This window comes from Carcharodon carcharias, chromosome 8 (assembly GCF_017639515.1).
Source record: "Carcharodon carcharias isolate sCarCar2 chromosome 8, sCarCar2.pri, whole genome shotgun sequence".
NCBI classification, from domain to species: Eukaryota; Metazoa; Chordata; class Chondrichthyes; order Lamniformes; family Lamnidae; genus Carcharodon; species Carcharodon carcharias.
This window is the reverse complement of record NC_054474.1, coordinates 162169718-162313896: the sequence shown is the minus strand read 5'-3', so window position 1 is coordinate 162313896 and position 144179 is coordinate 162169718. Positions and strand designations below refer to the sequence as shown.

The 144179-nt window shown below is 42.8% G+C and overlaps 2 protein-coding genes across 4 annotated transcripts; one reads left to right on the top strand and one right to left on the bottom strand.

The window, feature by feature from the left end:
* The first annotated feature begins 78307 nt into the window (after positions 1-78307).
* Positions 78308-99221, top strand: zgc:63972 (protein CutA homolog). The gene is made up of 6 exons (XM_041193814.1): positions 78308-78757; positions 85337-85485; positions 91816-91875; positions 94009-94054; positions 94908-94957; positions 98146-99221. The coding sequence occupies exons 1-6, from the start codon at positions 78707-78709 to the stop codon at positions 98246-98248; spliced, it is 459 nt and encodes a 152-aa protein (XP_041049748.1). The 5' UTR covers positions 78308-78706; the 3' UTR covers positions 98249-99221.
* Positions 99222-102932: 3711 nt separating this feature from the next.
* On the bottom strand, positions 102933-143832 carry phf19 (PHD finger protein 19). 3 transcript variants are annotated; one of them, XM_041194287.1, is made up of 17 exons: positions 143643-143832; positions 142447-142516; positions 138129-138333; positions 137270-137351; positions 134590-134685; positions 130781-130881; positions 127617-127765; positions 126120-126215; positions 123582-123650; positions 120829-120952; positions 115779-115846; positions 112310-112486; positions 111658-111760; positions 110060-110145; positions 109530-109625; positions 108144-109129; positions 102933-103738 (listed from the first exon to the last, which is right to left on the bottom strand). In XM_041194287.1, exons 3-16 carry the CDS (start codon positions 138315-138317, stop codon positions 108805-108807), a joined length of 1761 nt encoding a protein of 586 aa, XP_041050221.1. In that variant the 5' UTR covers positions 138318-138333; positions 142447-142516; positions 143643-143832; the 3' UTR covers positions 102933-103738; positions 108144-108804. The 3 variants fall into 3 exon arrangements, with proteins under 3 accessions (XP_041050221.1, XP_041050223.1, XP_041050224.1); XM_041194289.1 differs by lacking the exon at positions 142447-142516 and having other exon boundaries at positions 143622-143832; XM_041194290.1 differs by lacking the exon at positions 142447-142516.
* Positions 143833-144179: the final 347 nt, after the last annotated feature.

The window sequence follows — 144179 nt, the reverse complement described above, 5'->3', positions numbered from 1 at the left end:
ATCTTTTGATTATCTGCTCCTATCACTGCTTGCTTGTCCCTACAACCACCCCAGCCCCCCAACTTCTCTCCCCCCCCCCCACCCCCACCTTAAACCAGCTTATATTTCACCCCTTTCCTAAGATTCACTCAGTTCTGCTGAAGGCTCATGAGAACTCGAAACTTCAACTCTTATCTTCTCCGCCGATGCTGCCAGACCTGCTGAGTTTTTCCAGGTAATTCTGTTTTTGTTTTGGATTTCCAGCATCCGCAGTTTTTTGTTTTTATTTTTGCACTGCTAATCGCCATTCAGAATTTTGAAAGTGCTATCTCTCCCTACCGACCAGTTTCAGTCCTTTTCAGCACCACTCCCTTCTGCTGATAATACAGGAGCACCTGGGGATCATGTTAATGAGGACTCAATGGGAACTGTCCTCTTGTTTGCGCACTGCAAAATAAAGGGTTGAGACTAGATTTGCAAATAAAAACACAATGCTGGAAAAACTCAGCAGGCCTGGCCACATGTGGAGAGAGAAACAGAGTTAACATTTCGAGTCCCTATGATGCTTCTTCAGAGCTTGTGCAGAGTGTGTACAAAATAGATTTGCAAACTTAGTCTGCATAATTTTTCTCACAGCACAAACCATATCAAACCCGGTCCATAGTTTATAATTTGGTTGCTGAGAAAAGGCACTCAGGATCATAGAAACAGGAGGGAGTCCCTGAAGTCTATTCCAATATTGCACTTATTTAGAACATGACCACTCTGTAACTTAACTCCATTTACCCACCTTGTTAAAGTAGTCCCTGGAATGAGGGGATTATCCTATAATGAGAGGCTAAGTAAATTGGGCTTATATTCTCTGGAGTTTAGAAGAATGAGAGGTGATCTCATTGAAACTGACAAAATTCTGATGGGGCTTGATAAGGTAGACACAGATTCTTTCCGCTGTTAGGTAGTCTAAAACTTAGGGGCACAGTCTCAGGATAAGGGGCCAATCATTTAGAACCTAGATAAGGAGAAATTACTTCACTCAAAGGGTAGTGAATCTTTCGAATTCTCTATCCCAGTGGGTTGTGGTTGCTCCATTTTTGAAGGATGGAGTTAAGGTTGAGATAGGCACATTTTTGGTCTCAGGGAATTAAGGGGTATGGGGAGAGGGCAGGAAAATGGAGTTGAAGCCCAAGATCAATCATGATCATATTGAGTGGCAGAGTAGGCTTGATGGGCTATATGGTCTACTCCTACTCTATTTCTTGTGTTCCATAACCCTAAGAAAAATCTATCATCAGTTTGAATTTATCAATTGACCCAGTTTGAACAGGTTTTGGGAAGAGGCTTTCTGAGGATATATATTGCATGTCAATTCTGTGTAAAAGGTATATCCAAAGTGATGTTGGTCTATTGATTCATAAGCACCAGAAGCCCAAGCCCTGTACTGATAATAAAGCTAATTTTAAAATAGTTATCAGCTATTCTGTGTGTCTGTTCATTCTATATGTATACAAGGTATGAAATGTAACTCTACAGTTTTAAAATGTAAAAATGAATGGATACTGTCTAGTAGCCACCCTCATTTGCTTCTTGCATGACAATCTCATTTAACTGAAGTTATAAAATATTTAATTTGAAAAAAATACTTAATTTTGATTTAATGAGCTACTGTAGATGTTATTATTTGTAACATTGCTAGCAGAGATTTTAAGGGAGTGACTAGGGTTTCTGCTGATATACATGAAAAACTGAAGGTTTGCTCCAACTGTTTTGACAGACCCAATGTATTGAATTATTTCCTTGTAGCTCACTATAGCTGTCTGTTATTCTACATTATTGGAATTGTCCTAGAATTATGAACTACTAACAGGGTTTAGATATATTTAATAGAATGAAAATACTATTGAAATTAAATTGCAGACCTATCCCTCCAAAATGTTTTGCAGTGTAGGCAGTTGATGCTACTACAGGATATAACAAAATATGTAAGTGCAGTTTCAACCAGATGGACTTACTGCTAAACCAGGAGCTATTCTGGATTTTATTCTATCATATAGCATTTCCAAATAAATTATATATAATTGAATTTCTAGAAAATGTAAAACATCTGGTGATAAATATTGAATAGATTTTAACATTATTGGACTGGGAGGAAAATATGCTTCCACCTTCATTTAATTTCAGATCATGTTCAGTTGAAGAAAAAATTATACATTGCTGGGACAAAATCACTTGTATTAAGTTCAGTGGGCATAAAATTATAACAGCTATAAGAAATGTGAAAATTTTGCTGCAACCATCTTAAGTAAATCTGCTCACATGTGCTGTGGTTTTAAAAATTGCTGATTTTCAGTTTTTTGTGACTGACCAGCACCAAGATATTGCATTAAAAAATTTGGATTCGCCAATGACAAAAAAGTTGATGTGCTTTTGGGGCTTCTAGTCATTCATTGGAATCATGGCCTGAATATTTTGGTCGTCAAGGGCGCATGACCTGCAGGCCCAGGACCGGACCGGAAATGGGCCACCGGCTGTGATTGGCCCCCGCAACTGTGAAAGCATGCTGAACTACTCAGTGCTGCCAAGCGGGAAGAGGGCAGGCACTGACGTAACTGAGGGTGTGGGTGAGTGCTTCAAGAGAGCACCCTGAAAGCAGACAGCTGGCCCAGGGAGCTGCAGACCTCCACAGGCTAACGGACATGACTAAAATGCTGCAAAATAAGTCCATGTAGCACAATCAAGCACCTGAAAACATACCCCATAAAAAATCAACACCCAGACATCTCTTTTTATTTTATTTCCCCATCGAGATTTCATCCCACCCTGGGGGAGGTGATGGCATAGTGGTATTGACTAGTAATCTAGAAACCCAGGGTAGTGCTCTGGGGATCTGGATTCAAATCCCACCATGGAATTTGAATTCAATAAAAATAGTCATAAAGGTCTACAGCACAGGAAAAAGGTCCTTTGGCCCATTGAGTCTGTGCTGGTTAAACAAGCACCTAACTATTCTAATCCCATTTTCCAGCACTAGGCCCATTGCCTTGTATGCCATGGCATCACAAGTGCATATCCAAATGCTTCTTAAATGTTATGAGGGTTTCTACCACCCTTTCAGGCAGTGAGGTCCAGGTTCCCACCACCCCCACATCCCCTCTAAACCTCCTGCTCCTTAAATCTATGCCCCCTGGTTATTGATCTCTCCACCAAGAAGAAAAGTTCCTTTCTGTTTACCCTATCTATGCCCCCCATAATTTTATACACCTCAATCATGTCCCCCCTCAATCTCCTCTGTTCCAGGGAAAATAACCCCAGTCTATCCAATCTCTCCTCATAATTAAAACTCACCAGCCCAGGCAACATCCTGGTAAATCTCCTCTGCACTCTCTCTAGTGCAATCACATCCTTCCTATAATGCGGATTCCAGAACTGCACGCAATACTCTAGCTGTGGCCTAACCAGTGTTTTATATAGTTCCAGCATAACCTCCCTGCACTTATATTCTATGCCTCGGCTAATAAAGGCAAGTATCCCATATGTCTTCTTCACTACCTTATCTACTTGTCCCGCTACCTTAAGGGTCCAGTGGACATGCACACCAAGGTCCCTCTGATCCTCGGTACTTCCCAAGCTCCTACCATTTATTGTGTTTTCCCATGCCTTTTCTGTCAATTAAAAGTCTAATGATGACCACCATCTGGTTCACTAATATCCTTTAGAGAAGGGAAATCTGCTGTCCTTACCTGGTCTGGCCTATTGGCTCTTAAATGCCCTTTGAACAAGGGCAATAAATGCTGACCTGGCCAGCAATGCCCACATCCCATGAATGAATAAAAAAAGAGATTGAGGTTTGAGCAAAAATATGAATGCTGCCTGCGAGAATGGCCTGTCTGCCATCCGTAAGTGTGTGGACATGCCATGTAAAATCACTGTTGACTGCATCATTAATGGGCTCAATTGCCCACTTAGTTGGCAGTTGGAGGTGTGCCCACTGAGCAAAATATTGCACAATGATGTCGGGACACCCGCCCAATGTCATCTGTTTCACGTCCATTCAGGTCGGGCATGTGCCCACCCAAGGGACGTAAAATTCTGGCTCATGTTTCTTGTATTGCAAAAGGAACCCAGTGAATTATCCAACATCCAGAAAATTATGCTTTATGTACATATCTCATTTTTTCTAACAAAAAAAATCAACACAAATATTAATGTTTTTCTGACTATTTGTTTATATAACAAATGCTGATGACCAACTTAGACAAAATGGCGGGGAGGAGTCAGGTGACTCTGGCAATATGCAGGAAGTGAATTGGCATGTACAATTGCATGGTAAATCTTTGAATCATGCCAGGATAATGACTGTAACTACCGAGATTGATTCAGTTCCATCACCACACTGATGGGCTGAGTAGTTACTCCAGCTTTTCCTCATTCAGGATGTCATTAGCACAGGCTTCAGCAAAAACAGACAGAGAAAAAATAGTTTTTTAATGTTTCTTTCTCTTAGATGGTATACAATCCTTTCATTATCTCGCCAATTCCCTGGCTTTCCAGACCACGTGCAGGCTGTGACAGAGGGAAAATAGTAAGACAAAGCGCTCACAGGCTTCTGCTAATGTTGCCCTGAGCGAGCTCGCAGTACATTAGTGCTCAGGAATGACTCTGATTTTCACAAGCTCTGGTGGGAGGATGATTAATTTCCTCTTAGCACCTCCCCCCAGCAACATGAATGAGATTACTAATTTAGATTGTTCAGTCACTAAAAACACTTGGTCTGCTCTTGAGTCCTGAAACAACAAAATCGCAATTAATTAATACCTTTGATGCAAAGCAATGTCCCAAAACACAGCACAAATAAGGTATAAGGAAAATGGGTGCTTAGCCATAAGGTCAAAATTACAGAGGGTGATCAAAAGCCTGTCAAAGAGATGGGTTTTGAGAATATTTTTATAATTTAAGGGTGAAGAGACAAGTAGGGTTTTGGAGAAGGAGATCAAAAGAGTAGGGTAGAAGCAGCTTAATGCTGCGCCACTGATGATAAGGTGAAAGAAAGCCGAGACGCACAGAAACACTGGTGAGAGGAATAGAACAATCAGGGCTGGAGGACATCAGAGATGGGCTGTGACAAGGACAAAAATTTTAAATTTAATGTGCTGGGTGATGGGAAGCCAATATGTCAACAGAGATGGGAATGCTAAACGTGTAAGACAGGTTGTCTACGGAAAAGTTGTGGTAAATCTGGTGTTTTTTGGAGATTGAGAGGTCATACTGAGAGCATCGGTATTACAAGAACACAAGTATTAAGAGCAGGAGTAGGTCAATCTACCTCTTGACCTTGCTCCACCATTCAATAAGATCATAACTGATCTGATTGTGGCCCCAGCTCCACTTTTCTGTCTGCCTCATTTAACTCTTGACTCCCTTGTCAGTCAAAAATCTAAGTCAGCCTTGAATATATTCAATTACCCAGCTTCCACTGCTCTCTGGGGAAGAGAATTTCACACACTAACACCCTCTGAGAGAAAAATGTTCTCATCTCCATCTTAAATGGGAGACCCCTTTATTTTTTAAACTGTGTCTCCTAGTTCTAGACTCTCCTAGAAAGCATCCACCCTGTCAAATCCCCTCAGGATCTTATTTGTCAGTGCACCAATAAGGGTTTCTGTGACAGAGAGGGTCAAGTAGGAGTAGAGGCAAGCAATATTGCAGAAGTGAAGAAAACAGTATTGATGATGGCTGTAAAAAACAAAGTGCTGGATATACTCAGAAGGTCAGGCAGCATCTATGGATCGAAACAGAGTTAGCATTTAAAGCCAACGACCTTTCATCAGGACATCTGGATCATAGATGAAAGGTTATGGAGGACGATTTTTAAAATGCAGGTTTCCAATTTCCTATTTCATTATTTAATCCATTTTACAGTGAGGTAAATGACAGTGAAGAATATAAATGAGTATCATTTGTATGCTTAGCTTTCTGACTCTAACATTGATTAGCAGCTATTAGTAGTACCTGCGTGCTTAGATTGCAGAAAGAGAGGCACCCCTTGGAACTTACAGATAAAGGATCACTCTTATTCATTTGTTTGAAGTACACTGTGTTTGACTAAATAAGAAAATGTTGCATGGGTAGTTAAAAAAAGGATGCGGTGTGTCAGGCTCACACCAATTATAACTGTGACATATGACTCCACTGTCAATCATCCTGCATGATTATTCCATATCAAATATGCACAAGCACTTGAAATATGAATAATGCCATCACCTTAAATCACTTGTTCATAAGGATGATTGTACAAAACTTTCACATGCTTGCATAAGGTGCATTATGGTCAATAAGGGTGCAGATGTACTGATACATACATACTCTCTAATTGCTGCAGCTTCTAAGGAGACATTTCATGAGATCTCTAAAACATGTTGAAAACCTGTAACCAGGCACAGGTCAAGTTTTAAGAAAAGGACTGTAAAAAAGCAATAATGAGAAAATATAAACATTTAAAATTGAGAAAGTATTAAAAAGCTCTCATCCCAGCACCTTTAGGATTTAAACAAATATGCATTTTCTCTCCATTTCTCCTTTTTGGATTTCAGATGACTTGTTCCTAGGTTTTACTAATGTCGCCCTGAAATAACCTATTAGAAGTTAAGAGTGTCATGCAGGACTCTTCCACCTCCCTGATGAATAAATACCTGGACAGTGCTCAACAACTCTTTATGGCATCAAGCTGAGGTAATTAATACATTCTGAAAACCAATAGAATCTACCTAAATTGTGTTGAAATTATTTGCACAGGCATTATATTTACAGTTTTTAAAAATTTGAGCTTTGGATGTTAATTCTGGAATTGCATGACATGACCACATTCTGTGATCCGGCAGTCCCAGAAAATCTGAATCCTCTAATAAGGTACATGATCAACAGGGTAGATTACATTACTAATCTGGTTGCTGTTTCATACCATTGGTTAACATTTTACAATGGTACTTCATCCTGACACCCTTATGCTGAAGATGGACAGCAGCTGTCCCTTCACTGGGGACCTGAATCGTGATCATCTTCCACAAGGTTATACCTGTGCACATGATGGCTACAAAGAGAAAGAAAATTGAGTTGCACAAATGCAGCCATTATTTGGAAAAGTGTACTTGAATTTTTTTTTAAACTGTAAGTGAATTTATTATTCTCTTGTGTAGCTGGAGGGCATTCTCAATCTATCTGGTGTTGAGGAAATTATCAATGCAGCTGGTGTTGAAATAATTGCTTCTAGAATAGGGATCCAGCAGTCAAATATCTAGGATACCTTTACTGCTCCACAAAACAGTTTTTCCTGGAATTTGGAATTCAGTGATGTGCAGAAATTAAATCTGGATACTGCATTATCTTGCATATGAATTGGTGCTTCAAAATCCAATACTATTGCAATGTCTAGTCACTTGCACAAAATTTAATTAACACATTGGAGATTTTCTACCGTTTTAACTACTGTTTTCTAGTTTGTCATCAAGAAACTGTCTGTCAAGCACTACAATATTGCTTATTCTACACAATACATTTTGAGATCCTCAACTGTCTAGCACAAAAGTTGAGAGTTAAATCCATCCATGATCAATTTAAATAATTGCTGTTAATATCTACATTATATATTAATTATATAGAAAATAAAACATATATCACAAATGGTTAAATATTAAGATTTCAAGTTTTAAGCTGAAAGCTTTAGATCAATGTTTCCACATATGTATAAACTTGATTGTTATAGTAAAGTGACTTCAGTGATATGGGGGACTGACTTCCATCTTCACCTCCAGGAAGGAAGAAGGTGACATTGTAATGAATATTAAAGTGCAACATTTAATGAATCATTCACTGCCATTCCAGTCACCACCATTTTGGTAGAAGCCTTGAAATGGGAGGCTCAGGTACCCAACAGAAACAGGCAACCCTCTGATTAAACTACCCAAAATGGAAAAATCCTATTGTGTCAGTAGGACCCCAAAGCAATTTTCAGGTACCAATGGGCTGACCATGCACCACACACACACTCCACCCATTGGTGCATTGCATTAAGCTGCCAAACCAGCAGCTTCTTAAACAACTTCTAGAGGCTGCTCTGAAAGCCTCATGAGTAACTTATTAATATTTGTGCAGCTGGAGAAGCATTAATACAAAAATTGCCCTTGATATCAGGTCCTCCCCTGGAACAATCTTTACTTTTTGTGACCAGCTTGGCTTCATGGAGGATTTGCAGGTTTCTCAATCTTTCTGATTATCAAGCTGGTTACCAGCACTTGTTTACAGTTCCATGTGAACGGTCTCTGGAAACGGTTTGGGCCTATGATTATTTCCACTGAACGTGGGGCAGATTGGCTACTTTTGCCTCTGTACTGATGGAAATGGTCGCACAAAAATCTACACTGTTGTCTTTCGTTACAAGGACTGGAATCAATCCAAGTGGAATAATGAAGTTATAATAAAGAAATTGCACACTTTATTACCAATAGATTTTAGAATCATTAAATAACAGATTTGCCTATCAATTTGTTCATTGAAATTCGTTAAGAATAGCCCATGGGAATAAAACAGCAAACTATTAGTTTAATTCTAATAGTAATTCCATAAAAGCAAGAAAAAAAGTTCCTAATATTAATCAGCAATTAGAATTGCAATTATACAAAAAAAAGTCTCATGAAAAATTGAATGTAATTTAAAAGCTTAATAGTCCTAAAATCCATTAATATTAAATAAATGTAGTACCAAAAAAGAGCTTGATGCTTAAGCCCAACTTTTCTCTTGTGAATAGCTCATAAACCCAAAGCCATTTATTAATTTGTTCATAGATGTGGGCAACACCATTCCTGATTACCCGTGAGAGGGCAGCGGTGAGCCGCCACCTTGAACTGCTGCAGTCCATGAGGTTAAACTTACTGCCTAGATGGAAAATGATGCCCCTCATATTTTACCTTTCAATTCAAAACTCTGCAATATCACTGCTCCCTCGCAAAATGTGCATTAATCTGAAACATCTGATCCAGTCCAGAAAATTCATCAAAGGTTGGTATGGATTTATGTCTAGAGTTAATTGAGTGAATAGAATTATGGAAACAAACAATTTGGTTTAGCTGGGACTTCCAATAAACAATCCTGATTTCACTGTCACTCCTAACATTGTAATAATAAAATTGTGTTCTTGATAGCAACATAAAACACAACGTAGCGTAATTTCCTATACTCAAGTTTGCTGATAAATTGGTAAATTTTTACATCAGTTCAGGGATTGTTTGAAATTCTTTGCAATCAAAGTTTGATTCACACACTTGTTACAATGATTTTAAGTTGACTCTTTAAGGAGTTACATCTACTATAGAAATTCTGGCTTCTTTCATTGCGTGTTTATTTCTGGACCAGAAGACCATCCATCAGTATTTGGTTGCCTTATCAATGGCATTAGTTGCGCTGGAGTACTGAAAAGACACAACCAGGTGAAGGGATGCCACCTTCCTCTCTGAATCTTGTTGACATGTAAATTCAAATCACTCTGAAAATTATTGCAGAGTGCTGTAAGCAACATGGACAGTCTGGCTCCCTGACTTCACACATATCTCGTAGGAAAGAGGCACTAATCAAAGAATACAACCGTGTCCTAGTAACCTCATATCTAACCATTAATAAAGCTCTCCAGAAGCGTCTGACATGCATTAAGTCCAAGAGCCTCTTCTAGTTAGAAACTGAAACTCTCACCTAAAAGATGAGTGGTGGAAGATTACATAGGACAGAATCATCCAGCTTTGTACTAAGTGCAGTAGCGGGCAGGAAAAAGGACATTCTACCCGCTGACCGCAATGGCGGGTTTTCACACCATATCATCCCAATCCCACCTCATTAATCGTTCCCAGGAAACACGCTGGGTCACTAGCGAGGCAGCCTCTCATTTGCCCACCCTGCCGTCACATCAGGCCTTCACTAAACCAGGTGCCATATTTAAAGGCCACCTTGCAAAGAGCCAGCGCTCTTCAAGGGATAGGAAACTGCTGCAAAGTAATGGCTGCCAAAGGGAGGAAACATGCTGCCCCGGACTTTACCAACATCTCCTTCAAGCGCCTATTGGATGCAATGGAGGCCCCCCACGATGTCCTCTACCCCTACTCTGGGCGAATGCTAGCAACGAAGGTGACAATCCAGCATGGGAGGCAGTGGCAGCAGTGGTCAGCGCCAACACCCTGCAAAAGAGGACAGACACTCAGTGCCGAAAGAGGATAAATGATCTCCTCCGTTCCACCAGGGTAAGTTACTCTTTTCATCACTTTCAACTCACACATTAACAAAGCCATCACACACATCCACAGGGATTTCACCCATTGCCAGTTCAAGGGACATTACCATTCACTCTTGCACACAAACCTCCATTGTCCTCAACCCAGGGCACCGTTCACCACTCACACATGCTAGGCATAAGTATCATCTGGCCTGGCAGGCGTCCTGCTTCCACTCTGTCCATCTGTATTCAGGCAGGACAAGCTGCCAACAACAAAAGAGAGGGGTCACAGACTGGTGGAGGAATGTCTGAAATCAAGATTCTCACGGACTTTGAAAATAGAGTCATTCAGCTGGCCAGTGAAGGTCTGGACTGTCCCTGTGCTGACAGTGATGTCGGCAGTTCTCAACCAAGTTAGGATCTAACAATGAGTGGTGTGTCCTGTTTCACAGGCCACTGTCATGTACTAATGGTCACTCCTTGCTTTTGCAGGCACATCTGGGAAACAGCCAAGGGAGACCAAAACCCAGGTCTTCAACTCAAGCCCCGAAGACACCTCAGCAGAGGAACCTGCTGAAACTGTCATTGAAGACCCATCACCCACACCCTCCACCAGAGGGTGCAGAAACACACACCTCGGTGGGACCAAGCATTAGAGTAGCCTCGGGTTCACAGTCTGGTGAGCACATTGCACCCACAGCAGGTGGCAGCAGAGACTTCCCAACTGCTGGAGATCAGAAATCTGCTGAGTCCGAGTCAGATGACTCGGTCATACCTCAGTTGCTGATGCTGCAAAGGCAAGTAGACCAGAAACTGAACTGGACTAGCCATATAAACACTGGCTACAAAGGCAGGTCAGAGGCTAGGATTCCTGTGGCCAGTAACCCACCTCCTGACTCCCCAAAGCCCATCCACCATCTACAAGGCACAAGTCGGGAGTGTGATGGAATACTCTCCACTTGCCTGGATGAGTGCAGCTCCAACAACGCTCAAGAAGCTTGACACCATCCAGGACAAAGCAGCCAGCTTGATTGGCATCCCTTCTGCAAACATTCACTCCCTCCACTGACGCACAGTAGCAGCAGTGTGTATCATCTATAAAATGCACTTCAGGAACTCACCAAGGGTTCTTAGACAACACCTTCAAAACCCACAACCACTACCATCTAGAAGGACAAGGGCAGCAGATAAATGGGAACATCACCACCTGGAAGTTCCCCTTCAAGCTACTCACGATCCTGACATGGAAATATATTGCCGTTCTTTCACTGTTGCTGGGTCAAAATCCTGGAACCCCTCCCTAACAGCACTGTGGATGTGCCTACATCACAGGGGTTGCAGCGGTTCAAGAAGTCAGCTCACCACCACCTTCTCAAGAGCAACTAGGGATGGGCAATAAATGCTGGCCTAGCCAGTGATGCCCACATCCCCGAAATGAATTTAAAAAAGCTGGGAAACATCAGGCAAAGATATCCTTAGATCGCAAAGCACGATGGAGGGATCCATCTGCCTTCAGTCCATGATAGCACTGGCATGCCAACCCACCAAGTAGGATGGCGACTGGTAGGATGGCGACTGCCATAGAGAACTTGGTCAGACATTGGTCCTGCACTGCTGCCTGAGCACAACGCCATCATTGTTGGCCTCCAACAGTGTCAACACGAGAGGGCAGCTCGATCTCACTCCAGCTTCCCCTTCTCCTCAAAGAATCAGTCAGGGGCCCTCGAGCACCCATAGGGAAGAGGACCAGCAGCTCGACACCCAGTGGCCATCCACCCAGGTGACTTCAGGAGTGTCCGACCCATCAAATCCAGCTCCACAGGCCAAGAAGGGTGTCACTGCCACACAGCAGGACCGACCCCGAAAACAGGCCAGGGCCCTCCAGAGGACACCACAGACAGGGTGTAGCAATCAGCAGCCTGTCTCTGTCTCCGCTGTGGATTCTGGGGCAGCATCAAACTGTAGTAGATAGGTTAGGAAGGTTCAGAAGATCTAATTGCACAGCCTGGGCATGGGTGTTAATCACTTGTACATAATATTCACTACGTTAATAATCTTCCAAGAATTTCTTCTTGCCTGTGGCTCCTTGTTCTGATGGGTAGTGATCATGTCACTCAGATGTGAAACCTTGGGCACTGCACAAGATAAAGTCAGGTACCTGAGTTCAGGGCCTCTTCCCTGTGTTTTGTGCAATCTTCCCAGCTCACTGATGGTACACCTTCACTGTCATCAGTCATGCCTGCACCTCGATGGGGCTTTTCATTGCTGCCAGAATGTCCTGGGCCGGTGGCAGAGTTCCATCATACCCTCTGTGTGCCCCCAGCATCTTTGAGGTGTGGCTGCTACCCCCGCCCCCCTAATCTCATCAGCCTCTGTGTCCGTTGACAGTGTGGTCCCGAAGGGTTTAGCTCATCAAGGATGCCATAGGAACAGGAGAAGTTAAAGTTGTCCCGCTGCGTTTCCACGATATGACCCTGTTCACAGAGGGCAAGTGAGGTGTCATCAACCAGACAGGAGTCAGATGTTCACACAAGCTGTGTGAGGATTTATGAAGTGTCCCCACTGCATGTCATCATCATTCTCCTGAAATGTAAGGAATATGGGCATCAGCTGCATCTCCATGACAGGAGCTTTATCACAGAGGGTAGGTGCTCTGCCATCAGTCAGACAGGAGTCAAACATTCACAGATACAATGTGAGGATCTATGGTATCTCCTCGCTGCATGTCTTCATCGTTGTCCACGAAACTAGCAGCTATGAGGGCCTCTCAAGCGTGCCTGCCTCGATACCTCATCACCATCATCCTTGCCTTCAAGGACCTCCTCACCCTCATCCACGTCAACGTCCTCCTCAACGGAGGAGACGTGTAGCTCCTCCATCTCCTCCTCAGCAAGCTCCTCTCCCTGTTGCAGCGCCAGGTTGTGAAGGACGCAGCAGGCTACAACGATGTGTGACATCCTCTGCGGACTGTATTGCAGGGCTCCACCAGACTGGCCCAGGCACTGGAACCTCATTTTCAACATTCCAATGGTTTGCTTCACCAGGGTGTGAGTTGCAATATGAGCCACATTGTACTGTCATCAGCCACATCCTCTGCAGGTAGCCCTTGTCCCCGAGGAGCCAACCCTGCAGCCTGTCTGGACCCTGAATGACGTCAGGGATTGAAACCTACTGAGAATGTAGAAGTCGTGGACATTCCCTAGGAACCATGCGTAGACCTGCAGGTTGCGTTTGTGGTGGTCACACACTAGCTGAACATTCGGTGAGTGGAAGCCCTTGCGGTTGACCTAGTTGACCGCTTGTTGCCATGGAGATCTGAGTACCACACGGGTGGAGTCAATGACACCCTGCACCAGTGGGAAACCTGAGATCTGGGCAAATCCCAGCGCTCTTGCTTCTTGGCTGTCCTTATCCTGGACGAAATGCACAAAGTTGTGTGCCTTCGCAAAGATGGCATCCATGACCTTATCGATGCATTTGTGCATGGAGGCTTGTGGTATCCCACAGAGGTCACCTGTGGAGCCATGAAAGGAGCCACTGGCGTAAAAGTTGCCATGGTCACTTTCACGACCATTGTCAGTGGATGTCCTCTATGTCCCTGTGGCACCAGATCCTGCAGCAAGTGGCAGATGTGACCGACCAGATGTTCCCTGGACATGCGCAGTCTTCGGGGATACTGGTTCTCGGTCATCTATAGGAATGTTAAGTGCCACATATTGACCCTGGGTCCAGCCAGGTGCCAACCAGCGCTGGCTCGCTGTGGCTGTTCAGTGGTGTGTGCAGGGGCTCCAGTTGCCCCTTCTTCCTGAGGGTGCTGCTCCTCCCTCTGCTGAGCCAGGCACCTCCGTCACTCTCTTCTCCTTCGTCTCCACTCTCTGTAAGCCATGAGGCATACAGCAAGGTCAGCAGGCTGCATGCTCCTGATGGATGAAAGAGAGAGATGTGTGGGTTTAGCATGGATGTACTAAGAACCTCTTGTTTCTGTTTTTTTTTGTACTAAGAACCTCTCTTGGTTCAGTCTGAGGGCCCCTTAACGCATCCCAGAGAGTACTGGCCGCCACTTGGATGGCTAGAATTTAATGTGCTGCATGGCTGCCTGAAATCCCACCCACCTCCACCCAACTCCGCCTGACCAATTGACAGCAGCTTTGCCCATTGGACTGCATGCTGTGCTCTCAGCTCAGGTGCAGGAATTCTCCTAACCCGTAATGCAAGGTTGTGCTGTTAGCCTGCCCCCCACCAACCTGCCCCAACCACAGGGCAGTCCTTGCCTCCCCATCCCCCAACTTGCCCCAATCGCAGTGCAGCCTTTGCACCCACTCCCTCCCAGCTCACCTCAACCACAGGGCAGTCCTTGCCCCGGCACCGCACTGTCAGTCAGCTGGGAAAAAGCGACTTGGCTGTGCCCTCGCCTGAATGCGTGGCTCCTCGACCTTGAAGTCCAACAGGCGACCCTGCCAGGCGCTGCACAATGTTACTGTGCACTCACCTCACCTTTGAGTTCCCCTCAAAGTGCAGCTCGCCAGGTGCACGCCTTATAAATGCTCTTGTGAAACATGTCGGTGAAGTGCCCAGATGATCCAACGTGGGAGGATGATTCCAGCAAACACGGCTTATAATGATATGCAGATGTATAGAAATGAAGTTCCCAATGTGTAGCGGCAGGAAATGCGGCCCACCATTGATAGGCGGAGCGGATGATTGCAAACTGGTTTCACGACAGCGTGAAACCAATCTTTGGCCTTCCTGCCATATTGTCTACTCACGCCCACCATAACGCCTGATGCCAACGGGCATGGAAAATTCCACCCACAGAATCTACAGCACAGGAACAGGCTACTCAACTCAAATAGTCTATGCTGGTGTTTATGCTCCACATGAACCTCTCCAACTCTGTTTGATCTAACAGTATCTGTACAATCCTTTTATTCCTTCCTCCCTCACCAGATGCTATTTTTGTTTAGAAGTATTTTGATCCCTCAGCTGTCAGACAGAGATGTGTGTGGGAGCTTAAAACGTAGATCCTCCAAGACAATTTAATGCACATTAAAACTATTTCTGTAAAATCTTCATAGTGATTATAAATGTAAAGAAAGCTTCTATGGGAGCATCTGTTCCATTCTATGCAGCAGAGTAATGTAAATTCCCATCCCAGTATGGGAGATTGGATTGAATGCTTGTGATTCTGATCATGGACCGCATCATAGACCCTGTAGATCAACCACGCAGCTTCACCATGCCACATAAAATATGTGTTACTGCAAACCACCTTAGAGATTCATACAGGCACAACGAGACCTGCCATGTAAAAGGATGATAAAGGATCGTCCAATGTGCAACCAAATGTGCTTCAAACCAAGAAGCATCATGTAAATCATTGCTCACTGAGATCCTTCCCTGAATGAATAGCTCGAGTTAGACCCTCCTTTGATTCATTCCATTCATTCTGTATTAACTTGTGCCATAGAATAAATACAGAACTTGAATTGTCAGTATTTAGAGTTGCTTCTCAAACTACCATACATATGAAGAGCATTTTTCCAACTTAGGAAATAGTACTTTAAAGATGGAACTTGCATTTATAAGCTTTCACAACCTCAGGCATCCCAAAGTGCTTTACATCAATTTCAATGGAGGAAAATCATAGGCTTCCAGGATGCAGAAGTAAAATTTTCAAACCATGTTAAAAACTACTTTAGAGCTGTAAACTGGGATTCTCACATCATTTACATACCACCATGAGTGTAAATAGGTTTTGCAGTGCAGCCAGTCATCAGCTTGGGTCAGGCAACTGGGGATGACATTCTGAATGCCTGTTAATCTTTCTTGGAGTACATACAGCAAGCTGTCTCAAATGTCAGCCAAATCAGTCAGAGCTGAATCTGTTCCAACCTGTATGTCAGCAAAACAAGGACACTGCACAGATTATATTGCAATGCCTCAGGCAGTTGATATAACAGTGTGAGCGGATTGTAAACCAACCTTCACATTGGTTAAACCAACCGTCATAGTGACTTGAACCACTGCCAGTAAGAAATCTAGTGTATCATTGAAGCCACTAAAAGGACCTTTTTAAGACTTGCATGCACTACCCTTTGAATATTGGGCATGTCATTGGATAAAAATGGACTGCATTCTTGCCAGCTTTGTGAACGGTAAGTTTCTGATGTCTTCAGAATCCCATTACTGCAACAGAATTCAAACAGTAAAGAGTAACATGCTTAATATTTGACACATCTCACATCAAAGGTGTTTAAAATCAACACATGTTAATATGTAGAATGCATGTTTATTTTTCTACGATTTAGAATTGTATTAATGAGCCTCACAAATAATTACCTTAAGAGAGACGCGCACCAAAAACTATTGGTGGTCCCACTCATAACAGAGTTGTTAACTTTTGAATAAGATCAGGAACTCCATCCTCAAAATGTGTTACAAAAACAAAAATATCTGGAAAAACTCAGCAGGTCTGACAGCATCTGCTGTCAGACCTGCTGAGTTTTTCCAGGTATTTTTGTTTTTGTTTTGGATTTCCAGCATCCACAGTTTTTTGCTTTTATCTCAAAACGTGTTAGTTCTTTTTAGATGCATTGTTAGCTCTCCTTATGATAACATTAAGCTGAGCATCAGGTTTGATTTGAACTTTAATTCTCAAAAACAGGTGGCTTGATGTCACATGTTAAAAAGCTGAATCCTGACTCCAATCTGGCTCCAACACACCACTTCCAGATTTTACAGAGGCATAATGAGGGCAACTAACCTGCTCCCAGGTTGGCCATCTAAATATTATAATGAGACTGGACTTGTCCTCATACTTAAACACCATTTTAAATTTAACTCTGGCCAGCTGAGGTTTCCAGGCCTCATGAAACCTGAAATCTAATGGGAGGTAAGGACTGTTCAACCCAGTAGGGAAATATCTTTCCACTTACCTGCTGGATCTAGTTCACCTGCTTCACCCAACCCACCACCCACCCAAAGCCCAACCAAACCTTTCGATCTCCCTTTACTGACACTTCCGATCTCCCCATCAGAGGCATTTTGATCCCCCACCAATGGCCTTATGATTGTCCCTCACTGACCCTTCTATTCTCCCTCCACCTCCCCAAGGCCCTTCCAATATTCCCACACCAACCCTTCCTAGCCCCTCGCCTCAAGCCAAAAATCTTTCTGATCTCTCCATGATTCTTCTGATGCTGCCCCAAGACCCCTCTGATTTTCCCTGTGACCCTTCCAATCTCCCCCCTCAACCACTTTGCTCTCCCCATCCCCAAAGGCCTCCAATCTCCTCCACCACCAACCCCTCAGCTCACCCTTCCTCCCAAATTCCCACGGGCCTCCGACTTTATCCTCCGTCCTCTCTGCTTCCCAACAGCAGCCTGGTGCTGAAGGCTTACCTGTCCGACAGCCAGTTAACCTGGAGAACAGAGACAAGAAATGAGCATCAGGCCCTGCTGTTAAGTTCAGCAGAACCTGAAGGAAACCTGTTCTTTGGATTTCTCAATTTCAAAATAGCACACCCACCACATCCCCTGTAGATTCAGGCAGTGACATTACTGTCATCGACAGAGCACGGTGGGAGGAACTGTAGCAAAAGAGAATCAACTGCACATCTTGAACGTGTGTCAAAAAACTCTAGCGTTAACACATCTAAAACCCCAGAACAAATTGTTGGATGCTTCACTGCAGATGTGAGAGCTGCAGATTGGAATGTAGAGGCAGAATTTGCAGTGATTGAGGACAATAGTGAGCCTCTCCTGAGCAGAGAAACTGCCCAAGCCTTGGGGGGTGTGGGGGCAGGGGGGGAGGTTTTGGTGCTACACATCAGATTGAAAGTAAATTCTGTGAAATCCTTTGCAAAGCTGAGAGAGGAGTTTGTGCCAGTGTTTCAAGGAATTGAGAAGTTACACAACCGTCAGGTGCGATCAAGCATTGATGAGAACGTGAAGCCTGTAGCTCAGCCTGTCCTCAGACTACCCTTTGGTCTGAGAGGAAATGTTGAGGCAAAGATCAAGGAACCAATCAACCAAGACATCATATAGAGCCAACTGAAGGACCAACACTGTGGATGAACCCTGTGGTGGTCGTGCCCAAACCAAATGGCAACATCAGACTCTGTTGATATGCGACAGATGGATTAAGTAGTATTGAGAGAACATCACTCAATTCTCACTGTGGACAAATTCTTTCAGGAGATGTCAATAAGCAAGGTGTTTTCCAAATTAGATTTAAAATAGGGATACCATTAGTTGGAGATTAATCCTGATTCACGGAAGGTGCCAAATTTTGTTACACATGGTAGACTTTACCGATACGAAAGATTGCTATTTGGCATCCATGTGTCACCAGAGATTTATCAATACGAAATTCATAAGATCATACAAGGGATTGCAGAAACAGCCAATATCTCAGATGACATCATTATTCATGGAGCCAATAGGGAAAAACATAATGAGAGGCTGAGGTTAGTATTGGCTGGATTGTAGTCAGCAGGACCCTCAGTAAACGCGGAAAAGGTTAGGCAGAGGCATAAACTCACGAGTGGTGGAATCAATCCAGCAAAAGACAAAATAGAAGCAATGGCAGAGGCATGTGAATCACATTCTGTTTTTCTGTGAGTTTTGAATTATTGTGCAAGGCATATCCCAAACGTTGCTACCCTGGATGATCCACTGAGAAAGTTGACCAGAAAGAATGAACAATTCCGATTTGATGAAGAACAGAAAGCTGCTTTCAAACTTTGAAAGACAGCTTGCCAAGTGCTCAAACCCTGGGAAACTACCATCCAAATGCCCCAAGAGAGTCATAGCAGATGCTAGTCCAGTGGGATTAGGAGCAGCGCTTGTGCAAATGCGTACTGAAGACCCAAGAATCATTGCCTATGTGGGCAGACCTCTGACAAATGTGGAGAGGAAATATTTTCAAATGGAGAAAGAGGCTCTAGGACTGATGTGGGCTAGTGAAAGATTCCATGCGTGCTTGTTTGTCATTGAGTTGAATTAGTGACGGATCACACGTCATTAGAAATGTGTTTTTCTCCCAGATTCGAACCATGCGCCAGAATCAAAAGATGGCAGTACAACTGCAAGGTGGTTCACATTGCTGGAAAGGTGAATATTGTTGACCCGGCTACTGAGAGAAGATCAAACACATAGATCCTCCCTAGAGAATAAGCTGAATCATTCGCATGGTTTGTGGCAGTCCATGCCATATCCAAAACAATGACAGAGATTGAAAGAGAGTCAGACAAAGATCCAGAATTGAATGACACCACATAGACAATCCAAGCTGGAAACTGGGAGAATTGGCCATTCAAAATGTAAACCATGATACAAGATGAACTGCGCACAGCTGGGAAGTGCATTCTCAGAGGCAGCAGGCTTGTAGTGCCACAAAAGCTGAGACCTAGGCTGGTGATGTTAGTTCATGAGGGTCACTTGGGAGTGGGTGGTACTCAGCAAAACTTACAAACCTAAGTATGGTAGCCAGAGATAGAGAAAGATGTAAAGCCGTTTGTCAAAACATATCATGGATCTCAGCTGGTCAGCAGACCCAATCCACCAGAACCAGTGCACAGTACACTGTTACTGACTGGATCATGGGAGGATGTAGCAGTCGCCTTCTTCGGCCCAGTTCCATCAGGAGAGTCCAAACTAGTGTTGATTGACGACTATAAGCATTATATTCAATACGTTGTGATCTACAACAGCAGAGAAAACGGTGTCTGCAGTGACTGAAATATTTGTAAGGCACGATCTACCAATCTCTCTGTACTCAGACAATGGGACACAATTCATCTCACAGACCTTTGCAGATTGCATGCAAGTCAAAGGCATTCACTATCACAGTGTCTCCTAAATGGCCACAGGCAAATAGGGAAGTGGGATGACAAATCAATTCTGATGAGGGTTGCTCAGACTGAGGGAAAAGATTGGAAGAAGCCATTGCTGTCATGTGTGGCCATGTACAGAGCAACTCCACAGACTACGATGGGAAAGAGCCCTGAAAGAGCTGCTATGCATTAAGATGCCAGAGCTGAGGGACATCAGTGTTGATCAGGAGGTTTGAGATCACGATGCAGGGAAATAGGGTGCTGCAAAGCTTTATGCAGACCACAGAAGGGCAGCTAGACAGTCTGATGTGATGCCAGGTGATGAAGCATTACTGAGATGGGAGAGTCCCAGTAAGATGGATACACCATTTTACCCCAAGGCGTACACTATCATTGTCAAGAAGGGACGCGGTGTGACTGTGTAGTCACCAGAAGGGATGCTGTATGACAGAAATTCTTCATGTGTCAAAAAGTATCATGGTGACAAAGACACAGAGCAGATGAAACAGACGACAGGGCTGAGATGAAGCTGACATCCAGCAATGCAGAAGTCCAATCCAGTGATGCTGATGGCAGGCAGACAGCTTGCTATCCAGAGGGAAAAATATCAGCTCCAGAGGGGATGACGACCCTTCTTAATCCTAACACGATGACCAGAGTTTCTGAGACAGCAGGCAGACCATGGCAAGAGGGGAGACCACCAAAGCAATATGAAGATTTTGTGTGATTTAGCAACAGAACATGAAATTAGAAATAGCAATTCCAGAAAGTGAAACACTGAACAAAAGACTGAACTATATTGGACTCTGATGCACCGAATTTACCTGACATTTGTAATTGAAGAAATTCATTTATTCAGCAAGTTAGGGAAATTATGGTTTGTTAATTTTGTTTGCAAAACCTATTGCAATATTTTCAATAAGGGATGGAGTCTAAGCTACATACACCAAGCCGAAAAAAACAGGTTTTGGTCTAATAAAGAAGGGATGTCATGGTGATTGTGTGTGTGCACTTGAGTACTAGATACTATCCAGTACTCAGATAAGATACTGTATTGTACACTATGTACTACATATTGGATCACCTGAGCTGGGGGTGGAAGGTCAGATAACACATGTTCGGGAGTTAGCCAGCTTGGCAGATTAAATGGTGTTGTTCTTGCAGTTAAATCTGTGACTGTGAGTGTCGTTCTTTCAGCTGGAGTTGTGACACCCCCTGGCATCTCCAGTTTAATATCCAACCCATTGTCTCAGCCAAAGCAGTTCAAGCAAAAATGGATCAGCAGAAAAGGAAAAATATATTCAGCAATGCTTTCACTTCTAATTGCTCTTTAATGATCCACATAGGGTAGGTGATGGGTAGTGGTATTGTTGCTGGACTAGTGATCCAGAGATCCAGGGTAATGCTCTAGGGACCAGGGTTCAAATCCTGCCAAGGCAGATGGTGGAATTTGAATTCAATAAAAATCTGGAATTAAAAGTCTGATGATGACCATGAAACCATTGTCGATTGTTGTAAAAACCCATCTGGTCACTAGTGTCCTTTAGGGAAGGAAATCTGCCACCTTACCTGGTCAGGTCTACATGTGACTCCACACCCACAGCAATGTGGTTGGCTTTTAAAAAAAAAAGCCCTCTGAAGGAGGGTAATTAGGGATGGATAATAAATGTTGGCCTAGCCAGTGACGCCCTCATCCCATGAATTAATTAAAAAAATAAGTAATTTTGTGTGCAAATGTCAAGAAGAACAAGATCAAGTTTGGCTATAAAGAAACAGAAAATGTTGAAAATACTCATCAAGTCAGGGAAACAGAGTTAATTACCAGGATTTTATCAGCACACTGTGATTCCCGATGTTGGAACCAAATGCAGGTCCCAAGCTCGCTTGAGCAGCAGCAGTTTTACTAGCAGTAGTAAATCAAGAGGCAACCCAACCACCAGCCTGCCCTCTCCAAGCTGCTGGAAGAGGGCAGGGAGCTCTGCAGCCTTGGCAGCGTTACCGATAGTGGCAGCTGCTGCAAAGACTGCAAAGGGACAGAGAGTCACCTTCATATGGAGGTGTCCTTGAAGGGCTAGTGTTATGACACAGCTGTTGGTAAAGGCTAAGGGAAACTTGAACAACTGTCACAACCTATATTTTCAATAGGTATCTTTGAGATGCAGCTCTAAATTCAGGAATAAGACCACTGAACCTCAAGAGGTTATTTATATATAACTAAATTTAACATTTATTAATTTAACAACAGTTTAAACATGTACACATGCCTACAAATTACTATCATAATAACTTTTAAACAAATCCCCAAATTAATCACTCCTAGGTAAATCTTCACCAAGGCAACAATAACCCATAGACTATAAACAACTAGGCAAAGCACATTTGACCTTTTAAATTCAAAATGAGGTCCCTTGCAATTTTGTTCTTTTACACATATAGTTGTAGGCTTACAGGCTGGTTAGATCTTCAATGCTTCTGACCTTACACGCACAAACTCCTTTCTGTTTATACCTAGCTTTTCCTTTGAATGTAAATCTTCCATTGTATCCTAGGCTTTAAACGTCACATCGTCCAACAATAACATTTTCATTCCACTAATTTTATTAATAATGTAAACACATTGCTTGGCACCTTCTAGCTAGGTGCAAGATTTTACTCCCACTCTTGAATGCTTTATTCAACAAATGCAAATTTAACTTTACCTTTTAACTTCCTTACATTTATCTAATTAACATCCCAAAATTACTATACATCAAAAGCACCCAGACTAGCTGGCTTTAATCCAATTAAGACACCCACAGTCAAACACATAGACACAGACCCTACTACAATGCCATTACAAAAATTTCCAATAACATATCTCTTCATGACACTAGCATAAAAATAAAATTGCTGTGCCAAAGCCAGGCAGACAGGCCCCAGTGATTGGAGGAGTGAGTGAATCCTCTAGCAACAGTGCAGGGACAGCCATTGCCACCCATGGGCCCCTCTGTGGATCATGGACCCTCCAGAAAAGAAGACCTCCTCATACCCCCATTCCCACCCCCACCCCTTCCCTGGAAGCTGCTGAGAGGTCACCGAGATGAAGCTGATGGGCTTAACGCTGGTATAACACTGGTAAAGTGTCTCCAAAAGGTTGGTAAAATTCTGGCCAATGTTTCAGATCCATGACCCTTCATCAGAACTAAAAGGATGAAAAGGCTATGATACCTTCCATGGTTTAAAAATGTGCCTCAACTCAACATCCAGGTTTTGAAAAATATGGCATGCTAACATTCACACCTCACTCACTAGTTCCACGATTTGCAGATCACGTATCTTACATTTCCTGTGCTAACTTTGGCTCTTAAAATATTTCCACAGATCATGGGACTCATAACTGATGGCAAGACTAAGAATGGTCCAAGGCCGCAGAGCTTCCTGCCCTGGGTAAGTATTGAGGCAGTTGCCACCTGCAGGAGAGGAGAAAAAAATTGGAAAAGATACAGGGCGACCAAATTTTTCAAAAGTCAAAACCAGGACGTATTGAAAAGCCACGGGGAAGGCTGGGATCCTTGATGACTGGCATGTTAGACAACCAATGGTAGGAATTCGGGGGAGAGACAGTCGAAGGTGCAAGGTCATGTGATGACATCTCCTGGAATATGTCCAGCCAGAGTTGGCAACCTTATAACATGGATCATTTAGGAGGCGTCATTGACAATAGATAAAAGCAAAAAAACTGTGGATGCTGGAAATCCAAAACAAAAATAAAAATACCTGGAAAAACTCAGCAGGTCTGGCAGCATCTGCGGAGAGGAATACAGTTAACGTTTCGAGTCCGTATGACTCTTCAACAGAACTAAGTAAAAATAGAAAAGAGGTGAAATATAAGCTGGTTTAAGGGGGGGTGGGACAGGTAGAGCTGGATAGAGGGCCAATGATAGGTGGAGATAGCCAAAAGATGTCTTGGACAAAAGGACAAGGAGGTGTTGAAGATGGTGATATTATCTAAGGAATGTGCTAATTAAGGGTAGAAAGCAGGACGAGCAAGGTACAGATAGCCCTAGTGGGGGGGGTGGTGAAGGGAAGGGATCGAAATAGGCTAAAAGGTAGAGATAAAACAATGGATGGAAATACACTTAAAAATAATGGAAATAGGTGGGAAAAGAAAAATCTATATAAATTATTGGAAAAAAATTGACAATAGAACCCTGGCACTGAAAAAGTAGTAACAACTCCCTTGGAGGTATCAGGGGGCAGTGGGGAGGGGGAGAGATACAAGGTCTGCTACATGCCACGTGATCTGATGGATGTTTACAGGTAGAAGAGTGAAATCTCTCATAGATTTCACCCCCGCCCCAGCCCCAGTTTATATCTGACGAAGGAAAAAGGTGAAAGCTGGGACATCTGAACTACTTTCAGGAAATTCTCGTGACACCAGAGCATTTGGTGTAAAACCAGGACCGTCCCAGCAAAACCGGCATGTCTGGCCACCCTAAAAAGATACAGCAATAAAGTAAAAAGTTATGTACTTCACCGCCGGATCGTCTACTATCCAAGTTTAAAGATTATTTAAAGTCGGCTCATTTGCAGTTTTTAAAAATCACTTTGAAAGCTTTCAAATATTAAACGGATTTGTTGCTTTTTTAAAAAAAAATCAATAGACTTTTCAAACAGCACCATCTAAAGAGAGCAGTAAACCATTTAAAATAAAGCAGATTGAAAAATTGAGCCTCCGAGCAATCATGCATCTTGCCCCAAGTCTTGGGGAAATTAACAATATCCTGTATACATTATTAAAAGATCTTATTAAAAGATCTAAAAGAAATCTCACCATTCTTCCTGTAGACATCCATCAGATCACATTACATTGCATGCAGCAGACCTGTATCCCTCCACCTTTACTGCCCCCTCGATGTCTCCCATGGAGTTTATCACTACCTTTTTGGTGCCAGGTCCATTGCCGACAACGCCTTTTAAATGATCTACACAATATGGTTGCCAACCCTGGCTGGGCATATTCCAGGAGACTGTGTACACATCATATCCATAAATATTACTTCCCATAACGTTGCATCAATATTTATAATGGAAATCAGCCAAGTCAACATTGGTAATGGAAACCTCTGGAAAAACGTGTCCACATTTTAAGGTGAGAATTGATATATGGGGGAGAATTTTCGGCTCGGTGAGCAAGGGCGGGGCCCGCTCGCTGAGGTGTAAAATGACACAAGGTGATGTCGGGCGGGCGTCCTGATGTCACTGTGCATCATTTAGATTTTCAGTTCGGCGGGCGCACAGCCAAGTTCACCTGCCGAACTATCGAAGGCCTGTTAAGGTCATTAATTAACTAACTAACCCTATTGAGAAAGCTGCCCGTCTGACCTTAAGGTTGGCGAGGGGGGGGCAGGCAAAGAGCCCAGGCGGCCTTCGCATTTTTCATGGAACCTCATCCACGGGCGGGATCAGGTTTCATGAAGGGTTTATAAATTAATTAAATTTTTCCATGACAGTTCATTGACATGTCCCAGCTCATGTGACACTGTCACATGAGGGGACATGTCTTAAATGTTTCTTTATTAAACTTTCTAAGGGAGATTTCTGCGCACGTGCAAAAGAGCGCAGGCCTCGACTCAGGTTTTAGATAGGTTGATGCTTTGGCTGGAGTGAAGGTTCTGAAAATGCAGAGAATTATCAGTCAGCTGTGAGGCTTCTTGCAGTTGAATTGCCAGGAGATTGGTTCGGGGGTGGGGGAGGTGGTGGTTGTGCGGAGAGAGGTGTGAACTCGATCGGGGCCGCACTGGCATTTTACATGGGGCGGGCCAATTAAGGCCGACCCAGCGTGACGCATGCCTGGAAGCGCTGAGTGCTCCCTGTGCAAGCGGGAGGATTCCCTGAGTCCAGGGCCTGTGCTCTCTCACACACAAATCTCCCTGAGGCACCTCCTTGTACCTCTGAGGTTCCTTAACCTTAGTTTAAGGTTTAAAAATTTAAATAAAGAAAAGGAAATACTTTAAGACATGTCCCCTGATGTGACAGTGTCACATGAGCTGGGGCATGTTCATGAATTTTGATTAAAAATTTTATTTAATTGATGAAACCTTCATGAAACCTCATCCCGCCCGTGGATGAGGTTCCATGAAAAAAGCTAAGGCCGCCTGGGCTCTTTGCCTGCCCCCCCACCAACATTAAGGTGGGACGGGCAGCCCTATTAATTGTTTTAATGACCATTTAAAAGGCCTTAATAGGCCTTTGACAGTTTGGCGGGCACGCAGTGCCGAGCTGAAAATCAAAATGACATGCAGTGACACCAGGATACCTGCCCAAAGTGACAACGCGTCATTTTACACGTCGGCGAGCAGGCCCCGACCCCTCCCCGAAAATTCTTCCCCAGGTGAACCTGAAGTCAGAACAGGTTTGAGAGCGTCCTTCTGCCATTTTCAAAGTTTGGTTGTTCATTACCTTAGCTGACTGCAGCTGGTTCGGTGACTCTCTGCTGGTCTCAGTTTCAGGACAGCTTCTGCTGTTAATTTAAAAGCAGGCGAACAAACAAACATATGTAAAAACAAAAAACTGCGGAAGCTGGAAATCCAAAACAAAAACAGAATTACCTGGAAAAACTCAGCAGGTCTGGTAGCATCGGCGGAGAAGAAAAGAGTTGACGTTTCGAGTCCTCATGACCCTTCAACAGAACTAGGTGAATCCAAGGAAGGGTCATGAGGACTCGAAACGTCAACTCTTTCCTTCTCCGCCGATGCTACCAGACCTGCTGAGTTTTTCCAGGTAATTCTGTTTTTGTTTTGGATTTCCAGCATCCGCAGTTTTTTGTTTTTATCTCAGGAAGACCAGTTGTCTGCACACCCCATTGCCTGTAGATTTTGGTCCATCCTTAAACAATAAGATTTGTGAATTTCACGAGTGGCTGTGAGGTTCCTTCACTCAGGTCCATGCTTAATCAGGTATTGGCCACAGACTCTGCTGACTACTGTTCAAATGCCAAAGTGGTGTGCTACAGCCATTTTAACAGCTTTTGCATTCACTTTTTAAAGTATAGCTTTGAAAGTTGTATTTCTTCATGTTTGTACTGGGCATGGCATAATACATAACTAAACTTACCTGCTGGTTGTGTCTTCCAATTCCTTCACTTTCACTTCCTGGCCTAGGTTTATCCCAAAAGCAAGGGCTTCGACAGAATGTTTATTCCTCAACCACATCTGTGAATTTGAAGAATGCTCAGCTCGCAGCGCTTTCCATGATGCAATCTGCCCCTAAGTCCGAAATGAAGGGCCCATCAAGATTCCGTGTCCAAATGATTTTGAAACTAGAAATCACATTTTCAAGACTTCATTTTAGGCAAGTGCAACATTAAATCAACAAATGCTGTTTCCTTTTATGGGCTTCGCACAGATGGGCCAGGATTTTCCACTCGTTGGGCGGGCTCGGTGGGAGCGGGCGGGAGCGGTCAAGGAGCTGACCGCCGCCCGTGATTGGCTCCGCACCGCGATTTCACGTGGGCGGGCCAATTAAGGCCTGCCCTGCGTGAGTCGCGAGCGGTAGCGCTGAGCGCTGCCTGTGGGAGGAGGGAGAGTCGGGTCCAGAGCTCTTTCGCACTCATCCCGCTTCAATCTACCTGAGGCACGGAGCTGTCTCAGGGAGATTGAAGCACTTTTAAAATAAATAAATAAACACATTAAAAATTTAATGAAACACGTCTCCTCGTGTGACTGTGTCACATGAGATGGGACGTGTTTTTATTTTTCAAAGGAAGTTTTTATTTAATTTGTGAAAGCTTTAGGAAACCTCAACCCGCTCGTGGATGAGGTTTCCTAAAAAACGTAAAGGCTGCTTGGCCTTTTCACCTGGCCGCCAACCGGAAGGTTAGACGGCAGCGTAAAATTCAGGTTAATTAGCTGGTTAATGGCCTATCAATTATCGGTGGGCACACAGCCAACTCCAGCGCACACACGCCGAACAAAATATCAGGCAACTTCGAGATGACGTTGAGACACACGCCCAACATTATCGCGTGTCATTTTATATTCCAACGTGTCGGGCGCACATCCGCACGCCGAATGTAAAATTCTGCCCTATGGATAACAATTATTACAGTAATGTAATTTTTTTTGTCAATAGTGGGAGGCAGTGGCATCATAGTATTGTCACTGGACTAGTATTCCAGAGGCCCAGGATGATGTTCTGGGGACCCCGGTGAAATTTGAATTCAATAAAAATCCGAAATTAAAAGTCTAATGATGACCACAAAACCATTGCCGATTGTTGTGAAAGCCCATCTGGTTCACCAATGTCCTTTAGGGAAGGAAATCTTGCGTCCTTGCCTGGTCTGGCCTACAAGGGACTCCAGGCCCTCAGCAATGTAGTTGACTCTTAAATGCCCTTGAAACAGGGGCAATTAGGGATGGTCAATAAATGTTAACCTTGCCAATAACAACCACACCCCATCAACGAATTTAAAAAAAAGATGAAAAAGAAAACTAACAAATGTGGTCATTTTAACCTAACCTGCCCAGTGGCAAACAATGGGATGAAATTGATTTTCTGCTTCAGCAATTCTGGAACATGCCAGAAGCAAATATTGGAAAAGTGTGCACTGTCAAGCCAAGACTTTCCATCTATTTGTTTTGAGAAGCAAAGTGTTTTACAGCAGGAGTGTAAATAGATGAATCAGCGGATGATAGGGACATTGATGGGATGTCAGAGGTTTCAAACAGGATGTAGTTGTGTTGGGGGAGAGGATTAATAATAGCGTGGGCGAGTTGGGTCTTGATGGCTAAAAAATGGCCAAGGGCAGCTGGGGGCCAATTCCCTTGGTCCCTGTTCCCCAGACGGATGTTAGACCTGGTCATCTCCCAGATGCCAGCATTCCCCAAAACTGCCAATTCTATCCCCCCCACTCCCTCCATCAACATCACCACCCAACACTCTTTACCAGTCAGCTAGGCTTCAGGACCCTTCACGTTAAACCCATCCATCCCTTCCACCCCTAAATCCTGGAACCATAATTCAGTGCTCACATATCCCAAGTCCGCAATCCCACTGTTTTCGATCCAAAATGTATCTCCAAGTATCCCAGACGATCATTGCCAACGTATCCCCTAATTTTTGTTGGGGTCGTGTGATATGTTTAAGTTCATGGGCCCTTTAAATCTTTTTGCCTGGCTGCGCACATTTAAAGCCGTCAACTTGTCCGTATCCAGCACAGGAAGTGTTAGGGCTGTGCAGCTTAAAAGGAACATTGGTCATCGTCCTAATATTCTCAGACCCTTTCTCCATGATCCCACATTCTAGAACCTGCCCCAGTGATTCCAAAACACAAAAATACCGCTTCCCAAAGCTTCCATAATCTGGAACCCCGCCCCTTAAAATAATGCTAGACCCAAATCCCACATTCCTGCAAACACAGACCTAGCTGTGCTTCCACATCCCAAGGTTTCCGTGATTGATGATAGATCAGTGTCGCTTTCCTCATAAAACCTGCAATTCCCAGCAAGTAATACTATTAGAGACCCACTGGCAGCCACTTAATCCCGTGCACCTCACAAGCATTTAATCCATTAGGCAGAGATCAGCTCCTGTTCTATAAAACGCGATCTTCCTCAATCTTGTTTATTAAATTTGCAACTTCTGTCAATTTTGGCAGTTGGTCTTATCATGAAATAAATTATAAAGACTGTAAGGATCTTTTCTTACCAAGCCAAATAAAACAATTGGAATAGTGATGAGTTTGTTGTGATGGTTAACTTTACCATGCAAGCACTTGGCTAATACAGCCATTTTAGCTCATTCATCTAGAAAAGTATGCAGTTCCCCCTTACAGCGTCTCCGTACATCCAAGGCTTTTGTTAAATGATTCCAAAGCTTTTCCAAGTGCTTATCATTCCTTGCATGAATAGGTTCTTGGCATCAATCTTAAATTAGTCCTTCAGTAGCTTTAACATGTAACCCCTGCCCACAGGACATCCATTGGCTTCTACTGTTGCTATTTTTGCCTTATGGTTCAGCATTCTGCTTATTTCATCGAATGTTGTTCCGCTGTGACTGGACATCTTAAATGCTGGGTCCAGTTTTATATACATGGCAGCCACCTGTACTTTATGTGGAGAATCAGGGTAGCAAACTTAGAGGGTAATTTTGCAACAAATGTGCTCCTTGTTTGGATCATTACACAGGTCACAAACAGGAATACAGCACTGGAGGGGTAACTCTGCGATTCCAAAACAGAGGGCACCTGCTGAAAAGGGTGAAGGTTAAAACTGGTTAGGGGTAAGACTCTACATGCATGCAAAGCGTAACAAAATTATTGTCCCCTTGTGCAGATTTGTGGATGAAAATCAGCACTTCCCTTGGGTTCCTTCTCTCGCCTCCATCAAAGCTATTCTCCCAGCTACTTAAGCTGCTGCCCTGCTCCATAAGCCGGAATTCGCAATATTTTCGATTTTCCAAAGACTGCCAACATGAACTAAGGGCAGGGGTAGGGGAAGAATGTCAGCTCATTGGGCGAGATTTTCCGCACCCACCGCTGGGATTGTCCGGTCCCACTGCCGGGATTGTCCAGTCCCACCGCTGGGATTGTCCAGTCCCGCCGCAAGTCAATGGTCTTCTGGCTGGGGCATGGCCTCACCCCTGGTAGGTCCCACCCGTGACAGGGCCGGAAAATCCCAGTCTCTGTTTTCCTTGTCGATTTACTACCTCCCGCCTCCCCACGTGTCAATTTTAAAATCCTGACCTTCAAGTCTTTCCACGGCCTCGTCTTAGTTTGGCCACCTTCCCTGCACCTCAGCCCAAACCCTTTGGCACTCTGTGGGTTCCCCACACAATGGAATTCACCTTGCTGCTCCTTTCCCCACCTTCATCGTCTACCCAAAAAGTTCCCTTTTGTAAAGCATTTTGAGACATCTTGTGGTCATGAAAAGCGCTATGTAAATGCTACTCTTCTTTTGTCTGACCCTTCAGTCACTTCCAGAAACATCCTACCTATGTCCTTTTGGTGCTACTGCGCTTTCCGTAAAGCACAATGGAAAGCTTCAATGTGCGAAAAAGGTACTATGCAAGACAATTCCAAAATTTGCTGTGAAATAGTGACCTTTTAGATTGGAGTTTAATTATAACCATTAAATTTTACTCCACAGTACTGTTTCCAATGCAGTTGCACAGCCTTTGTCTGACCTAACTAATTGAACGAAGATTATGCTGCACAATAGCTCCATCTACAGAGTGTTAAGGGAGAAGATGGTTGAAACAAAATGTCTTCTGCCCTTTTAGAACAATAAAATAAAGGATGAAGTAATAAATGCCCCAAACACCAGTCACGAGTAACACCTGGAGGCTGAACTTTTTCAAACTTGAGGAGCACATTGACATGACATTCTCTCAGAGTAAGTTTTAATGGTGATCATGGAAAATAAGAAGCTATCATAGATCAATTTCATGAATATTCACAGGCTTCCTCTGCCAATAGGACATCCATTGTGATTTTACACCAGCTGAAAGCTCTCAGTTCATTGTCTGTCTCCTAATTCCCCTTTAACTGAAATTTTTACCTTTGGAGCTTTTTAATTCACTTGTCAAAGGTATTAATTACAATTTCTTTGCAACATAGCCTCCAATGAATTTCCAGGTACTCTTTGCCTGTAGCATTTATAAAATATACATACGTTCCTGCTGCATTGAGATAATAAACCACAATTTCTTAATAAATATGTTTTGGATTTAACCTGATGTTCAGTTTTTGCTTTCAGGTTGTGTTTCTACAGCTTCTTAAAAAAATAAAGTAAAATAAAAACATTCACAAATGAAATCATGAATTTAACCATAAACAGATGCACACAGGAGACAGGTAAGATCATAATTCTAAAAGATACACAGCAGAGAAGAACAGCCTTGGTAATGGCGTTAACAATCTCACTCATGAGTAGACAATTTGCATGTTTCATCATTATCTGTGATTTATTCTATATGTACAGCATGTGTAGGGTTTTTTGTTAATGTGAATTTGTATTTTTTTAATCTACCTATTGTACGTTAGTTTCTTCCACATTGACGAAGCCTTCAAGCAATTCTGGCACCAGGGAGCTTGACCAAAGCAGAAGTCATTCGTGAGTCAAAGGGAAACCCTTCATTGGCTGAAGTCATACTGAACACCAGTTCCTCAGGGTAGATTCCTCGGCCCAACCATCTTCAGCTTCTTCCTCAGCTTTCTGCCATCAAAAGATTAGGATGGGGCTGATCGTTGATGATTTTGATGTTCAGGTCTATTCACAATTCTTCCATTTCACAACTCTTCCAACAATGAAGCAGCCTGTGCCAGCCTACGATAGAACCTGGATAACATCCAGACTTGGACTGCCAAATGTCAAGTGACACTTATGTCACCTAAGTGCCAAACAATGATAATCTCCAAACACCTCCAGGTGACCTCTATGGTAGCACTATTGAAGCCTTCAGCATTAACGTCTTGAGAGTCAAAATTATGCAGAAAATGGCCCAGCCACATCTTAGAGCAGGGCAGAGGTTAGGTACTCTGCGCTGAGTGGCCCAATCAGAAACATTTGATTGAAAAGCTCAGCACCATACAAGACAAAACAGTTTGTTTAACCTGTGCCTTGCCACTGAAATAAATCTCCACCTGTTCCATCAATATTAAGTGCAGTACATATTATTGAAACTCACCAAGGTAACTTCAACAACCCCTCACTCTCATTACCATGTCACCACCGGAAGGATAGAAACAGCAGAGTGGGAGGAATGCCATTTGTTATGTACAGAGTTTGTGTGGTCCCTTCCAGTTCATATTCAGGATGCTTGTGTATAAGGTGTGAGTACTTCCTTACCCTCAGAGAGATTTTTCCTGGTTTAAAATAGTTTCCAGCAGCAGGCTTTTTGGTGATTTTTTTTTAAAAAAGCAAAGGTTTACATATTGTTACACACTTGGCCTGGATGTTTGAACACAATGTCTCAATCACTCGCCTCACTCACACAATCACACATGCACAGGTTAGATACAGATAAAGTTAAAGCCGTAATTATAAAAATGAAATTTATAACTCTGGGCGGAATTGTCCCAAATTTGCACTCAGTGCAACAGTGGGCAGGTAAAAATGACATTTTAGCTGCCGATTGTAACGGTGGTTTCTCACTCCGTATCACCCCAAACCTACCGCCCTGAAGAACAGTCATTCGGGCTCGAAATGTTAACTCCGTCTTTCTCTCCGCAGATGCTGTCAGACTTGCTGAGTTTTTCCAGCATTTTTTGATTTCTTCAACCGCATTAACCATGCATTCCCGGGAAGCACAGCATTTCGATGGCGGGCAGGCTCGCATTCGTCCGCAACGCCTTCACCTGGCCGCTTTATCACACCGGGCGCCATATTTAAAGTGCAGCTGCAAGCACACCTTTCAGTGCTTCCAGCCCATGACTGCTGCACAGAAGACAGGACGCCCAAAAGGCAAAAAGACTGCAGCCCCCAGCTTCAGTGACATGTCCCTTGCGCGCCTTTTGGACGCCGTGGAGGCCCACAGTGATGTCCTCTACCCCCGCCCTGGCCACAAAATGGGCAGCTGCATTACCAATCCAGCATGGGAGGCAGTAGCAGCGGTGGTCAGTGCCAATACCCTGCAAAAGAGGACAGCCACCCAGTGCTGTTACAGGTTAAATAGTCTCATCGTTCCGCCAGGGGAACTCACTCTTCTCATCACTCTCAACTCACACTCACAAACCCGTCACATGTCCACAGGGATCTCACACCTCAAGGGACAACACCGCTAACTCTCCCACACACCCTCATATCTCCATCAGGCTCATACCCTCTCGAGCTTGCGTCCTCATCCATGACTCCGCTCACCACACAAACATTCCACACAGTGCTATGTGTCCTGCTCACACTCTCTCTATCTGTTTTCACACAGGAGAAGCCTGCTCACATCAGCAGGGAGAGGTCTCAGGCCAGTAGTGGAATGGCCCACATTGAGCCCCTCACTCACTTTGAAGAGTTTACCACCGTCCTGACTAGTGAGGACAAAGATGTACCCATGGTGATAGTGAGGTCAGCAACAAACACCCTTGTGAGGATCCTGCACCATATTGTCCCTCTCTCAACGCAAATGTGAATGCTCTCTCTCCTGCTTTTGACTGCGCTGCCATGCACTACTTATCTCTACTTTGGCTCACAGGGAGCTCTGCCAAGCAACCGACATGCTCAGTTAGCCAATCCCTCAGCTCCATCCACGTCCACACCTCCAGCCAAGAGGATGCCTCCTCCATTGAAGAGCTGGAAATAAGCTGCCTAGACGACCCATCACAGCGCTTACCCACAGCCTGCAGCTGTGCAGAGACACACACCTTGGTAGGACCTAGATCGAGAGCAGGCTTGGGTTCACAATCCAGTAGTCACCGCACAGACACATGTCCGCAGCAGGAAGAGGCAGGTTCAATGCTGTCTGCTGGGGTTCGCTTTCAGTTGTCCATCTGAGCTGACCCGCATCTCCGCCCACCCGATGATCACACTCCCATGCAGCACCTGATCTCACCTACCACCACTCTCGTTTCACTTTTGTTTTAGACAGCATGGCCTTGATTCGGTTTTTTATGCACTCCCCTGTCTTTTCCCCTCCCCCAGTCACCCATTTCCTTTTCCCCATCACAATTGACCCCCCCCCCCCACCCCTCCACCTCTCCTCCATGACCTACCAGCCACAACCTTTTCCCTTTGGGGATGCCCAAGTGAAAGTGCATGCTTCCTTCCTCCCCAACAATCCCACCCCCATCCACATTCACCTCCCCAACTTCTTCCTTTCCACCCCCAGGGCCTCACGCTTAGTCCTTCCCCCTTCCTGATTCCTTCAGGCAACCTTACTTCTTCCACCACCCTTAGTCCTTTCCCCTTACTGACTCCTTCCTCCACCCTTACTTCTTCCTCGAGCCTTATTCCCTCCCCTCTCCGCACTCCTTCCCTCCCCCGGACTCCCTCCCATCTCCGCACTCCTTCCCCTTTGCTGTTGAGCTCCAGCATCTTCTGCTCGTTGAATGTCTGTGATGTGACCGAGACCCTGGCAGTAAGTCCCGACTTCTGCACGTCACACTTATCAAGACATGTTCTGCACCAGCATGCAATCACAATGCTGTGGGCGGACAGTGGACCGGGCGGGGTGGGGGGGGGCGGGCATTGATTTGGAGGGCTAGCCTTATAATCATATGCAGATGTATTACAATGACATTCCCGACATCCAATGGTGGGGGAATGTGACCCACCATTGCTGGGCTGAGCAGACGATGGCATACTCACTTCACAAAGTCGTGAAACTGATTTCTGGCCTACTCGCCTTATTGTCCTCTCACACCACCAAGGACACCCAATGTCAGCGGGCATGGAAAATTCCACCCTCAGTCTTCACACCGATGCAAGCATGATGTCTTCTTGGTTGAGCTGATACTTTAGTTGAGTTTTATAAACAAAGGATTCTCATGGAGCTGCAAAGCATCCTATAAACAAATAGCCAGGAGTTGATTATCAGATGGACTTGGAAGCTGGAACAAGTACAGCACTTTGGCTGCATTAGAAGATTTTCAGCTATGATAGTTCAGCTGTTTCAGATGTTTCCTGGTGCTTCAGATGTTTCTCACACACACACATTTGCTTTGTTCAGGTTGTATTATACTGCAGTCCCTGACAGTTAATTTCAGTCACATGACTGCAGGGTTAACACTTCAGAGGTCTAGACCACCATGATACAATAGCAGTTGACAATGGACATTCACTTGTATCTCTGTCCCAACTTGAGCTCAAATAATCTCAGTTTTCAAATACAGCACTCCGAGGTAAACAGTTGAGAGGTTTCATATTCCTCAAATGCTGGTTCATCCTTACACAATGAGATGTTTAAACTTCACAGGTGGCTGCAAAGTATCCTTATTCAGGTCCATGTTTAAATAAATATTGGCCACAGAATCGAACACTGCCCACAGTTTAAATGTTGCATGGTCACATGTTAAATTGAAGCCATCTTAACAGGTTATGTGGCCACTTTCACAAAATATAAGCTTACAGGTCCATAAGGTCCAATATCCTTATGCTTGTACCGAGCGTGACACATTATTTCAAGTTCCCAACTTGTTCACAAACTATCATGATTTTGTTAGGTATCACCATGCCTTGATTGACAAGGTTCTGTTAGAGCTTGACTTGGTAGACACTGAGAGGTTGTCTCCCTTCTATGGAAATCTAGAACATGGGAGTGCAGTTTCAGGATAAAGGGCCAATCATTTAGGACTGCTGTGAAGAGAAAATTCTTCACTCAAAGAGTTGTGAATCTTTGGAATTCTCTTACTCCTTAATAACCTCTCTGAGCTGTCAATTAAACTGTGAATTTACAGGCCCCCCACTGTGGCAATGATAGGTTGTGGAAGCAATCAAGCAGTGCTAATACTATAATGATAACCTTCAGGCTTATGTCAGCAAACAGCTTTTGAAATTGGATGCACCAATTTTATTTCACCTAAGAGACACAGCAGGCTTTCTCCCCTAAAATTTAAAGAACAGGGGATTTAAATGTCTTGATAGCTCAACAGATCATATCCACTTTTTACATACATTAATGTCTACTCTTAAAAATCCCAAAAGGGTACCTGGCCTCTCCAAAAAAAGGTACCTGGCCTCTCCTAAAAGATACCTAACCTCTCCAAAAAACTCTGATAGGTTTAAATCTTTTCCTCAAATTTGTAAATCCCATGAGTCTTGTTTCAGAATCCGCGGTGACGAAAATTATATCTGAGTGAAGGCAGCTGCCCTTCTAAACATGCCGCTGTCTCCATGAACCATGCATATGTGAAATACGTCCTACCTCCATTCCCACCCCCCCACCCCCCGTCAAAAATTGTGGGTGCCAGATACAGGGGCGGGGGATGGGATGGGACTACCAGATTTGGGCTCCAGCACCATTTTGGCTAAGGCACAGAGCTCTTGTCTCCATGAAAACTTGGGCTTTGGTCTCTCGAGAACCAAGGGATATGGGGAGTGGGTGGGAAGGCGGTATTGAGGCAGACGATCAGCCATGATAGTATTGAATGGCAGAGCAGGCTCTAGGGGCCATATGGTCTCCTCCTGCTCCTATTTTTTATGCTCTGGTCTCTATCTAATGCCATCATGGGAGCAGCTAAACCACATATACTCCTGAGATCCAAGAAAGCCTACCACCAAGGGACACCCTTAGTAAAGGCACAACTTTGAAGGACAGTTCCTGTTGTATTCTCTTCTTAACTACGCTATACTTCAGTTCTGTAGTGTTACTGTATGCACATTTTAACCAATTAGTCACTCAAATAAATTTCAAATCAAAAAATAATTATTTGTGTCTGCTTATTTTTCTTACAATTGCAATATACTATATACATTTCAACACGATCACCTATAATAAATATTAAAATCATCTTGCAGTAAATGTTGCATATTTTGCCGAATTTACATCATTAAAAATTATTTTATGTGTTTAGTTATAAACAGAGAATTTATAGAGCTAAATATATGACAACAGAAATATTTACTAGACTGTTCACAAAGTGCCAATTGGTTCAGATTTACACCTAATGGTCTATGAGCGGGGATTATGCATTATTTGTAAGTCTTGAATCCATACCTCAAACTGACATCCCAATATAATGTCAGAGTACTGTTCTATAGCAAATCCATGGAGCTCAGGATTATGCTATTTGATGTTTCAACAGCTTACACACAAACAATATTCCCTGCTAAGTGTTGTGAACTACACATTGGCGTGTAGTAGAGAAATCCAACTTGTAACCCAGCACCCTGGAGAATGTCATTTGTTCAACTTCATCTGGTGCATTTTGGGTGATAATCTACACCAGCCTCAGCGAGAGTAGATTTTATTTAGCACACAAAGGAATACTCTGTTTAAAGAAGCTAAATGATGATCTGAGTTTCAAAAAAAATCATAAATCATTTAGATTTTATTTATCAAAAGCTAAGTGTTGCCATTTCAAGGCTGCTCCTGATTTATATTTGTTTTCTCCCAGGTAATTTGATGTTCCCTTTTGATGTGTTTTTTTTGCTAACAGAATGATTGATGTTGCTACAGAAGTAATTTTTCCTTGATTGCTACAATTGAACACTAGTAAGTAGATTCCAGGTGACATGTATTAGTTAAATTACCATGTACAGTATTAGTAGCAATCTTCTGAATCTTTAAAAAGGAAAGCATTTGGCAGCTTCATAATTTGGCACCGACATTTAATCTGCAATTTGCACACACACTGGGAAAACTTTAGCTGCAGCAAGAAAGCATTTGTCTCACACAAAACAAATGGGATGGGAGAACCAGTTACCCAAAAAGAAGAAAGTAGTAAATCAAACATCCAGATATAAAAGAGTTTTGATAAGCAATCTATCATTCAGTAACCAGTTGCAATTGTTTCAGTTAAATATAAAAAAACAGTCTGCAGTGTATCCAAGTAATTCAGTTTTTTCATTTTAAAAGTTGCATTCTCCCTAAAATATCATTCCACAAAATTTGCTAAAATATTGCAAGCTACTCTAAATATTCTTAAATTCTAACTGAAAAAGTGATCATCAGAGATATAGACAACAAATTTTAAAATAGGTTATGGAATGGAGTGATCTGTATAAGCAATTTTGATTAAATTTCAGTGCAATATTTTGGAAGAATAGGTTGATTTAAGGTCACTGGATAAGCTGAGTAAGAAACAGAAACAATTCAAAACTGTTGTATAAAAAAAACACTGAACCCTTGATTTTAATTTTTTCCACAAATAATCAACATTTTTTCCGTAGCCCATTGAGGCGTCAAAGGTTGCTTCTCTTGCCTAGTGTGGAGAAAAGGGAGCTTTAAATCACATTTAATGCTGTTTCATATTTTTACAATTGTGTAAATTACTTTGAACAAATGGAATTTATCAATTTTTTTCTCTCCTTATGGCCTAATAATTGTCATAAATAACAAGGTTGGGAATAAAAAAGCCAGCTTGGATTTTAGTTTGCAGGTGTCCCAGAACCTCTTTATATTGAGCATGCAAGACTGAGAGTTACCACACTCAGTAACAAAGACTTTTTCCGAAGTAAAATGATCATGCAGTTTCCAACCATTAAAAATTCATTAGGAAGCATAGTCTTGATTTCAAAAGCAAATTGGTTGTTACCCAAGTGTAATTTGAAAGTAAACAAAATGTAATTATTAAATGGTGGCTGAATGGAAAATAATTAGTTCTATTTTTAATTCTTTATTTCTTAAAGTCAAACTGAAATGTTGTAAATTTATCTTTAGTTTAGACTTTTGTAACATCCTTACTGGATATAAAGAAAGAAAAGACTTGCATTTATATAGTGCCTTTCATGACCTCAGGGCATCCTAAAGCATGCAACAGCCAATTAAGTACTTATGAAGTCTGGTCACTTGTGTAATACAGGAAACATGGCTGCCAATTTGTGCACAGCCATCTCCCACATTCAGCAAAATGATAATGACCAGATAATCTCTTTTAGTGATATTGATTGAGGAATTGTTCAGAACACCAAGGATAGCTTCCCAGCTTTTCTTCAGAATGCCCATAGCATCTTTTATGTCCACTGGAGACAGCAGAAGGAGCCTCAGTTTACCATTTCAACCAAAAGGCAGCACCTCTAACAGTGCTACACCGGCATGTCAACCAAGATTGTTACGCTCAAGTGTCTGGAGTGAAACATGAAACCATAACTTTCTGGCTCAGAGTTAGGAGTTCTACCAATTGAGCCACAGCAGACACTGCAGAATATATATTTTTAAAAAATCATTTGGCCCATCCACCCACCATGTACAATTAACCCTATTTTGAACCCTACCCTACCGAGTCAATATTCTGAGGGAAATTCTGTATAAATACTTTATGACCTTGAAGTTAACAGGGCAAATATGTTAAAGAGGTCATGATCTGATGCTATTTTCTAATGCAAAAGGAATGTCACTATTCAACAATGTTTCTCAGCAACCCAAACACAATCTAGTAAAATAATAAGAACATAAGAAGTAGGAACAGGAGTAGACCATTCAGCCCCTCGAGCCTGCTCTGCCATTCAATAAAATCATGGTTGGTCTTCTTGTGTTTTGATTTCCACATTCTTATCTACCCCTGATAACCTTTGATTCCCTTGCCTAACAAGAATCTATCAACCTCTGCCTTAAAAATATTCAATGGCACTGTCTCCACCACCTTCTGAGGCAGAGAGTTCCAAAGTCACACAACCTTCTGAGAGAAAAAAATTTCTCCTCGTCTCTGTCCTAAAAGAGTGACCCCTAATAATAATAATAAAATAATTCATCAATATCACACTGGCCCCTTTAAAAAAATGATAACCCTGTTTCAGACAAGGCCCATAGTTCTTGTCAAGAAGATATAATAATGTCAATAATGTTATGGGCAATTATTTTAAAATAGAGTTTAGTGGTGCCTGTGTCTATGTGTGTGTGTGTCTTAATTGGATTAAAGCCAGCTGGTCTGGAGGCTTTGATGTATAGAAGAGAAGTAGGTTTGAAATGGTAATTAGATAAACATATGGAAATAGAAGGTGAGGTGTAAAGGGGGCAATTTGCATTTTTAAATAGACTTTTCTAAAGAGCGGGTGAAATATTACACCTAGCCAGGTGAAGCTCAGACAAAATATGCTTATTTTTTTCCAAAGCTTAATAGTAAGGTGGGTATTATGAAAGGGTGTTATTGTTAGAAGATTTAAAGTTTAAAAAGCCTAGGGGAGAATTTTCTCCCTGTCAGGGGAGTTGTGTGGGAGTGGGCATGGGCAGGCGCACAACCGATCAGTGCCCCTGATTGCATGGGCGCCAGTATTTTACGTGGGCGGGCCAGTTAAGGTCCACCCAGCATGATGCGCGCTTGGAAGTGCTGAGCGTACCCTGTGTGGGTGGGGGGCTGCCTGAGTTGAGGAATGTGCTCTTTCCTGCATGTGCGCAAAAGAGTGCTGAAATCTAGAGGCGCCTCAGGGAGATTACTTTCACTTATAAAACATTGAATAAAGGTTAAAAAAATTTTAAGGACATGTCCCTTCATGTGAAACCGTCACAAATGCTGGGACATGTTCATTAATTGCATTAAAAATTTTTCAAACACTTTAAAAACGTTCATGAAACCTTGTCCCGCCTGTGGATGAGGTTCCATAAAAAATGGAAAGCCGCCCTTGGCTCTTTGCCTGCCCGCCAACCTGAAGGTTGGACAGACAGCTCAGTTAATCGCTTTATCGGCTTTTTAAATGGCCTTAATAGACCTTTGACAGTTCAGTGGGTGGGCAGCCAAGTCGGCTGTGCGCCCGCTGAATTGAAAATCTAAATGATGCGCAGTGATGTCAGGACACACGCCCATCATCACTGCGCATCATTTTACGCATCAGTGTGTGGGTCCCACCCCCGCACGCCATTGGGAAAATTCCGCCCCTAGCGACAATGAGAATTTGCATTCAAAGAGGAAAATATGTATAAAGGAAGAGAAAGCTGTTGGTAAAAAGAGGGATTCTAAGATCTAAAGCCTCCAGCCTGTAAGCCTCAAGTCTGTCTGCAAGGATCCAGAGCAGAAAGAAACTCATTTTGAATGCAACAGTCCAGGGTGTGCTTTGCCAGGGGCCTGTTTAAATCTGTTGTTTTACTGTTGCCTTAACGGGGATGTAACTGAGATCCAGGTTAATTAGGGAATTTTTGTAGACATATGTATGTGCTTACAATTTTTCTGGTATTAATGAATGTTTAATTTAGTTTTATAAAAAACCTCTTGAGACTCAGTGGTCTTATTACTACTGAATTCAAAGCTTGCATCTCGAAACATACAAATTGCAAAAATGGGTTATGACAGTTGTTTCAAGTTTCCCTCTGGGATTTGAACAACTTGGCCTTGACCATCGGCTGTGTCATAATATTCTGAACATCATTAAAGCTGAGAAGGGAAGATGAGGTAAATCAGAAGATGCAAAGTTAGGTAGAATGGAAGAAAAGCTGAAAATGTTCCATAGTTTTCAGAATCTGCAGAAAAAGAGATAGAGTATTAGGCAGTGTGACGGATCTTGATCTTAAACACACTGATGATGCAGGGAAGCCATGCTGGATAATGATATGGAGCATGGCAGGAAGAAAAGGAAGATGTTCAGAGGAACAATGGTTCCATTAGCATCAATGGAACTGAAAATCCAGCAGCTTCTATTATGGGTGGCTGTCTTACAACATCAGTTTTATGCCTGGGTGACAAGTTGAAAACCTACTGCAGTGCATTTAAAAACATCAATAGATGAAGAACTATAGATAAAGGCAGAGGTTAAAGATGCACTGGACTTGTGAGAAATATGAATAAACTATCTTCAGGGAGCTGTAAGAAACATTTTCATTGCTCAATGTTAGGATATTTGAAGGGTAAAGATCATAATCCATCTCAGGGCCAAGACACGGTACACAATCAGCTCAGACTTATGACCCATTCAATTATATTATTGCATTATAATTCACTCACGGACATCCAGGATCTATATATTTCACACCTGCAGAAAGTCCCTTTTATGTCAGAACATTTTCAGTTCTGAAGGGTGTATCCAGTTTGACAAATTATTTATTTTTCCCTTGATGTGAAATACATTGGAATAGATCAATATTCCTTGCAGGGAAAAATAAACTTCCAGAGGCAGTCTTACATTAAACCATAGGGGCAGAAGATTGTGATACTATAAAAGTCAGAGTCTAGACTTTGAACAGACTGTCACAGCAACATTAAGATTATTTGATTCACATTGCTATAGTAACAGGTTTTGGTCTTGATGACAGAATAGAACCTGACAGCTATACCTAATAAGGGTTATTAGTTTCAGGTAGGCTATCTCAATGTCTAATATATGGGTGGAGCATTTTGTTCCTCCTGTTTCCCTCTGGCCTGATTTTTTTTTTGATTCTCTTGGAAAGCTTTGGGGGTTTTATAGAAATAAAGAAAAATAATTGAAATAGGACAGATTGCTGACCTAAGGCTAGGTTTTGGGAATGTTTTCATATAATAATTAGTCATTCCACCTTGTGCTGCAAACCTTATTCTGAAAATCATTTGGCATAATTATGAAAAATGTTGCTCTTGTAAAGGGATTTTGATTGTTATCACAAAATAATTGAGATACTATGAAAAATATTTTCAATAATAATTTCAAAAGAGTTGAAAAAATGATTAATGAACAAACAATCCTTCCACAGTCCAGAAACTCAAGCAACTAAGGATTTGATTCCTAGCTGAAGGACCTGTATTGAAGCCCTGAGGCTAGCTATAACTGTCAGATGGATTTGCTCAACTTATTTGGATGAGTTTGGTCAGTTCTTGGCTGAGGTACTACATGGAGCCCTTTGGGACTGTATATCGGGAGCAGCTTCACAGGTGTACATATCATGCAAAAATGTGCTGAAATTAACTACAATTCTGAATAATTATTTTAACAACAAATAGAACATAATACATTAATCTAAATATAGTGATCAGGTAAGCTTGTAGCTCAATATTATCACGAGCACTTTTATTGTTATCCTCTTATTCCAGTTATCCTTTTAGGTTTACGTGGAGACTTTCATTCTCTACTATTCAGTGGGTGGAAGTGCTTTGTGCTTTGTCACACACAGTTAAAAAATATCCTAATACACCCAAAGTGGAGAAGAGTTTAGACAAGCTGCCATAAATAATTCATGCCACCTTAGACATCCGAAGCGATGCATCACATCACTTGGTCAATGCTGCTCCATGTGGAGACTACCCATTCAGGAATAGAATTCCTTCTGCTGTCAAAAAAGACTGAGCCATCCTAACATGATGTGGGATCTGCAGCAGAGTCAGATCCTCTAAACATGCACACAGGAGCATGATAGTATACAACTATAGATATGAATGTAACTTGCAATTGTTATAGCACCTTTCACATCCCAAAGTTCTTCACAGCTAATTAAGCTCTTTTGAAGTATAGTCACTGTTGTAACATCGGGAAACGTGGCAGCCAACTTGCACACAGCAAAATCCCACAAACAGCAATGAGATAAATAACCGAGTAATATGTTTTAGTGACATTGATTATGTTAGCCAGGACATCAAGCAAACTCCCCTCCTCCTCTGAAAATCGTGCCATGGGATGTTTTATATCCAATGTCTCATCCAAAAGGCAGCACCTTAGACAATACAGCATTCTCTTAGTATTCCACTGAAGTGTCAGCCTAGATCAGGGGTAGGGAACCTTTATCTTATCAAGGGCCATTCACACAGACAAAATCAGTCGCAGGCCACACACACATAAAAAACAACTTAATTAATTTTTTTAGTAAGAATACAGAATTGTTCAACTCACCCAATGCTTTAATGTATTGGCTAAGTCTGCTTTTCCCTAATGAGCCTTTTATGTCTGCTGGCACTTATGATGTTGCTACACACAACTGACTTTTCTCTCTGTCTGTCTCTCTCTCTCCTTTTCCACTTGGTCTGTGTCTATTTTTTTCTTTCCTTTCTCACTCTGATTATCTGTCTCCTTCTCTCCTTTCCTGCTCTTTCTGTCTGTCTCTCTCTCACTCTCTCCGATTCCCACTCTGTCTCTCTCTTTCTCTTTCCTTTCCCACTCTGTCTGTCTGTCTCTCTCTCCTTTCCCACTATGTCTGTCTGTCTCTCTTTCCTATTCCACTCTTTCTGTCTGTCTCTCTCTCTCTTTTCCCATTCTGTCTGTCTCTCTCTCTCTCCCTCTTCTTTCCCACTTTGCCTTACCTACAAACCAGCCCAGGGCATGACTCAACAGCTCAAGTCTCTGGCCAACTCCCAGTCCAAGGCTGCACCTCCAAGGCCTGGAGCCTGGGCCTCTTCCTCAGTCTGCAGAGGCTGTGACCCTGTCTTGGGACACCAATGGAGCTGAAAGGGGTGGGGGGGTGGGGAGCCGCCGATGGAGCCGGGTGTCCCACTCCTTTTCTCCCCGGCCCGAGTTACCCACACTTCACCACCTGATTGGCAGCTGGGCAGCTTCCCACCTCTGCCCTGCACTCCTGCTCCTGGATCTCGAGCGTAGTGATTGTAGGTATAACCTTTCCTACTGCCTGTAAGAGTCACGTGATTGTACTGACGAATAAGCCCCAAGCACGGGTAATCTTAGGGGTGGAGCTTTCTAGTCGTGAGCCTGATTCAAGCAAGAGCTTCTAAACAAGATCTGCAATAAAGTTATCCGTTTCAAGTACATCAAGTTTATTACATTTAGCGATGATGGATAAATAGCTCCAACGCTGCACTTCACCTTGTGAATGTGAGCACATCAATTCTTCAGGAAAGAAAGAAAGAATTCTATGCTACTCTTTGGCAGAGTCGACCCTTATGACTCATCCATGGAAGACTGGAGCCAGTGCATAGAGCATCTAGGTTTTTATTTTGTGGCGAATGAAATGAAAGTGGAAAAGAATCAGAAAGCAATTCTTTGAAGTGTTTGTCTGGTGGTCCCGAATGCGCCCAATTCTAAATCTTTTAACGAGTGGGTAGACCTTGTGAAGAAGCATTTTCAGACGAAGCCATCGGTAATTATACAGAGATTTAAGTTTAACTCCAGGGTAAGGGCCCCGGAAGAGTCCATCGCAACTTATATACCGAAGTTGAAGCAGTTGACTGAGAATTGCAACTTCGGAGATTCACTCAATGACATGTTGCGGGACAAGTTGGTTTGTGACGTTCATGACGATGTCGTTCAGCACTGTTTACTTACAGAAGTTAACATTGATTTGAAGCGCGCCGTGGAAATAGCGCTAGCAATGGAGAGCGCTGAGTGGGACTTGCAGGCTTTACAGAGTGTGCAACACGGCGCCACTCTTCAGCTGGGGTGGGAACTTACTGCCGGGCGTGGGGTGAAAACCAGAGAAAGACAGCCACGAAGCGGGAGATAGATTCTGCTGCTCGAAAAACGAAAAGGCTTAATGGAAGCATTATAGCAGCGATTCAGAAATTAATCTGCTACAGATGTGGGGGTAACCATGTACTAGAAACCTGCAGATTTAAGGAGGCAGATTGCCATTACTGCCACAAAAAAACGCATACAATAAAGCAATCGAGACAGCCCATCAGACAGCAAACCAAGGTGATTGAAGTGCACAGTATAACAGAACCAGAAGCTGCTGATACTGATATCTATTCCTTATACAATGTCAAAGTGGTAAAAACTGAACCAATAACCATCACCCTTCAAGTGAATGGGAAGCCTCTAGTCATGGAGGTTTTCATGGGAGCCTCCAGCACAGTGGTGGGAGAACACACATTTAAATACCTAAATGAAGGTGCCCGGCCACTGAATCTGGAACAAACCATGGCTCAACTGAAGACATACACTGGAGAGTCAATACAGGTAAAGGGCATCACCACAGTACCTGTGTCCTATAGGCAACAGACAGCCCAGCTTCCAGTGATCATAGTGACAGGTGAAGGACCTAGTGTCTGGGCCACGATTGGTTACAGTAAGTTAAGCTCAACTGGTCAGAAATCTTTCAAGTGAGAACAGGGACAGTTCCTGAGCTGATAAGGGAATATAACAGTACATTTTGGAATGAGCTAGGAGAATTGAAGGACCTTTACAGGATGTAAGGATCCCTCAGATCAGAGTTGGTACCACAGGAAAATCACGAAAACAAAACAACCACAGTGCCACTCTGAACAAAATGAAGAAACAGTTGGCAGAGAAGACTCAACAATGTTCAATGTTCCAGGAGGTAGCCAAGCAATACAAGAAGGAGACAGAAGAGCTGAAGAATCAGCTGATTGAAACAAGAGGCATTAGAAGGAAAAGTCACGGAACTTTCCAAGATGTGAGTGGGTAACGAAGCCTTGGGTAGCATGGGTAGCTCAATCACTGAACTGAACCACCCGAAGATTTCACCAGAGAAATTTGGCCGACTGTGAAATCAAAATGAAGGATGAGACAAAACTCTGCGGCATTCAGAAGAAGAAAAGACAGAAATCAAATCCGAAAGGCCAATAGACTACTTCTCCAGAACCCTCCCTGCAGCCGAGAAGGGTTCTTCACAACTTGAAAAGGAAGGTCTATTAGTAATATTTAGAGTGAAGAAATTCCATCAGTATCTGCATGGATGATATTTCATCATAGTGTTGGGCCATAAACCACTAAAGCATTTATTTACTGAGGATAAAACCATTCCACCAATAGCCTCAGCAAGAATTCAGTGTTGGGCTTTGATTTTATCGGTGTATGAGTATACCTTGATACACCGACCTGGTGTGCATATTGCAAATGCGGACGCACTCAGTCATCTCCCATTAGCAGGTAGCATTGTACATGCTCCAGTGCCACAAGAAGTTGTGCTTGTTTTGAATTTCTTGGACTCTTCACTGGTCTGCGTGAAGCAAATAAGGAATTGGACAAACAGGGATCCAATTTTGGCAAAAGTCCGAGACCAGGTATTGCAAGGATCGTCAAATTTCCTAATACCTGAAGAGATAAGACCATTCTATTCCTATAAAACAGAGTTAAGTTGTCAAGATGGAATCTTGTTGTGAGGATTAAGAGTCATCGTCCTTTCGCAAAGAGAAACACTCTTGACAGAGCTTCACAGTGCACATCCAGGCATTTTGAAGATGAAGATCCTTGTGTGAAGCCACGTCTGGTGGCCAGGCATGGACAGTGACATTGGAAGCACGATCAAGCACTGTCTCCACTGTCAGCAAAAACAGAAGTTGCCCGTTACAGCGCCACTGAATCTGTGGGAGTGGCCTGGTGGACCCTGGATTAGACTACATATCGATTATGTAGGACCATTGTTAGGTACCATATTTTTATTGAGCATCGATGCGCATTCTAAGTGAAGGGATGTGTATGGATTTAGGTCACCAACATTGTGTGCAACTTGAAAATCTGCACCAATGTTTTAGTATACATGGCCTACCAGAAATCACTGTATCAGATCATGGAACTGGCTTCGCTAGTGCAGAATTTCGGAGATTCATGAGTTCAAATGGAATTAAACTTATTAAAACAGCACCATATCATCCCTCATCAATGGGTTAGCAGAAAGAGCAGTGCAAACTTTCAAATCCGGAATGAAGAAGTTATCCAAAGGTACCTTAGAAACTCAACTTTCACACTTTCTTCTCAATTACCGTACAACCCCTTGTGCAATCATAGGTTCCACTCCACCTGAATTACTGATGAAACGCTGTCTTCGTACAAGGTTAAGTCTGGTGTTTCCAAACTTAGAGGGGAAGGTAGTGAAGAACCAGAGTAGTCAGAAATATTCATTGCAAAGCTCCACGATTTACTGTGGGAGGTACAGTTTCTGTGCGCAAGTTTGGAAACTGACCTTTCTGGGTTCCTGTATAATTGTCTCTGAAACTGGACCTTTGTCATTCCAGGTGGAAGTGGAAGACCGGATTGTTTGAAAACATGTGGATCATCTGAGGAATAGAGAGACAATCCAACAACCAGCTGTTCCACCTGTAATTGATGTCAAACCTTTAATCCCTGAGGTGACAGATTGACCTAGAATAGACATGCCTGATGTCTCTGTTGAAATCCTGAACTGCCACTGTCTAAGGATGTCCCTGATGCTGCCGTTCCTGATCATGTCGACCCAGTGGGAGAATCTCTCGTGGTAGAGCTACTCCACTCTAACCAAATTAGAAAACCACCTCAGAGAATTAATCTTTAATCACACGACCTGTGTATAAATGTATACGTTGTGGATTAAAATATTCTTAGTAAATAGGAAATGTTTAAAAAAACTAAAGGTGGAGGAAACATAGTGATTGTAAGGATAACCTTTCCTACTGCCTTTAGGGGTCACGTGATTGTACTGACGAATGAGTCCTAAACGGGGGTAATCTTAGGGGCGGAGCTTTCTAGTTATGGACTTGGTTCAAGTGCGTAGCTTCTAAACGAGCTCTGTAATAAAGTTATCTGTTTCAAGTAAGAAACCTGTCCGATACATCGAATCTATTACATCGGGCCTCGCTCTTTCCTCGCAGCCTGGGCCTTTGTGACTGTGGCTGAGGCTGAGGTGTCAGAACATGGTGCCGCCAGGCCCTGAGTGCAACATGTGGGGGGCAGGGCCAGATTTCGATAGCTCTCGGGAGATGGGCTGGGAAGTGTGAGGCCTAAAATGGCAGAGACATATGTATCATACGCACAAGATAGTTTTTTGAAATCTCACCGCAGGTCGGATGAAAATGTGCAACAGGCCAGACCCGGACACCAGGACGGGGGTTCCCCACCCATGGCCTAGATGATGGGTTCAAGTCTCTGAAGTGGAATTTTCTGACCTCAGGAGGTTGCAGTGCCACCACAAGCCAAGGTTGACATATTCCTAACTGTAACATTGGAACATGCCCCAATTTTCAACCCCATTTTCTACCTGAAATGGGACAGTTTCACACTCAAAAGCAAAGTTCAGAACTCAGCGCTCCATTCTCAATTGTGTTGTGCCCACTGCCATTTTAATTGGGGCCTACAGACAGGGGCCAGAGCCAAGGAGCCACATTATAGAATCTAAGCTGGGGTCCTATGATGCAAATAGGCCCCAAATGCAAATTTCAAATACCAATGAAGGGACCAGTCAACTTTCTAGGGACCACTAGAGACCATTCCAAAATGGGCAGGTTACATATTAGTAATCTTTATGACATATCAATGTTCCTTCTGTTTCCACAAAAATCAAACCCGCACCCCCACAATGCCCAACCCCTCCAAAGTCACCCACCCTAGGGTTGCCTCTCTTAACCTGAACAGGTTCCGTTCCTCAGAGTGATCATATCCCTTGCCCAGATTAGTGAACTGCTCTGAATTACTTGGTAATGAGGTCTGAATCATTAAATTGGTTTGGACTGCAAGCTACTGGCCACCAAATTCACCCTACTTGATGAAAGGGGACACTCTAGAATCAGCCGTTTGCTGACTCAAGGGTGAATGAGAATGCAGGATGATACGTGAGTGGGGACAGAACGGTTGTTGGAGGCAGACTGCAAGGCTATGGCCAGGTATCGGAGGGGTAAGTCATGGAAGAAGGGAAGCCATGACAAAAGATAATGAGGCAAAATCTAAAAATGTAAGCGTTTTGCAACTTTTAGAGAAACTATAAAAAGATAAATAGACACATCAGAGCTAATTTCAATTCTCAGTCAACTTCAGTGGGCAGAGAATTGTGCCACCCACTGATGCCCTCAACAAAATGCCCAGCCTATTTTCAATAGCCAGGTTTCAGTTACATAAAATGAGTAGGCACAGGTTGGGAGTGGGAGCAGGAAACGCACTGAGTCCCCATTCGTATAATCTGGTTCCACAAATATCTTTCACAAAAATTACCACCATTATTCTTTCCAGCAAAATGGCGTGGAGATCTCGGTGACTTGAGCTGCAGCATCAACAAGGGTGAAAGACTTGCAACTAGTATAACAGGCAGATATTGTACCTGTTATCGAGAATATTGACATACTTTTTACAGGTTCTCCATGTTTACATAGCGATTTCAGCTGTTGCCAGAAATAACATTATTCAAAAAATTGTGACAAAAGAGGTGAGATTTGTGAACAAGAAATGTGTGCAGTCACAAAAATTTAAATAATATGTGGAAACTAATCCAGCTGAGAAAAAGTCTCTCTTACCTTTCTCTGCTTCCTCACAGGCGCCTTGTGGACGAGAATGCGCCCGACCGATCGGGCGTGAGGTCAGCAGGTACGCGCTGGTGTCAGAGCCACACCCGCCATCAATTAAAAGGTCACTTAAGGCCATTACAAAGGCAATTGTTCATGATTTTATGTTGCCCATGTGATTTTGCGCTCATCGCAGGAGCAAAGCAGGCAGGTGGGCAGCCTACTTATTGCAAAACTTCATCCAAAGGCAGGACAAAAAGGGTCAGCAGCGTTGCCTGCGTGAGTAGTGAGGGGCTTAGGAGATACTTTGCTGCTGGTTGCTTATTTGAACTTGACAGCTTCATCTCTGTTCTGAGCTTCTTAGCATTTCCAGGCTTCATTTCAGGACTCATTGGTGTCCCCAAGGCCCCTGGAGAATTTTGACCATGCGAACCCTTCCAGGTATCAGACAGCCTTCTGTAACCCTGGTAATGGGGATTCCGCTCTCCACTGGAGGAAGAGAGGGACAGAAGGAAGAGGAGGCCATGTGTTCCAATGTAGCTTCCAGGGGAGCAACCTTTGGGAGGAGAGGCACAGGCACAAGGGCTGCAGGGCCAGCCGGTAGCCTAAATCATAAGAGGCCACAGATGATGCCACTATCCTGCTGCCAGGATTTATAGGCGGCGATGCATCTACCTCAATATGTCTGAGATGCTATGCCAAAAAAGGCTCCACCTCTCAAGGGAGACAGTGACCTCCATTTGTCAGATGATTGGGCCTGAGATTAGCTCCAACTGTGTGGGTGGATACCCCATGTCAGTGGCTCAGAAGGTCACAGTGGCCCTCAACTTCTATGCCTCCGGCTCTTTCCAGGGGTCAGTGGGGGATCTGTGTGATGTCTCCCAATCAGCTGTCCACAGCTGTGTCAAGCTGGTGACAGAAGCTCTGTTCAGGTGGGTAATGACCTTTATTCATTTCCGAATGGACGAGGCCAGCCAGGCTGAGCGAGCCAGAGGGTTTGCAGCGATTACTGGGTTCCCCCGCATCCAGGGTACAATCGACTGCACACATGTGGCCATCAAATGGGTCAGCCGGGTGCCTTCGTCAACAGGAAGGGATTCCACTCCATGGACACCCAGATAGTTTGTGACCACAAGACCCAGATTCTGCAAGTCTGTGCAAGTTTCCCTGACAGTTCCCATGATGCTTATATCTTCAGACACTCCCAGGTGCCGAGGTTATTCTGTGCTCCATCCTGACTGGATGGATGGCTGCTGGGTGACAAGGGTTATCTGTTGAAAATGTGGCTCATGATGCTTCTCTGCCACCCAAGAACAGAGGCAGAGCAGCGTTATAATAGGAGTCATGCCTCCACAAAGGCAGTGAAAGAGAGGACCATAGATCTTCTGAAGATGCACTTCCAATGCCTGGACCATTCAGGGGGAGCATCACAATACTCCACAGAGTGGGTGTCACTGATAGTGGTTGAATACTGCGCTCTCCACAATCTGACACTGGCAACCGGGGTCTCATTGGAGGAAGAGGCAGCTCCATAGGTCACAAATGATGAATCCAGTAGTGAGTCAGAAAGGGACAACAGTGAGGAGAACACTGAGGGTGTGGAGGCAGACTTCGGTAACCTCCAGGGAGGCAGGGACACCAGGGATGCCTTGATCCAGGGCTCCTTCAGTCAGGCTGCCATAGATCTGCTACCACCTCATGCCAGGGCTGCTGCCTCCATCCCAGATGCCTGAAGTGACCCTTTCATTTACACCCAAAGTCCACTCAGTGCCTGTGCAATAAAGTTTAGAGCCACTCACATCCAGCATTAGTCACTGGCGTACCCTGCATCAAAAAAAAGAGGTGAAGCATACTCAGGCCATTAAGACGAAAGCGAAATTTATATAATTTTGACAGTCAAAACAAACGAACATTATTATATCTGGTGTTAATACCCACAGCAGTAGACATACAAACAAAACATGGCAGAACAGAAGATCACCCGTGAACAGTCCCTCTTGTGCTCTTGGTGCCTTAAACTTAAGTTTTCGAGTGCTGCATCTTGGTGCCCCCACCATCCCCCCCACCTCCGGGCGGTCACAGATGTTGAAGAGATGGGGGACAGCCCCTCCTTAAAGGTGCTGAGAGCACGTCAAGAGAATGAGAGAACTCTGAGTGTCTGCCCACTACAGTCTGGCAGCAATGACCAGCACTGCCCAGGTGCAGGCATCAGTAATGTTTCCAGGGTGTGTGAGGCTGGACCATCACTTTGGTCTGAAGGCTGCACAGGGAAGAGGCCTGGACTGAGACATCTGCCTTTATCTTGTGCAGAAAGGTTTCACATCTGAGCAATAAGAACTCATCAGAACAAGGAGCCACAGGCAAGGAGACATTCTTAGGAGTTTATTGACAATAGTGAACAGTGTGTACCAGTGATTAACACCTGTGCTCAGGCTGCGCAATTAATTCTCCTTAACTTTCCTAACCCTGCCACTACACCTTGGTACTCCCAGGACATCCACAGCAGAGGTGGAGGCAGCCTGCTGACTGCGACACCCTGTCTGTAATGACCTTGGCGGGTGTCCTTTGGAGAGCTGAGACATGGAGGCCCTGGTCTGCTTTCAGGGTCCTGCTGTGTGGCAGTGACACCCTCCTCAGCCTGTGAAGCTGGAGCTGCTGAGATCACAGGAACAGGGGATTCGGAGGGGCCGGTCACTCTTGGAATCACCTGAGTGGATGGCTCCGAAGTGTGCACTTGCTGATCCTCCTCCCTTTGGACATCCAAGGGCTCAGGCTAACTCCTTGAGGAGAAGGGGTGGCTGGAGTGAGATTGAGCTGCCCGGTACCCCTCTCACGTATACACTGCTGGAGGCCAACTATGGCCTCAGCGATGGAGTTGAGCCCATGCAGCAGTGAAGGAGCGAAGTCCTGGACCAAGGTCTCCATGGTAGCCGCCATCCTACCAGTGTTGACTTCAGTGCGTTGGCATGCTGGCGCTATCACCTCAGCCTGAAGGCAGATTCCTCATCGTGCCTTGCAATCTGAGGAGTGCAGCAGACACCCCTTCCTGATGTTCTCGATCTTGCCTTTGCAGCTCCAGCAACTGTGACATGACCAAATCTGGAGGTTCATCACCTGACTCGGACTCAGCAACGTTCTAGCCTCCAGCAGTCCAACTGGCAGTGAGCGAGGGCCCTGTGGGTGTGTGATGGGTTTGTGAGTGTGTGAGTTGAGAGTGATGAGAAGAGTGACTTATGCTGGCGGAATGGAGGAGATCATTCATCCTCTTGCAGCACTGGGTGGCTGTCCTCTTTTGAAGGGCATTGGCGCTGACCACGGCTGCCACCGCCTCCCAAGCCGGGTTAGTGCTGTTGCTGCCCATCCTTTGGTGGTGGTGGTGGGGGGGGGTGGGGGTTGTTGTCGAGGACACCCCAATGGGCCTCCATGGCATCCAAAAGGATGCGTCACTGAACCTGGAGGCTGCAATCTTCTTCAGTTTCAGGGCCATGTCTTCCATGCAGCAGTGGTGGTCTGGAAGTAGTGAGATGTGTGCTTGCAGCTTGACTTTAAACATGGCACCTGGCGTGATGAAGCAGTGAGATGATGGGCAGGCGGGCGAACAAAAGCCGACTCACCATGGAAAGAATGTATTTCCCAGGAGTCCCTAAATAATGTGGCGGGTTTAGGATGATACAGTGTGAAAACCTGTCATCGCAGCTGGTGGGTAAAACATCGTTTTATCTGCCCGCTACAGCATTTAGGGCAAATCTGGGACGATTCCACCCCTTGTGCAAGTACAAAAAGACAACCCCACTTCCTCTATCCTTCACTTTCCTTCCTATCTGTTTCTCGCACAGCCATATTGAATGATTTTTCTTTCATTTTACATTTGAGACACAAGACATTCATTGCTGTTGTTGTCACGTGCAATTACAGCTCTTGGTTACCAATGGGTACAACAGCTTTCAGTTTGGTAGCAACCTCCTTAAAATGCTGTTGTAGTGCTAATATATTAGCAATTGAGGAAACAGCTGTAACAAAACTCTTAATGAAAATGAGTGCTGCATGTAATGATTGAAACTGAAGTGATGCAAATGCGATTATGGGAAGTCTTTAAATACATTTAATGGAAATTGTCATTTACACTGATAAAAACAATAAAAAGGGAGAGTAAATTACAGATTTGGATTTAAAATATAAACGTGTGCATGGACCATGTGTAACTCCGATCCAGTCTATGATTTGCTCTCAATCATCTAGCTTTATAAATTGCACACTAAACAACGATGTTGCAACACTTGGTAGTCCTCACCCGATGCTAAATTTTGTCGAAATAAAACAGTAACAGATACAGATGGCTTAAAGCCAATCGTCACAAGAAAATTGCTTACAAATCCCATGGGAAATCAAATCCCTAACATTTATGTTGCTCAGTTTGTAGACGTAAAGTTCAGTAAAATAATTCAACTTTAGATAGAGCAAAATCTGCTTATTATATATAATTTATCAAGCTGTTCCTCTGATGAATCTTAACACTGTGGAGCACAGCAGGGATGAGAAATATTATAGGAAACTTAATTTATATCCGTGCAATGCATCCCCTATTACTTTAATAGTAGCAATGCTCAATGAGTTCTACATTTAGGTTAGGAATCTAACTGACATAACGACATCTCAAAGGACAACATTATGTACAAACGTTCAACACAACTGAAAATAGCCTGGAGAGAAGTAATCACGTACGTTCCATCAAACAACTCAATTAATGGGACTGGACCTGTATTAGCAAAATACACTTTAAAGATTTTTCTCCCATTTTTAGATCCTCACTCACCATCCTCCCCTTGTATATCCATGCTCTATCTTGACAAACATGAATATCACATGTTCTCAGGAAGCCCTTCTGTGATCACCTTTTATCGCTCGAGAATTCTCTTCATGATTATTTTTTGTGGAACATGAGAACTCAGGAGTAACTAACCATCATTTGGTAACTGAAGGAGATAGTTAATGAAAACAACCAATAAGATTTCTCAAATTGCACTAAAACACACCACAACAGAAATTTAATTATACAAACCACCACTGGCAAAATATTAATAGAATTTACTTTAATATAAAAGCTTGAAAATTGATCATCAGGGAAGCAATAATGTAAACCTATTTGTGATAAAATAGGAAGGTTTCAATATTCTATTTTTTAGAATTTTGAAATAATTAGATTGAAAATGGGAGCTACCTTTCCTTGAAAGACTTCAAAATGAAAATCAGGAGCTGAGTTATCCTATTGATCGACCTGAAAACAAATCCTGCTACAGGGGCTTGGTTGTAGGTGTGAATTGAACGGCTGCTTGGAACCATGTGGTGGACCTGACCGTTAACTATTCGATAATATGCATAATTTGTCTCTAATCATGGGTGATTGACAACTAGAGGCCTTTGGATTGGATAAGTCCAGGTGATAAGTCAGGTGACCCTCAGGCATCCATCCTTTTGTAGCCTTTTGTGGTCAGTTTTTTAAATATATAAAAATTTGTCTGAAGTTCAGAATATACTGGGATGTGACACACCTCCACTGCACAGAAAAACAATGGAATCTTGATGACATTTTTTTTTTACATGGCTTCTTTGCGAAGCAAAAGAAAAAATGTACTTCTTCAAACACTGAGACTTTCAGACACACAATAATCTGGTATTGCTACAGTTTCCCTGTCACATTTCTCTGTCCAGCTCTGAAGTAGAGTCATACGGACTCGAAACGTTAATTCTGTTTCTCTCACCACAGATGCTGTCAGACCTGCTAAGTTTTTCCAGCATTTTCATGTTTTTATTTCTCTGTCACATTCCTTTTCCTTACAACCCCCATGCAGTTACGTGTTATCCGGTGGCTTAATTAATATCGCTACTCAAGTAACTCTAATGGACATATGATTCTCAATGCAGTTAGCTGTTGATGGAAATTCGAACTCCATGCTGGCTCCTAGGGAGGAGTCAGGTTTCACAAGGTTGGATAACAGCAAAAAACCGCGGATGCTGGAAATCCAAAACAAAAACAAAAATACCTGGAAAAACTCAGCAGATCTAGCAGCATCTGCGGAGAGGAACACAGTTAATGTTTCGAGTCTGAATGACCCTTCAACAGAACTAAGTAAAAATAGAAGAGAGGTGAAATATAAGCTGGTTTAAGGCGGGGGGGTGGAGGGGGGCTACAACAAGTAGAGCTGGATAGAGGGCCAGTGATAGGTGGAGATAACCAAAAGATGTAAAGCAGGTTTTATTAAACACCTTGTCAAACACCAGGAGAGAAATGGAAAGCAATGAAGGTGAACAAGGCAAAAGAGAGATATGAAAATCCTGATGGAGAGAAGAGCATTACTTCTTCAAGGAAGGCATTCCTTGAAGAGAAGTGGCAGTCAATTAAACACTAAGGTAAAAGCAAAAAACTGCGGATGCTGGAAATCCAAAACAAAAATAAAAATACCTGGAAAAACTCAGCAGGTCTGGCAGCATCTGCGGAGAGGAACACAGTTAACGTTTCGAGTCCGAATGACCCTTCAACAGAACTAAATAAAACTAGAAGAGAGGTGGAATATAAGCCTCTCCGCAGATGCTGCCAGACCTGCTGAGTTTTTCCAGGTATTTTTGTTTTTGTTTCACAAGGTTGGAGTCTGTTTCGAAGTTTGTGATATGTAAATTGCTGATTATTTTGTTGGGTTGCCTGTAAAGTTCTTTACCCTTTTATGGCTGCTTCCACAACCAATGAGTCTGATAATTTAGGTTCTGGTTCTTTGTTGATTCTTATTTCGAGGGTGATAGTGTGAGGTGTATTGTTTTTATACCCCTGTGAGGGTGTCTGGGTTCACCCCTGACACCTTATCGTCAGTTGCCTTGGAAATTGAACTGCTGGGTTCAGGTGGATTTAAGTTTTGAACCTAATCCTGTGAAAGTTTTGTGGTTAATTATATGTTAGCTGCACTTAGATTTCCCTTTTGGCTTTCACAAATGCAGTTTGTCTTAAGGCGTGTTGACTTCCCTGTTTCTACTTCCTTTGGGATGGGTTGGTCCCCAATCTGCCCCATGTCCTTTGGGACACTATTGCCCACAGGTGGATGGACAGCTTTGGTTCCACTGCCCTGTGGCACTTCAACTGGGTGAGGCATCTTCCTCACTGTCTGACTGCTGGTTTGTGAACTTTCTCTGTCCCTATTTAAATCCTGAAACAAAGTGTCTGCTAACCAGAACTCTGGTTCAGCCCCTTCATTCTTTTTTTCAATCCCAGGGGAGCTGCCTTGGCCTCTTTAAACTCTACTGGTCTGGTTTTGGTCTTTTTAGCTTTTATGGGTTCTGTCTTGACCCTTTTTACTTTGGTAGGCCATCTGCTGGCCTCCGGAAAGTTCTCTGGCTTGCCCTCGATTTCCTTAATCTGTAGCTCTACCACCCCCTGCAGGATGTTAGGGGCTCCTTCAGCTCTCTGTAGCTGAACAGAATTTTTGAGATTCCCTTCTGTTTCTCCGGTCTCTGTGGACTGTATTTGACCTTATGGGCATAGTACCTGGTACCCCACCAAGTCATTTCCCAACAATAGATTCACTCCCCCCTATGGGCAAGCTCAGAATAATCCTAACTCTCACTACACAGATGACCCACTGTTCTACAGGTGATCTTTTACTAGGGGAACCTTTAAACATGTGCCAGTGAGCCCTTTGACTAGGACTGTGCTGTTTGTCCTGTTTCCAGACAGCAGCTCAACAGCCTTCACTACAAATAGTGTTCAAAAACCCCCTGTATCTCTAAAAGTGGTTATTTATTTTCTTGAAGCTTGTGATTCAAAAGGAGTAATTTTTTTTTTCTTTTTACAAGAAGCCTTGCTAGGTATCTTGTCCTACCCCACCCCAACCCATTTGGGTCTGAGCTCGGTGCTTTCAAAGCAATTGACATGGTTCTAAGTGCAGCTCCCCCTATTGGTTTCTTTGTGAACCAACAGTTCTCTTTGGTGTCCAGGCTTGCTGCACCGGGGGTATCAGTGTCCATGCTGATTTACTTTACAGTCTTTCTTTTTAAAGATGGGGATTGATCTGCCCTGTGCTTCCTACTCTCCTTTCCTCTGGAGTTGATTACTATTTCATTTACCTCCTTATCTCTCCCTTGCTGAAAAGAGTTACTAGATCCAAATTTATTTTGGTTTACAGGTTAAATCATAGCCATCAGTCATGATAGTTGTGCCTCTGACTTTCGAAACCCTTTGTTCCTCTATATGAGTTTAGAAGCTGTATGGGAGGCAGTTTTCAAACTCCTCTAGCAGTACTATCTCTCTAACCCTTCATCGGGTTCAATTTTTAGAGCTCGGATCCATCGGTAAAATGCTAACTATTTAGTTCTCTCAAATTCCATTGCAGTCTGTGTGGGCATTTTACAGGATTTCCAGGATTGTTGGTAGTACGCCTCCAGTTTGGGTCCACAGGCACTGAGAATAGCAGCCTTTATGTGATCATGACTGACAGAGAAATCCCAGCAGGCAGCATGGAATAAATCTCATGGGCTTTTCTGACCAGCTGACCTTGTATCAGGAGTGCCCAAAACTCTGCTAGCCATTGTAATTGAACTGTCAGTTCCTCAAAAGCTGTGAAGGAAGATTCCACATTCTCCTCTTCAAACTTGGGGATAAATCGGGAATACTTTAGGAAACCAAAATTTGTCTCTGGGCTAAGGGTATTTAAACACCATTAGGTAAAGTCAGGTTCTCTCTAGCTGCTGCAATTTGTTCCTGTTCCTGACCTTTCTGTGCCTGTAACTCTTTCTCAACTTTTTCAAGCTAGAGAACATGCTCCTCCTGCCTCTCTTGGAATTCCATTTCCTCCCTTTCCTTCCTTGCCTGAAAATCTAGCTCTAGCCTCTGTTCTTCTAGGCAAACTTTGACTAAGATTATCTGGCCTGTTTCAAATTCTGTATCTTCTGCCTATTCCGAATCTGGAGTGAGGCCAAGGTTCTCAGCCAGTTTCTTTAGTACCTCAGGTCTCCATGCTTTCTTATGTACATTAAGTTCTACCTGCTTAACTATGGCTTTTAACTGTTCTATGTTTAGGAATGCTAATTTTGTCCATGGTAAATCCTCCTCTTGCATAAATGCTAAAACATTGAAAGTAGCCACTTATTTTCTATTGCTAGCATTCACAAAGCCTTCTGCTATAATCCATTTTGTTTCTTGTTTCATCAATTTTGGCTATGTTACTTTTCCCTTTCTACTTCCAATTCCTTTGAAGTCAGATTTGACATGTTTGCAATAGATTTTATCCCAGGTTGCAGCACCCAATTTTGCCATGGACAAAATTTATGTGTTCCTTTATATTGCCTATGATCAATATGTTTGTATGTAAAAGGTGTGCATTTTTTACCCTGAGAGTGATTGTACCAATCTAAATAATCCCAGCAGCAAGCTTTTTGTAAATTTTAAATAAAATGAATGTTCTTTATTATCACACACTTGCCCCAGATGTTTAAAACATGATATTTCACTCATTTGACTCACACACACTATCACACACATAAGTACTAGATACAGATGATGGTAAAACAATACAATTATAATTTGTGGTTGTCTCAGTCTCTTTTGTGGCATATTTGTAGTTTCTTAGTTGAAGTAGAGGTTTTGCAAAGCCAAGGATTCTCCATAATCTGCAGAACTTCTTGTAGTCGAATTTCCAGGAGGCAGATTCTCAGGTGAACTCAACAGACTAGGGGGAGTCCATCTTCCACTTTTAAGGTATTGCTATTTAATACTTTGGTTGCTTAGATGACTTGCATCTGATTCAATGGCTTTCTGATGCAACTCTGTCCACAGAACAGCTTCTGTTCCTTTTTAAAGCAAACAGAATGTATGGCTGTCTCATCATGTGACCTTTCTTCAAGGTCAAAGACCTTTTCCAAATAAGGTGGCTGGTTAGGTTGATTATACATCCTTTGTTGTAGCTTTCACACCTTGACAGTTTGACACAGTCTGTTTCCTTGTATCTGAATGACCATTCAATTTGAAATTACCCCTTTGAATTAGTTTTAGGTAAAGGCATTCAGTCAACATCAGTCTGGAAGGTTCATTTCGTTCCCTCAAACCACAAGAGAAGTCAGATGATCCTTGGGTGCCCATCATTTTGTTGTCTGTTCTGGTCAGTTTTTAAACAATATATAAATTAATCTGAGGTTCAGAATATTTTGAGACATAATCCTCTATAACAACCCCAATCACACATTTCTCCTCATCACTTTGGTGGTTTTTCACGATGACCTTCTGATCAGTACTGAACTCTCTTAAGTTTCATATCTGATTTAAGTTTCATATCTTGCTTTTCTACTTAACTATTGATGTCAGGCTTAAGCAAGCTAAAACAAAAACAGAATTACCTGGAAAAACTCAGCAGGTGTGGCAGCATCGGCTGAGAAGAAAAGAGTTGATGTTTCGAGTCCTCATGACCCTTCAACAGAACTGAGTGAATCTAAGGAGAGGGGTGAAATATAAGCTGGTTTAAGGTGTGGGGGGGAGAGAAGTGGGGGGCTGGTGTGGTTGTAGGGACAAGCAAGCAGTGATAGGAGCAGATAATCAAAAGGTGTCATAGACAAAGGAACAAAAGAACACAGAGGTGTTGAAGGTGGTGATATTATCTAAACGAATGTGCTAATTAAGAATGGATGGTAGGGCACTCAAGGTACAGCTCTAGTGGGGCTGGGGTGGAAAGGCTAGCACGGCATAAAAGATTTTAAAATAATGGAAATGGGTGGGAAAAGAAAAATCTATATAAGTTATTGGAAAAAACAAAAGGAATGGGGAAGAAACAGAAAGGGGTTGGGGATGGAGGAGGGAGTTCAAGAACTAAAGTTGTTGAATTCAATATTCAGTCCGGAAGGCTGTAAAGTGCCTAGTCGGAAGATGAGGTGCTGTTTCTCCAGTTTGTGTTGGGCTTCACTGGAACAATGCAGCAAGCCAAGGACAGACATGTGGGCAAGAGAGCAGGGTGGAGTGTTAAAATGGCAAGCGACAGGGAGGTTTGGGTCATTCTTGCGGACAGACCGCAGGTGTTCTGCAAAGCAGTTGCCCAATTTACGTTTGGTCTCTCCAATGTAGAGGAGACCACATTGGGAGCAACGAATGCAGTAGACTAAGTTGGGGGAAATGCAAGTGAAATGCTGCTTCACTTGAAAGGAGTGTTTGAGCCCTTGCTCGGTGAGGAGAGAGGAAGTGAAGGGGCAGGTGTTGCATCTTTTGCGTGGGCATGGGGAGGTGCCATAGTTAGGGGTTGAGGAGTAGGGGGTGATGGAGGAGTGGACCAGGGTGTCCCAGAGGGAATGATCCCTACGGAATGCCGCCAGGGGGGGTGAAGGGAAGGTGTGTTTGGTGTTGGCATCATGCTGGAGTTGGCGGAAATGGCGGAGGATGATCCTTTGAATGCGGAGGCTGGTGGGGTGATAAGTGAGGACAAGGGGGACCCTATGATGTTTCTGGGACGGAGGAGAAGGCGTAAGGGCGGATGTGTGGGAGATGGGCCGGACATGGTTGAGGGCCCTGTCAACCATCGTGGGTGGAAAACCTCGGTTAAGGAAGAAGGAGGACATGTGAGAGGAACTGTTTTTGAAGGTAGCATCATTAGAACAGATGCAACGGAGATGAAGGAACTGAGAGAATGGGATGGAGTCCTTACAGGAAACGGGGTGTGAGGAACTGTAGTCGAAGTAGCTGTGGGAGTCGGTAGGCTTGTAATGGATATTGGTGGACAGTCTATCACCAGAGATTGAGACAGAGAGGTCAAGGAAGGGAAGGGAAGTGTCAGAGATGGACCACGTGAAAATGATGGAGGGGTGGAGATTGGAAGCAAAATTAATAAATTTTTCCAAGTCCCGACAAGAGCATGAGGCAGCACTGAAGTAATCATCGATGTACCGGAGAAAGAGTTGTGGAAGGGGGCCGGAGTAGGACTGGAACAAGGAATGTTCCACATACCCCATAAAGAGACAGGCATAGCTGGGGCCCATGTGGGTACCCATAGCCACACCTTTTATTTGGAGGAAGTGAGAGGAGTTGAAGGAGAAATTGTTCAGCATGAGAACAAGTTCAGCCTGACGGAGGAGAGTAGTGGTGGATGGGGATTGTTCGGGCCTCTGTTCGAGGAAGAAGCTAAGGGCCCTCAGACGATCCTGGTGGGGGATGGAGGTGTAGAGGGATTGGATGTCCATGGTGAAGAGGAAGCGGTTGGGGCCAGGGAACTGGAAATTGTTGATGTGATGTAAGGTGTCAGAGGAATCACGGATGTAGGTGGGAAGGGACTGGACAAGGGGAGAGAGAAAGGAGTCAAGATAACGAGAAATGAGTTCCGTGGGGCAGGAGCAAGCTGACACGATCGGTCTACCGGGACAGTTTTGATTGTGGATTTTGGGTAGGAGGTAAAAGCGGGCCGTCCGTGGGCAACTATCAGGTTGGAAGCTGTGGGAGGAAGATCTCCAGAGGAGATGAGGTCAGTGACAGTCCTGGAAACAATGGTTTGATGTTCTAGATGGAGTCCTTACAGGAAGCTGGGATGCTACCTTCAAAAACAGTTCCTCTGACGTTCTGATGATGCTAGTTTCAAAAACAGTTCCTCTGACACGTCCTCCTTCTTTCTTAACTGAGGTTTTCCACCCACGGTCATTGACAGAGCCCTCAACCGTGTCCGGCTCATCTCCCGCGCATCCGCCCTCACGCCTTCTCCTCCCTCCCAGAAACATCATAGGGTCCCCCTTGTCCTCACTTATCACCCCACCAGCCTCTGCATTCAAAGGATCATCCTCCGCCATTTCCGCCAACTCCAGCATGATGCCAACACCAAACACATCTTCCCTTCAGCCCCCCTGGCGGCATTCCATAGGGATCATTCCCTCCAGGACACCCTGGTCCACTCCTCCATCACCCCCTACTCCTCAATCCCCACCTATGGCACCTCCCCATGCCCACGCAAAAGATGCAACACCTGCCCCTTCACTTCCTCTCTCCTCACCGTCCAAGGGCTCAAACACTCCTTTCAAGTGAAGCAGCATTTCACTTGCATTTCCCCCAACTTAGTCTACTGCATTCGTTGCTCCCAATGTGGTCTCCTCTACATTGGAGAGACCAAACGTAAACTGGGCAACCGCTTTGCAGAACACCTGCGGTCTGTCCGCAAGAATGACCCAAACCTCCCTGTCGCTTGCCATTTTAACACTCCACCCTGCTCTCTTGCCCACATGTCTGTCCTTGGCCTGCTGCATTGTTCCAGTGAAGCCCAACACAAACTGGAAGAACAGCACCTCATCTTCCAACTAGGCACTTTACAGCCTTCCAGACTGAATATTGAATTCAACAACTTTAGTTCTTGAACTCCCTCCTCCATCCCCACCCCCTTTCTGTTTCTTCCCCATTCCTTTTGTTTTTTCCAATAATTTATATAGATTTTTCTTTTCCCACCCATTTCCATTATTTTAAAATCTTTTATGCCGTGCTAGCCTTTCCACCCCACCCCCACTAGAGCTGTACCTTGAGTGCCCTACCATCCATTCTTAATTAGCACATTCGTTTAGATAATATCACCACCTTCAATGCCTCTGTGTTCTTTTGTCTGTGACATCTTTTGATTATCTGCTCCTATCACTGCTTGCTTGTCCCTACAACCACACCAGCCCCCCACTTCTCTGCCCCTCCCACCTTATATTTCACCCCTCTCCTTATATTCGCTCAGTTCTGTTGAAGGGTCATGAGGACTTGAAACATCAACTCTTTTCTTCTCTGCCGATGCTGCCACACCTGCTGAGTTTTTCCAGGTAATTCTGTTTTTGCTTTGGATTTCCAGTATCCGCAGTTTTTTGTTTTTAAGCAAGCTAAACTCTGTCCTATGATCATATTTAAACAATAAGTGAGCAACCTATTGTAGACTGTAAGAGAAGAGAAATTTGCCCAGCCTGTGTCAAAGAGAAACATGGAAGTTACTGCCTACCGTATCACCTGGCAAGATCTTCTGCCAGGGCCTCTTCACAATCTGTAGACTTCTTTCTGCAGCACCATTCAACGCTGGGTGATATGGTGATATTACAGTGTGTGTTTGACTTCATCCTTACTCATAAATATTTCAAACTCCTGTGCTGCCTCTGTGACCTGCTGTGCCTGGCCATCATTAGCACTCCTTATGTAATTAGATGAAGCAAGGACATGGCCAAGATCCCCCTTTATTTCCACTACACTACGCCCTGATAAGTGGCAGACAATGACTACCCCCAATGAAAGACAATCTAACCATCTCCCCTTGACTTTCGACAGCCTTACCATTGATGAATCCCCCACTATCAACATAATGGGGATACTATTTACCAGAAACTAAACTGGACCATATAAACTTTGTGGGTACAAGACCAGGTCAGAGGCTGGGAATTCTGTAGCAAGTAACTCACCTCCTGACTCCCCAAAGCCTGTCCACCATTTATAAGGCACAAGTCATGAGTGTGATAGAATACTCCCCACTTGCCCGGGTAGCTCCAACATTCAAGAAGCTCGACATACCGTACAGGACAAAGCTGCATGCTTGATCAGCACCCCTAAATATGCATTCCCTCCACCACCAGGACACAGTGGCAGCAGTGTGAACATATTTAAGATGCACTACAGCAACTCTCTAAGTGCCTTCCAAATCAGCAACCTCTACCACCTCGAAGGACAAGGGCAGCAGATGCATGGGAACACCACCACCTGCAAGTTCCCCTCCAAGCCACTCACCATCCTGACTTGGAACTAAATCGCTGTTCCTTCACTGTCACTGGGTCAAAATCCTGGAACTCTCTCCACACCTACAGCAGTTCAAGAAGGCAGTACACCACCACCTTCTCAAGGGCAATTAGGGATGGGCAACAAATACTGCCTTTGCCAGTGAAGCCCACATCCCATGAAATAATTAAAAAAAACACCCATTTACTGCTCCTGAAAGTTACCATAACGGTGAGAGCACGCAGTGACCTGCATTGGGAAAGTAAAATAAATGAAGTTTTGAAAAGGTATTTTGGCTGGAATTCACTTCCATTTCTTTGAAGATGGAGTTCTGCTAGCTCCTCCATAATTTGCCCATTATTCGATATTTGAGTGTTCCAAGAACAGGGACACAGGAGAAGAAGGTGCTGGAGACCAATCATCTGTTCACAGTGAAGAAGCCTGGAAGAGAAAAGCAATGCGCTCAAACATCCCACTCTCTGGCTGGGGATCGTCATTTATTTCCAAAATGAAAGTGCTCTACATTTACACGACACAATAAAGCTCTTCAATATTCTTTGACTTATTCTCAGACACCAAAACAAAAATAATGGTCAAAAAAAATCTACAAGCGATAAAACTTATTTGGGGTTAATGACAAATCTTGTTTCTCCTTTTCTTCTCTCCCAGAAACATAAGTATTTAGATACACACAAACACAGATTAATATGCGTAAATAAACCATTCACCCCTTCTTCCATGCAGAATTTTCAAGCCCTTGTGACAGAGGAAGCCTATGCCTAGTCCATTTTGTGACATGCATTATTTCTTCTGAGTCAAAATCCAATCCGACGGTTTTATACTGCCACCCAGAGACCCAAAGTTAGTATGCAGGTCCAGCGAGTAATTAAGAAGGCTAATGGAATGCTATCCTTTATTATGGGAGGGATTAAACATAAAAGTAAGGGTGTTCTGCTTCAGTTATACAGGCCATTGGTGAGACCGCACCTCGAATACTGTGTGCAGTTTTAGTCTCCTTATTTAAGGAAGGATGTAAATGCATTGGAAGCCGTCCAAAGGAGGTTTAATAGATTGAGACCTGGAATCAGTGGGTTGTCTTATGAGGAAAGGTTGGACCGACTGGGCTTGTTTCCACTGGAGTTTAGAAGAGTGAGGGGTGATTTGATTCAAGTATACAAGATCCTGAGTGGCCTTGGACAAGGTGGACGTCAGAAGGATGTTTCCTCTTGTGGGTGAGTCCAGAACTAGGGGGCACCGTTTTAAAATTAGGGGTCGCCCTTTTAAAGCAGAGATGAGAATTTTTTTCTCTGAGGGTTGCGTGACTTTGGAATTCTCTGCCTCAGAAGATGGTGGAGGCGGGGTCATTGAATATTTTTAAGGCAGAGGTAGATAGATTCTTGTTAGGCAAGGGAATCAAAGGTTATGGGGGTTAGATGGGAATGTGGAAATCAAAATGCCATTATCAAAATACCAAACTCAGCCATTATCTTATTGAATAACGAAGCAGGCTCAAGGGGCCAAATGGTCTACTCCTGTTCCTATTTCTTAAGTTCTTTTGACAATTTTTGCACATTTATCCAACTGTTGTGGTCTTATAGCTAGGTATAAAAAATGTGAACAGAAATTAAGCAAGGGGTTAGGGGGTCTCATGTTTTTGTACATATCAGCATATGTTGGCTGAACTAAAATTGATAATGATGAAAATTGAAATCATTCTCTCAATGAAGATGAGTTATAATGATCATTTACCCTATTTTTCATTTCCATTACACATTACTCTGCTTCAGCCAATCCTTTACAACAGAAAAGTGGTTCATGACAATTTAATGTGAATTGATCATGTTCTATGCACTCACAAATAGATTGCAAGTTAAAACGATGAAGGCTAATGCAGGAAGGGTAATAGACATGTTAATGAGCAACTTAATTAGTTCCAAATTGAAAATAATTACTTTGAAGACATAGACAATAAAAAAAATGTGTTTACTGGAGACTGCAACAAGATAATTCATTTGTACACCATTGATAACAACCTGCAGCAAACTGCTCTCAAGGTCGGTCAGGTTTGGGTCTGATTCACACAGGCACCTCCAAAACCTAATATGAGCTCATGAGAATTCCTTGGGTGGCTTTATCGTGATAACAGGACACATAGAGCTCAAAACAGTTGAGTTCTTTTGAACTTTAAAATTACTTCAAACTTCATCCTTAGGAGGGATAATAAATGTGGTCTGAGATTCACAATTTGGATCTGAAACTACCAAATGCTGGAGTTGGGCAGTTGGGTCTGGCAGTCAATGTGATTTCCAATGGCCCTGGTCATACAACATCTTATTTGGTATTGAAAGGTGGTTCCATTTTGTAATGATGCCATAGGTGATCTATAAATGCATTGCAAGTCCAAAATCTGACGAGGTGTTGCTGGCAAGCAGAATGCACATGCCAAAGTGAAAAGTGACTGGGTTGACATTGCAAAACCTCAAAAAATCTGAAGCATGTGGCATTGGTTTATATTATTGTAAGAAAATGGTTGGGACTACATTTGACAGTTTGATGTGCCAGTGAAGGATCTCGGTCTCAGAGCTTTTGACAAGGTGTAAAAGTGGTTCAGGGGTTCTCCATGGCAATACCTCTACCAATCAGAGTCCACGTGCCAACCAATCAGCACACTCTTCTCATGCAGTATAAATTGTTGTTCCCTTTACATTTGGTCTTCTTGTGAATTGCCTTGATGAGTGCAAGATGAAAAGTTTCAACAACATGTGTCTCTTTTCAGCAATACTCAAGTTCTGTATTATCAAACCACTATTTATCAAGAAGGTATTGACTCAAGCACAGTGATGTTGTTGTTTGTACCAATCCTAGCCCTTGATCACCAAAGAGTTCACACAAACAAGGAAATACATAAACTACATTTTTTTTAATCCCTATTTTTCTCCTCACACTCCTCTAGAATATATCTCCGTCTTGCTGGACTATACTCCAATTAGTTGCAATATCTACACCCAAAAGTCTATTTTGCATAGAAAAGCCTAGATAATTGGCTTCATCAGGTTAATCTACTATGGACATATTGTAGATGAATCTGATCAGGCCTTTATCCAATGTCCACAAGCTAAAGATTCTTGGATAGTAATAAAAAACCAGCAACCATGAATCATTTTCCTCTCAGCCCAAGAACATTAGGTCAATTATAGCATCCATACATCAGTCTAACTGATGCTAACTAATTCAGCATAAACTGCAGAAGGAAGCTAAGACCTTTCTATAATACCTTTCCTTTGTATTAGACACTAGTTTGGCCTCAGCTGCTGTATTGCATCTAATTCTGGGTGCTGCATTTTAGAACAGAGAGAATGCAGAGAAGATTCACAGGGATGGTTCCAGGGATGAGGAACTTCAGTTATGAAGATAGACTGGAGAAGTTAGGACTATTTTTCCTTGAGGAAAAGGCGGCTGAGAGGAGATCTGATAGAGGTATTCAAAATCATGAGGGGTCTGGACATAGCAGATTGAGAAAAACTGTTCCTGCTTGTGAGTGGATGGAGAATGAGAGGGCACAGACTTAAAGTAATTTGCAAAAGAAGCAAAATTGACATGAGAAAATACTTTTTCACACAGCAAGTGGTTAAGGTGTGAATGCACTGCTTGAGAGTGAAGGAGACAGGCTCAATTGAGGTATTCGAAACCGAACTGGACTGTTATTTGAAAGGAAACAATGTGCATGGTTATGGGGAGAAGTTGGGAGATTGGCAGTAAGTAAGATGTTCATTCTGAGTGCCTGTTCAGACACAATGGGCCAAATGGCCTCCTTCTGCGCTATAACAATTCTGTGGAAAAAAATATTGTCCATCATTGCTGAGTTACTCACTCGCTTAATCAGTTAAACCATTTGAGGAGCTAGACATTAATCTCAGATTGTTGGAGTTTAAGTGGACTGAGATTTAGAAGTTGAGAGTAGTGCTGAACTTCACTTATTGCATGTGAGGCTCTGACATTCCAAGATCTCCCATAACATCTCAGTTAGAAAGAATTTGCTTTTTGAACCCACACTGCATTATGAAACAGACCAGTTAGAAAAATGCACAGATATAGATCAATATAGAAAGATGTGAAGCAATACATTTTGAATTAATAATAGAAAAGCATTCTTTACACAAAAGGACGCATAGAAGTTAAAATTTTGGCTGCAGACCACTGGGGAGGCAGGGTCCATACATTTGTTTAAAAGGGAATTACATAGTTGATTAAAAAAGAAGAATATTAAATGTTATGGGAATCCAAGAGGGCAATGGAATTAGCCTAATACAATAACAGAAAATGTTGGGAATACTTGGTAGGTCAGGCTTATCTGTGCAGAGAGGAACAAAATTAAAATTTCAGTTCCATGATCCTTCATGAGAACTGGTCTGATGAAAAGTCGTTGACCTGAAAACTGTTTCTCTCTCCACACATCCTGTCTGACATGCTGAGCATTTCCAAAATTTTCTGTTTTTCTTTCAGATTTCCAGCACCTGCAGTACTTTGCTTCTGTAATGGGATTTGACCAAGTGATTCCTGTGAAAGAAAATCGCCAGTGATGGGCCAAATGGCCTGTTTCTGTATCGTAAAATTCTATAATTCTGTGAAATTGACCAACCTGGTCTTCTTCTTTTGTATGGCTGGGTACAGAGCAACAACTGTAATTTTATATCAAGGTGGTCAAACCAGGATATTATGTAAGGAGTGGGGGTGTGTATCGCTGTAATACCTCCTTTGTATCTGTGTTGGGGAATGAGTTGTTATGTGTTCCCTGATCTGTTCTGGGTGACCACAGTCGCACACAGGAGAGTTTTTAATTTTCCATTTGTGCATCAAATATCCACATCAGCCATGGTTTGTGTGCATGTGGTTTTGGGATGCCCATGAGCTTTATGGGAGGTCGAAACCAGGACCTTCTGTGTCAGGCCTTTCACGAAGTGTTTGTTTGTAACTTCTTGCGAAGACCATTCATTTTCCCAACCTTCTACAAGTTTGAAATCGTATTGCCTGAAGTCGTGTGCATGGGTCCAAAAGGGCTTATGTGACTTCAAGCAGAGGCCAGGGACATTGGTGAGGTTCTGATGGATAGGGAAGTGTTTATTTTCCTTGATTCGCTGAGCTTCACAGATGGTCAATGCAATGTGATAGATTGGGGTGGGGTGGGGGACGGGGGGTCCGTGTGCCCAGCATGAGTAGTCAGGGTGTTGGGGTCAACTTCAGAATTCCAGTGATGCATCTCATTGCAACCAACCTGGTTACGTTATCAAATTTTTCGATCCTGAGATGGCTCTTTTCCTGAAACACAATCATGATGGTTCTATCAAGATCTATTCACTTTGTAATCGAGTAATTCAGAGAAACAATGTTCCTTTGTGTCGCGCGCCATGCCTTACATTGCTTCAGGGTGACATAAACAATACTGCCGAAAAGCACAATTTATCACCTCATAATTTTCAATGGAACTTGTCAAGGTGATTAATTACATTTGCAAAAAAAATATGTTGCTACATTGACACATAATGGAATGCTTCAACAAACATAGAGAAAAAAGCAGCATTCAGCCTTATAGAGGGAGAAAGAAGATAATAAGTTGATGCATACACCTCATGTTATAACTTTCTGCACAGGTTGAAATGTGTTCATGACAGAAGCGGCCAGAATAGCCTCTAGTATTTCAATGTCAGATATCTCATTCAGAGAACAAACACAACAACAACGATTTGTATGCAAATGGCACCTGTACCATAATGAAACGCTTCACAGAAGATTTATAAAACAAAGCATGACTCCGAGGTACATAAGGAGAGATTAGGCCAGCTGATCAAAAGCTTTGATTGGTCAAAGAGGGAGGTTTTTAAGGCAGGGATGGGAAATCTTTTTCTTATCACAGGCCATTCACACACAGACAAAATCAGTCACAGGCCACACACGTAAAAATCATAAAAATCAACTTAATTTAGTTTCTTTTAGAGCGAATATAGAAATGTTCAACTCACCCGCTGTTTTAATGTGATGGTTGAATTTGAATATTATATTGTTAAAAACAAAAAAACTGCGGATGCTGGAAATCCAAAACAAAAACAGAATTACCTGGAAAAACTCAGCAGGTCTGGCAGCATCGGCGGAGAAGAAAAGAGTTGACGTAGAAGAAAATTATATTGTTAAATATTGATATAGTAATTTAGCTGACGCTTTTATCCAAAGCAAATTTGTAACGATGATGGAGATAAATGCTATTTTGAAGGCATTGCTGTCATAGGGCTGTATTTTTAGAAATCTTGCTGCGGGCCGGATGAAATTGAACCGGACCCAGCCCATGGGCCATAGGTTCCCTAGCCCTGTTTTAAGGAATGTCTTAAAGGAGAAAAGCAAGGTAGAGAGGGGAGGGTATAGGGGAGGATGTTCCAGTTCTTGGGGCCTGGGTGGGACAATCAAGGGTGGAACAATCAAAATTGGGAATGAACAAGAGGCCCCAATTAGAGGAGCACAGATATCTTGGAGCATTGTGGGGCTGAAGGAAGTTACAGAGATGGGAGGGTCAGGGGCATGGAGGGATTTGAGTGAGAAACCACTTTGTAATTTGGATTTCAGCTGACATTCAAACCTGGATTCTCTTCATGCAGTTCATTTTAATGGACTCTATTCCAATGCCTTTATCACAAAAATGAAGTATACTCGTCCTACAAGCTTTTTTGCTTAAATTTCATCAAGACCTAGGCTGTTTCTGTAATGAGAATAATTTTTTTTCACTGCGAAAGAAGCTAAGACTTCCGACTAATGGGGATTTTATGACGTATCAGAATACTTAACATCAACGTTTTTAGAACAATCCTGTTCCTGCATGCACTAATGATCTAATCATGAGAATTCATGTAGTGCTACTTATTTTATTTCAGAAAATACTTCAGCAGTACAACAAACTTAACAGGAAAAGTATTCTCAAAACTTCTGGAGACAATTCCTTCTTTTGCTTTTCCTCCGAGTGCTATTTTACTCTTAGCTACAAGGAGGCACATTCTCTATGTAAATTGTATATATCAATTGAGGGATAATTATGTTCAAGTGGTGGGTTTTAATTGGGCCGACTCACTGTGCCCATATTTTACATATAGGAGCAGGCTGAAAGGCTGAAAAGCTTTTGTTGGGGAAGGGTATATCAGATGAGTAAACACTTCAAAAAAAGTTAGAAAGGAAAACGGGCCATCCTTGAGAGGGGAACTTTGTTACTGTGCCCTGTCACAAGAAACTAATCCACTTGGATCAACACAAATTGGAAAAACTGTGGGTATTCAAAAATTAGCTTGAAGTGTCCTATTTCAGGTCAGGTTATTGCTACTCATTGCTCATACAGCTAATTTCACCACACGATGTGACAAAGAACAATTGGATTTTCAAGTTAATTCTATTGAATCGAATGGCTAACTAGAGCAAAACAAAAACAGAATTGCCTGGAAAAATTCAGCAGGTCTGGCAGCATCGGCAGAGAAGAAAAGAGTTAACGCTTCGAGTCCTCATGACCCTTCAACAGAACAGAACAGAACAGGGTCATGAGGACTCAAAATGTCAACTCTTTTCTTCTCCGCCGATGCTGCCAGACCTGCTGAGTTTTTCCAGGTAATACTGTTTTTGTTTTGGATTTCCAGCATCTGCAGTTTTTTGTTTTTATCTCTGCGGCTAACTAGAGCACTAAGCACAATGAACTTCTCAACTATAACATGGTTTGACCCAGCTCTGACAGAATCAAAGACAAAGTCCGATTTGCTGCCCTGACCACAATTTGATAGGTTTTCTGTCTCCCTTCGCCTTTGAAAAACAAGGGACGTTAAACATTGGCCTGTGACTGGGAATGGCTGTGTATTCTAGCCATTTCTGCCTTCAGGCAGCCATCTCAACCTTCTGTACACCCGCTGCTTCCTTCTACCCACTTTAACTGTTGCATATGGATAAGCAGCGAGCTTGAAGCACCAAACACATTTTTCCAAATTCTATCATAGGATGTGAGTGTCAGTGGCAAGGCCAGAATTGTCACCCATCTGTAATTGCCCTGGAGCATGTAGCGGTGAGCTGAGTGGCTTACTAGGCCGTTTTGGAGGGCAGTGTGTCTGGAGTACCTATAGGCCAGGTGGCCTAGAAGAATGGCAGATTTCCTTCTCTGAAGGACATTAGTGAACCAGTTGGTTCTTCCAGATTTATTAATTAATTGAATTTAAACTCCACTAGCCAATATGTTGAGATCTGAACTCACATCTCTAGAGAATTAGTCTAGGTCTCTAGATTACTGGTCTCTACTACTGTCTCCCTCATGACTGTATCCTTCTTGTACACAACCATGCAGACAAGCAACTGATCTTAAATTAGAATTTCTTAAGATGTTTCAAGATGCATTAAAAATTATGATATATAAGGCTTACTCCAACCCCCCTCCACCACTCCCACTCTGCTAAATTCTGATCAGTTTAAATTAAGCATTGCTTACAGCCAAAATTTTTCATGTTTATTTCTCTATTTTTCAAGTTATTCTAAAATTAATACGTTTTCAAACTTGGTTTAATTTAATCGAAAAGTAGATTATTGCAGATGCTGAAAATCTGAAATAAAAACAGAAAATATTTGTTCGGCAGCATCTGTGTAGAAAGAGGAACAAGGTCACAGGCCTGAAACATTAAGTACTAAACTGCTGAGATATTTTTTCCAACATTTTCTGTTTTTATTTTTGATTTACTTTAAATTGTTTCAGAGTTTTATCAGGAGGAGTTGAAACTATTTGTAAATGCAAGGGTTAAATGGCCATGTAAATGGCATACATAAATATTAATATTTGCACAGAATCTGGTTGTGGACTAGGTTACTTTTTAAAAACATTTTAGTAGCTTGCAAATAAACAGAACATTTTTAGGGAAGTTACTGAAATTTCCATTTGCAAACATGCAGACCTCATAACTGCAGTTAATTTTTTTCATACGTTCATGGGATGTGGGCATCACTAGCTAGGTTAGCATTTTTTTATTGCCCATCCCTAATTGCCCTTGAGAAGGTGATGGTGAGCTGCCTTTTTCAACCACTGTAGTCCATGTGGTTTGGTACGCTCATTGTGCTGTTAGGGAGGGAACTCCAGGATTTTGACCTTGTAGCAGTGAAGGAACGGCGATATATTTCCAAGTCAGGGTGGTGAGTGGCTTGGAGGGAAACTTCCAGGTGATGGTGTTCCCATCTATCTGCTGCCCTTGCCCTTCTAGATGGTAGTGGTTATGGGTTTGGAAGGTGCTGTCTAAGGAGCCTTGGTGATTTCCTGCAGTGTATCTTGTAGATGGTACACACTGCTGCTACTGTGTGGAGGGAGTGGATGTTGAAGGTGGTGGATGTGGTGCCAATCAAATGGGCTGCTTTGTCCTGGATGGTGTCAAGCTTGGACTACCAATTGAGTGTAACATAATAAATAAAACTTGTATTTTTTTGGATGGTGTCACCATCCCTCAGAAAGGTAGCAAAACACCTCACAAGGAATTTGCAAAGTGATGTTGTGCAGGCAGCCATTTTGCATACAGTAGGAACTGAACAGTGTGTTATAATTTGCTTTAAATGGTATTGGATGAAGAAGAAATCTTAAACAGGGCACTGGGAATACCACTTTCCAACTGAATTACTGCAACGGTTGGACAGAGAGGCATTGGCATAGTGATATTGTCGCTGGACTAGTAATCCAGAGAACGAGGGTAATGCTCCTGGGTTTGAATCCCAACATGGCAGGTGGAGGAATATGAATTCAATAAAAATCTGGAATTAAAAATCTAATGATGACCATGGAACCATTGTCAATTGTTGTAAAAACCCATCTGGTTCAATAATGCCCTTTAGGGAAGGAAATCTGCCGTCCTTCCCTGGTCTGGCCTACATGTGACTCCAGACCCACAGCAATATGGTTGTCTCTTCAATGGCCTAGCAAGTCACTCAGTTTAACAAACCGACCACCCAGCATTGACCTAGGCACTGGAAATGACAATGGCAAACTCAGCCCTGTCAACCCTGCAAAATCCTCCTTACTAACATCTGGGGGCTAGTGCCAAAAGTGGGAGAGCTAGTCAAGCGACATAGTCATCCTCACGGAATCATACCTTACGGATAATGTTCCAGACATTATCCTACAACACTGGCATCTACCCGGCAATGTGGAAAATCGCCCAGGTGTGGCCTGTACACAAAAAGTGGGACAAATCCAACCCAGCCAATCAATGTCCCATCAGTCTACTCACGATCATCAGTAAGGTAATGGAAGGGGTCATCAACAGTGCTATCAAGCGGCACTTGCTTAGCAATAACCTGCTCACTGATGCTCAGTTTGGGTTCCGCCAGGGCCACTCAGCTCCTGACCACATTACAGCCTTGGTCCAAACATGGACAAAAGAGCTGAACTCCAGAGGTGAGGTGAGAGTGACTGCCCTTGATATCAAGGCAGCACTTGACCAAGCATGGCATCAAGGACTTCAGCAAAACTGAAGTCAATGGGAATCAGGGAGAAAGCTCTCCACTGATTGGAGTCATACCTAGCACAAAGGAAGATGGTTGTGGTTGTTGGAGGTCAGTCATCTCAGCTCCAGGACATCACTGCAGGAGTTCCTCAGGGTAGTGTCCTCGGCCCAACCATCTTCAGCTGCTTTATCAATGACTTTCCTTCCATAAGAAGTGGGGATGTTCGCTGATGATAGCACAATGTTCAGCAACATTCGCGACTCCTCAGATACTGAAGCAGTCCATGTCCAAATGCAGCAAGACCTGGACAATATCCAGGCTTGGGCTGACAAGTGGCAAATAACATTCATGCCACACAAGTGTCAGGCAATGACCATCTCCAACAAGAGAGAATCCAACCATCACCCCTTGATGTTCAATGGCATTACCATCACTGAATCCCCCACTATTAACATCCTGGGGGTTACCATTGACCAGAAACTGAACTGGACCAGCCATATAAATACTGTGGCTACAAGAGCAGGTCAAAGGCTAGGAATCCTGTGATGAGTAACTCACCTTGTGACTCCCCAAAGCCTGCCCACCATCTACAAGGCACAAGTCAGGAGTGATACTCTCCACTTGCCTGGATGAGTGCAGCTCCCACAACACTCAAGCAGCTCGACACCATCCAGGACAAGGCAGTCCACTTGATTGGCACCACATCCACAAACATTCACTCCCACACCTCCAACACACAGTAGCAGGAGTGTGTACCATCTACAAGGTGCACTGCAGGAATTCACCAAGGCTCCTTCAACAGCACCTTCCAAACCCACAACCACTATCATCTAGAAGGACAAGGGCAGCAGATAGATGGGAATGCCATTACCTGGAAGTTCCTCTCCAAGTCACTCACCATCCTGACTTGGGAATATATCACCATTCCTTCACTGTCACTGGGTCAAAATCCTGGAACTCCCTTCCTAACAGCAGTGTGGGTGTACCTACACCACATGGTCTGCAGCAGTTCAAGAAGGCACCACCTTCTCAAGGGCAATTAGGGATGGGCAATACATGCTGGCCCAGCCAGTGAAGCCCACATCCTGTGAATGAATTAAAAAGTCTTATTTTAGCATTTTTTTCTGAAAAAACACCTCTGATAAAGTAGCACTTCTGTACTGTTAGTGTATAATGAAATCATTAAATAGCACAGCACAGAAGGAGGCCATTTAATCCATCGAGTCTGCACTGGCTCTTTCAAAGCAGACTGTAATTCATTAACAACAACGTGTATTTGTATAGCGCCTTTAATACAGCAAAATGTACTAGGGCACTTCACAGTGGTTTGTGAGGAAAATGGATGTGGAGAGATTCGAACTAAGCAACACAAATAACCTAACAAATTGGGAATTCAGTATAAAAAATAAAGTTCCAGTTATTTGAGTTAAGTAACTTTGTGGAAATAGATTCAATGGTAGCCTTCCAGTTATTCCCATTCCCTGCTCTTTCCTCACATCTCTGCATTATTTTTCTCCTTCTCTAGTATTTATCCGAGTACCTTTTGAAGGCTACCATTGAATCTATTCCCACCACCATCAGTTCAGAACATAATGAGCATAAGTACTTGGGATTTTAACCTACAAAAGGGGAGAAATAAGTTTTGGACAGCCCAATGAAGAACAATTGGGCGAGATGTAAAAGTCCAAACCACTGTCCATTCGGTGCTACTGGTCAAGATCAATTTCATCCCCATAATCATCTAATTCAGAACAATGCTAACAACTGACATAATACTGCTCACCCTGAGACAAAAACATACTACAGGTATATGAACATTGAACTTGTAATAATTTTATATTTTTATTTACAGCAGTTTACTCCTCGTACAAAGTTACTTAACTCAAATAACTGGAACATTATTTTTTATACTGCATTCCCAATTTGTTAGGTTATTTGTATTGCTTAGTTCAAATCTCTCCACATCCATTTTCCTCACACAAACCACTGTGAAGTGCCCTGGCACATTTTGCTGTATTAAAGGCGCTATATAAATGCACGTTGTTGTTAATGAATTGCAGTCTGCTCTCCCAGGTCTTTAGAAGGGAATGGATTTTATTCCTAACACATCATGAGACATACTTTACCAGTTAAATTACTGTCAGGTCTGCCATTTTTAAGGGCATGTTGGGAGTTGGCTATGTGCATAAAATAATGAGACTAATGGCAAGCCATGTAAAATATGAAGCAATGTGAACTTCCACCGTGGTAAAGCAACATTATAATTGAACCAGAATGGGTCCCACTTCGTTACTCGCTCGGTCTGTAGTGTAAAAGTTCAACGTGACTACCTCAAGTCACAGAAAGTACCATATTAACCAGACCAATCACTGAGCGTATGAAATGCTGAGTAGCGGAGGCTGCCTTGCGATTGGCAGCGAGATAAGGATAATCTTATCGCAGGTCACTGTCAGAAAAGGAGAGAGAGAGAGAGAACACCAAACGAGAACAAGAGAACCGGAACTGAACTGAAGCGGGGCTAAACACTGATGCAAATCGAGAGGACAAGAGTGAGCAGGTAGAGAACAGAGTGACTGGAGTTTGAAGGCAGGAGTTGGAGTGAAGGAGACAGAAGACAAGAGGGACTTGAGTGAGGGAACAGACAGACAGAGAGAAAGAAGAGGAGCCACATAGCAGATGTTAAGAGTGTGGCACTGACTGGGGCTGTCTGGCTCCCTCGCTCTGTTACCAAAACCATTATGTCCCACAAGAGCAGCGGTGAATGATTCGGTGCCTTTTCCACTGCGAGCGTGTCTATTGGGCTGGTGGATGCAGCGTTTACAAAGCTCCCTGCGCCCACGATTCGGCGCACTCCTCTTGGTGAGTTGCAGCTGTCGACATAAGCTGCTAGTAACATTTATGCGGTTGCTATTTTTGACCCTGTCTAACATAACTCATTTGAAACAAAATTGAAGAAAGCAAAATAGCTTTGGAATTGCCTGCCGCAAGAAAATTTTAGCAGTGGCTTTGAAAATCCTTTTAACGCTTAATAAAGACTTTACCTCTGCTCTAAATGGGAAAAAAAAACCCAGCCAAGCCCCATGGTGCAGGACCACACCAAAGTTAAAGGAATGGTGGGGGTGGAAAAGCCAGGCTAGGGTCAGTGGTGGGCAGTCAAGGTTCTGAGTGCGGCCCAAGAGACATTTTGTTGACCCTTGCCCACACACTGGGCTGCCAGATTCCACTGGTTTCTGTCTACGTAGTTTTTTTCCTACCAGTATTACTAAAGTGAAATGCACGCAAGGCAAAGGCATGTGAAGCGAGGTCTGTGCTGACTGCGCACAACAGTGACTGAGAGCAGTGCGCTCCCTCTGAGTCCAATCAAAGCGCTGCTACCGATCAACCGGCACAACCCGCAAATTCTTATTCATGGGCTCATGGTTAAGGCACACGTCCAATTTCAATCTTGCAGCCCACTGAGGTGAAGTGCGGGGGGAGGTGGCGGCCACTTATGTGGCCCACTCACTAGCCTAGGTTGCCCACCACTGGGTGAGGTGCTGTGTGCTAAGTGATGGAGTGACACCATGTCAAGGATTTGAAAGGAAAGCCAAAACAAAAACAGAAATACCTGGAAAAACTCAGCAGGTCTTTCCGGCATCCGCAGTTTTTTGTTTTTATGTTTGAAAGGAAAGACTGAGGCTGCCGTGGGAAAGTAAACTTAGAACTAATTTGGATAGTATAAAGAGAGCTGGCAGACAGAGACCCGTCCAGAAATAGTTGTGGAGTGATTGACTTGCAGCCTGCAGGCATATTGCTTCAAGTCACTGGGATACTTTCCTTTTCTAAAATGTGCTCCTGGCCTTTATTGTCCATCCCAAGTTGTCCTTGAGGTGGGCATTCTTGAAACACTGCTGTCTATGAAGTGAAGGTTTCCCCCACACAACGGCTAAGTAACGTACAAACATACGAATTAGGAACAGGAGTAGGCCCCCCGGCCCCTCAAGCCTGCTCTGCCATTCAATAAGATCGTGGCTGATCTGAATGTAACCTCAAACCCACATTCCTGCCCACCCTCAATAACCTTTCAAGTTGAGAGTTTCAGGCCTTTGAACTCAGTGGCAATGAAGGAAGGGCAATATATTTCCAAATCATTGTGGAGTGCGAAGGGAAGATTGGAAGCGGTAGTGTTCTTGCACCTGCTGTGCTTGTCCTGCCAGGTGATAGGTGGTGCTGTTGAAGGAGGCTTGGTGAATTGCTGTAGTGCATCTTGTAGTGTACAGTGGCCATAAAGTACGAGGTGGAGGGAGTAGATGTTTAAGTCAGTGGATATGGTGCTGATCAAATGAATTGCTTTATTCTGGATGGGATCAAGCTTCTTGAGTTGTTGGAGCTGCACCCACCCACATAAGTGGAGAGTATTCCATTGCACAAAAACAAAAATACCTGGAAAAACTCTGCAGGTCTGACAGCATCTGCGGAGAGGGATACAGTTGACATTTCGAGTCTGTATGACCCATCATCAGAACTAAAAAATAAAGAAATGAGATGAAATATAAGCTGGGGGGGGGGGGTAGAGTTCGATAGGGGGCCAGTGATAGGTGGAAGCCAAGAAGAGACTGCCAAAGATGTCACAGACAAAAGGACAAAGGGGTGTTGATGGTGGTTAAAATATCTAAAGGATGTGCTAATGGGGACATTAAGGCTAGCAAGCTAGTGGCAGATGGCCCTAGTTGGGGTGGGGTGGGGGGAAGGGATCGAAATGGGCTAAAAGGTGGAGCGAAATAAATTTAAAAATAGGCGGGAAAAGAAAAATATATTTGTAAAAAAATTATAAATTATTAGAAAAAGGGGGATCGGAAAGGAGGTGGAAAGTGTCAGTGATGGACCACGTGAAAATGATGGGAGGGGTGGAAATTGGAAGCAAAATTAATACACTTCCCTTCCCTTCCTTGACCTCTCAGTCTCAATTTCTGGTGTTAGACTGTCCACCAATATCCATTACAAGCCTACCGACTCCCACAGCTACCTTGACTACAGCTCCTCACACCCCGCTTCCTGTAAGGACTCCATCCCATTCTCTCAGTTCCTTTGCCTCCGTCGCATCTGTTCTGATGATGCCACTTTCCAAAACAGTTCCTCTGACATGTCTTCCTTCTTCCTTGATCAAGGTTTTCCACCCATGGTCGTTGACAGGGCCCTCAACCTTGTCCGGCCCATCTCCTGCGCATCCGCCCTCACACCTTCCTCTCCCTCCCAGAAACATGATAGGGTCCCCGTTGTCCTCACTTATCACCCCACCAGCCTCCGCGATCAAAGGATCATCCTCCGCCATTTCCGCCAACTCCAGCATGATGCTACCACCAAACAACATCTTCCCTTCACCCCCCCCCCCCCCCACCAAACAGCGGCTTTCCGCAGGGATCGTTCCCTCCGGGACACCCTGGTCCACTCCTACATCACCCCCTACACCTCAACCCCCTCCCATGGCACCTTCTCATGCAATTGCAGAAGGTGCAAAATCTGTCCCTTTACCCCCCACCCCCCCCTCCCTCCTCACCGTCCAAGGGCCCAAACACTCCTTTCAAGTGAAGCAGCTCTTCACTTGCACTTCCTTCAATTTAGTCTACTGCGTTCGCTGCTCCCAATGCGGTCTTCTCTGCATTGGAGAGACCAAACGCAGACTGGGTGACTGCTTTGCGGAACACCTTCGGTCTGTCCGCAAGCATGACCCAGACCTCCCTGTCGCTTGCCATTTCAACACTCCACCCTGCTCTCATGCCCACATGTCTGATCTTGGCCTGCTGCAATGTTCCGGTGAAGCTCAACACCAACTGGAGGAACAGCACTTCATCTTCCGGCTAGGCACTATACACTCTTCCCGACTTAATATTCAGTTCAACAATTTCAGATCATGAACTCTCTCCTCCATCCCCACCCCCTTTCCGGTCCCCCCTTTTTCAATAATTTATAATTTTTTAACAAATATATTTTTCTTTTCCCACCTATTTTTAACTTTATTTTGATCTACTGTTTCATCTCCACCTTTGAGCCCATTTCGATCCCTTCCCCCCCACCCCCACTAGGGCCATCTGCCACTAGCTTGTCCTGCTTGCTACCCTTAATCTCCCCAATAGCACATCCTTTAGATAATATCACCACCGTCAACATCCCTTTGTCGTTTTGCCTTTGACATCTTTGGCAATCTCTTCTTGGCCTCCACCTATCACTGGCCCCCTATCGAGCTCTACCTGTCCCATCCCCCTCTACCAGCTTATATTTCATCTCATTTCTATATTTTTTAGTTCTGATGATGGGTCATACAGACTCAAAATGTCAAGTGCATCCATCTCTGCAGATGCTGTCAGACCTGCGGAGTTTTTCCAGGCTTTTTTGTTCTAGATTTCCAGCATCCGTAGTATTTTGCTTTTATCTCAGTATTCCATTGCACTCCTCACTTGCCTTTTAGCTGATGGAAAGGCTTTAGTGAGACAGGATGTGGGGTCATACTTTAGAATACCCATCATCTCACCTGCTCTAGTAGCCAAAGCATTCGTGTGGCTGGCCCGTTTGAGTTTCAATGTTAACTCCCAGGGTGTTGATGTTGGGAGATTTGGAATTGGCAAGGGAATGTGGTTAGACTCTCTCTTGTTGCGGATGGTCACTGCCTGGCACTTGCGTGGCATGAACGTTCGTTAAACTTACCAACCCCTTGCCTGACTTTCAAACACAAGCAACATTTCTCTTCACCGCTTCCAGAACGATGCAGGTCAGGCAGCTTACGCCAGGGAATGCTGTAGATTGCACAATAGCAATGTAGCCGAAGTCAGCGCACAGCAGCAAAATAAAATTGCCCCAATTTAACATCACCATCACCAACTTGCCTTTATATAGTGCCTCTAAAAGCGGCAAAACGTTCCAAGGCTCTTCACTTCTATCCGATGGAATTTGATACGGAGCTACATCGAGACACCAGAACATATGATCGAAAGCCTGGTCAAAGTGATGGATTTTAAGGGATGTCTTGATGAAGGTGAGGAAAGTCGAGAGGTTTAGTTGGAGAATGCCAGAGTTTAGGGCCTGAACAGCTGAAGGCACGGTGGAGCAACGGATACAGAAGATACACATCTTCACCTGCAACATCAAACACATGTCAATGAGCTAGATTCACATACCTCAGTGAACAGATCAAGGTACATTAGAGATAAAAGCAAAAAACTGCGGATGCTGGAAATCCAAATCAAAAACAGAAACAGAAATACCTGGAAAAACTCAGCAGGTCTGGCAGCATCGGCGGAGGAGAATTGTTCTGTTGAAGGGTCATGAGGACTCGAAACGTCAACTGTGCTCTCCTCCGCCGATGCTGCCAGACCTGCTGAGTTTTTCCAGGTATTTCTGTTTCTGTTTTTGTCAAGGTACGTTAGTACTGTATTTAAATTAAATGCTTACCATAGTACATGCTGTGCTTTTCCTGGCAATCTCTGTACTTTGACTTATTTACTTACCTGCCTCAACTTGAGCACTTTGTCGTGAACTCTTTAGAAATAAAGTGGCAAACCTTTGTTAAAATTGCCCATGTATGATCGAAGTTTGTTAATATTGTTATGCCTTGTGAACATATTATAACCCATTCTTATCCTCAGTAACTAAAATAAAAGACTGTTTTATGCAGCATCGGTAAGTCGGAGACTCCAATGTAGCTTAGTGTTGACTCTCACTTCTGTGTCATCTGTTTATTCATTTAAGCTGACAGTGGCCCACATACATCATGTGATTAATCTCCTTTCCTTCAAGTGAAGAGGAAGTAAAGATATTTAAATCACTGACAAAAGCTATGCCTGTCACTCATTAGCTTAAAACTACGCATATTTATGCAGCAGAACCAAGATCAATAGCACTGCAACCAAGAAATCACAGGAAGGTCTCTCTTTTGGGCCCTCAAGTTCTGGCTTTATAATCACCAGTAACTCAGGCTCAGACAGATATCTGCTGTTGCTTTACACAATCAGAGGAATAGGTAACGCAGATCAAAGCAGGCTATTTAATTTATACTGCAAGATCTGAACTGCATAAGTCGATGATTATTAAGTATCAATTGAGCTGAGATTGGAAGAAATTTTATTTCTGCCACAGTTATATTGATATTTGGAACTTAAGGGCAAAAAAACGCAATCAATCAATAAAGAAAAACACGACAGAATGAATATTTGTCTCAGAATTGGACTGAATTAAAAGTATAGATGTAAGTGATCAAGTGCTGCTGAAAACATGATGGTTCCTGATTATGGAGTAAGGTCGGTGTTACATTGTTGGCAATTGATTTCTCATCATTCAAATCCGCTCAGGAACATCAGACTGAGTTTTGCAGTCAGTGGCAAAGGAATGTTAAAAACAAAAAAATAAAAACAAAAAAACTGCGGATGCTGGAAATCCAAAACAAAAACAGAATTACCTGGAAAAACTCAGCAGGTCTGGCAGCATCGGCGGAGAAGAAAAGAGTTGACGTTTCGAGTCATGAGGACTCGAAACGTCAACTCTTTTCTTCTCCGCCGATGCTGCCAGACCTGCTGAGTTTTTCCAGGTAATTCTGTTTTTGCAAAGGAATGTTGTTCACCATTCACCATTCAAATAATGACAGTAACTTCCAGAAATCTGCATTGAAATGTGTATATGCAGATGCCAGTGTTGCTGTCAGTAATAACAGTGAGTACCGACAGCCTTCCTGTTATTACACCTGCAAATTCTGACTTGATCATTTCACTGCCCCTGGAACTTGTTCAAATGTGGGTGATAAATTGTACTGTACACAGCAAGTAGACATCACACTATGCCAAATCATCTGTACTAATAACAAATGATGTAAAGCATAACATTAAATAGACATCCTGGAGTTTTGCTTGCTTTACTCATGGGGGAAGGAAGGGAGAAACTTGGCTGAATGTTGATATTTAAAGCATTTGGCAGTGCCAAAGACAACATTTGAAACAAAAGCTATGGAAAGCGACAGGCTCAGGGGGGTGATCATTTCTCGTTACATTTTTTTAAAAAACATTTTTACCAAGAGACAATCATGGGACACTATTGTTTTGAAGTTTTAACTAATTATAAAGGTGCCGCTGGCTCTGTCACTAGTTAGTTTACCAAAATCAGAACGTAATTTCAGGTCAGAACCTACTTCTATTACCCGTTGAACCAACTGACCTGTTAATCTAGAATTCATTCTCGGGGGTTTCCCTATGATTGTGAGGTTAGCAGCAACTTTAGGTTGGGGGAAGAGACAACAAAAAAAAAACTGGTGGATGGTCGACAGACTTGGAATACATTGTTTGAGCTTGTCTTTTATTGCAGGGCGAGATCGAAAGTCTTCAGTGCTGCCTGTTAACCTGACAGTATCACTCTCATAACTGCTTGAAGCATAGACAATTAACTAACTATTGCTTTTCTGCTTTCCTTGGTCCTTAGGCTCTGATCATGGCCTTGTTACTATATCCAGGGCTGAAGAACATTGCTGTGTATTTGCACTCGGCAGTTACAGGGAGCTATATTTCTGGAACCCACTCTGTAGTTTTCGTCAGCTGCCCTAATGAACAAGTTGGCAAGGTCATCGCAAGGTATAAGAGAAGTCATTTGGTTATTAGCATCGTGTTCCAATTCAATACCTGAATTCACTTCAGGTGGACCATTAAAGTGTATTACTCACCAAAGTGAAACTACCAGATTAACAGCAATCTATTCTGGAAATACACAAGCCTGCCATTAAGAATAAATAGAAAAGAATGATTAACATATTGGTTAGGAACCCTACAACATCCAAAATGCCTTTCTGTTATCCTTTGTATAATTCCCGTCCTGTTTCAATCAATTCTGGTAAAACCATGGTTTTCCATTACCCCAAAATATGCCACATGAATCACACTGTAATACAATCATTTCGGAATTATGGTTTTAAAACCTTATTGAATACAGCTTTATTTTTGTAGTCTTCCTGATGTATTTTATAATAAACCTGGAACACTAGCAGCTTATGTTATTTAACAAACATTTTCCCACAGATAAGTAAGCTAAGGGAAGCTAAACAGGAAATAATGCTTTAAAATCATTTTCTAGATTCAATGATTATAAAGTTTTAGTTGTGTTCTGCAGCAGTGTTTTCAAGGGTTCGGTTGGAGTGGAAAAGGATTGGAATTTCTAATGTTGACCCCCCATATAAATGTTCAGAATGATTCTTGGAATAGAACAAAGCTATTTTAAACTCTCTGAATTTGCTTTTTCTGGAGTTTCAATAGGTTTAAAAAAAAACATTCACGTTTTCTTAATTTTGCTGCCCATTCCTGTAAGTCGGTGATGTTGGACTGTGACACCATGTGCTCCCTACCTCACTCACGCTGGTAACCATTCTGGAAAGTCTCAACAATGAGTATTGACAGGCTTCTTGACAACCAAGCCTCACTCATTCCGCCCTCACCTGATGTTCCAGCACATGCAGCACCCAAGAGAAGAGTGACCTAATTACATCTCAAACAACAAGCCAGTCACATTCTTGAAGTGGCTACATCAATCTCTGACTTTTCTTACTGAGGGAACACAGTGTGCTGTAATCGTTAAACAAAAGGCCGTGTCAGCGCGTTCAGCAGAGTGAGCGCTGCTGAAGCAAGTCATCTTGCTGGTTGCACCCTGCCTCACAATGTTTGAGGATAAGCCTGTAAATCATGCTATGGCTGAACTGATCTAGTTTACCTTTTGTGACTTGAGCCTTATTAATTACGCAACTGCCTTTTTCCAATGGGAGAAGGTGTTTAGTTTTCATTGTTAGTCCGATCACAATCTTCACACAGCCAATCGAACTCTAAAGTTGACTCTAGGGTTAGGATTTTCCGGTGTCAGGTGTGTTCGGTGACGTAAGCGGACAATATGTGCGATCGCTTTCACGGTGGAGTGAAACCAGTTTGCAATCGTCCACTCAGCCCACCAATGGGTGGATGTTGACATGTTGACCCCGCCATTGGATGCTGGAAACCTGATTGTAATACATCAGTGTTTCATTGTGAGGCCAGCCTGCCAGATTCATTCCCTACCCCCCCCCCCCCCCCACCCCGACTGGATCGTCTGCCCACGGCGGGAAAACATGCCGACGTGTTTCACAACGGCACATAAGTGATGTGCACCTGGTGGGCTGCACTTTGCTCAGGACTTCAAGGTGTGTTTGCCTACCTTGCTTCAGACAGCACTCACAGTCATCAGCGCCAGGCTTCACAGACAGCACCACATCACTTCTAGGGGGGTTCACAGGTAGGTCTCTACCTACCAGATCAGCCATATGTGGGTGGCTTTTCAATGGCTGCAGGGCAAGATCTTGCTTGAGGAAGGGGGAGAAATGGCCTCAAGCAAGGGAAGAGGCTGCAGGACGAGAGCTGCAATGGGAAGGAGGGTATCCCGGGGGTGGGTGGGGGGGGGGGGGGGGGGGGGGGGGGTGTGTGTGTGTGTGTGTGCGTGCGTGCGCGCGCGTGCGTGCGTGTGTGTGTGTGTGTCACATGTTGATCTGTGCAAGTGGCCTCAGGATAGTGAGGGCTGAGGAGGCAGTCTCCAGAGATGAGGCCAGATGGACATGTGAGAGAATGGGTGGTGTCCCTTGAGCTGGCAGTGAGTGAGATGCCAGTGGATGTGTGATGGGCTTGAGTGTGTGAGTTTTGAGTGATAAGATGGTTGCCTTACCCTGGCTGCGTGGATGAGATCACTCGTCCTCTATCTGCATTGGATTGGCTAACCTCTTCTGTGCAGCATTGGCACTGATCACCACTGCCATCACTTACCAAGCTGGAGTGGTAATGTTGTTACCCCTCCTGTGGCCAGAGCGTGGGGCAGAGGACATCACAGTGAGTCTCCAGAGCTTTCAAAAGGCGCTTGAGGGTTGCAGTCATCTTGCCTTTTGGTACCATGTCTTCCTTGCTGCAGTCCTGGGCTGGAAGCACTGGCATGTGCCTGGCGTGATGAAGCAGTAAGGTCATGGCATGGTGGGTGAATGAGAGTCCGTCTGCCATCGAAACGGCGTGTTTCCCAGGAATGTATAATTAATGTGGTGGGTTTAGGATGATATGGTGTGAAAACCTACCGTCGTGGCCAGTGAGTAAAATGTCATTTTACCCACCGCTACTGCACTTAGTGCAAATCTAGGACAATTGCACCCTAGGTCTCCATCTGTACCAAACGGTTTTAGTGAGGGAAGTAACTGGTGAATTAAATAAACAGTGAAAAAATCTAATTCATGATCAGGTATAAAATAAACACAACTAAACATAGAATACGCAGGCAACAGAGGTCACATGAAGACTTTAGTGAGGAGTTGTGTATAAGTATGTGCTTTACCTGCCCAGGGTTCGGTAGCCATGGTCATAGAATCATAGAATAATCACAGCACAAAAGGATACCATTCAGCCTGTCATGTCTATGCTGGCTCTCTGTAAGTGTAACTCAGCTTGTCCTACTCCCCTGTCTTTTCACCTTTGCTCTTCCAATGTTTTCTATGCAGATAATTATCCAATTCCTATGAGAACGCTATGATTGAATCTGCCTCCACCATACTTTGAGGCAGTGCTTTTCAGATTCTAACTACTGGCTGCGTAAAGGTTTTTCCTCATGTTGCCATTGTTCTTTTGCTACTCACCTTAAATCAGGATACACTTGGTTCTTGCCCCTTCTGTTAATGGAAACACTTCCTCCCTATTTTCTCTGTGCAGACCCCTGATGATTTTGAATACTTCTGTCAAACCTCCTCTTCTCTAAGGAGAACAGCCCCAGCTTATCCAATCTATCCACAAAACTGAAGTGCCTCATCCTTAGAGTCCTCCCAGTAAACCTTTCCTGCACCCCTTCTAATGCCTTCATAACCTTCCTAAAGTGTGGTGCCCAGAATTGGCTGAACCAGTGTTTTATGAAGTCACCATAACTCTCTTGCTTTTGTCCTTTAATGCCCCAATTAAAGAGCACAGGAGCCCTAATGCCTTACTAACCATTTTCTCAACCTGCAGCGCCACCTTCAACAACTTTTGCGTATATACCCCAGATCCTCTGCTCCTGCATTCTCTTTAGAATTGTATCCTTTATTTTAATATAACATCGCCTGTCTTCATTCTTCCTACCAAAATGTCTCACTTTGTATGTACTTCTCTACATTAAATGTCATCTTTCATGTGTCTGCCCATTCCACCAGCCTGCTTTATCTATCTAGTCTATCACTATCCTCCTCCCAGCTCACAATACTTCCAAATTTTTTGTCATCCGCAAATTTTGAAATTGTGCCCTGCACAACTTCTTGAATTGCTGCAGTCCATGTGGTGTACATACACCCACAGTGCTATTAGGAAGGGGGTTCCACGATTTTGACCCAGCGATAGAGACGGAACAGTGATATAGTTCCAAATCAGGATGGTGTGTCGCTTGGAGGTGAACTTGCTGGCGGTGGTGTTCCCATTCTGTCTGTTAAAGTCAGGAGTGAAGAAGCAGATATTTTATTTATGAGTTGGCAACAAAAAGATGATCATTTTGGACCACACACACATTATAAAGACATACCCTAAACAGATGATGGGTAAGGTTATTCTGAAAAATCTGTTGACTCCATAGTTAGCTAGAATTACTAGCTGAATAATAATTCTTCGCTTTGAAAGTGAACACTCCCTAGTTTTAAATATCTTGATCACTTTTTAAGACTCCACTGACCCAAAGAAATCAGTTACATGTACAGCTGGTTCACTGATCACTTTGTTTTGTTTTTGAATGAGTTACTAGAATTACACCCATGTTAGTTTCATGTAGCTTTTAAATAATGAATGGCCAGAATTTACTATCAAATAACAGCGAGCCTAATGACGCTCAGAGATTTTTATGCACAAATTGGACGACAACTTCAGGTGAGCTCATACATGCAGTTAAAGGTGAAAATCCAGAAGTCGCTGTCCAAGGTGCATCCTTCCTCCATAAACTGCACAGAACAGCATCTTGCTGTCTAATTCATCATTGAAATGTACTGAACAGTGTGCAGTTCTTGCACTTAACTTGTAGCCAGGGACAAACTCATCACTGATAGTTAGGGCATATCCATTTCAGTATTAAGTACACTTTCTAATGGTGTGATAAGTCTTAATTACTGCTAAACAATCTCTTATTTTATTTAACTTTAGATTAACTTTTACTAAGTTTGGACTATCAATCCTTCAGCTTTTAATTGTTGTTGTAGACTTGAGAAAAATCATTATTTTATAACCTTTTCTTTGTCTTTTTTCTCTCCCTCTTAATCACATCTTTTGGAAGGAAGAATAGAGAGGTCACTTAATATTTGGAAGGTGCAAGTCTAGGTGGGATAGAGAAAAAAAGGAGTCTCGGAGTGCAAATACTAATCACTAAAAGTTATGCCACAGGTTAGCGAAACCATAAAAAAGTAAACCAAGCACGAAGCTTTATTTCTAGAGCAATTGAATTGAAATTTAGGGAAGTTGTGTTAAACCTGTATCGAATCTTGGTTAGATCACATGTTAGAGTACTGTGTGCAGTTCTGATCACCATATTATAAAACGGATAAGGATGCACTGGAGGGGGTGCAGAGATTTGCAAGGATGATACCAGAATTTGTGGGTATGCAAATCCAGAAAGGGTTGACGGACTGGGTCTCTTTTCTCATGAGAAAAGAAGGCTGAGGAGTGACCTAATAGAGGTATTTAAAATTATGAAGGGTTTTGATAGAGTGAATATGAAGAGAATGTTTCCTCTTGTGGGGTGGGGGTGGGGAGGTGGCAGTGGGGAAGGGCATAACTAGAGGCCATCACTATAAGATAATCAAGAAATCAAACAGGGAATTCAGGAAAACCTCTTTACCTGAAGAGTGGCACGATTGTGGAACCCACCACTACAGGAAATGGTTAAAGCAAATAGTACTGATACATTTAAGGGGAAGCATGTGAGGAAACATTGTTAATTTATGATATGCAGCATTTTTCTCATTCCCATGACTTGGGAAGAAGTAACAATTGCAGAGGCTAAATTAAATTATTCCCCCTTAAACTACATGCTTTATTAAATATTATTATTTTAATATGTTAACATTACAGAGAAATATTATTACCGAGTTCCAATATTAGGAGGGTTCTATCTGCAAAATATTTATTCTATAATTTCATTTCTGTTATGTGTGTCAATATTTTCCTTTGAATAAATTACCAGCAAGAATCGTCCCTTTATTGAGACGTCTTGACTCCACCACATCCAGATTCCTCAGTTCCAAACTTTCGTGTGTCAGTTTGCTCTCTGAGTTCAGGGGGTTTTGTGATCCTTTGGGTAATGTGGGTACACGTAGGCTTCCCTTGACCAGGCTGCAAGATGCAGCCATACTGGCAGACTTGTGTTCTGGCTGCAGCCCTGGAAGGAATTCCACCAGTAGATTTCAAGATCTATCCTCTTCACCTTGAAATGGAAACTACTGTGCAGCCTCACAGATGCAGAGATTGTGCGGTGATATCAGCGACGCCTTTCTCTCAGTCGTCCCTCCAGGCAATCTCTTTTCTCTCTGTACCAGTCAGGATGTAAAATAGTTTGGCATGTTTGGTTCCTTTTCACTCTAAGTTGCTGAAAGATAGAAACTGGCTGATGCTCCAGGGTGGGATAGAATCTTCAGGTTGAGCAGACTTTTAAAAATAATGCAGGTAAACTGCTATTGTAATAGTTAAATTGTGTGAGAATAGCAAGTAGAGTTTTGAGTCACTATCTCTATCCGAGTTGCCACAGTAACATGATGAATTGCGCATATTTGATTCTGGGGACACATTCAAGATGAGAAAGGACAACTACAAAAATAATAAAATGATGTGTAAGAATCAATCTCAAACCTTAAAACAGAGGCGTGGGTTCAGTTGGTTTGCTAATGAACTTTTTTTTTTGATTTCCTTCCTCAGGACCATTATTGAGAAGAAGCTGGCTGCTTGTGTGAATATTTTACCAAAGGTGTTTTCCATGTAAGTTAACGATTAAAAAAAAACTTTCTCTCACGGTTTAGTCTGTCAGCAAACCATTCACAAAAATTCACACCTGTGCTTGGTTCCAGAACAAGGGGTGTCATCTTAAAATTCAGCCATGTAAAGGCATAGAGAAACTCTCACACAAAGGTTTGTGAGAATGTGTCCTGCTGAGGGGCATTAATTACAGAACCAAGTGAGATGTGTAAAAGGGAGATAAATAGTTAGTTAGAAAGCAAGAGTATAAATGAATATGAAGGAAGGGGCTTGGAATTGGGATTAAAATTTAGAACTAACATGGCTAACAAAATGAACGGGCCCAATGGTATGAGTGACCTTCTTATGAATCAATGACTTAAATAATTTTGTCACTAAATTTGCTTCCATGCTGCTTTTAATCTTGCTAAGATTTTTGCATGCTGTATACTGTAGAATTCTGGCTTCATAAAGAGTACTTAATACAAATTTAGTAGCAATAGATCGGGACAACTTTTAGCATATCTAAGGGGAATAGTTGGCTGGGAGAAATTTGTGAAACTACATTTTTGGATTGTGTTTTGAATAGCTATAGCTATAGACTGAATTCATACACCGAGATTCAGGTGTAGTCCCATTTTTAGCTCAAGTTGAATATGTCAGAAAGAAGAAAGAAATTATATGAACCAATCTTTTACGCCCCCCCCACCCGCCCTATTTTTTGCAAGTACTGTTCAATCTCTCATTTAGCTTTTCCATTCCAAAGCCCTTGAGCATGTCATAACCATTCATTGACAGACTTGGCTCCCTCCACTCCCTGTTTGTTCCTTCAGTCCAGTTTCCCACCCTGCTGGTAGAACTCTGGAGAAAGTCATCAATGTGACTATGATGGTGGCCCATTGTGGTCCTCTTTCTGCCTGTAGCGCCTTTGCTGAAGGAGCGGTAGTGGTTTCCAGTAAGCACAATATTTTTGATGACACTTTGGCCCTTTCCTATTAATAAATTACCCAACAGCAACACCTGCAGACACAGAGTTTATTTCTCAATGAAAACTGGCAATTACCTGTATTTATATCGTTTCTTCATCAACTCTATAACTATTGCTGGATTTGCCAACCGCCTTACACAATATAAAGCCCAAGAAGAGTCGAAATATCCTTCGCTCAACAACAACAAACTAAATGCAATCTTTTTTTGTTACTGCAAATGTCTTCACATCTCTAGCCTTAACTCGTCAACCTATCCAGTGGCCCTCACGTGCTAAATCCGGAGGTCTGCAACCTCAGCATTTTGTTCAACATGAAATTCTTGCTCCGTATCCAATCAATTGGCAAGACCACTTTCACCTGCTGAGCATTGTCACTGCTGCAGGAACCTTAATCCACACATTCATCGCCTTTGGACCTTCACAAACTTGAAATTTAAAGCTCCACAACCTGCATGCCTTCCCATCTTGTAAACTATCCTTGCCAAGTTCCACTGGCACTCCGTGTCCCAGTGAGTTGACCAATAGCCTCATCCTCGACCTTCTGGAAGCATCCTATGCTTCTGTCACACTGGATTACTGTTTACTTCCCAATCCTTCCACTTTAGAAGTTGATCTATCAGTCACCATGCCACTGTCTTCTGAAATTCTAAACATTCAATTCTACTGGCTCCTTCTGCTTACTAAAGTCTCCTAAAACCTTTCTCTATAGTCTGGTGTTTAGTCACCCAACCCCTGCAATTTTCTGCTTGGTCTTAAGAGCTCCAGGAATTTTCCTTTTGGAAATCCCAGTGGGGAAGGCTCCACACACAAGTGAGCAATCTGATAAAGAAGAATTGCCCTCGTATGTAACGAATATGTTATGTAACTATGTCTGTTGGACAAAACACGTAACCCTTCAAAATATTTTCAACACCCAAAATCAGTAAGGAGAGAGCAAGCTGCTTGCATTAATTTTAGTCGACATGTAATGTGTGAACGATATAGGGAGTGGCCGTTACAATTGCACTGAGCATTTACAATAGTGGAACAACCAAACTCAATGGTACTTGAAAGCCATACGTGCAGTTTTTAAGCTTATCCTTTACACCCTATACGAGACTAACAGATGGAGCAACTCCAGAATTGCAGCATAACTCTGACCATTGTGTTTCTTTCCATTTTATATCCAGGTACAACTGGGACGGTGAAATAACAGAAACCACCGAAGTTCTGTTGGTGAGTTACTGCATGGCTGAAGGTTGTTCAAAGTATGAAAAGAATTTTCGGAATGCTGGCCTTCGTTTCACTCCCTGGTTATCCATGTCGCCTGTGATGTTTCCTGTCTTGGAATGGCCACGTGACTGACTGACAGATATTGTACCACCTGTGCTTTAGGTGGTGGGGGATTTATCTTCTGACCTTGGTGCTCAGGCATTTGGACTGCAACACTAGTGGCTTTTCATTTACCCTACTTAGGAAAGCGGTCCCCAGCAGACCTTCAGGTTTTAGTCCTCATCACCTCTGTATACAGTTCTGTCCTGGATTGGACCTGCCGGCAGGAGCTCACCAAGAGATATGGAAATTGTATATCTCAGTCTTTTCAAGGGCATTGCATCAAGATTAATGGGACAAAGCTACTTAGAAGATTTTAAAAATCCTTTTCAGCCTTTATGAAAGGCGGTACAGGGAAAAAAAGTGTGTCTGACAAAAAAAAAACAATGAATGGTTAAGTACATGGGGAGAGAGGAGATGGAGGCTGCAGGCATGCAATGGAATAATAAAGCACAGGAACCCTCTTTGATGATTAAGTGTAGCTGCATCCGCGTGATGATATGGGAAGGGTTGCTTGGTTTGGCACCCCAAGGCATCCTTTCCGGAGGGCAGCAGTGTACTATGCGTAGACTTCCCCTGTAGGGGAAGAGAACTCCTTTTAAGCAAAAGATGACTGCACCAGACTAATCTTTTAGACAACTATTAAATGGCATTGATGGCAGCCTCTTAGAATTCCAGATTAGGGAAACAGATATCCAGGTTAGAATGTAATTAGTTGCATATGAAGATTAATAGATAATTTTCTATATTTCTGTAGGTGATAAAAACAAAAAGCTCAAAAATGAACAAACTGACAGAATTTATCAGGTGAGTCAACTCATTAACCATGGGTGGCAGTGGCACGATTTACCTCATCAGTTACAGGTTCTTTTTTTCCCATCTTTTAAGAATATAAGATTTCAAAGAGAATGTAAAAAACCATTCAGCCCCCCTCAAACTCATTCCTTCTACAAACCATGTACTCTCTATCTCATCTGGAACTTTAACCCACTTAATATCCTGAGAGACTACTACTCAAAATTTTGAACTGACCCCCAAAGGTAATCGAGCAAGAACTCCAGAATATTAATTAAAATCTAATTGGTTGTGCTTCCATTGCTGAAGCTTTCATTATCTTGTTGGCAAAATGAACCATCATGTACCACACTGTACTTTACCACCTGTCCATACTTTAATGTCATGATGAATCAGTCTTGTGGACAGTCTTGTTTGTCATTCACTCAATTGGATGTTACATGTAGAGATGGAAAAAAAGAGTTATTGAGAAGGAAACTTTAATATTGAATCCGCAGTTGACGTGAATTAATTTTCTTTTTCCTCAGAAAGGGGAAATAATTCCTCTTTCAGCAATATTTCTTTCTCTTATCTTTTTCAGTCTCTTTTAAATATGTACCAATCCCCTGGACATATATCAAAATGAACATACAAAGAAATTAGCACAATTTTCAGCAACCACCACACCCTTCCTCTCCCAGTGACTGTGCCCTGCTGCTGTTCCCATTTCCATCAGCTTTTTGCAATAAGATCAGCATTTAGTTGGAAATAGATTTTGTTTACCGATGTTGATCCAGATGCTGAAATACAGCACAAAGCTGCAATTTACGTGTGCATGGATCATCACACATCACAAATTACTATTATCCTTAAGCAACCTCACTAAAACAGACAATATGGTCAGTTATCTTATTGCTGTTGATGGGGCCTTCATTTACACAAACTAGCAGCTGTGTTTCCCTAAAGTGTTTCAGGATGTCCTGAGGGTGTGAAAGGAGCTTTACTGATACTGCATTCCGCAAGGTTGTAATTTTACTCCAAAAGTCATTCTGTACTAGGAATCTGGCTGAGAATCAGGCCATTTTATTCCATGCAATCCAGCCAGGAGGGAATGGTGCCAAACTTTTATATACAGGCACTTAACTAATTAAAGAGAATGAAAGCATTATCTTGCTGTCACTTTCAATGTGCATTATAAGGAAAGTAGAAGCAACATCATTGCAACACCAAAATTTGAATTTAGGTGAAGACCAAAAAATGTAAATATAGGTTCTAGATTCTACACGTAAGCTACATCCAAACACTGAAGGAACCACTGGTCATTAGATGAACTCCAGACTGCTTTCTTCTAGATAATAGACCATCAATTCAAAAATAATTTACATGAGGTTGATCTTGAAGAGATGACATTTAAGGACATTAAAGTGCGCAACAGCGAGAAAGGATCTGGCATAATCTTTAGTATCTTGTCCCTGTGAAAGGCACATGTTTTGTTGATGCTTTAGGAATATGCACCAACTGAGGTGAACCTTTATTGTGAAACTATATTCACCCGCAGGTGAGAAGACTCCTTCATTTCCAACTATAAGGTGCCAACTTTGAATGCAAACCAAAAAAAAACCTGCATGTACGTCTTATTCATAATGTACATAAATCTTTAAGTGCTTCATGAATCCATTCTGGAGCAGTTCATAAACAACTAATTTGATTTCCATGCACCCATAGAATCCTCCATAGAAACATGCCAGTGGGATGGGCACTATTGTGTTATATTGTCAGCAGTGCTGTGAGCTGGAGCCTTAGGGTTACTGTAGCTTGTACTCAGTTGCCTCAGTCAGGGGAGTTACCCAGCTTAACATGCTTCGAATAGAACAAAATATGGAAGCAAATGATCCTACCAGAGGTTGGCTTTCTGAATCACTTCAATCAGTTACAAAGAACTTCAGGACCCAAACCTTACCCACTTTTTGACTGTGATTCTCCTATCAGGCATCTGCATCACCGCTGAGACCATTCATTTCCGCCTTTGTAACATTGCTTGACTCGGCTCCTGTTTCAGCCCATCAGCTGCTGAAACCCTCGCTCATGCCTTGTTACATCTAGACTAGACGATTCCAATGCATCCTGACTAGCCTCCTGTATTCTAAAACAAAAATAAAAATACCTGGAAAAACTCAGCAGGTCTGGCAGCATCTGCGGAGAGGGACACAGTTAACGTCTCGAATCTGTATGACTCTTCAACATAACAAAGTAAAAATAGAAAAGAGGTGAAATATAAGCTGGTTTGGGGGGTAGACTAGCCAGCTTATATTTCACTTCTTCTCTATTTTTACTTAGTTCTGTTGAAGAGTCATATGGACTCGAAACGTTAACTGTGTCCCACTCCGCAGATGCTGCCAGACCTGCTGAGTTTTTCCAGGTATTTTTATTTTTCTTTTGGATTTCCAGCATCCGCAGTTTTTTGCTTTTATCTCCTGTATTCTACCCTCCCTAATCATCAGGTCGTCCAAAACTCTGCTGCCCCATGTCCTTACTTGCGTCCAATCCCGTTTTACCCATCACCCATTCTTGCTGACCTGCTATGGTTCCCGGTCAAACCATCACCTCGATTTTAAAATTCACATCCTTGTTTTCAAACCCCTCCATGGCCTTTCCCATTGCTATCTCTAATCTCCTCCAGCCCGAAACCCTCCCAAGATCAGTGCGCCTCTAATTTTGGCTTCCAGAGCATCCCTGATTTTTGCTGCTGTGCTATTGGCGGTTGTGCCTTCAGCTGCCTCAGTCCTAAAAACTCTGGAATTCCCTCCCTAAACCTCTGTGTCTCCACTCCTCTTTCCTCCATCAAGACCCATCTTAAATCCTACCTCTTGGACCAAGCTTTTAGTCACCTGCCCTAATATTGCCATATGTGGCTCGATGTCAAGCTTTGCTTTCTAAGCCTTGGGATGCTTTATTACACTAAAGGTACTATATAAATACATGTTGTTGTTCTTTATCCCTTATGGTGGGCAAGAATGAGATCAAAGACCCTACATGGGGCAATTATTGTGGTCAAGATGATTAATAAGTCTTTATATTTTGGTTTCATTTATTTGTTCTGAATTATACTGGGTCACTGCGGAGATTGAAATAAACATACAAAATTCTGAAATCAATTTTGCCAAAAAGCCGGTAAAAATCTATGCCCTAAAATTTGCTTTCTTTTTCCCCCCCTCCCCCAGATCAGTTCATCCATTTGAAATTCCTGAGGTTATAAGCCTCTCAGTTGACCAAGGCAACCCATTATACTTGAAATGGATAGAAGAAACTGTGTCAGAAGAATGATTTACTCATTGTTTAAAGAAGTATCTAGAGTTCAATGTCCATTACCGTTGATGTTTTAAAAAATTGGTGTATAAACGAACAGCTTGACTTGTTAAAAAAGCAGCCACAACACATAATAGTGAATACTCTTCAGAGGAAAGGATGCTTTTATACTGCCCAATGCAGCGAACGACCCTGTCATTTACTTGAAAGAAATAGAATCCAAAAGCATAGTACTGAAGCCCTGCTCTTTCCCCAATGTTCATAATACATATATTGACTTTTTCCTCCCTTCCAAAATTCTTGGTATCCAGTCTAAAAGATAAGCCAAAGATTTGTCTGGCCTTCAAAAATTAAGATATTTTCAGACTTCAAATATAACTAAATGAAAGTGTGTGTGTATAAATGTAACCAAATTTTCATTGCTGAATATTGTAATGATGAGTAATGATATTTCCTCTGGTCACAAATGTGAATGAAAAGGTAAAATGGATAAACATGTTTTATACTTAGCAGACTTTTCCATCATATTAGTGACTGAACAGAATTACAGTTAAAGATGTATAACATAATTAAACATCTTGGATTAATGGTAACCTTGTCATGATTTTCATTTTTAATACAGAAATCTTAGAACTATCTTTAAAATGTTTTTTATAAAGAGGCAAAGAGTGGATGAACAGCTGCCAGAAGTTCAGAAGTAATAAAAAATATTTTGCAGCCTAATTATGACTTTCATAACTGAGTGAGAACACTGGAGTCTTTTATTGTTAGCTTTTTCTTCCAGGAAGATTGTTTTGATATCAGCTTATTAATCATGAATTTTTAAAAATGAATTTATCCAGCTTCCTGTGGCCTTGCACATTGCTATTGAGGTGATAGTGATACGCAAGGACGAGCTACTGTGCGATGTTATACACTATGTTTTATTGTTCTGTAATAGATTTATGTGTAACTGGCCTCATCTGTTCAATTAAAAAAGGTATTTTCTGTTGTTTGGGAAGTTTCTTTGAAACCACCATGAAATGACCGGATTTTTTTTTAAAAAGTGCAACACAGATTTTTGAATATGTAACAAAATACGACACCTTAAATGCAAGATAATATATAAACACACACACACGTGTATATTAACCCATGGAGTGGGAGCATAAGAAATAGGGGTAGGAGTAAACCATACAGCGCCTCATGCCTAGTTCGTCATTCAATAAGATAACGGCTGCCCCAACTGCACTTTCCCACCTGTTCCCCATATCGCTTGATTCCTAGGGAGACCAAAAATGCCTATCTCAGCCTCACATATATTCAACAACGGAGTATCCAAAGATTCACAACCCATTGGGAATGAGGAAGTTTCTCCTAACTCAGTCCTAAATGACCAAACTCTTATAATCTGAGGCTGTACCCCCATGTTCTAGATTTCCCAAGCAAGGTGAGCCTCAGTGACTACCATGTGCCCCTTGTATTTTTCAACCTGTGTTCAGGGAACGCAGCAGTAGGGCAAACTGAGAGCTGGAACAGGATACACAGTTGAAGCAGAGAGAAAAGCAGAGTTAGATTCTTAATAGATATAAAAACAAAAAACTGCGGATGCTGGAAGTCCAAAACAAAAACAGAATTACCTGGAAAAACTCAGCAGGTCTGGCAGCATCGGCAGAGAAGAAAAGAGTTGACGTTTCGAGTCCTCATGACCCTTCAACAGAACTGATTTTTCTTTACAAGGAGAGGGGTGAAATATAAGCTGGTTTAAGGTGGGGGGATTTGGGTGGGGGGAGAGAACTGGAGGGGGGGTATGGTTGTAGGGACAAGCAAGCAGTGATAGGAGCAGATCATCAAAAGACGTCACAGACAACAGAACACAGAGGTGTTGAAGTTGGTGATATTCCAGACTGAATATTGAATTCAACAACTTTAGGTCTTGAGCTCCCTCCTCCATCCCCACCCCCTTTCTGTTTCTTCCCCCTTCCTTTTGTTTTTTTCCATTAATTTATATAGATTTTTCTTTTCCCACCTATTTCCATTATTTTTAAATCTTTTATGCCCCCCCCACCCCCACTAGAGCTATACCTTGAGTGCCCGACCATCCATTCTTAATTAGCACATTCGTTTAGATAATATCACCAACTTCAACACCTGTGTTCTTTTGTTTGTGACATCTTTTGATGATCTGCTCTTATCACTGCTTGTTTGTCCCTACAACCACACCCCCCCCCCAACCCGCCCACCTTAAACCAGCTTATATTTCACCCCTCTCCTTGTAAAGAAAAATCAGTTCTGGTGAAGGGTCATGAGGACTCAAAACGTCAACTCTTTTCTTCTCCGCCAATGCTGCCAGACCTGCTGCGTTTTTCCAGGTAATTCTGTTTTTGTTTTAGATTCTTAATATCTGGCATATAGGAGCAGCATTTTCTTGGGCCTGAGGTGGGCAGAGGCATTCCTGGGATGAGGTGCATGAGGAATCAGAGTTCTTCAGATTAACATGTATCATGTCTGCACTATGAGTGCTCATTATTTATTACCCACCCACGTCAGGAAATGCTAATACACAGTAGGTTTGCCAGCATCTATTTAGAGGAACAGGAATAGGCTATTCTGCTATTCAATATTCACACACATTTCCCTGGCAACCAATGTCAAATGGGCATTGGGAGAGGCCTAGAAACAACTCACCTGCCAACACTCACAGTCAGCGAGTGCATAGCAGAGCAAATAGGAAGAAATAGAAGTATGTATCTGCAAATGTGATATTTAAAAATGTTTCTCCCAAGTGCTTTCCTGAAATTATATTAAAAAAAAAGCTTGATCAATCCACTCTAATACCCTTGTAAAATTGAACCCAGGTAGCACTGCCAGTTCTCAATCTGTGAGACAAAGCTGGATAAATATACCAAATTGTCTTTTCTAATGCTTGTTGACATAAGCACTCACATAGTGTCGAAAGTTCTTATCTTTTAAACCGAATGAGTTTTCTTAATTAGCTAAGAGAAACCTGATCAATAGGTCCTGAAACCATGACAGATAGTACAACGACTCTGTCTTCAGTTAACAATAGGGAGCCTTAAGGCATGTGGACTGATGTGGGAGGATATAATGTCAGTAATTATAGCAGGAATGGTGGGTCCATTAAGTGAATCTGGGCTTCTTTACACTTATTATCCAAACCTCTTCCAGCTGTCAAAGCCACTTGCTTAATATCTAAAACAACAACAGAAACAGAAATACCTGGAAAAACTCAACAGGTCTAGCAGCATCATTGGAGAAGAGCACAGTTGACGATTTGAGTCCTTATGACCCTTTAACAGAACTAAGTAAAAATAGGAAAAGGGGTAAAATATAAGCTGGTTTAAGCTATCCCCTTTTCCTATTTTTACTTAGTTCTGTTGAAGGGTCATGAGGACTTGAAACGTTAACTGTACTCCTCCAATGATGCTGCCAGACCTGCTGAGTTTTTCCAGGTATTTCTGTTTCTGTTTTTGTTTTGGATTTCCAGCATCTGCAGTTCTTTGCTTTTATTGCTTAATTTCTAGTTTGGATACTTTATCCATTTCAGCTGAATTCTGGAAAGGTTGGTACCCGTTTAATATGTCCAATTTTCCTCACCAGAGTAGTGTTGAAATTCGAGAAATGGATTGCCCTCCTCTGTGTTTACTTTCTGATTTTTAGAAAAAATTGAGCAACAAGGTGATGACCCAGGACCAATGGCAAATTCACCAACTCCACACTTACTCTTATGCGTCGTCATGGAAACAGTATCGACAAAACGTCAAGTTGCTCGCATGAACACACAAGGCTTTTGAGTACCACAAGAGGAACGAAGCCCTCCGCCAGATTTCCACGATTCATCCCAGTGTTGTAAACTGTTGTTCCAGTGTCAAAAGATAGCTCCCCCCCACCCCCACCACGGAGCTCGTTTTGCAATCCGTAACTGGTTCAGCTCGGCTCAAATAAAGTCAGTATGCTGTCGTTTTCAAACTGGCGGAGTCTTGAAGGTATTTGAGACTATAGTTGCTTTAAGTTGGCAGAACGCAAAAGAAATCAGTAGCTGGGCAGTATTTTCCTTAACGGGATTGTGAAAAATGTCACAAGTCTCAGGTTTTAATCGAAGTGGCGGCAGGATGGTTACATAACTTTTTTTTTTAAAAAAAAGCATTTTCTACACCAAACTGCATTATAACATAAACAGAGATTAACAAGGTTGGTTTCTGACGGCAAGCTCCTTGCAGCTGGAAAGCCTTGTAAGAGAGGAAGGGAAAAATGTTACCTCAGAATTGGCACCTTCACAAACACACACACACACACACACACACACCTTTCCCTTTGGGGAGTGGTGGGCAAGTGTTGGAAAGATCATCTGGCTGGTTATCAAGTCCTGGAGTGGGACTTAAATGCAGAGCTTTTGGCTCAAATGCGGGATGTACCTATAAACAAAGACCTCTGACCTGCTGATTGGCTAAAATATCTATCCTCTTGTTCTCACACTGACAATAGTTGAGAGCTAACTTTCCAGATACCCAGACAAGCTAATGCATCACTTATGATTGTGTCGGGGGGGGGGAGTGGGGGGTTAAAGCTTCCCTTTGCGTGCCATTTTTCATCAAAATGCCTCTTGTTAACAACAATTGAGAATTCGTATTGCTCTGAAAATTAAAATACAATATAGAAAAGTAGTCAAAAATGAGAAAGGTTAACAACAGCACAGAACAACAACTTAACCCAAGAATTTATTGCCAATTGTTTTTGCATAGCTGGATAATACAGAAAAGAATACTGACTGCATAATGAAGAGTACATGTTTCATTACAAGAGAAGGGTAATCACACACTGTGTTTGCTTACAAATGTACAATGTTAATGTAATACTGTAGAACTTCGAATGGTTATGTAAATCACATTGTGCAGGCAACATTCATATCAGGATTGTCATGTCAGATTTTTCTAATGTCAGAATTGGGGGCGAAATGACGACTTAGTGGTAATGTCACTGGACTAGTAATCCAGAGGCCCAGATTAGTGTCCTGGGGAACGTGGGTTCAAATCCCACCATGGCAACTGGTGGAATTTAAATTCAGTTAATAAAATCTGGAATTACAAAGCTAGTCTCATGACAACCATCATAGATTGTCATAAAAATGCACCTGGTTTTCAACGATGTGGTCTGGCCAACACGTGACTCCAGACCCACAGCAGTGTGGTTGACTCTTAACTGTTCCCTCAAATGGCCTAGCGAGCCATACAGTTCAAGGGCAATTAGGGATGGGTAACAAATGCTGGCGATGCCAGTGACACCTATGTCTCATGAAAGAATGAAGAAAAAAATAGTTGGTCAAGCACTTGGGGAGGGCATAGGGCCACTGACTGTAGGATTCATTGCAAGGGTGGAGGCTTGGTACAGTACTAAGCATAATTCATTGGTTACAGTTCACCTCTCGTACTCCTGCTCATGATACTGTATCAACAGTGGTCAACTTTGACAGTCAGAGCCTTCAAGTCTGGTTACTGACTGATCGGATCACTGCAATGATGAAAAAAAATGAAAAGTTGATTGTCTTAATGTTGAGCAAAGTACAGCAGGTCTTTACAAATCACCTACTCAGCAAAAGCCTCTGAAATAATATTGCTATTTGCAACTCGATTTTTTTCTCTCACAAATGTTACTAAAGCGAAGAGCATTGAAAGGAACTTCATAAGCTAGACTAAGCATTTTCTATCCGCAGTAATGGATTTTTTTCTCCTGTTTTCTAAGCCAGGTCCGAGCATCAGTCAAGTGACACCATCACTGTAAAACCTTCAATTCAACTTACAGAAACTGTGAAAAATTTTGAACATTTCACCATTGCTGACATGGACATGGACGTAGCTTGGTGAGTGAATTGCTGGTCTGTTTGATAGGTTTTATTTCAGCATGTAGAGAAAGGGTAATCCAGCAGAAACAAGCAAGCCCTAGACTGGCTCAGATCTCACTCTTGCATCACCACCCAGCTCCTGGGTATAATGGCACCAGCAAAGATCCAGACTACAGCACTGCCCACTTGACCAAACAAGGCATCAAAACAGAACGAGGGATATGCAAGGGAGGGGAGGGGAAACTGACTATTTCTGTCTTTGTGAATCAAACAAGAGGTACCTCTATTAAAGAGGAAGCATTGCTGGTGAAATTTAATTCAGACTTTGGACAGCTGATACGAAAAGTGACTGTGTTCAGAATGTACAGTACATGGGATTATAAATTAGTTATGGCCTATCTTCCATAGTATATCCAGCAGCACACAGTCAGCCCACGTCTGAACAGGCTTGAGGGTGGATCCACATTGGACTGCAGTCCTCATTTACCTTAAGTGTTGGCCTGCTGGCACCTCTGAGTGACTATCTGAAATGTTGAATGTTGGGGTGCTAGCTTCGCCAGCAGCGACTCTAAGGTGAGTTGTGCAGGGGAGGGGGCTGCTGGGCGGTGGAAAGGGGATGGAGTCGGTACAGTAGCAGGTAGGTGGAGGAAGTTGGGGGGGGGGCGGAGCGAACGACTTCAGACCTGCTCTGCCCATGGCTCGAGAACAATATTTTTGGAAACTTCGAATGAATAAAATTACCTTTTGTTGCCAGCCAATTCTTAAGCTTTAGGAAATGACTTAAGGATCGTCAGCAGAGCGGGCTGTCCAATTTCAGCCATGGGGCCAAACGCAGCTCCCTCACTTACACCGGTAGGGGCCTAACTGCTGTTTTAGGTGACTGCTCGGGATGCCTGCAGAAAAGTCTGACCCCGTTATTGGATCACGTTTTCCAGGTGTCCTTGGAGGAGCAGGGCACGGGTCCACGAAATTGGCCCTCTTTTGTCTGCACTGTGCCTGTAAAATAGGCACAACAAGGTTCAATTTCTGCCACATAAGGGGCAGAATTTTACGGCAGTGGGGGTTTTACGTTCCCGCTGAAGTCAATGGTGGTGGGGGGGGGGTTTAGGACGTCTCACCGCATTTTACATCCCTGTCCCTGCCAAAACGGGGCTGTAAAACTCTGCCCAAGGTGTGTGAGTTCAAAAGGTAAAAGTTCCTACTGGTCACTGTCAGATAGGTTATCCCTTCATGTCCACTGGACACCTTGGGTGGTAATGTGAAACTGCAGACAGCAAATAAGCCGCCCGTTTTCCACCACACCCGACTTATTAAAAGCAAACTGGAGATTGTAACTCCTGTTACCAAGACAAGTTTCTCCCCCTCGTTTCCAGACAATTTATTGGCAATTTTATAACACTTTTATTGTCTATAGGCAAATAAAGCTACAAAAATCACTAAGTCTTTGGCGATAGCAAGGCTTATTTTATGGAGACTAAAACCACAATTAAATTATTCTCCGTATTGCACACGTGAAAAAGCCACTCAGAATATTGTGCATTTATTTTGGCCGTAATTGACATTGAAAAGGTGATCTGTCTCCATTAAAGACCTAAAACAGGGTATTTTCAAGAACAACATATTTTGATCTCGCTCAATCAAATCGCCAGTTTTCCTGAAAACACGATTTGAGTGAATAATCCTTCCTGTCAATTTCACTCCCACTTAGGATAAATCAGAGAAAGAGCTACATTTCTCACAATAAAAATACCTTTGGTACTCATCAGGAGATGACGACAATTCATTGACATCTTTAATGTGGTTATAATAGACTAGTTTTGTTTGAAACTTATTTAAAAGAGCTCATATCACCTTTTTCACTTTTAAATCGCTATTGGACCATGACAGCTCTCGCAGCACTTAACCGTGACAATATAAATCATACACTTTGATTATCAATAACAACTAAAAGTATCCCAATGTTCAAGCATTTCATTCACAACACCAGGTTGGTACATTCAGATTAAAGCTCAACCCTTTGAGAACAAGCAGAATTTCTGCAGCTTTCAAAGTGCACGCCTCTTTACTCTCCTGCAACCACCCGCAGAGGTGAATTATTAAAGCAGAGTTTCAGTTTTCATGATTGTTCACTTAGTTAAATGCATAGATAATGTGGAGCTGAGCCAGGCAAAGAGGCAAGTCCCAGCTTTGATCCTTGCTTCTGTGCTGATCCAAGGTTGGCAGTGAGGAATATTACATTTGGTTTTTGAAATCCCAGGACCAGTCTGGGCGGGGGGCAGGGTGTGAAATTAAAGCAATCAAATCAGATTCTTGGTTCTGATAGTTATCCTGGGTTTCCTGCTGGAAAGTGCACATCAGCTGAGGGCAGTTCGGGATATTTTTGGACAAGGCAGGGGTCCCGTTGCCAGGCTGGAAGGGGGTGCCATCCTATAGAGGAGGCCAGCCTGCCCCCCCCAAGAGCTGCCAATACAATCAGAGAGCCGGCGGCTCAGCAGTGCCACTGCTAGCGGTGGCCACGGCTGGTACTGCACCCGGAAGAAGTGGGTGCATGGTTAGACGGTGCAAGTCGGGTCTAGGGGTTTACAGGGTCATTCAGGCAGGTTCCGGCGAGTGGGAGGGTGTGCGGTCACTGAGGGAGTACAATGCTGAGGCCACGGGGAGGGCAATTGCTGCTGAGGCACTCCTTTGTCGGCCAATGAGTGCCCGTAGGGGCAGCCCCTACCCAGTGGAGTACCCCCCGCCATGCTGGTAAAATGCGAATGGAGACAGCAAGAGGATCTTAACTGGCCACTTAAGTGGTTCAATTGGGCTCTGGGCAGGCGGGCCAGATTTCCCACCACTGGCAAGACAGCAATGCAGTGAGAAGGTGCAGAGGCACACCACCTAACACCCTACCATGCCATTTTGCCAGCTTTCCTGCCTCCCAAGCCCAAAGGCCCCATGACACTTTGCTCCATTTATGATGCCCTCTACAGTCAAATAGCCTGCTGACACTTACTTGGAAAAAGGAGGGTGGTTGAACGTCCTATCAATTTCCTTACCAATGGATTGGTTAAAATGCTCCCCCCACCCCGCCACAAGACTTTTAAAAATCAGAGTGCATTGTCTTTTTAAGCTGAAATATTTTATGCACTGTGCCATGCCTTCACTCTCCTTTAGGCTGACAGAATGTTGGAGGTACAGGACACTAGGTAAAGGTAGGAGAGTTAGACTTGGTCTGCCAAAATCCAACACAAAGGTTAAAGTGCCCTCTAAAGAACAGAAACAACATTAAATCTTTCAAGAAACAGTGAAGTGACAAAAATAAAATCCCAATTTACTGCAACCAAAGTAGGGTGACAGAAGAAACAATCTAACATGGTGTGACCCGCACACAATGTTATAGTCATTACCCTGGCAGCACAAAGAAAAGGTTTCAGCCTGGTTATATTTCCAATGTTTGTACTTATGTCAAGCAATTTCTCAAAAAGGGTAAAAATTGCAAAGCATGTGAAATCTGCACAAGTAAGACAGACCCACAGAGCAAAAGCAGCAGCTTAAATACCTGTCAATTCACATTCTCTGAAGCAAAGTTCTCTATCTTCTCTAAATTCCAGTCCCAATAAGGAACATGTAGGTACCCACAGGAGAGGGCAACCTGGAGCAGCAACAACTCTACGTTATCACATTATATGCAGAAGCTAGATTTGCCCTTGGCAGACAGAGATGTTTCTATCTGATAAAAAAGGCTTTCTTTTTTGCCAAAAATAAAACTTTTAGCAAAGCTGGCTGATAGAAGGGTTTAAGCAGTAGAGGCCGATGAACACAAAATACAAAAGCTAGCTGTAGTTCGATCAGTTACATAGCAACTGGCTACATAATGAGCTAGCGTAATTCTAAAGCAGAGCTGTGTATGGAAATGGATTATTAATAAAAAAGATTTAAGTATGCAGCAGATACAGTGGAGCCCACTTAAGATCAACTTTGCGAAGGCTTAGTCCCACTTTACGATGAAACATTCTCAGTATACAACACCATCTCCGTTCACCACAACACTAAACATTGCAGTCTTAAATCTGTGAAATCAAAACTTACAATCAAAACTTTCACATCTCGATCTTGCTCCTCAAGTCACTTACAAGTGAACTCCATATCTTCCTTCCCAAAGCGTAAAATTTCCTTTAAATCTTGATTTAAATAAGATTTTCAGGGCCACAAACCAACTCATTGGCCACTGACATCAACATCAGCAAAGCAATCCAAAATAAACATAAGAATTTAAGAATTAGGAGGGGCAGTGGAATAAACAGCCCCTGCTCCGACATTCAATATGATCAAGACTGAACATCTACATAATCTCCACTTTTCCGATGCAATGAGGAAAGATCATTCCATTGATATTGTTTTGACACCAAGTCATCTGCACAGCCGGGTAAAGCTAGTGCAGCACTCGCTCATTGCCACCGGATATCTAGAAAGTTCTGCAAATTCTCTTCGGTCAGATGTTTGCTATGTACAAGATACCGCTAGCAGCAGAAAACCTCTCCTGCACCATTCTTAAAAATATTATATTGGCACAGCAGGTGGCTGACGAGGACTTCCAAGTCTTGGACTGAATGTTTGCTAATAAGAAAGCTCCAACGTAGTTTACTTTGATATTTTAACAACTACCGAAAACGGTTTGGAGCCTTGCCCAATCCAGGCTCTTTTTCACCTTGATCCACTGGTCGCTAAAAGGGAATTCCTCGGCTGTGATTCAATAGGGAGTAGCACCTTCCCATTCTACCAGGTACTGCACATTCCCATCCAGAGTCACCCTTCGAGCAAGCACCTGGAATTTTTCGCCACACGCCAGCCTTCCTGCAGCACCAAAATAATTAGTGATCGAGGATTTAAGATGGGACAGGGAGGTTTCATCATCACTCATACTATCAAAGGTGTGGCCGTTGATGTAATTATTATCCATGTGTTGCTCAGTCTGATCCACTTCATTCGCTGGATTGATGCCCTCTTTCTGTTTGTTTCTGCCGTCCAGTGAACACTCTATCGGTGCCTTCCTCTTACGACTCCCCACTGTCTTTCTAGGAGCAAGAAAATAAAACAAAACAGGGGAAGTAAAGACAATAAACAGTAATGACAAAAGGTCACAGGCCTGAAACATTAAAACTCTGTTTTTCTCCACAGATGCAGCCTGAGCTGCTGAGTATTTCCAGAACTTTCTGTTTTTATTTCAGATTTCCAGCATCTGTGGTAGTTTGCTTTTACTGAAGAAAAGCTAAATATACTGTTGTAGGAAGAATCTCTTTATAACTCAACTCCGCCTGAGCTCTAAATGTAAAGTGCCATCTTTCAGTGAAAAATATTCTTACTGCCTGTTCTCTATGGGTCAGAACAGCTCTTTTTGTAATCGGACAGCACTCATTGGCAGAGTTATACACAAATGTTCGCATAAATGATTGTGAAGCAAAACTTTGGTCTTACAGAGAGTCACAGGACAAGCTGGTTGAGGCAGAGCCAGATGTACTTGCTGCATCTGTCGAGTCTAGGTCAGAGTTAAAGGTCCCCTCGGAACGATCACTGAAACCAGGCAAAGAAAAGAGATAACTAAAATCTTCGGAGAGAAGAAACAATCAGAGATCTTTCTAAAGAGCAGGGACAGTGAGGCAGGTCTGAGGCCAAACAGGCTGCAGCTTGAGCATCAAATGGAAATAACGTTAGGCCCGTGTTCGCCGTGACTCCCTCTAACCAGTTTTATAAGCTCCAGTTTGACGCTGCTGATCAAAGGCCAGAACCTTTTCCACAATGGATATGGGAAAATCCGAACGATTGTTAATCCCAGGCTTCTCCTGTCTCCCGTTTGTGTAATAATGTTCAAAAGGATCAGAGCTGCAGGGCTGAGGGCACCTATTCAGCCTGTCCTCAGAGATACGTGACCCTGTTCTGACACGCCAAGCACAGGCCCCAAGGCCCTTTCCAACAAACAAGTCTTTTAAAGGTAGGAACTCACTCACCTTTTCAAACTCTGAATGTCATCCACAGTACAGTCAAAAATGTTGGCCAAATAGTAGCTGGTGTTCTCAGCAGTCGAGAAGTCACTCTATGGTTGGAGAAAAGTGAAATTATGAACAACAATTAGAATATTACTTGAAAATTATTATAATACACTCACTTATTAAACACCTCATCACATGGAAATATTTGAAGGTTTCACACAATGCATTACTTTACACGTGCAATATTTAGCATTTTTTTTTAACCAATGATGTCCTATGAAGACCAATGAGAGGAATAGCCAGGTTTTGATGCAATGAGTGAGGAAGGAATTTTGGTGAGGACAGTGGGAAACCTCCCCAACCTTCTTCAAATAGTGCCTTGAAATCTTTAAAGTGCACTTCACCTGACAGATGGAGCCTCAGTTTAACATCTCAACCAAAGCATGTTGCCTTGGGTAATGCGGCACTCCTGCAGTATTTCGAGTAGACTACATAGAATGGACAGCACAGAAGAAGGTCATTTGGCCCAAGTGGTCCAAGCTGGTGTTTCTGCTTCACATGAGCCTTTTTCCATCTCTCTTCATTGCTCTCTGTTAATATATTCTTCTAGCCTATTCCCCTTGTTATGAAGTCAAATCCTGGCAATGCACAACCTACTGAGTCAGAGGCAAATGTGCTATTCCCAGAGCCAAGCCTGGCACAGTTATTACACAAAGTCAAGTGCCCATCCCTAACTGCCCTTGGTGGTGAGCTGCCTTCTTGAACTGTTGCAGTCCACGTGGTGCAGGTACACCCACAGTGCTGTTAGAGAGGGAGTTCGAGGATTTTTACCTAACGACAGTGAAGGAACCACGATATATTTCCAAGTCAGGATGGTGAGTGTCTTGAAGGGGAACTTCCAGATGGTGGTGTTCCCATCTATCTGCAGCCCTTGTTCTTCCAGGTGGTAAAGGTAGCGGATTTGGATGGTGCTGTTGAAGGAGCCATGGCGAGTCTTGTCTCCCCTGCTCTTTCTCCAAAGCCCTGCGCATTTTCCCTTTTCAGATAATATCCAATTCCCTTTTGAAAGTTACTATTTAATCCGTTTCCATCACCCTTTCAGGCAGTGCATTCTTGTGCTAATTATTTAAAATCTGCACTCTCTGGTTACTGACCTCACCTCCAATGGAGTTGTTTTCACCTTTTTACTCTGTCAAAAGTCCTCCATAATTTTAAACATCTCCATTAATATTAAACCCTCATCATTTTAAACATTTCCATTAATATTAAACCCTCACAATTTTAAACATCTCTATTCTGTGCTCTAAGGGGGAGAAATCTCCACTTCCCTTGACATAGCTGAAGGTGCTGGGAAATCTCTGCACTCTCTCCAAGGCTTTGGCATTAGGCCAAATGTTTCCAGACAACCAAAGGATTGTTACATATTCCAGATCGTTTGTGTTACCAACATTCCCACCCTGCATCCATGATTCCTAAAGGAAGCTGGTTTTGCAGCAGAATAATGCTTCTTTTTTTTTATTGATTACAATACTGGATTTCTTAAAGTGGGGTTTACAATTCGCAACTGCAGTTGGGGGTAGTGGGGGTGGGTGGGTGGGGAAGGGGGTGTAACGAACCTCTGGAACTGCATCCTGCAGAAACCAGTTTGATTTCCTGCTCTTCAGCCCCCATTTCAACGGAAGTCTCCGCCTGCGAGGTTGAGGTACTTCTGGCAGGGGACTGTGACACAACAAAACAAGAGTCAAAGGCAACCAAATACTGGATACAACCATCTTACAATCAGGTGCAGATCGAGACAGGCTACAATAAACAATGGAATTAATCTCAGTTATTCCTCCTCCTTTAGGCACCATGTCCTAAAGAGGGTGTTGGTGACCATGGACTTCTATTGGATTAGTCCATGATTGTGCTTGGCAAAGTGCTACAGTGGGGTCCTTGCCTAGTATGGCTGACCAGGAAACCTTCCTGTCTTCAGGCATATAGGAAGGATTTACAGGCTGATAATGAACTTGTTTGGCCATGTTATGCATGCACCTTCTGTAGCCGTCAAGTCCCGAGGTGGGATTTGAACTCAGAGCTTCAGGGCCAGAGGTAGGGGTGCTACCCACTGCGCCACAAGACCTCCACACCAACAGTTATTACATTCACATTACCACAGACGCTGAGCGTTTACTGCTAACACTATTTTTCACCAATCTAAAGGATTAATTGGATTGACAGGTCATGTAACTGCAGTGCAGTCAGTCTATAAACATGTTCAATACATACCCATACTTAGGCGCAAACACTAACATGTTTTTTCCTCTCCTCTTAATCTCGTTAGAAGCATTATCAGTCAACTGACCAATATTCTCTGGCAAAACAATATTCGGAGGAACTGGGGGTACTCGAGTACGGAGACGAAAAATACATTTTTTCTTTTTAATTTCTTTACCACAGATAAACCTTGAACATAAAAGATGAATATGTTAAGGCTCTTTTATCAGCAAGATACACGAATCCCTCTAGTTTGGGCTTTAGCTTCTAATGCACATCAGAACACTACATTCTTTCACCATTAAGTCCCTGAGTGTTGGTGGCGAGTTATATCATGTAAAAATTTTACTGCTTCTCACATGGATAAGCATCATGGAATTCTTTGCAAAAGAGTAAACAGGATGTTAAATAATGAGTAGAAAGGGCGGACCAAGCACATGATGGAACCAAAACTCACAGCTCTTGATTATAATCAATATGAAGCTTTTCATCAACAGCAATTTATCTATCTTCCCTTTCGCTATGCCACAAACCTTTCCCTGGTTGTGAGGCCAGCCTGGAGGCTTGTTCCCCGGCTACTTAACATGTCTCTCCGTCAATGTCCACAACAGAAGGTCAAGTGATGAACCAGCAGATTTTCTTCCTCCCCGTTTTTGGAGAAGCACCCAGCTTCAAAACCTACACCTTCCCACAGAAGCAAGAGCAAATTGCTGAGTGATGGGCATGGGGGTCAATCCGTACCTGAACAAACTCCATTTCATTACATAACAAGCTCACAGGCTGTAAACGGGTTATGGTTGATGCAACACAAAGTGGACAATCTCCCTTTTCACCACCGGCTGTTAATCGCGAAAGCGACCTTTAGCCATTTAAGCTCTAAACTGCTGGTGAAGAAGGCTTTTCGTTGAAACGTTCCCATCATTTTAAAATGTTGCGTCGTTTGGTTCTGTTCTGTCTGTGAAGGGGAGGTGAATATTTTAGCAACCAGGGATGGGCAATAAATGCTGGCTTTGCCAGATTTGGCCACATCCCAAGGGTGAATATAAAAAATGGAACAAGGTGGAAGTTAAAGCAACTGTGAGTCAGAGTGAATGTCCTGGTTGGGCATTTTATTTGAAGTTCTTACAGTAAGATTTTCTCATTTTAAGGTAATGCATTATAAATCATTCATGTGACACAGAGATGATATTTGCTGGAATCTAATTTATCCCTTTAAATCCATATCCTCACATCAGTCACTGAGGTAAAATAAAGATAAAATTCCCCTGAGACTTGGACTCAGAATTGTTTTAAGACTTATTTTCACTGTATTCCGGTAAATTTGGTTCTACTGCAACTATGCACTCTGAATGCAAAATAGAGAAATAAACCAGCTGATGCACATTAGGACTGTGATAACTAATTATTTCTCTAACCAAATGTTCCACTAATTAGGTGATTAATTGGATATTTACAGTTGCCCTGCCAATCAGAAATATGATGGATATTAATGTTGTACAATTAGGAATAATAATAGAAGAAACATTACAACATAATCAGCTATGGCAGAAGTCTTAACTCTCCATTATGATGAGATGCACAAACTGCCCAGGGATAGACTGCGCCCCCTTCTGCCAATATAAAACAGTACAACTATGTGATCGCTAGCACTTGGTCTCAACATCAAGCACTCACAAACAAGGTTCAACTGACCCTTTCTCAACACTAGAGCGCATTTAACTCTTTTACTCTATTGGTTCAAAGAAAAATCTTAACTTTATGCCAGTGTTTCCCAAGCTATTTTCCCAATGTGACCCCATCTTAACACTTGAAAATTGCCATAACCCCAGGCGCCAGCAAAGAGAAAATAGTAATAAAGCAGCACAGTAATATATAATTATTAAAGTTCAGGCATCATATAAGTATGAAAATCTGTTTTAAAGTACTTTGTAAAAATGTTATTATTTTATGTACTGATGTAGCTTTCAGCCAAGTTCTCCTTATGCCCCAGTGACAGAAGACTCAGTAAAGTCCCTCTCCCACATCATAATCAACCCCTCTTCCACCACCACACCCCATCCACCCCACACCAGAGTTGCCAGCCTGAATACAAGCCTCAGAATCTTAAACAATAAATACCAAAGCATGTGCAAGCTGTTACGTGTTTTAATGTCACATTTTCCAGAACGGTCTGTTCTGCAGTTTAAACACATGAAAATATGTAGGCACCGGTGCCAGAGGACAGTAGAGCTACAATGCCACTTAGTGGTTATAACCTGCAAGTACAGCACTGGAGAACCTGTATGTGTTTGAGAATTCCATAATTGAATTTTCAATGTTACATGTAAGGAGGATAGCGTCAAACTTCAAAAGAACATATATAGGCCGGCAGAATGGGCGAACAAGTGGCAGATGAAATTTAATGCAGAAAAGTGTGAAGCGATTCATTTTGGTAGAAAGAACGATGGGAGGCAATATAAAAATAAAGGGTACAATTCTAAAGAGGATGCGGGAGCAGAGGGGCTTGGGGGTATAAGTGCACAAGTCATGAAAGGTGGCAGGGCAGGTTGAGAAAGCAGTTAATAATGTGTATGGGATCCTGAACTTTAGAAATAGGGGCCTAGAGTACAAAAGCAAGGAAGTTATGATGAATCCGCATAAAACACTGGTTTGACCTCAACTGGAGTATTGTGTCCAATTTTGGGCACCACACTTTAGTAAAGATGTGAAGGCATTAGGGAGGGTACAAGAAAGATTTACGAGAATGGTTCTAGGGGTGAGGAACTTCAGTTACGTTGATAAGTTGGAGAAGTGAAGAACAAGAGGGCAATTTGATAGAGGTGTTCAAAATTTTGGAAAGTCTAAACCAAGTAGATGGGGAGAAACCGTTCCTTTTGGTGGAAGGATCCAGACAAGAGGGGACTGATTTAAGGTGACTGCCAAAAGAAGCAGGAAAACTTTTTTTTCGCAGTGAGTGGTTAGGATCTGGAATGTACTGCCTGAGAGTGTGGTGGAGGCAGGTTCAAAAAAGGATTGAGTAATTATCCAGAGAAAAGATTTACAGGGCTACAGGGCCAGGGCAGAGAGCCAGAATAAACATGATGGGCAGAATGGCCTCTACCATGCTGTAACCATTCTATGAATCTATTCTAAGTTGATGTAAAAAGCATGATTGGAAACGGTGAGCAGGAAGTGAAGTTGGTGGACAGCAATTGTAAGATTTTTAATAAAGTGTGTAGGTGGCGATCTTCAAGGGCACTTTTGTGTTGTAAATTAATGCCATTCAGGAAAAGCAAAGACTCATTTTCACTTTGAATGTACTGCAGACAGAGAAGTCAAGTATGAGCTGGACTTAAGCTGAGGATCTGAGGGTGATAGGCAGTGACCTAATGAATGTACACATTATTTTCATTATTAAGACTCTCATGAAACCAACCAAATGTAGATGTGCCTTTTGCAGTTTTACCAAGTCTCACACATAAAACACAAGGTAAAGTCTCACCGGCTTTTATAGCGGTTTAAAGCATCGAGGAGATGCTGCTTTCGTTCAAACACTGTCGTTTCTGTCAGCTAAAGAGAAATAAGAATATTTATTCAGTATCGAAACACTGAAATATTTCAGCAACAATATCTCCTGAGATTTTAATCTGGAAGAGGGACTGGTAGGTCGATGATTGGAGTTTTATTGATTTTTTTAAAAATGCTCCAGATCTAACACTAACCAGAAATGTTTTTGATCCGCATTTGACAACTGAATTATTAGCCGTTTGGGTCTTGTTTCAACAGCTTTCTCATCTACTCAAGTGAGATGAATATACTGTTCCCGTCCAGCCTGCTGGGTACATCAGCTGGCCAAGAAATGGGAAACTCAATTAATGTAGGTGATTCAAGATTAAATTTCATTCTAGGTTGGGATATTAATCATCAAGATCCAAAAAAAACATATAGCCTGGATTTCTCCTAGCTTACCTCATAGCTCATTCCCTTTACACTTGGGAGTCATACTTTTTTAAAGAAAATTCATTTATTGGAAGTGGGTGTCCCTGGCTAGGCCAGCATTTATTGCCCATCCCTAGTTGCCCTTGAGAAGGTGGTGGTGAGCTGCCTTCTTAAACCACTGCAGTCCCTGTGGGGTAGGTACACCCACAGTGCTGTGGGGGAGGGAGTTCCAGGATTTTGACTCAGCAACAGTGAAGGAATGGCAATATATTTCCAGATCAGGATGGTGAGTGACTTGGAGAGGAACTTCCAGGTGGTGGGGTTCCCATGTGTCTGCTGCCCTTGTCCTTCTAGATGATAGTGATCGTGGGTTTGGAAGGTGCTGTCTAAGGAGCCTTGGTGAATTCCTGCAGTGCACCTTGTAGATGGTACACACTGCTGCCACTGTTTGCAGTGGTGCAGGGAGTGAATGTTTGTGGATGCGGTGCCGGGAGTGAATGTTTGTGGATGTGGTGCCAATCAAGAGGGCTGCTTTGTCCTAGATGGTTTCAAGCAGCCTCAAAAGTTGCTGCAGCTGCACTCATCCAGGCAAGTGGGGAGTATTCCATCACACTCCTGACTTGTGCCTTGTAGATGGTGGACAGGCTTTGGCAAGTCAGGAAGTGAGTTACACGCTGCAGGATTCCTAGCCTCTGAGCTGCTGTTGTAGCCACAGTGTTTATATGGCTAGTCCTGTTCAGTTTCTGGTCAATGGTAACCCCCAGGATGTTGATAGGGGGGGATTCAGTAATGGTAATGCCATTGAACGTCAAGGGGCGATGGTTTGATTCTCTCTTGTTGGAGATGGTCATTGCCTGGCACTTGTGTGGCGCGAATGTTACTTGCCACTTGTCAGCTCAAGCCTGGATATTGTCCAGGTCTTGCTGCATTTGGACATGGACTGCTTCAGTATCTGAGGAGTCATGAATGGTGCTGAACATTGTGCAATCATCAGTGAACATCCTCACTCCTGAACTTATGATGGAGGGAAGGTCATCGGAGGCAGCTGAAGATGGCTGGGCCTAGGACACTATGCTGAGGAACTCCTGCGGTGATGTCCTGGAACTGAGATGACTGACCTCTAACAACCATAACCATCTTCCTTTGTGCTAGGTATGACTCCAACCAGAGGAGAGCTTTCCCCTGATTCCCATTGGCTCCAGTTTTGCTAGGGCTCCTTGATGCCACACTTGGTCAAATATGGCCTTGATGTCAAGGGCAGTCACTCTCCCCTCACCTCTAGAGTTCAGCTCTTTTGTCCATGTTTGAACCAAGGCTGTAACGGGGTCAGGAGCTGAGTAGCCCTGGCAGAACCCAAACTGAGTGTCAGTGAGAAGGTTATTGCTAAGCAAGGGCCACTTGATAGCACTGTTGATGACCCCTTCCATCACTTTACTGATGATCGAGAGTAGACTGATGGGGCAGTAATTAGCCGGGTTGGATTTGTCTTGTGTCTTGCTTTGTGTGTACAGGACATACCTGGGCAATTTTCCACATGCCGGGTAAATGTCAGTGTTGTAGCTGTACTGGAACAGCTTGGCTGGGGGCGCGGCAAGTCTTCAGTACTATTGCCGGATTATTGTCAGGGACCATAGCCTTTGAAGTATCCAGTGCCTTCAGCCTTTTCTTGATATCAAAGGATTGAATCGAATTGGCTGAAGACTGGCATCTGTGATCTCCAGAATAGGCTGATGGATCATCCACTCGCCACATCTGGCTGAGATTGTTGCAAATGCTTCAGCCTTATCTATTGCACTGATGTGCTGGGTTCCCTCATCATTGTGGAGCCTCCTACTCCAGTGAGTTGTTTAATTGTCCACTACCATTCAAGACCATATTTGGCAGGACTGCAGAGCTTAGATCCGATCGGTTGGTTGTGGGATCGCTTAGCTCTGTCTATAACTTGCCGCTTATGCTGTTTGGCATGCAAGAAGTCCTGTATTGTAGCTTCACCAGACTGACACCATTTTTAGGTATGCCTGGTGCTGCTCCTGGCATGCCCTCCTGCACTCTTCATTGAACCAGGGTTGATCCCTTGGCTTGATGGTAATGGTAGAGTGGGGAGTATGCTCGGCCATGAGGTTAGTTTGCAGCTGAATACAATTCTGCTGTTGTTAATGGCCCACAGTGCCTCATGGATGCCCAGTGTTGGGTTGCTAGCTCTGTTCGAAATCTATCCCATTTAGCATAGTGGTAGTGCCACACAGCACAATGAAGGGTATCCTCAATGTGAAGATTTGTCTCCACAAGGACTCTGTGGTGGTCACTCCTACCAATACTGTCATGGACAGATGCATCTGCAGCCGACAGGTTGGTGAGGATGAGGTTGAGTATGTTTTTCCTCTTGTTGGTTCCCTGCTGCAGACCCAGTCTAGCAGCTATGTCCTTTAGGACTCAGCCAGCTCGGTCAGTAGTGGTGCTACTGAGCCACTCTTGGTGATGGACATTGAAGTCCCCCACCCAGAGTATATTCTGCACCTTTGCCATCCGCAGTGCTTCCTCCACGTGTTGCTGAGGTGGTGGGTGGGGAGGGGCTGGTGGTACGTGGTAATCAGCAGGAGGTTTCCTTGCCCGTGTTTGACCTGATGTCATGAGGCTTCATGTGGTCCGGAGTCAGTGTTGAGGACTCCCGGGGAAACTCCTCCTCGACTGTATACTACTGTCCCACCTCTGCTGGGCCTGTCCTACCGGTGGGACAGGACATGTCCAGGGATGGTGATGGTCGTGTCAGGGGTGATTCCATGAGAATGACTATGTCAGGCTGTTGTGAGGCAGCTTTCCCAATTTTAGCACCAGCCCCCAGATGTTAGTAAGGAGGACTTTGCAGGGTCGACAGGGCTGAGATTGCTGTTGTTGTTTCCGGTGTCTAGGTGGATGCCGGGTGGTCCGTCCGGTTTCATTCCTTTTAGACTTTGTAGAGATTTGATACAACTGAGTGGCTTACTGGGTCATTTCAGAGGGCGTTTAAGAGTCAACCACATTGCTGTGGGTCTGGAGTCATGTGTAGGCCAGACCAGGTAAGGACAGCAGATTTCCTTCCCTAAAGGATATTAGTGAACCAGTTGGGTTTTTACGACAACTGACAATGGTTTCATGGTCATTAGACTTTTAATTCCAGATTTTGATTGAATTCAAATTTCACCTTGTTGCCTTTCACTGCATCTTCTTAAATGTACATACATTCACTTTGCAGTATGGTGATCAGAACTGAACCCAATACGCCAATTGTGGTCTGACCATTGACACTAAAGCCCCTGAAGGTACATATCCTACTTCTCTGGCTATTCATACCAACATTATATTTGTTTTTAATATTTACATTATATTTATAATTGTTTCAGCGCCTGCTCTTATTTTCTCATTCCTGTCTTCCTCCCTGTATTAATGCTAGTTATTGTATTAATTGTAAGTTCAAAACCTGACAATTCAAAGTGATTTCTGTGCCAAATAATTAAAATTGTCCAATGTCTGATTTGAAAATTGTAAATAACCTAGCAAAATGAGAGTTTAAAGCAAAAGAAAATTATCGGTTAACTTGAATCAAATTCAAAAATTTACAACGCCGATTTTTCACCAAATGTGCAATACATTTGTTTAGTGTTAAATTTAGTTTCCATTTGTCTCTCCAACTACATAAGTTTGAAGTCTTTAACTACAATCTCTGGGTGAGTTTTTAACTCATTTGAAACCCATCCAATTCCACTGAGCTTAAATCTGGCCTTCTATCTGCTATTGTACCTCCTACTTAATTTCAGGTTCAAAAATTGACAACCTTACAGCTGATTTCAGTATCCCAAGACATTTATGTAGAGCACCCAGTTCAGTTTTTACATCTTCATTTACCAGGTTTCATGGTATAAAAGCATTAGGAGGAATTTTACCACACCCACAATCCCTCTGTCCCCATTCAGAGGAAACAAAGTTAAAATTTTGGGAACCAGTTAGTCAGCCCCTTTCTCCGAACACCGCACCCCACCCCCCCCCAACTCCCACCCATAGTTAAAATCGGGCCGAGTGTCCAGAAGATAATTGGTCATGAAGTCCCACTTAAAGGAGTTCCTCCTGGAACAAAGGTTGAATAACTGATGAAAAACGTCTTATGAATATCTTTTTAAAATAAAGCAATTAAACCTTTATAACCATAAAAGGAGTATATTAACGCTCATCGTCTTTTTTACAGTTACTAAAACCAAGCCATATATCTGACTGTATTTAAAACAGTCATGGCAATTATGATTTTTTTTCCCCTCAGGAAGTCTAAAGTTTACACTGAACCCCAACATTGGTTCATCCTTTTGAGTGCTAACTCTTCTAATTTTACAATGGCATCCAAAGGGTTAAGAGCCCGAGAAGCGTTGGATTCAAATGACAGTAACCGCCACCAGTGGCCATTCCTTAACACCTAACAAGCTGGCTTCAAATCAAACAACCTTCTAACTACTTTGCCAAATATTGCTCGAGACAAACCAGTTTCTAATATCAGACAAGCTCTCTGATGTGCAATTCTATCTGTACGTCTGTCGAGCAGGGGTGCATTTAACCATAACCAGCTCCACAGTAACACACGCACCCACCTTTCCGAGCTGGAGGCTCAGCCAGTTTTGATTAATAAATATTAATATTTCCTCTTCAAAATCAAAGTATTTCTTTTTCCCACAGACCCCTAAATTGTATAAAACGAGATGCACGACATCCACCCTGAAAACAAAGCAAAGAAGACAGAGTATTCAATAAATGAACTCAGAGCTCCCAGAATGTGTATGACATATTCACAAACAGAAACAAAAGTAGATGGAAAAACTCAGCAGGTCTGACAGCATCTGCGGAGGGGAACACAATCAATGTTTCGAATCCGGATGACTCTTCATCAGAAGTGCGTATAACATTCACTGGCAGTGCTAGCCAGGAGTTATTGGGAATACGGAAGTGAGGCGTCCGAAACCCCCCAGCGTGTGACATCTGGTCACACTAGGCTTTCAGGACTGGATCCAGAGCCGCTCTACACTCCGCCGAAATCGTGCCCAAATATCTGGTGCAGCACGTTTGGGGCGCAGTCACCAGCTCAGTACAAACCACAGCTTTTACACTGGTCTCCCTTTTGGTGCCAGCCACAACACTGCTTCGGTGAACATGTCATTTTCAGGCTGCGTTGTGAGTCGGTGACCTGCCATTTTCCTAGAAAATGGAGGCGTGGAGTATGATTCACAAAACATTGGAAGATCCTGTCATTTCCCGTGGAGTTTGACATATACCGTCACCACAAACCAGAGCTGTCCAATACATTAAGGCACTCTCCACACAAAGCAAACTGGGAATCCGGATGTGGCTGATCGATTAGCCAATAGAAAATAAGTAATAGAAACCATCATTGGATATGTGATCTCAAGATTCATTCACACGGTGTATGCACGTTTACCGTAACCTCTTTGTGCACTTGACGGTAACATGGTTAAGACAAAGGTCAAAGTGAGCCTATTTTGATATTTGTGTGTTTTATTTCCAATGTTACTGCTTTTAAATTATCTGCTAAAATGCTGTGTAACATTGGAGAAAACACCAGAACTCAGCAGCCCAGAAACACCAATAACATCGTATAAAGAGGGGAGCAGTCATCATGCTCAGCTCGACCAATCATAATAATTGCTGCAGGCCCATGAGGAATAGGCCTCAACAGGAGGTGGCAAAGTGCAAGCAACATACAACTGTGTTCTGCAGGGAGACCAAGGTTAGGTCTTGAGAGAGAGAGAGAGAGAGAGAGTGGGGGAGGGTCTGGAGGGAGACTTGGGAAAACTGGAGGGGGAGACCAAGGATGGGTCTGGAGAGAGAGGGAAGTGTGGGTCTAGTGGGAGAGCAGGAGAGAGTTTAGACATCTGGGGGAAGGTCTGGGACAAGAGGAGGGTCCGGGTCGGTGGGGAGAAGCGGGGCCGGGTCTGGAGGTAGTGTCGGGGTGTCTGGTGCATCTCATTGTCCATGTCAACATTCTCAGCCATCTCTAAGGTGAAGTCAAAGTGTCATTTGGAGCAGCAGAATCCTAGCTGCACTGAAATGGGCAAGGGCCGAATGCAAACTTGAATTCCAAACTTTGCACTGAATGATGAAATATGTTTATGTAAATATACACCTGTAGTACATTTACTTGTATTGTGTGTTAAGGCATGTAGCTAAAAAGCCACATCTATGGCTAGTCAACAATTTCTATAGGACAACAGCCCCGGGGCTTGTACAGTGTCCCACTTGTTCCATTATGATTTTCACAACAACAATCAGCACCTAGGTTCAAAAACTTAACCATAGGTGTGAAATTTGTAAAGCAACTTTTTAACAACAGCTAAAGCCGTAGCTTCAACGTAAGATTTGTTAGGACGCATAGGGCGGAATTTTCTAGCCCCACCTGCTGCTGGGATCACCTAACAGCAGAACTTCTGTCCCTGCATGAGATTGCTGTTTCACTGTCAATTTGTGCTGAACATCGTTCTGTAGTGGAGCTGTGCCTATTAGGCACCGGACTACGATTGACAAACTCATCAAACACAAGACTAGCAGAGAAAGAAGGCATTCATCCCATCTGTATGGGCAGGAGTTCAAACGCTAGTCCAAGAGGTGCCGTGCTAACCCATCGTAAAACTCAATCCCCCCCATATATAAAAGCAAAGAACGGCGGATGCTGGAAATCCAAAACAAAAACAGAAACAGAAATACCTGGAAAAACTCAGCAGGTCTGGCAGCATCAGCGGAGAAGAGCACAGTTGACGTTTCGAGTCCTCATGACCCTTCAACAGAACTGGAACTTTCTGTTTAAGTTTTTGTTTTCAATCCCCCATATAACGTCTTACTAAAAATACTCAGCACTGAAAGCCAAGCATCTGTTTTCTATACAGATTAATCTTATAATATTCATAAAAGCCAATTAAACAGAAAGACGTGACAAAGAAAAAACACTCAAGTTCCCTTGGTTGAACCTCTGATCATATTATTAATTCATTGTGTACAACCACAGCATGCCAATTGTCACCCATTGACAGCCCATTGCTTCTGATTTATGTTAATGAGTAATTCACACACACATCGTTTCAGCCTTCACCACCACCGATCCCAATATAGCAACATGGTCTATGATTATAGCCACCTTGATACGCTCTAGCTGAGGATTATCTTTCAAATGTGATTGGGACCTGGCATGGGGTCAGTGCTGAGTTCATTCCAAGCGGTGGAAAACACAGCAAGGAATCTGAGCAATGATGTAAAGGGGCAGACAACAGGGCTTGCTGTGTGTGTTCTGAATCAAACTTTACGTATTTCAAAAAAATAAATCCTTTGCATCACTTACCATCTGAGGGGTAGGCGTTTGATATATTCGGGTCCTTTATTGCACACTGAGCAGACAAACAAATAAAATCTAAAAACAGGAGGACAGAAAGTACAGTCATTTCAATAAGGTACATGCAGTGAATGAGCATCTTGTTAATGGGGATGTACAGCTAAAGGAAACACTAGACTTATGATGAGTAAGCAATACATGCCATTATTAATGTGCAAACTGCTCAGAAAGTCCAGGGGATTTGGTTGCACATCTCTAGGATTGCTGGTTGATTTAATGCTGCATCACCAATTGCTTCCCCCTTAGCTACCCTTTAGGTTTAAGAACTTTCTGAATTTTCATATCAACTGTCCATTAAATTTGCTGCAGGAAGTCTAGTAAATAATAGCATAAGTATTCTTTTAACAGGGTGATAGCAGTTAAAGTAAAGTCAATGTACTTCTCTGGCCCAGAAAGCAATCAGTTTAAACTGGTGAGTCTCATTCTTTCTGGTGGTGAATTACTGCTGGGAGATCTTAAAAATGTGAAGTTTTTGACGTTTACATTTTTTCCTTTGTCTCTTTTTTCACTCTTTTAATCTAATCTTTCTTTCCCTCTCTCTATTTCTCTCTCATACCTGATTTGACTCTGATTCACTCTCCTCTTCAGTCATTCCTGTTTATTTCTCAATCCCTAAATCTCTTTGGTTAAGGATATAAGATTGCTGGTGCTAGTGTTCACTGAGGTCCCAGGTACTCTGGTTGCCCTTCCCATGCCATTTTCAGTTCCCACTTTCAACAAGTTACAGTGCAAAATAAATTTAACATAGAAACTAGGAGGAGAAGGCCATTCGGCCCTTCGAGCCTGCTCCGCCATTCATCGTGATCATGGCTGATCATCCAACTCAATAGCCTGCTCCCACTTTCTCCCCATATCCTTTGATCCCTTTCACCCCCAAGAACAATATCTAACTCCTTCTTGAAAACACACAATGTTTTGGTCTCAACTACTTTCTGGGGTAGCGAATTCCACAGGCTCACCACTCTCTGGGTGAAGAAATTTCTCCTCATCTCAGTTGAGCTGAAGCGAGTAGGAATATTTCTAACTAACAGCACACGACATGAGCTGCGCCACCCCAGCGACATCGGGCCTAAAGTTTCAAGGATAGAGTAATTTCGAATTCATGGACAGCAGAGCACCTGCCACAAACTGAGGCGCACTTAATAAAACAACGTGCAAAAGGTTCGACAAACATCCAAGTAGGTGCAGGTCCTCTGAGGTGCGGGCTGGTGAGCTCCTTTATAAAACAGAAAACGGGACTTTTTTTCCCCCATTCTCCCACCCTGGTTACAGCTTTAAAAAATTCTGTATGAAAGCCACTCAGCTTCTAAATTATAGTTAAAGGACAAGCGTGTCTTTTTAGGATTAAGTCAGCTCATGCCTGCAGAGGGCAAATGAATAAGCACCGTCTGCTGTTTACTTTGGGAGGTCTTGTGGCACACCGGGTATCGCCCCTGCCTCTGAGCCAGGAGCTCTGGGTTCGAATCCGACCCTTGGACATAATGGCCCAAGGAAAGTGTGTTCATAATGCAGACAAAAAGGTTGAGTGTCATTCTGCAAATCATTCTAACACATGCCAATGGTGGGCAATAAGAGTGGGAGAGATTCCTGGATGGAAAGAATGTTGGGGCCTCTACCACCGCTATCCATGGCTCCACAACTGTAACATGCCTGTAAAAAGTGCACGTTGCCACAGAAACTCAGACCCCTTGAGTGAATCATAACACACCATTACCACTGGTCACTTTATGTCACACTGAATATAAACAGATTCAGCAATAGCAGGGATGAATTATTCATTTTCCCAGAGGATGATACAGGATCATGTTACAACTAACCAGTAACCTATTATCAAAATTCAGTGTGCAACCTACCCAGCTAAATGTGGAATAAAGTGACCTTTCACAGACTGCCATCAGTGGGTAAATATAAATATAACATACTCTACCAGTAATCCTCAAAGGCACTGATACTACCCAGGCAAAGGGTGATGTGGCAGCCCACTATATACAAAAGCTGCTGAGGAGACTACAATTGGGTTTGTCATTTTAGATCTGGCGGTGGATGTAGATATACTGCTGGTCCCTCCCCTCCCCCAATCCCCCCAACATCAGGGCATGTCCTGGGATAATTCCACACTGCACTGTGAAAAGTCTTGTTCTAGCCACATTGGTGCTTCACAAAATGGGCGTGTCACTCCTCACTTTCATTAAATATTTTTTAAAAAGTAACAAGAGAGAGAGAAAAAAAGACAAATTTGTGACTTTCAAGCCAATACGGACATGCCAATCTCACAAGTGTTGCTGTCAGCACCAAAGGCAACTGGCAGATACTAGAAGAATACATCACATTTGATGTGGGAATAGTGAAGTCATTTGCAAGTCTTATCAAATGTAGTATGGCACTGAGTGAAAGAATGACACTCTTCTAACGCCCTTTCCCACCCCCATCCCCCACACAGTTTGTCATCCATCGTGACATGAGGAAAATGACTGAATGTGAACAGACCTGTCTCCAAACATCATGGCCTCGCTCAGACACTGGGTGCAGGCTTCGTGAAACCACTGCTTACATCTGCAGCACTGAAGCATCTTCAGGTACCACCTAGAGTAGAAGGTAAGAGGAAGCATGTTTACATCAACGTGAAGTACTAGCACCTTTACAAGGAAACACGTCAGCGTACTCTCAACTTTCCTGGCTGATACCCCACATGATCAGTTGTAAATAATTTCTAACAACAAAAGTAAACAGAAAACGAGACAGTAAGAATTCTGACATTTTAAAATATGTTGTTCGGGCTTAAAGATCACATGCCCCCTGTATGACATTTTACTGGTATCGACTGTTGAAAATTAATGACAGTGGGATTTTCAGGAATGTGTTGAACATCCTTCCCTTCTCCCCCATCTCTCCCGCCTGTTCCCTTGAAGATTCTTCCTTGGATATATTCCCAGCATCCCTCCAGTACCTCACCCAAGAGGCTACTCTTCATACATGAATCCAGGAGATTGGTGTTGGCAGGCTCATTAATCATGAAAAGCATTATGGCTGAGGCCTGTCTCACTGTCGCCTGGGGGAAACAATCGGGAATGTGATCCCAACTGACTGTTCTTCTCTAAGCTAGGGCCAAATGCAGCAGCTCGGTACCTGTCCCACCAAAAGTAGGAACAAATCAGGGATCTCCTGGTCTGTGTTGTTCAGTGTCTTTGTCCATTAAGGGGAGTTTGCCGTACTACTGTATGCAGAACTGTCATGATTCACTAAATCTTTAACACAAATAGAGAATTGTTAAAGTGCCTAAGCCTTACTAGTCTGTCAATTTTCCACTGTAGAGAAGCAGAGTGCTGGAAACAAGGTGAAACTACATTTAATGGTCTTTCCTATCTAATCACCTTCACTATCGTGCACAAAGATTCAGATTGGTAGTGATGGATGCTGGTATAGGCTTTTGATTCCTCATGTGGTGAGCTCAAGATCCAAGCTGTATCTTTTTTTTTTAATGCATCACTGGCAAGGCCAGCATTTGTTGCCCACCCCTAATCGCCCTTGAACTGAGTGGCCTAATTTCGGAGAGTAGTTAAGAATCAGCCACATTACTGTGGGTCTGGAGTCACATGTAGACCAGGTATGGGTGGTGGTGAACCAGATGAGTTTTTATGACAATCAATGATAGTTTTATGGCCATCATTACTGAGGCTAGTTTTCTATTCCAAACTTATTAATTGAATTTAAATTCCAACAGCACTAGCCTGGGCCTCTGGATTACCAGTCCAGTGACATTACCATTACACCACTGTCTACTCAGTACTGGCTACTCTGACTACTCAATTAGTCAGTTGAGGAGGGTCAAAAGATCTGAGGTAAAATCTACCTGTGCTATTCTCTTCGGATGTCTCCTAGTGACTGGTCAAGGAATAGGATATGACACCCAAGACGGTGGGAGAAAAATCAAGAGAGGTTTGGGGTGAGTGGAATTTTTTAAAAACTCTATGCTGCAAATCTTACTCGCCAGGTCCTCCACAGTAACAGTAACACTGCTGTAGGTTAGTTCTGTGCAGAGAATCCCAGTTAAGTTCATCCATGTTGTAGGGCAAAACTCGTTTGACGATCTGCAAAGCTTTAGCAAGTGGTCCCTTTTTCAAAGCACCTCCTTTCTGTTGTAAAGGGACAGAAAAACCAATCCAGTGTTAACTTAGCAGCATCACAATACTTCAGTGTTCATTACATCCTCCACTAGAACATCGGTCGCTCAGTATGAGTACAGTGAGCGTTGTTGTTTCCTTGCTGCCTAAATCGAAAACCGATAATTACCAAACCAACCCAAACGGCAGCATCTTTCTCCACAGCCCGTTATTCCCCAACTGACCAGGAGGTGTCTAACCCTAGCTCGTGGACAGAATTTTTCACTCGCTGTGCGGGTCCACACTCAACACGCGCGAGTGTGAAATAGAGCGACCCGACATCATCGCGTACTCGTGCGATATTTCAGTTGGCAGCGCGCCCGCCAACAATTAACAGGCCTATCAAGGCTATTAACATATTAACTAACTGCGATTTTTCACTGCCTGTCCAACGTTACGCTTGGCGGTGGGGGGTGGGGGGGATCTGCCAGGCGGCCTTTGCCTCTTTAAGGAAACCTCATCCAAGGGCGGGATGAGGTTTCCGATATTAATTTAAAAAAAAAAACGTTTGCACACAATTTTCATCTGACATTTGTTCCGGTGACTGATTCTGATGCGTGGGCACTTTTTCCCAGTTTTTACAATCTTTATTTTTGGCATTTAAACTCTTCAGCTCCCCGAGACAGCTCTCTGACTTCAGGGAGCTTTCTGTGAGTGCTCCTTCCCACCCGCATTGACTTCAGCGATCGCCCTCCTCCCACCCCCTACCTACCCCGGTAGCGCTGAGCCTTTCAGTGCGCCTTTCACGTTGGCTGGCCGCTAAGTGTGAAATCGTGGTCGGTGTGGGAGGGGGGGGGGGTCTGTTCCCCGGGCACTCCCAGGCCCTTTGATCGCAAGTGCCCGCCAAACTAAGAGTCCTGCCCCATGTGTTCCCTCAATCTCAAAATTACCGGTGAATACATGCTGCCGGTAACCACTCGTTTTTACCTCTGCATCAGGCTCTCCATCACATAGGCAAAAACAGGCTGTGGGTGAATCACCTCGTCTGAGAAGCGGGTTTCTGCATTTAGCTTTTTTTTTTGTGGGGGGTAAATTTAGATTTTTTTGCAACCTTTTAGCAATTTACCATTTGCAGCAAATTTGGTCTTTTATTGACCCTTTCCTTTTTATGCAGGTGGTGCATTGGTTAACTTTAAAGTTTCACACTTGAACCTGATTTACAAATATGATATTTACTCCAAACAGCACCAAATCACAACTGAATGGATGGAGAATCAATCAATCAATCAGCGAATGAAATATTTAAAAAAAAAACCAAGCATGAAGAAAGAGGGATAGCAATTAGACTGTATTTGAACTCAGGATATATCTGACAGCAATGAAATCCTAACAGAACTCAGATCATGCCTATTCACAGCAATTAAACTTTGTGGGATGAAAGAACGTCTTAGGAGCAGAATGATAGATGTGCATGACATGGTACAACAGGTTGTCCTTTTAAGACAGCTTATCCTATAATTATCTGTGAGCAATTCCATGGGAGAATTGTTAGTCAGTGAAAAAAACTAACTATTAGAGCAAAATTGTGTTAAGACTTGAAATTCTAAGTACTAGGATCACTCTGTACAACATGAGGGAGCTGGCATGAAACAGGGTGCAGAGTCAATGGTGGAGAGTTAAGGACTGTGTTTTGGAGGTGAACATTCAGATTTTGTTCTGATGATTCTTTGTACTGGAAATAAAGTTTACACTAAGAACCATCAATAATTGTTTTTCAGAGTTCAAAGGCACAGGACATTCTCCTGCCCAACATCTCCACTCGTCCAAATGGTACTAAAGAAAAGTCATTCATCTCATTTGCTGTTTGTGGGACCTTGCTCTGCACACACTGCCTGCCCGGTCTTCCTCAATAGCAACAGTGACTCTGACGCTTCAAAAGTAATTGATTGGCCTGAATATTGTTGGCGTGCGGAGGCAGGAACAACACGCCGACACACAAAATGACACGAGATGATGTTGGGCGTGCGTCAAGACGCCATTGTGCATCATTTAGATCTTTCGTTCGGTGGGCGAGTGCCAGAGGTGGCCTATTATCAAAGGCCTATTAAGGCCGTTAGGGAAGTAATTTAGATAATTAACAGCGCTGCCCGTCCAACCTTAAGATTGGCGGGAGGCAGGCGAAGAACCCAAGCAGCCGTCACGTGTTTCCGCAAACCTCATCCACGGGCGGGATGAGGTTTCCTGAAGGTTTTATAAGGTAATTAATTAATTTTTGCACAATTCATAAACATGTCCCAGCTCATGTGACACTGTCACATGAGGGGACATGTCTAAATAATTTTAACTTTATTATTTATAAACTTTTATTATGTACTTAATCTCCTTGAGGCAGCTCCATGACTCAGGGAGATTCACAGGCCCCATCTCTCCCTCCTCCCCCCTACCCGCACAGGTGGCACTGAGCGTGACCGGCCCTGCATCACGCTGGGGGTGGGTGGGGGGCCTTAATTGGCCCGCCCACATAAAATGGCTCTGCGCCCACCCCCACTGCTCCCGTCCAACCCGCCCAACACAGGGAAGTTTTTGGCCATCGGTTCTGAAATGCCTTGGGACATCCTCAGGATGTGACATCCTCAGGCACAATTCAGATTCCTCGGTGAGGGGCTACGAAATGCACATCATCAGCTGCATGTCCTGTTATTACCTCTGCAAGGTTGATAAATCCGGAAAACCACCTGGGATGCATACACGATAACTCGTGGCTAACAACTTTACTTCTTGCTGACCTATCAGTTCAATTCCTTCTCTCCTCATGTCTCACATTAGTTTTCTTGAGTTTTGTAAATTAACACCAGTTGTTTTAAACCCTTCCCTGAATCCTAAATATTAACCAGGTCTTCATAATTCCTTCAGAATGATATAGAATTATTTATCACCTGTTAGACAAGCTGAATAATCTTATAACATGCACTTGTAGTCTTAGTAACATAGAGACAGTATTGCCTTAAGATGGCCAAACACACAAGTTACTTAAGCCAGAACTCTTACCCTGACAGCCAAAGCAAATATACACTGCCGACAAAACCATGGTGAAGTGGATACATTTGTTGTGCTATCTACTTTGGGATTATGGCATTGCTGATGGTAACCTAAAGAGAAACAGAGTTTTAATATTCAAATTGAATGTATGCTACATTTGACAGCAAGAGACAAATGATCTGCATTCTGGTAGCGCAAATAAAAGTGCAGTTGCAGCAAGTAAACAAGCTTCATCAAAACATTGGGAGGCAAATGGGAACATTTTTGTGAATTTTGTGCTCATCAAGATGAGGTGTATTTGTAACAAAAACAAAAACAGAATTACCTGGAAAAACTCAGCAGGTCTGGCAGCATCGGCGGAGAAGAAAAGAGTTGACGTTTCGAGTCAACTCGAAACGTCAACTCTTTTCTTCTCCGCCGATGCTGCCAGACCTGCTGAGTTTTTCCAGGTAATTCTGTTTTTGTTTTTGTTTTGGATTTCCAGCATCCGCAGTTATTTTGTTATTATTATTATTATTATTATTATATGAGGTGTATTTGTGTTGGGAATGAAATACTTTCCATTTCGTGTAGCCAGCATCAACACCGAGCACTCCCAGTTCAGAAAAGGAATTGTTGGCTGTAAAGTAAAGCTCACTTCAACAAGGTACCTCATCCTCAGCCCCAGACAAACTCCCCAGGCTGTATCAGTGTAACGTTTCCCATTTTGTAGCCCAGCAACATGAGATTACTGATCTAGTCCTGATTAGTGCTGAATTAGGAGCAGATTTGAGCTGTGGACTCATTGTTCACAGTGCCCCAACTCATCTCACATACGACCCTGACAATCAGCTTTCTAATTTAGTAACTTTCAATTTAGAACAGCTCCTTTGGAGATAAAGCATTAACCTCCTTCAATCTAAAGAGTTCTTCCTCCCCTTGAATAACACATTGGAGAGCTAGTGTGCTCCAAATTTACTGTCTCCAATTCACTAGTAAATTTAGAAATACCATATGAACTTATGCAACATAATTAATAGGGTAAAATAATATGCTTTCCTAAACAGCTTTTAGTCTTTAATAATCTTCAGCGGATAAGATTAGTATGTCATCTCCGTATAAATCAGGACATCTGACATAAACGTTAGGAACGTTCAGTTAGCTCTCCTCAATAGTTAGAGCATTCTTTCAAAATACAAGATAACAAGACTGTCAATAGAGTGTCAAGGATAGCTACTGGAGAGACTAGAGAAGCTGGTATTGTTCACCTTCTAACCAAGAAGGTTAAGGGGAGGTTTAATAGAGGTGTTCAAAATTATGATGGATTTTTGCAGGGTGAATGGGGAGAAATTGTTTCCAATGGCAGGCAGGTCGATAACCAGATGGACAGAAAGGAGTAATTCAAGATAATTGGTCAAAGAGCCAGAGGGGAAGGGAGGAAACATTTGTTCATGATTTGAAATGTACTGCCTGAGAGGATGGTGGAAACAGATTCAATAGAACCTTTCAAAAGTAAATTGGATAAATCCTTGCAAAGGAAACATTTCCAGGGCTATGGGAAAAGAGCTGAGGAATGGTACTAATTGGGTAGCTTTCTCCAAGAGACCTCATAAATACAATAAAACAATGGTCTCCTTCTGCGCTGTATGAGTCTACGACTGGTTATGATACGCACTGGTATGGATTGTTAGTGTGTCCAATTCCGCACACTCTGAGTTTCTACTCTTGGTCCAGCTGCATTTGGCAGTCACTAAGAAAGGGCTAGTTTCCAGAAGGAGTACAGAGAGAGAGAGAGAGAGAGAGAGAGAGTAGATAGTCAGAAGCTTTTTCCCAGGGTGGAAGAGTCAATTATTAGGTGACATAGATTTAAGGTGAGAGGAAAAAACTGTACAGGAGATGTACGGTGCAAATTTTTTTACGCAGAGGGTAGTGAGTGTCTGGAATTCGCTGCCAGAGGAGGTGGTGGAAGCAGGTACGATAGTGGTGTTTAAGAGCCAGCTTGACAAATACATGAATAGGATGGAAATAGAGGGATACGGACCCGGGAAGTGCAAAATGTTTTAGTTTGACGGGCAACATGATCGGCGCAGGCTTGGAGGGTCGGAGGGCCTGTTCCTGTGCTGGACTTTGCTTTGGTCTTTGTAAAAAAGGAACATTGTACATAGATACTTGGAGCTACACCCTCCAATATGGACTTAAACAGGAGAAGAAAATTGCATAAAATAAAAGAACACGAAAGGACTGTAGTTGTTATTAAATAAATTCTTATCAAATATGATATACTAAAAATTTCCAATCTGTTTTAAACTTCCTTATGTCATATGATTTGCATTTGAACTGAAACATTTTACGAAATTAATACTTTTTGCTCTGGCACTGCTCATTGTACAACCTACGAGCCCACAGTTTGTAACAAGTAAATTTCAGCAAATAAAATTTCAATATGATGAACAGTTTTGTGATAGCAATAATGAAGCATTGTTTCCCACAGCTGGAATATTGGCCACATAAGGACATAGAATGAAGAGGGAAATTCGGAAGAACTTTTTCCACACAGTGAGTTATTAGAAAATGGAAAACGATACCAAGAATGGTCATTGAACAAAACGTAACATTGTAGAAAAGTGAATTAGGTAACTATTTAAAAAAGGAAAAACATAAAAAAACACAGGGAAAGAGCAGAACAGAGTGAGTAGCTGGGTTTGAAGGACTAACACAGTCAGAAAGGGTTGGATGTCCTCCTGAAATGTAATTCGTATGATTCAGTGACACAATGATATCTCTCAAATACACATAAAATGCTAGCTGCACTATAGGGATGTTTTATACAGAGTCCTTGTTAATGCTGGAACCAGTGTCAACTCGGCTGCAACAAACCTCAGGGGCTGCATTTATAGGAAAGGGGTCCTAATCATGCCATTTACAGGTGAAGCACAAAGCACAACAGAGAGCCAACATTGTTGCTGAAGTGATATATTCACTGTCTTGCAGCTTGCTATTACAAATAAGTAATAAATTGATCACAATCTTTTCTACATCAAAATGTATACATTAGAAAATAATGTTAAACAGGTGGCGATTTGCCATTAGTCACACAGCAAGGGATAATTATAATTCCAAACAGACTTGGAGTGTACCTAGAACCTTACAGCAATCAATCATGCAACTAATGTCATTTCAATAGTGGTAGATCATGAAACATCCAAAATGTTAGATTGAGATGAATACTATATATCATTTATTAATCAACATATGTTTTCTCTGGGCCTGTTTCTCCGATCGCTGGATGATGTACCTTAAAAGCTAGTACAAAAGCAGATGCTGAAAAACTAAAATAAAAACAGCTGGAGATACATTTCACATCCAGATGACCTTTCATCAAAACATTAACTCTATTTCTCTCCACAGATGCTGCCTGACCTGCTGAGTATTTCCAGCAGTTTTGTTTATATCACCTCAGTAGCTAGCCTATCACAAAGATAGATTCGCTTCAGTTTCATTCCTCTCAATTGCATTGTTACTTCCTTGGCAATGCATGGCATGGAGGGTTGCAGGGGTTCATGTGTCACACCTCTTTCTCAGTCCAAATTGCCTGCTCTGAACCCCTGCTAATGTTGCTCTAGGAGATTCACAAAAAATGGCATTGGTTGGCATTCTCCAAATTATCTTCTCTCTCACTCGGGAAACCCCCAACACTGCTCATGAAGTTCTGGGTGAGATAAGAATTTCATTCTGTGGAGAGCAGGTTGCCATTGTAACATTGCTTCCAATCACTTTTCAGACATATCTTTAGTTGGCCTCGAGCATTCTCAAAGGGGATTATTAACAGAGCCTCTTACCTAGTCCGCACTTGCCACAAATCAAAATTTCATTAGGTGCTGTAGACGTTGTCTCCGAGCAGATGTTACACCTCGGCTCTTCTCCAGGAACACCAGCTGTTCAAAGAAAAATCTTTCAATGCGGAAATCTTGGACAAAGAATCAAGTATTAGAGAAAATAGAAAAACAAACAAGAATGAAATAATGTTGATATAGTTCAAGGGCTACAGCTTTCAAATGACCTCAATTCCCCAGAAGAGGGAAGGGGAAAATTCAGCTAGGATTTCTGCCCCTGATTGCAACACAAGTAGGATAGATCTTCACTTTGTGTGATAATGCAAAATTGAATCAGCAGACTGTTATACATCTCTCCCGAGGTTTACCTCTATTAAAGTCAACAATCAAAAAAAAAAATTGAAAGAGATGCAAAATGGGCTGCTGACTCATTATCACCTGTTTTACACCAGAGCACCAAATCAACATCTACCCCACTGACCGCTGTTAGATAGCACTTGTGTGTGAATTTCAGGAGAGGATGTGGATTGGCTTAGCAGTGATGCATCCTCATGTTCAAACAGCTCATTGACACTCACTCTCTATGTTCAAATATGGAGTGGTCACTTGGGAGAAGTAGTGGAGAACTATCGTCATCAATGGAACCGTATGCCCTACCAAGAATCATTGTCTTCAGGAAAGGGCAAAAACAAAGGAAGAACTTTATTTGCAAACCACACTGTCACCAACTACAGCTTAAATATATCAGAAAAGCACTTGAACTGAATAACAATCCTCATTATCATTTCATTTTGATGAGGGGAATTCCTGTTTAAAACATATTCCAGATTCCCAGAGGCATAATACATAAATGCACAGTCCATTGTATCAGATCACATCAGAACGCTATAATTGGAGTCCCTAAATTAAGGGGGGTTTGGGGTTACGGTTAGCTCAGTTAGCTAGACAGCTAGTGTGTGGATCGGATTAATGCCAATTGTTTGGGGTCTGATCCCTGTTAGGCCTGAGGTGGACTGGGGACCTGTCTCCTCACCTTGTCCAGAGTAAAAGGTCAGGGCACTTTCCTGTGGCTCAACAAATAATCCTCAAGGATCAGCCTTCAGAGAGAAAACTCAAGAAGAGGAAACTAAGGAGGGAAAAAAGACAAAGGTCCCCAGTCCTGACTGCTATCAATGAGCAGGAAAATTCACGTGTGTGGATGTGAGGGCAAGGAACATAAGGAGCACACATGCAACAAGCTTCACATTTGGACAGGTTATCTACACTCTAACCTTTGTCATGAGGTTATGCCCCTTTATTTTTGAAAATATGATTTTTCAACTTTCAACTGACTGGAATATTTGCCATTTGAACTGAGACAGAACAAACTGCTTAAAAATGCAAGGCTACTTTCTAAAGTGAAGGTGAGAAACAAACACGTCACCCTCAGGGGAATGTGAAGAGACATTTCCTATGATCCAGACACCCATCAAAACTCATAGCTGTCTAAGGAAAGGGCATTAAAAATGCAAAATACTGGATATTGAAATGATGGCTGCCACAGGCAGTCCCAGCCAAAATCTCTTGGAAACACAGAATGGGTGAACTATTTCAAGTCAAGGCTGCCCCGCCACTTGAGAGAGATTGCAGGTGATACAAGCGGTGTCAAGAAATTCTTCAGCAGAGGAAACAGGTTGAAGGCTGCTCTCTCTCCCTCTGTCTCTTTTGGAATAAGGGTGTTGACATGTTCGAGAAGCCAACTCTACCAGAAACCTACCAGCAAAACGAGATCTCATAATAACTGCAACATCTTCTACATCTGACCACATCCAAGAAACCAGCTAATCCAAATCGGCTGCAGCGTTTAAAATCTATGCCACCAGGACTATCAAGGGACACTTAAACCATATATTTGAGGACCCTTTTTACATTAGACTCTAACTCCCCTGTGTCGGTGTGTGGGCCTGAATAATTGCGTGAGAGCCAAATGCTTGACATCCCATTTTTATTATTTTTCTTGGGCTTAGCAGCTAATAAATTTGCTCTTTCTTTGCCTTAAGAAAACCTTGTTTGGTTGGCTCTTTATTGCTCACAGCTTAAATAGTTAAATACATTCTGATTTGGAAAAGGCATATTCTCATGAAAAAGAAACCTTTGTTGTGATCAACCAAGGAGGTTGCATAGAGGGGAGGCAGATCACCCCTTCTCACCTGGTCGTAACAGCTTGCACTTGGAGAATGGCCTCTGGCACCTGTAATACTGTACCTTAAGGTCGGGGGGTGGGGGGAGGGACTATAAAGTAATCAAACAAAATTCGATCCAAGTCCTCTTTATTTTTCTCATTTATTTTTAAATAAAAATGTTAGATATAGTACTAACATCAGTGAGGGGCCGGAACCTTCCAGTCCCTCACGCCGATGGGGTCTTCTGGTCCTGCCAAAGTAACGGAGATTTCAATGGCTTGCCTGCCCCACCCTGGGGGAACCTGCTAGGTGGTGGTGGTGGTGGTGGTGGTGGTGGTGGTGGTGGTGGGGTGGGGGGGGGGGGGGGGGGGGGGGGGGGGGGCCTGAAAAATTCCAGCCAATGAATCTATTATTGTGAAAAGTCAGCATATTGACCTTTCAAAATGGTGAAATGATTCCGTAATGATAGTGTAATGGTCCTCAACTCAATAGCTGTCCATAATAGCACTAAATGTCGTACTCACCATGTTGTATATCTTTCCAAAGAATCCAAAATTCGGAATTATCTTCAAAGACTAAAAGACAATTACGTTTATGCTTGTTCACCTGAAAAGTTTCAACAAAACCAATTCATTAACTCAGTTCCAAATGCATGATTAATGTTTGAGCAATAATTAATAATAAAGATCTTATTCTAATCACAATGCGTTCTATTAAAAATATTATTTTCATTACTTTCTCCACCATTTTCTCTTAAAGACTCTATTGTACCAGCAGTACATCAGTAAATCAGTGGAAAATTCACTTACAGCAGAGACTAGGAAAAACAATCTTTACTCAATGAATATTAAATGTTTGGAATGACCTCTCAAACAAGGTAACCAGATTTGAAAAAATAGTTATTCAAAATACAGTTAGAGACCATGATGAGGGAGTAAATGTATTGCAGGGATGAACTCTGTAGAATTGATTGGCTTTTTCTCAACACTGGGTTTCTTTTCCCTTGTCTAACGTAGTTATGCAGTCATAACATCGGGCCAGGAGCTACAAAGTGAGTTTGTCAATCGGGAAACTTGGGTTTGACTCTCAAGCCCAATTTAAGTTCACACGCAAGTTTCTCCTGGTGTTGTTGGGTTGGGTGGGGGAGAAATTTGGTTGGGGATGGTCACATTCCTTCCTGCATTGGCCAAGTGCACCTGCTGGCGAACTGGTTAAGGAGTTTACAGAGATTCACACAATCTGGGTTCTCGTGTCCTCAAAACCCGAGAAGGCAGTAGGGGACAAAAACAAAACAGCAGTACAGTCATAAATGTAGAAATATATGTAGAGGCATTTTACAGAACACAGCATTTTTTAACTGGTTTTAGTCAAAAATGTCCGTGCCTTCTTGATTTTTCCCAGGTAGACCAACCCATCTGTCCATCTGGATAAGACATACTGCCCCTCTGTAAATGCACAAGGCTGTTCTGTATGCACTGTTCCATTTTGTAGAGACTTATTAGAAATCTTCTGGATGCATTTGGAGATGGCACCAACATCTCTCCGTTGTGGTTCCAATGTGCCTTTCTCCATCAGCTCCTCCTGCTGCCTAAAATCAAAATAAGAAAAATCACATACTAATAACATTAATATAAGGTCAGCCACTGACAATTTCTGCCACACTCAAATGCACTGAGCTACTGCCCATCATCTTTGGAGACCCTAGATCATTGCCAGAAGCTTAATTCAAAGTAATTACAAATAGAACTCACAGCAGAGTTTATTAATACAACATAGAAATTACCACACAGAAGATAGACCAGTCAGCCCAACTTGTTTATGCTCCACACAAGCCCTCTCGTGCTCCACTTATCCTCTACCCCAATTAGTTTCTTACCTTTCAAGGAATAAGTGGCCTCCTCATTCCTCCCATCAAAATGAACTACCTCAAATTTGTGCTGTTTAAATCTGGCCTCTCGCGAAATCCCATCTTATTTGCTCCACCACAGGCTCAGTTGCCTGGGCCCTAAGCTCTGGAATTCCCTCTCTAAACTTCTATGCCTCTCTACCTCGCTTTCTTCCTTTAAGGCACACCTTAAAACCTACCTCTTTAGCCAACCATCTGCCTTGACAAAAACAGAATTACCTGGAAAAACTCAGCAGGTCCGGCAGCATCGGCGGAGAAGAAAAGAGTTGATGTTTCGAGTCCTCATGACCCTTCGACAGAACTTGGGATAAGAATTTTATTTGTCGCTTGCCAGTGCTTTTGAGCTATTTCTTTTTTCTATTTAACTTTTATATATAGATACTAGTGCCTCAGCTTTCTCCTCTACTTCCTTTCAGTATTGTGGGTGCGATGCATGTAGATCTGAGGTCATCCTCGCCTTTGGTTGTTTAGCATTTCTTTCCTTTCTTTCTTAACTAATGTTATCTGCCTTGATATCTCCTTAAGTGGCTCATCATCATATTTTGTTTTACAGTGCCTCTATGAAGCAATTTGGGATGTTGTATTATGTTAAAGGCCCTATATAAATACAAGTTATTATTGTTGAAGTCAAAAAAGGTTGGTTAAGCATGATCTTTATTTTAGAAATGCTTGCATTTTTTAATTATATTCTCTGTCCCTAGAAGTTGTTGTCTGATCTAACTAACTTTGAGGTCCCTGGAGCTCAATTTTAAAGTTTTCTCATCCTGGTTTTCAAAGCCATCTATGGCCTCACTGCCTCCCTATCTCTGGAACCACCTCCAGTTTTACAACCCTCCGAGATCTCTGCATCCCTCCAATTATAACTTTGTGCATACCCCCGATTTCAACTCCTACATCACTGGCAGCTATGCCTTCAGATGCCTAGATCTTAAGCTCTGAAATTCACTCCCTAAACCTCTCTGTCTCTCTCTCTCCTCTCTTCACGCCTCCCTTTGACCAAGCCGTTGGTCATCTGTCCTAATACCTTGTTTGGCTCAATGTCAAATTTTGTCTGATTACGCTCCTCCAAAGTAGGCTGAGATGTTTAAATACATTTATGGCACTTTATAAATGCGAGTTGTTTTTTTTTGCAGATAAGAATTTTATTTGTTGCTTGCCAGTGCTTTTGAGCTATTTCTTTTTTCTATTTAACTTTTATATATAGATACTAGTGCCTCAGCTTTCTCCTCTACTTCCTTTCAGTATTGTGGGTGCGATGCATGTAGATCTGAGGTCATCCTCGCCTTTGGCTAGGTTGTTTAGCATTTCTTTCCTTTCTTTCTTAACTAATGTTATATATTCCTCTTCAATATTTTCACACTCCTTTAGTGGCCACTTCCGAGAAAACTGTGGCAATGTATCTGTTGCCATTTCTGAGACTTGTGAGTTTATCTTGATCATACCCATATCTTAACTCTCCTTTTGTTACTGATATGCCTATTTATGTGCATTTTACATTGCTGCATTAGCTGATAATTTTTTGACAAATCTATACATAAAATAGTAAATCTGAATGACATTTTATGGATTTCAGTCAATTTTTACATGATGTATCAGCTCAAATCAGCTGTTACCATCCTTGTCTCTGTGTCAGAAAGTTGCAGGCTAAAGCCCCACAAGGTGTACGTGCCTAATTGAAGCTAACACACCAAGTCAACATTGGGAGAAGTAATGTTGATAAAGATGGTAACCTTCAAAAGAGACAAATAAGCTTCTATCTGATGGTTCAGCATGCATCGTTGTTTGAAAATGAGCAGGAAGTTCTCCTAATATCCTGACCAACATTCCCCCTTCAATTAAAACCAGATTTACATCCACTCTCTGAAACATATTACATCCATGAAGTGCTTTGAAACGTTTCATTTATGTGATAAGATACTTTATAAATGTAAGTCTTTATTTGATACTTCTGTTCCTTTCCTTCTAGAGTCTTAACTTTAAATGTATCCATATAAGAGGTTGAACAATAATAAAACAATGTAAATTATTGCATATTTTCAGATGGGTTTCAAAATCATTGAATAAAAGAGCATTAAATAGTTAATTATAAACAAGATAATGCAAAAACTGCACTGATATATTTCCACTTCAAATAAAACATTCAACCTATAAATATTATTTGTATATTGAAACGCGCCAAGATTTAAATTACCTCCAAGGTGCAGGCAATTTACCTGCTCAATTAAACCTGGAAAATAAAATAGCTTAGATCATCCATCGTCTATCTGACATCAGTCCCAGTAAATTCTGCAGCTCCAATTAAAATAGAACAGGCTCACTGAAATGGGTACTGGTATGTAACTTTACTACAATTTTAATTCAACAGTACACTTCCTTTAATATCCTGTCCATCACTTCCCTGTTACCTGCTGAATTTATTTGTCTGTTTTTGTTACTTTTTACGTTTGCACATTTTTAACCTGATTACTTAGTCTATATATGAATTTTTCAATGTAAGTCACATTGCAATTCAGCTTTCGGGCTGTGTTTCTCAATGTGTTTCTCGAAACAAATACCCTTATTATGACAACAGAGTTCCACTTTTTTTTTTGACTAAATCTTCCTGCATATTGAGGAGCTGCGGAACTAGAATGTCACACTTATGTACCAGGAACATGATTCACTGGTTTGGGGTCTAAATAGATTTTCAGGACAATGTCACCATGGCCCTATACTTTGAAATTTCCAGGCTACATAATGTTTCAGTCATTAAGATTGTTACAGTGGATCCTGACATTCAGTAACCTATTTGTCCTCCGCTTATGATATTCTGAACCTCTAACGCTAACAAATCTGTTTTATTAATTATTTGATTTTCTTAAATATATTTACTATTGTAATGCACATCCCAATGTGGACAGAATTTATCATCCCAAATTTTATTATTAGTCACAGTACTCAAAGTGCAGAAACAACACAGTACCACAGTGAGTTATTTAAGTATCAATTATACTGGAAGAACTCCTAGATAGTTTTTCAACTGAGCAACTCTGCATCCACACAAGGTTTATGAAAGTACCAAATCATATTAGCAACAGAACTCTTTATCAAGGTGCTGTTAGTATTGTCATCAGGAGGAAGGACGTGAAGGCTTTAGAGAGGGTACAGAAAAAATTTAGGAGAATGATTCCAGGGATGAATGACTTCGGTTACATAGGTCAAAGAAGCTGGAGTTGTTCTTTCTAGAGAACAGGAGGCTGAAAGGAGATTTGATAGAGGTGTTTAAAATCATGAGGGGTCTGAACAGAGTAGCTCAGGTGAAACTGTTTCCATTAGCAGAAGTGTTGAGGACCGGTGGACACGGATTTAAGGTGATTGGTAAAAGAATCAAAGGCAAAGTGAGAAAATATATTTTACACAGTGAGCGTTCAGAATCTATAATGCACTGTTTGAGAGGGTGATGGAGGCAGAGTCAATTGTGGCTTTCGAAAGGGAATTGGATAAGTACCTGAAGAGAAAAAAATCTACAGGACTATGGGGAAAGGGTGGGGCAAGTGGGACCAGCTAAGTATCTCTTGCAGAGAGCAAGCACTGATTTGCCAGGCTGAATGGCCTCCTTCTGTGCTGAAATCATTCTATGATTTAACAGACACTTTAACTATGTGAGGGTTTACTTAGACCTTTAAAATAACTAGTTTTCAATTTATCCAAAGAATGTGCATTTTAAGTAACAATTTAATACTCAGACAAAAGATTTTGAATTAAATAAACTGACCCTCTCATATTTTACTGCCAATGTTTGGGTACAGTACTTACGCAATTGGGTTAACTCGATGTGTCTTAACGTCTTTGCTGACCACTTAACTTGCTGAAAGTTTCACTTCACCTGGTGGAGCGAAGTTCAGCAATAATAAAGCTAATGTCAATCAAGGTGAGTGAGCCTGTCATGCTGTATGAACTTTACTGAATGTCTCCATACCAGGAACTTCCTTAGAATGTCAAAGCGCGCCAACAAAGACCCGCCCCCTTGGATCCCATAGCCAATCAGTTCCCGCAAAGCGCGGCGCTGGCACCGCCCACCCGCCCGATTCTGATTGGCCCAAAGTTTGCAGCGGCTGCCGTAAAGCTTCTGAGTGGCGCGTCTCGGCGTCAATCAACCTCAGGTCGGTGATTTTTTTTGGAGTTGCTCTGTGCAACTGACATTGACAGGAACGCCGTTACTTTCTCTTTGCAATTTTATTTCACAGCAAAGAAAAGACCGAGTTCACGCATAATGTGTACTGTCTACTCAAAACCAACCATGACGCTGTCGGAGAACATTAAGTCAGTTCCTGCTCAAACTCGTCAGGCACCTTCAACAGTAAAACGCCATTCAAAAAAAAAATCATATAAACTGCAGCAAATAAACTGCAACTTGAGCAGAGAGATTCCAGGGTTAGGCGAGCTATATGATAAACATGGCCGCTTGTAAGGCAATAGTTTTGTGCAATTTTTTTTTAAATATTTTGCGTTCATCTGGACACTTCATAAAATGGCAAATCAAACTGTTGTACTGAATTCAAAAAATAAAATCCAGCTTGCTAATAACTAGGGGCTCCTGAAACCGAGAAATACTGCAGCAGATTATAGATGATCAGATTTTTAAGACGCACGCTGACATTATTTGTGCAACTGTGGGGGGGAGGGAAATTAGACATTTTAGGGCGATATAGAGATTTTGTATGAACACCGATCCCTTCAAGCGTTAGCGGGCAGCAGCTTGGAGCAGAAATTTTTTTAAAAAAAGCAAATTGCAGCTTGAGTTTTTGGGCGTTTCAGCAAGTCAGTTCACTGCAATTTGCTGAAAGGGCAACTTCAAACTGCACTCATCTGTCAGAATGTCCGAACACTTTGATCCGAATTGTAATTAATTTAACATCAAACAGCAAAGCACTTTCATTGCATTTTTCAAACTCCTTCTTCCCCGCCCTCTCTTCTGTTGGAGGACAAACCTGTTCCAGCTCCTGCCTTACCCACACTCTCTCTCTCTCTCTCTCCCCCTCTCACACACACGTTTCCACTTCACTGCCGAAAGTCGCGCTTCCCTCTAATCGATAAGGGTCCCTTGCAGACCAATCGGCGGCACCTTCCGCTGGTTTGGGGCACTGACACTCTGTCCAGTTGCACTCACAAGCTCCCTGCCCCATAAGTCGCCATTTTTTTTCTCTTTCCCGCGATTTATTTGCGTGTGCTTATGTAATTAACACATCATCATAAGGAAGTTCTCAGCGAATGTGTGCGGGCTCCGGGCACACGCACCCTGAGTACCGCCCATTTGCAAGCCCAACCCCACAGTGCAGCTTCCCCGGCGCAGCTCCAGTGAAAGGTCTTAGTCCCGCAAGTTCACACAAACAGGTACTTGCAACCACCCCCCCCACCCCACCCCCCGGCCAGAGGTGACAAATTTCCAAATACCTCTGCAAATGCGACTTCATGATTCAACATGCTCGATGCCCCACTTTGGGAGGAGCAACATGGAGAGGCAGCATCATCCAGATGGTAGTATTCCA

Coding starts and splice junctions, on each gene's coding strand:
- zgc:63972 (XM_041193814.1), top strand. CDS start 78,707: ATGCAGCGTTTACAAAGCTCCCTGCGCCCACGATTCGGCGCACTCCTC. Junction 78,758..85,336: donor GATTCGGCGCACTCCTCTTG/GTGAGTTGCAGC, acceptor CTTGGTCCTTAG/GCTCTGATCATGGCCTTGTT. Junction 91,876..94,008: donor TTACCAAAGGTGTTTTCCAT/GTAAGTTAACGA, acceptor TTTTATATCCAG/GTACAACTGGGACGGTGAAA.
- phf19 (XM_041194289.1), bottom strand. CDS start 138,317: ATGGAGAAAGGCACATTGGAACCACAACGGAGAGATGTTGGTGCCATC. Junction 137,352..138,128: donor ACCTGGGAAAAATCAAGAAG/GCACGGACATTT, acceptor GAAACTTTTCAG/GTGAACAAGCATAAACGTAA. Junction 134,686..137,269: donor TTGGAAAGATATACAACATG/GTGAGTACGACA, acceptor TTCTTTGAACAG/CTGGTGTTCCTGGAGAAGAG.